General features: G+C 40.0%; 2 protein-coding genes and 1 long non-coding RNA gene across 15 annotated transcripts in view; 1 reads left to right on the forward strand and 2 right to left on the reverse strand.

Annotated features, from left to right (window-relative positions):
• LOC110397220 overlaps positions 1–1,011 on the reverse strand; it is a 7,346-nt gene extending 6,335 nt beyond the window's left edge. The window contains exon 1 of the long non-coding RNA XR_002437631.1: positions 1–1,011. This exon is cut by the window's left edge and continues 809 nt beyond it. This is a non-coding gene — a long non-coding RNA (uncharacterized LOC110397220).
• Positions 1–9,098, forward strand: part of TLR5 (toll like receptor 5) — a 33,574-nt gene extending 24,476 nt beyond the window's left edge. For 5 of the 6 annotated variants that reach the window (XM_021393259.1, XM_021393260.1, XM_021393261.1 and 2 more), the window contains one exon: positions 1,020–4,523. In XM_021393259.1, the coding sequence (XP_021248934.1) occupies positions 1,024–3,609 (2,586 nt within the window). In that variant the 5' untranslated portion in view covers positions 1,020–1,023 and the 3' untranslated portion in view covers positions 3,610–4,523. Of the gene's footprint in view, positions 1–1,019; positions 4,524–7,816 lie in introns of those variants that run through there. The other variant, XM_021393262.1, reaches the window with a different exon arrangement.
• Positions 30,637–117,967, reverse strand: DISP1 (dispatched RND transporter family member 1). 8 transcript variants are annotated; one of them, XM_021390543.1, is made up of 10 exons: positions 117,790–117,923; positions 89,535–89,670; positions 63,116–63,161; positions 62,625–63,019; positions 46,738–46,767; positions 43,577–43,700; positions 42,269–42,396; positions 41,779–41,876; positions 38,536–38,633; positions 30,637–34,292 (listed from the first exon to the last, which is right to left on the reverse strand). In XM_021390543.1, the coding sequence occupies exons 3-10, from the start codon at positions 63,128–63,130 to the stop codon at positions 30,648–30,650; spliced, it is 4,533 nt and encodes a 1,510-aa protein (XP_021246218.1). In that variant the 5' UTR covers positions 63,131–63,161; positions 89,535–89,670; positions 117,790–117,923; the 3' UTR covers positions 30,637–30,647. The 8 variants fall into 8 exon arrangements, with proteins under 8 accessions (XP_021246218.1, XP_021246212.1, XP_021246213.1 ...); XM_021390537.1 differs by lacking the exon at positions 89,535–89,670 and having other exon boundaries at positions 117,790–117,967; XM_021390538.1 differs by having other exon boundaries at positions 62,625–63,161.

Raw genomic sequence — 123,579 nt, forward strand, 5'->3', positions numbered from 1 at the left:
ATCATTTCAATGAATGTTGTTTAAAAAGGAGAGACAGATGGTTGCAATCTTAATTAACTCTGGTGGTGGTGTTTTTTCTACCTACAGTACAGAAACAACTACTTTGGTGCTAATAATTTGCTCTACTCTACATCATCCTCAGTAAAAAAGACTTTTCTTGTTGTGGAGAGGTTTTTCTCTGAGAGAGAGACAGGCAGACAGATGGCATAATGCATGGAAAATCCAGAGTGGGAATAAATTAATAAATGGATTCATCAGTGAGATGCATAAATTATGTTATGTACCTTTTTGTATAGCTTAGCAATTTACAGTTCAGCAAATGTAGTTTTTTACATCTTGCAGCACTGTTTCAGGCTACCACGTTTCTCTTTTCCTTCACTGTTAGCATTGCTTCTGCCTATACTAAAACGGTTTCACTACTCTTTCAAGAACAATTTCACATTGCAGGGCTAATCTCAGAGTTGCAGTCAAGTCTCCCTTTTAAAAATTCATGGCTGTTAGGCACTACTGAGCTGCAGCAACCTAAATTCCAAGTAGCATAATTACCCGCACAAGGAGAGAGCTGAGGAAGAGAGCAGCACTGGCCTGCCCTGTTGTGATGACTGGGTGACTGCACTTATGCTTTGGTAGTCCTTACTGCTTAAACTTGTTTGGATAACCAGTTAAGGAATTAAGCTAATATACCACAGTCGTCACTTCCATGATGCAGATTAAATAGCTAGTCCAAGATTTTCACACTTAGCAAGTAGAGTTTTGGGGCTGATCTTAAGACATATAGAATTAGGGTTACTTTTCATGTCTTGGGAACTCATTTCTCTTTGGGATCCATATCTGGGGCAATCAGACAATCAGATGATACCTCGTAGACTTCAGAGAAAGTGATTTGGGATTTATCCTAATGTCATTTTTAGCATGACATTAGTCTTTTATTCTACAACTGTTAAAAGCTGCTATACAACTTATTGCACAGACAGTCAATAGCAGAATTAATGCTTAATATTTTAATTTCTTTCATGCAGATTCATGATGTTACATCAACAGCTAATAATTGTCTTTGGAATATCGCTAGCTGGAGATATACGTGCATCTAGAAGCTGTTATTCAGAAGCCCAAGTCTCCATGTATAGTTCCTGCAACCTCACAGGTGTTCCACTTGTGCCAAAGGACACTGCAAAGCTTTTTCTAACTTACAACTATATCAGACAAGTGACTGCAACTTCATTTCCACTGCTGGAGGATTTGTTCTTGTTGGAAATTGGAACACAACATGTCTTTCCTCTTTATATAGGAAAAGAAGCTTTCAGGAACCTGCCAAACCTTCGTGTCTTGGATCTGGGATTCAATAACATTCTTCTGCTGGATCTCGATTCTTTTGTGGGTTTGCAACGTTTGACCATCCTCCAGCTGTTTCGTAACAACCTTGGGGATTCCATCCTGGAGGAGCGTTACTTTCAAGATTTGAGCTCATTAGAAGAATTGAATCTTTCAGGAAACCAAATCACAAAACTTCATCCACACCCCTTATTTTATAATCTAACCATCTTGAAAGCTGTGGACCTGAAATTCAACAAGATATCCAACCTGTGTGAAAGCAATCTTACCAGCTTCCAAGGAAAACACTTTTCATTTTTTAACCTCAGTTCTAACACTTTGTATAACACAGATAAAGTGGTCTGGGCCAAATGCCCAAATCCTTTCAGAAATATTACCTTTAATTCACTGGACGTTAGCGAGAATGGCTGGAACACGGAGACAGTCCAGTATTTCTGTACAGCCATTAAGGGTACTCAAATCAATTATTTAACATTTCGCTCTCATACAATGGGCTCAGGATTTGGCTTTAATAACTTAAAAAATCCAGATCAGGATACATTTACAGGACTAGCAAGAAGTGGTCTTCAGTTGCTTGATATTTCCAGAGGTTACATTTTCTCTCTCAATTCTTTAATCTTTAAAGGCCTTGGTAATCTGGAATTTCTGAACCTTTTCAAAAACAAGGTAAATCAAATCCAAAAGCAAGCATTTTTTGGCTTGGAAAATCTAAAAGTTCTCAATCTCTCAAGTAACCTTTTAGGTGAGTTGTACGATTATACTTTTGAGGGCCTACACAATGTAATGCATATTGATTTACAGCAAAATCATATTGGGATGATTGGTGAAAAATCTTTCAGTAATTTACTAAGTCTGAAAATAATTGATCTCCGAGACAATGCCATTAAAAAACTCCCTTCCTTTCCACATCTGACTTCTGCCTTTTTAGGTGACAATAAGCTGATGTCTGTAGCTCACACAACAATAGCTGCAACACATATTGAATTAGAGAGAAATTGGCTAGCAAATCTGGGTGATCTGTATGTTCTTTTCCAAGTTCTGGATGTGCAGTATCTCTTCTTAAAACAGAATCGCTTCTCTTACTGTGTGAAAAGTGTTAATGCTATAGAAAATAACCAGTTAATTTATATGGATCTAGGAGAAAACATGTTACAGCTTGTGTGGGAGAGAGGTTTGTGTTTGGACGTGTTCAGGACCCTGTCCAAACTTCAGGTTCTACACCTGAACAACAACTACCTTAGTGCTCTTCCACAGGAGATTTTTAGTGGTCTAACATCTCTAAAAAGACTTAATCTAGCTTCCAACCTATTGTCTCACCTCTCCCTCGGGGTTTTTCCACAAGGCCTAATAAACCTAAACTTGTCTGGAAACCAGCTTTTTTCCCCTGAGCCTGAAGTCTTTATGACTTTGAGTATTCTGGATATAACACATAACAATTATGTCTGTGACTGTGCTTTAAAAAGCCTGCTAGTCTGGCTAAATGAAACCAATGTAACCCTAGTTGGCTCAGAGTCTGACAGGTACTGTGTATACCCACCTGCATTAGCAGGTGTACCACTATCACTTCTGGCATATGATGATTGCAGTGAAGATGAACTCCAGCAGACACTCCGGTTCTCAGTATTCATTGTCACGTCTGTCACCCTTCTGATGTTTCTGATGTCAGCCATCATTTGTACTCGCTGTCGGGGGATTTGTTTTGTCTGGTATAAGACCATCGCCAAAACTTTGGTAGGAAGCCATCCATCAGCAGTAGATACAAGTGAATACGTGTATGATGCGTATTTGTGCTACAGCAAAAATGACTTTGAATGGGTCCAGAATTCTTTGCTGAAGCACCTGGATTCACAATATTTTGATAAAAACAGATTTACTTTGTGCTTCGAGGAACGAGATTTCTTGCCTGGGGAAGAACATATCAACAATATTCGTGATGCTATTTGGAAGAGCAGGAAAACAATTTGTGTTGTGACCAGGCAGTTTCTCAAAGATGGGTGGTGTGTAGAAGCCTTTAATTTTGCCCAGAGCAGGTACTTCAGTGATTTGAAAGAGGTTCTCATTATGGTAGTAGTTGGGTCACTCTCTCAATATCAACTGATGAAACACAAACCAATTCGAATCTTTTTACAAAGGAGTCGGTATCTGCGTTGGCCTGAAGATTATCAAGATATAGACTGGTTTCTAGATAACCTTTCTTGCCAAATTCTGAAGGAAAAAAAAGTGCAAAGGAATGTCAGTGGTGTAGAGCTGCAGACTATAGCGACAGTCTCACACTGACACGGGATGGGTCACTGGCTTTCTCAGTACTTTCTATTTTAGCTGTGCCATGGCAGGACGAAACAGACTTGCTTCATCCTTCCCTGAAAAAGCAGGTAGAGAGATAACAGTTCCATTTTAAATCCTACTAAACTTGGAAACAACTTGAAAGCAACCAGCAAGTATAAGAAAGTGCAATTATTTTATGGGCAATGGCACTCATTTTCAGAAGAATTAAATGAATCACAAATGCCTCGCATTTTGGCTGCTCAGCTTCAAAAAACTTACATTGATTTTCAGAGTGCTACATACTTACAGGTCTCTGTTTCAGTGATAGGAGGATGCCCTTTTTTATTTTTTTTTATTCTTTTCAAAAAGAGTCCACTGTACTGTATGGGAGTGCCTTACACCTTTATGCTTTAAAATGGTGCTATATAGATTTCATTTATTTGTTTTCTACTCAGCTAGGCTCTGTACATACAACCTTTGAACTTCATTCATTCCTTTCCGTTCTTCAGCTACTCTGCTTGGTGGTGAAGCTACAGTCATTGGGCTAATTCATTTGCTGCTGTTTCAGTGCTGTTAGTTGAGCTGCCTCCCACCCTGCAGAGAGAAATGGGTATCCCCCTCACATCTGAAGCAAGCCTGAAAACCAAACAAGAAACTGCCTCCATGGCCGTGAGTGGCTGCCAGGCAGCCTTCACATTCTGTGGGTGGAATATATGGATAACTTGTGTGTCTTGTGGGTTGTTCTTGGTATGTCCTGTGTCCTGATCAATTAAGATTTTTTTTCTGATGCTATTGAAATAGTTTTCTAGAGTTATAAATGTCTGGTATGCTCTTTCTTCTATCATTGTTTTACAGTTCTTTCTTTTCTTAGGTATGCGTCTTCAGGGGGACGCTCAGGGTCACTGTAATAAAAGTCTGATCCATCATTGTTGTGGTTTAACAACTGCAGCTCAGCACCATGCAGCTGCTTGCTCAGCCTCACCACGTGGGATGGGGGAAAGAACCAGAAGGGTATAAGTGTGAAAAATCATGGGTTGAGATAGAGACAGGTTGCTGGGTAGAACAAAAGCTGCATGTACAAGCAAAGCAAAACAAGGAATTCATTCACTACTTCCCATCAGCTGGCAGATGTTCAGCCACTTCCAGGAAAGAAGGGCTCGTCACATGTAATGACTTTATTGGGAAGACAAATACACTCTGAACATCCTCTCCTTCCCCTGTGTTTTACCTCAGCTTTTCTTGCAGAGCATGATGCCATCTGGTATGGGACATCCCTGAGGCCAGTCTGGGTCAGTTGTCCTGGTGCTATGCCTTGCTGGCAGGACAACACTAGGCAATAAAACATCCTTGGCTCCATGCAAGCACTGCTCAGCAACAGCAAAACATCAGTGTATTATCTTTATCAAATATCCAAAACACAGCAACATATGAGCCTCTACAAAGAAAATTAACTCTATCATGCACTGTTGTAAAACCTGCACCCTTTATTTTGAATGCGATGCATTCCTTGAGTGTATTGTTCATCTGGTTTTATACATGTATTCAACAAAAGCTTACCAAAATAATTCCAGTATGGGCTGGGTGAGTTCTTCTCTGTAGTGAAGATGCAGGAACGGATGGGTTTATAAACTGGCTGTCTCGACTTGAGCTGCAAACAAAAAACCACCGTCTTAACCATTTTCATAGAAATAAGAAGGTACTATCCACTTCATGGGAATGCAGCTGTTTGAGTATGGAAGCACCTGTGACTGATCTAATTTGCTTTCAATATTCTATTAATATAACTACTTCAGTAAAATATTACTTCCATCTCAATAAGTGTAGTCATTCATGAACAGAAAAGGGCTGAACTTTGTAAAGTTTGTATGGGGCAGAGGGATTGAAAAAGGTAGTGGGCTGTGCTCAGGAAGCCCTGGGTGTCGCTGTTGGCTCAAGTAACGGCGAGGGCTTCCCTACACTCCTGCCTCTGTCCGCTGCAGCCACTGACACTACAGACAAAAGGCTGCTGCAGAAGGTCAGAGAAAGAAGCAGCAGCCCCAGCTTCCCAGAGACCCTGCAGGCTGTTAGGAAAGCCATCACTGTGCCTTTCTTTCATGTCTCTAAAGATGTCAAACTATTTTTTTTTCCCCAGCCAGTGCAAATACTTAAAGGCATTCTTTTAAGCCAGAGGTTATGTCAGAGAGTACTTAACATCATTAAGCATCACTGACAGGCAGCCAAAGCAGGAATGAATCTGTACAATCAAGATCATATGCAGGTCTAGGCTGTTAGCTGAGGCATGTGCACACGGTGTAAGACATGGCAGTTCTAAAAGTATACTTAAATTACATCTGAATGACTGTGGCAAAACATTTTTTGTTGTACTAATAGAAAGCCCTCTCCAGTTTGGGCCTTACTCTGTACTTAGAAGACAATCTTATCATTTCAGATACTTAAAACTTAATTCAGCTAATGTATGCAGGAACTATTGACTGCAAGTAGATACAGAATTTGTCAAGATGGCTTTAACCAAGGCTTTGCCACTCTGTTTGAAATCCTTCTTTTTACTGCTTTTGCTATGGGTGGGAGGCAGCTAGATCAAACTTGTATGTACTTCAGACTTTGAACAGGTCTGACTTTTTACATAAAAGTAGTGAAGACTTTGGATGAAATTTCATTGTGTGCCTCCATCCTTATATACCATTTTGGAAGTGTAAAGGGATCACAGCTGTTAGGAGCAGCTGAGAAAACATCCTTATACCACAGAGGTGTCATAAAAACAGAGGCAGCCTAGCCCCTGTCTGCTCTGCAAATTCTACTCCAAGGGGCTGGCAATTGCAGCACAGGGATTTTTGGAGAAAATGCCACTGAGCCATTCCTGATTGAGGAGTGGTTTGTAGGCATATGAATAACTCCAGTGTGAAACTTTAAGGAAATCTGAAATAACTTTCTTTTTTATTCACTGTGAAGCCACTCCAAGTCTGAGACTCTGAGAACAAATGCAGTCTTTCCAGTTGGCACAGTCTGTCCTATAGACTGAAAAATTGACTTCAAATAGATCATAGGACTCTGATCACTGCCACCATGGAGTCACCTCTTCTTAAATGACAAAGCCAGGGGAACTGTTGAGAAAGGGCTTATGCAGACTTTATAGTGCTCTGCTCAGCAGAAATCGCAAAAGCATCCTGTACAAAAGTGGAGAGCAACTGTGTTTGATGAATTAGGGCCATAAATTGAGCCCCAACCTCATAACTATTGATCAGATTCCCTTTAGGCTCACTGGGAACATTACTGCTCTATTAGAATTTTATGGCTCTTCAGTTAAGGATACTCTCATCAGTTTTACTCACCTTCCTCAGTAGAAGACATTAACTTATTGGAGAGTGTCCAGAATAGGGTGTGAAGTGTGACACTGGCTCTAAAACAAGCTATTCAGATGAAAGCTGGTGAATGTATTTGCAGTAGCACCACAGTGAATATTCAGAGGACAGTGACTTGGTGCCACATGGTATTAGCTGAGACACTTGACAGTAAGACCTTGCTTCCACCATTGCAATGTGTATTATAAACATTAACCGGTCAAGCAGCCAGTGCGGTTCAGCAGCTACAGCTAGCAAAACTGTCTGAGTCCAAAGCCTACATGGACTCCTACTAGAAGGCGGGGCACTCAGGGCCAGGACCCAGGTTCCACAAACATATTTCTATGTAGGGTAACAAAACCCACCTATAACAAGACCACATATGATTTCACATTTTACAAGATAATTATTTCTCATATGTTGAGACCAGGCTTCTGCTCCCCTTCCCATCCACACACAGTGGGCTCATCAACGTATTGTCCAATTACATTTGCTAATCCCAGTTGCTAATCCCTCCACTGGGAGATGGTTTTTCATGCTGATAGAGGTATCACCTTCAGAATTTGCACTTACTATCTGTCACTGCTCCCACTCCAGCAGCTATACTATCTCTGTGGTAGCACAGATAAGACCGCAGAGTTCTCACTCTCAAGTGAGACACTCCTGCATGTGTTACTCAGAATCATGTTGCCTTTCTTTTTCTTGTGCTACATCATTATCTCAGCTCATTTGCTGACTTCTCAGTCTTTCTCAGCATGACAGCTCTCCTACTTCTCACTGCCAGAGACCATCTGGGTTTCAGATTATTGTATCCCACCTTCTCAATTTCATACGGTACCGATTATTTCACAATGGCTTTTAATGTGTTCTCTTCTTGCTAGAACTGTGAATTTCAGCAGTCCAGTTAAATCACAAAGCAAGACCCATACCTGGCAAAGTACTTACAGATGAAGAGCAATACACAGCTGAGTGGCAGGAGTGAGTGGTGAAAACACTGCAAATGGAGCAGGAGCACCATATATGGATCTCTGGGAGATCACCAAACTTAGGAAGGGCAAATAAAGCAGCCTAAGCAACCTGTCTTCAAAAGGGGACTTCATTCCATTCCATTCCATTCCATTCCATTCCATTCCATTCCAAAGTGGAAACTGGAAGAAAGCAAAGACCAGAGAAGGAACAAGATTTAACGTCTGAATCTGCCAACAAGATCAAACAGAATTCTCTCACACATCAAGTAGATTAAGGAGGACTAGCACTAGCAAATATTTGCGAAGTTTCATTGCAGTATATAATACTGCCAACTGCAATATTGCAGTTGTGTGAAATAAGGCATTCAAAATCAGAAGACTGGTATATTAAAAAACAAAACACGCACACAAAAAAACCTCAACAGATTACAAAACAATGATAAGTGTTTGTTATTTGACTCTGTAAGACCACATCTTTACACTTTGTCTGCTATTGTTAGGTGGAAATTCATGCAGTCATGGATACAAGAGCCAGTGCTTTAAGAAATAATCCAAATATTTCAACACTTCCACTTAAATAGGAAGTATGAGTAAATAAGTCAGGCCTTGCGTAAGGAAGGAACAACTTCAGGAAGATGGTGAAGACAACACATGCTGCCTTTCCAGCCCTCTCTGAGTGGTGGCCTTACACGACATATGTAATTCAACTGTGCAACATTATTTAGTTGTTGTTGATAAATAGGCTCAGCAAAAATATGGCCCTGACTGAAACGAAATTACCTGAAGGAGAAATGACAATATGAAGACTTCCCACACAGACAAATTAACATCAGTAGTCCTTACAAAGCCTCTGCTAGTGACATTTCCATTAGGCTGCCTGTCAGTCTCCAGGAAGGTACAAACACCTCTGTGATGACAAAGATCTTGTTCTGCTTTGGGATACAAGCACTTTTGCATACACAGCTTTTAGTTACCTGTTTTCTATTTCACGATGGTCACTCCAGCACTCCTGTGGACCCAGTCTGAGCAGAGTACTTATTAAGGAATTATTAAAAGAGCATGGGGACAGATAACAAAGAAATATTTACTTTTGCAAGTAGGTTTTTGTCATGGTTTTATGATTTTCGGTTATTGGTACTCCACATCATAACATCATGTAGTGAATGTACCTGTTCCTCAGAAGAGAAGGACTACTACAGTCCACATGGTACTTTGCTCCTTTGTTACCATTTTCCAGCCGGAGGGAAAAGACAGAAGCTCGCAGTATAAAAACTTGCAGATCACGAGACCTCGTCCCTTTTTCCGCCGTCTCTCATCTTGGCAGCACCTCGCTCTCCAGCTGTCTTATCGTCGGTAGTAGAGTAAGGCCTACCTTGATTTTGGGACATTCTCTCTCTCTGTGTTGGATTTATCAGCTTAAATTGTAATTATATTGTATTATAGTGTGTTGTTTTGCATTCCGATATTTTATTTAGTAAATTAGTTTGTTTCTCCTCAGATTGTTGCCGCTGTTCTTTGCTCTCAGGGCCATCTCCCTACCCTTTTCCCCTTTCCCCTTTTCCCGGGACGTGGGCCCTTGGGTCCCCCGTCCCCTTTGTCACGGAATCGGGCCTAACGCCCGTAAACCGTTGACACATCCCTTGTAAAGATGAGCTGAGCATCTTGGTCTTCAGTTTCACTGTGCTGCTCCTGGCAGCCATCAAGATTCCATACAGTGGAACAGAACTGCAGATGCTGCTGCACCAGTATTTCCTTCAACAAAACTTACAAGAGCAATGTTTGGGAGCTGAAGTTTACCCAGAAGGCCACTGTGAGCACAGACACCAACCACAGAGAATGCTCCATGCCAAGCACATAGCAGAAATGTTAAATTCAGACTTTTTATTCAATCTGGTTTCATACGTAGGCACTACAAATGGGCCAACCTGGGTGATTCTCTCTTGCACAAGGATTGAAGAAAGGTTCTCTTCCCTTTCTAACCTTACCTTTTGCTGTGTGCATACAGTGCAGCTGCTGCCAAAAATAAGTCTACATTTCCTTTCCCAATATGCAAAATTCAGAATATAGATGTGACATGAATTATTTCATAGAGCAAAGACTATCTATTCATAGCAGACTATGTTTGCTTCAGACGTGTGGTTTTCCTTCCTTTCAGATAGCCTATTGTTTGTCTTTTCCATTTGTATTAAAAATAAAATCTTTGAAAACTGCAAGTAAGAGAGAAAAATATATTCCTTCTGAAACTAACAATTCTCCAAACAGGAAGGTTAGCTTTTTCCTGTTTAGACATGATGTTCAAAGAAAGGAAGTCGGGATTTTCAATGATAATAATTACATAGTATGTGTATATCAGTAATTATCAAAAAAGTCTTCATTCTATTTAGTGTGCCTCTAATGCTACACTGCTGTTTAGAGTATCTTAATCTTTACCAGTTCACCAGCCTCTTGCAAAAAGAGATTTATGAGCAGTCACTGCACTTGGTTGATCACCTGTACACCTGCTTTTTGCAAGCTTCCAGAGTATAACAGAGTTATCAGACTGTTTCAAGCCTGCATGGAGAGCAGTGGAGCAAACAGAGAATCCTCATACAAAACAACAGACTGCACAGTGAACACATTCCAATTGCTCATGTTGGAAGCAACTCTCAGGGTTAACTTCTTTAATTCAAAACTTTGAGGGCTTTGTGACTCCTTTTTGTCATCTCCCTAGTTCTGTGTTGTCAAGAATTCCTGAATAGTTTTTTGTTGCAAACGAATTTGCACCCACCCAGGAAAGGACCATCCTGTGCTGCAAGTCATGCATACTACATGGCAGGAATGGGTGTGTTATGAATAAGAGCTAGGAAAGATCTACAAACCATTTACCCAGATACATCCACCACACTGATTACCCAGAGATCTGAGAAAGCTCACAGAGTCATCAAAGCTCTTCCTCTGAAGTCTGGACTATGCCTCTCCTGCCAGAGGCCTGACTTGGTTAGAAGATGCCAGCCCAACCTTTAGCTGTAGCAGCCAGTGCTGCCTCTAGCACAACCCATGCCACAAGGAGAAGTAGAAGCTCCTCTGGAGCAAAGAGAAATCCAGAACACATGGTACCTTTACCAAGATCCCTTGGTACTCTTCAAGGACACTCCAGCAATAACAAATCAATAAAAAGCAAGCTGAGTTTCACTCATTTCTGGCTTTACCAGTTCTGTATCAGGAGCAGTGAGGAATCTGATTTCATAGAATCATTAAGGTTGGAAGAGACCACTAAGATCATCTAGTCCAACCACCAACCCATCAGCACCATATACATACCCACTAATTTGATGGAAAGCGGATTCTAGCTGGGAAAGATAGAATTTAAAAAGCAAAGGATTATTTTTTTTCTTTTCCTTCTGAAACCCGAGGCAGGTTTTAGAAAAGCCTGGTTAGCTTTCTGTCCTGTTTCCCATTTTTACGCAGTTCTCTTTCCCTGGGTCCTGGCTGAAGGTAGAAACAAATCACCTCATGAAAGAAAAGACAGGTTGCAGGAGATCTGTAGTCTGATCTGAAAGCTGAAGAACCCAGCTAAGCAAAAGCAAAAGAACTACCAACAACTACAAGAAAACTGGATCTGAAGTTAGTGGTATTTTCCAAGGTAAAGAAAGCAGTGAGCTGCATTATTACAGAGGGCACATTTCCTACCAACTCCCCATCTGTTTGCACTGCAGATACAAGGATTAAATGAAAAGTAGAGAATAGTATGAGAAGCTGATAAGCTGAAATGAAGGTGATCAATTCAACTTTGAATGAATCTCGGGCAAATCACTGTCTTTATTGCCACATTTACTCATCTTTTTCATGGGGAGTCTAGCACATCCCTCTATCTTCAGAGAGCTGCAATGGTAAAAACATCCAAAATGGTGAGGCTTTTCAATCCCATAATGACAGATGGGAGCGTAACTTTTTAAAAATTTACTTCCTATTAAGAGAGCTCTGCCTGTCCTACTGCCATGGAAGTACATTTCTCTAGCACTTACCATCATGCCCTGAATACCTTTCACTGAGGACAGACATTATTTCAGGGTTTTTTTGTTTTTTGGTTTTTTTTGCTAAAACTGGAAAATCTTTCCTATTTAGCATGACTTCTGAAAAGAAAATAATGTAGTTCACTAGAAAGTGGGAACCCGCTCCCCCTGGGTGTTCTTCCTTCTGAGTATTTGCTCGTACTTCTGTGGTCGTTTTTGCTAACAGTGTCCTTTTCATCAGTGTTCTTCTCTGAAGAGACTCATTCATAATATTCTCATTTGGGTATATACACATTCACCCCCTTGACACTCCAGCAATCCGCAGTTCCATTCATACCCCAACATACACATCAGAAGGCTGTTTAAAAAACCCCAGGAAGTTTGCTCAGACATGTGCTATTTTAAGAGACTTGGACTGGGTCTTGGAATTTTACAACATTTAGAGGATTTGGCAGTGTGACTGTTTCCACACCAGGACATGTGTGCAGTCAGAACATGTACCATACACTTTGAAGGAGAGGAATAAGCTACCTGCAAGCTAAGAGATGAAGAAGGCGGCCTATAAAATGCTTGATAGCAGCTGTAGCAAATCATTTTGGGAAGACTGATCCAGTCATCCACCAGCTCATCCCTGCAGAGAGAGGAGCCAGGCTGCAGTCAGCCAACCACAAGGTGCACACTACCCTGTTGGCACATCAGGGGACTGTCCCATTCACATGGCAGCTCTATACAGTATGTAGATACAAAGCCTATTGACACTACCTCTGCATGACTCCACTATGCCAGCATCTGTGATACAGTTCTAATATTAGAAGATACCTGCTACAGCTGGTTGTTCTCAATTTCCAGAGGAAGGAAGCATTCCTTGTGTCTGTTCTCCCTGCTGGGAGCAGGCCATTTATCAAGAAACTGGCCGATACTTCACATGCATGAGATAAAACAATGGGAGTGAAATCCACCAAAATGCCCTACATTTTGCAGAAGCACCACAGTGACTCTCCTTGCGAAGCCTTCCCCTTCCTTCTGCCATGCTACAGGTTCTGTTCCTTCTCAGATGACCTCAGAACACTGAGTCTCCTAATTTAATAACATGCTGCTCTCTAACCTTTGCTTTACCCCTTTGCCTGAGATTGAAGAAAGAAGTTGAGGAAGAGCTTCTCTGAAGGAATCTGTACTTTGTGTACATATGTAACTTCCAGTGACCCTTTGGTAGCCCTAACACTCAGGTTGCAGTCCCCTCCATATCCTGTTGACTGTATTTCGTTGGCATGACAAAGCAGCACATCCTATCTGAACCTCTGAACCTTTGGCCAGACCCTCACCTTTGCGGCTCCAATATACAAGCATTAATAACACTTGATGAGTTAACACAATACGCCTAAAAGGGCAAATCCCTCCTATCTGGCTCCCACTCGTCTCTTTGCACTGCTCTGTATGTTTCGACCTACTCACTGGATAGTGGTCACATGGGATATCGGTTGCAGCTCACCTCCATGATATCCACTGACTTTGAGGAGGATGGGAAGAACATCTTCAAACAACTTTTCCTCAGTACAAATACACTACTAGAAATAAAGCTGATCAGTAAGATGGTGATTGATTAATGGGTGCTTTGGTTTTGATGAGTCATCTGAGCTGAGAGCCAGAGAAATATCTTGATGGTTGTAACCTGGATGAACTGGGGAGGAGAAGTTGTGGTAAAATGAAAACCAGAGACCATAAGGAAGAAAAAACAAATCTTGAAAACTGGAGAAAAAGTGAAAAACAAAAAATGCAGAGAGAAATAAATGTGTGGATTTTTGTTGGCAGTGGATTATTTGTTGTTGGGTTTGTGGGTTTTTTTTACATTTTTACCAGTCTAAGATCTGACACACTTTCATCAACAGAAATCTACCCCAGGAGTTCCATTAATCTTTTAGTTTCAGAAAGAGCCATTTTTACTACATCTTGAGTAGATTAATCCCACAGCAAGATATAAAGTAGTATAAACTTTGTTTTCTTAAATCTTTGCCCTTCTTGAGAAATTTTAAAATAACATTAGATCTTCATGAGGACAACTAGATGATCTCAGCCTCAGTCCTGCTTCTTACTTACAATACCCAAAATTATCAGGATGACTCTCCTGCAGATGTGGCCTTAAGCATTTTTTAAACATGCAGCTGTCAAAAGATTCCACATCTAAAAGGAGAATTTACCAGAAAGACTCCACCACGGTGACTCACTGCTCTCAAAATTCCCTCGCAAAATAGATATCTCTGTCCCTTCCCAAAATAAGAATCATAGTTTTTCTGATGGGGGCCAGAAGTCTGCCCTTCAATTCTGAGAAAACAGTGTTTTTGGCATTGCACTATCTAATGATTCAGGAATTGTAAGGCCTCTTTGAGAAATACAAAGAGCTGCTACACCCAGGTTACAAGCAAGCAGCATGACTCCTGGAGAGAGGACATCCTTGTGGATAGATGTGGGGAAAATGGAGATCCAAGGACTGCTCTTGATAAGCCACAGCCTGTGTGTTTTCCCTTTAACAACCACGCACTTTCACAGTTCTAACAGGAATTCATACAATAACAGAAGATTATCCATATGTATTTTAAATATTTCCCAGGTTTTTTATGCCTCTGGGAATTTCTTCAAAAGGTAACTTAGCAAATAGTTCTGTCAGTAAATCAGAGTATCAAGCACACAGGAAAATCAACCGCCCAGGAAACACTCTCAGCAGGAGCCACAAGCAACATCTGCCCTGATACATTACCTTCTCCATTTGCCTTCTGAAATTAGATTTGACTTCGCAAAAGGGAGTGTGCAGGTACCGTTGTCAGCTTCAGAGGTATAAAACAGGAATGGCACTTTAATGACCCACTTAAAAGTAATGAAACAGCCATTTATTCTGATTGGAGTAACACTAATTATATCACAAAGTGTCACATTTGTGGATGGCAAAGTGCAAATGCTATCTAATCAAACTTAATGAATAGGTAAAGTATCCTGACAGACCATCTGCGCATCACTCCTGCATTCCTGCAAACAGAAAAATTAGCCTGTAGGGAGCTGATCTGAAAACAGGGGTTTTAAAACTGAAGGTTAATTATGGTGGTTGAATACATGTGCTTTATCTAAAAACAAGTTTGTGTCATGAGCCTCAAGGGGATTTTTTCTTTTGAAGAAAGTAAAGGTAGCTGTAAGGTGGCTGGAACACGGGGAACACCTGGTGCAGAAGGAGCTGGGTGGTAACTGGGGATTCTCACGCTTCATTTGTATGACAGAATCATAGAATCATTAAGACCTCCAAGATTATCTAATTTAACCATCAACCCATCCCCACTAATCCATGCCCCTCAGTGCCACATCCACACGGTTCTTGAACGCCTCCATGGACAGTGACTCCACCACCAGGAAATTTTTCCCAATATCCAACCTGAACCTCCCTTGGCACAACTTGAGGCCACTACCCCTTGTCCTAAAGGAAAAGGTTCAAGAAGCTTCCACTTCTGCTAAGTCACAGGAGTAAATATGATGCTGAAATGTCCCTTCCAGCTTTCCAGCTAGCTCTGGTTCCGCTTCTGGGAAGGGGCATGAAGCAAGGATCTGTAAACAGGTCCAGGAGTGCACACTGGAGCCCAGCATTCCTGGAGGAGGTGATTATTCTTGCAGCAGGAGTTCAGGGCCTCAGCAATCACATGGATAAGTTCATGCATTTTTATGAAAGTGAGCTGGGCTTCCTATGAGCTGTTCACTGACAGCCTCTCAACACCTGTGAAAAGATTTTAAAAATTTCCACCTATTTAAATCACTCTAATTAGTAATACCAGTGAATTGACAAAATTGAAACTTCTGCCAGTGAAAAAAATAAAACATCAAACCTTGCTCTTTTGAGTAAGGTACAATATTAAAATTGGAAAACACTTACTCTCAAGCCTCATTAGTCAGAGCCTTAAAATATTAGCAGAATTGGCTGCATGGAAGCCATGCGAACAGCGCTAGTTTTATATACTGAAGATGCCAAGTAAACACACAAGTCCTGACCAAACAAGTACTGCACAGACAGCTGGGCTTAAAAAAAAAGCCGTGAGAGATTTAATAAAACTCTATGCAAAATGTGTTCCCAGCCAAAAAAACAAAACAAACCCCAACAACTCAGGATAAAAAGACATTCACAGCCTCTGAATGCTTACTGAGATTAGACATAAAAGCCTCTTCAACTTATCTTGAGTTGTATTTTCCTTTTAATGTCAAAGGGTACCCTGCTGCATAGGGAGATGTTTATACCCACTCATGGGAAGCCAGAGGCTTCAGATAAGTGAATGTATTTGGAAGAACAGAACTTTAAAGGCTTGGGAAGACAGCCTTTATTATCAGCCAGCCCTCTATTAGGTTGGTGAGATTCCTGTTTGATTTGGCTGCAGTCTCTAGCCTCAAGTTCCTGCCCTAGCTTTTAAAATAGAACAAGATCTCCCTGCAGCTGAAAAAGGGCAAAGGGTGGAACGTGTAAATAGCAATTAAAACAAAAAAAAAACTTGTTTTAAAAAACCCTCCACTAAAAGATACTCTGTGCTCTTTCCTAGTGGCCAAGGTTGGCAGGCTGACAAAACCAAACATGCCACACAAAACCGTTTAAGTTATATGCAACTTGACTTGCTATTTCAGACTGTGGAAGAGAACACACTCTTGACATCACCCTTCCTTGCACTTGTGGTTAGAGGCCACGCAGCCCAAAGGACAGACCTCTGGATTGAGCCTTGTGAGTGCTGCAGGCTATCCTGGCTACCCTGCCAACCTGCTGGGTTGTCTACGTTTGGGCATCCTTTTCGATTTACCTTTCTGAAGCATTTTTGAGACCTATAAATAAGAAATTCTGAGTTAGATATTATTATATATTCTTACTATAAGTAGTTTTTGCTCCACATAGGTTGGTAAGACTAGACAGAAAAATAAAACAGCCAAGTGAAGTAAACTTATTTCAGGGAACAAGAACTCCTCGTGTCCTTCCTTCCCACATCCCACATGATCACAGAGCAGCTCCGTCAGGCCTGTGCCATTTACTGTTCATGTTTTGTAACCTCACCTCATCTGTTTCTCAGTTTTCCACTGTACTGTTATAAATCATGACATTCTTGCCTCTCAGAGTTTCAATCAATATATGAAATGTCAGAGCAGATAACTGGTACTCTCTCAATGCACACTAATGTAATTTCATAATGTGATTTCATTTTTCAGAGAAAGGATCAGATAAGCTATTATTGGAACAGGAAGAACCAGGTAATCCATCAAGAACACTTTAAAGGCAGAATTCTTTTAGTTTTGAGTACTGTATTTGGCTTTGGATTATACATGAATGACTTCTGTGACTTTCACTCCATTTGCACATACTACAAAACTAAATTATTTCCAACAGCCAAACACAAATGCAATTGACCTAGAACAAAATGGATTCAGGGTGGTTAAGCGCAAGTATCTGGAGAGAACAGTTAAGTCACGGAAGTGTATCAGCATCTGTAATTTCTTCTTATATAGTATTAGTATCATGTGGAAGAAGTCAGACTCTAACCCAGTGGTTTCTGTCTCATTTCCAAGCAATATCTGAAATACCAGATGGACCTAAGCTAATCTGTATCTCCAAGTATGACAACACTGGTTGGAGATCTTGAACACTGTAAGTGGCTGCAAGGTACAGCATACGAAATGTAAATAACTACAGAATTTGGGGGAATAATTAGAGAATTCATACAGGAAAACAAGCAACAAACAACAGAACAAAACCCAAACCACTTAAATCAACCAAATGATATTGGTTTGAATCTATTCTCAAACAGAAGACAAATTCAAAGATGCAACCAAGACCAAGCTCAGTCCTGATGGCTCTGGAACCAGAACTTTGCTATGGCAAGATGAGGTTCTGCTCACATCTCCATGTTTCCTCTCCATTTGTTTGTGGCCCATCTGTGAGATAAAATGATAAGATTTTTGGTAGGTTGCATTCAGTAACTAGTCCCTTTCAGGAGCAGATTGGGAGCATCTGGATGGACTATTGATAACCTGTGCTACATAACGGCCTGTACTTTCTGAGAACATTTTAAGCTTTCCTCAGTACTCTGAATTGTCAGCATGGTCTCTCCCACTGCTCAGTCTTCAGAGGTGAGGCACAGAGCAATGAAACAGTTCAAGTCACTGTAGAAGCAAAGGCCAGAATCACAGTCCTTCTGTTTCTTGCTTTAGCCACCTCTTGGGCCACCTGAACAAAAAGATTTTTGAAAGAATAATCTAATAGCTTACTTTTTGCTTAACCTAGTCATTGAATTTGGTTTTTGCCAAGGATTGGGTGGACACATCAAACACACCAGTGGGAAATCCAATTTTCTCTGATAGCATTTTCACTGTATGGACTTTGTGACCTGCCTCTTTGTAAGTTCTAAACACTTTTGCTTCACAGGAAAGGAGGTTGCTTAGAAAAAAAAGAAGTCATTCACTGCACAGTTTTTGCTAAGCATAATATCATAAACTGTTTCTGTGTGAAAAATAAAAATCAGCAAAGAAGTAGAACCAAGTATTACCGGGACAGTCTAACCTGAGATTAGAAAACAAGGTAATTGCAAATAGGAATTCAAGAGTGCATCTGAATCTTGACGAGAATCAAAAATGCCCAAATAACTTCACTGAAATTGTGGGCAGATACTAATTTCAGTCAAGTAAGCTGAAAAAGTCAGTGTAGAAGGTGACTCTACCTAGAAGCGATAGAGATAAACCAGATACCTTAGGCTCTGTCACACAGAGACTACTGTCAGTGTGTGCCTTAAAGCAGTAAAGGTTATGCGGGCAATTTGACACAGGCATACCTGACATTCTTCCCAAATTGGAGTGAAAAGACCAGGCTGTGATTTATACAAAAGGAGACAAAGCTGCACAAAGGCCAGGGGCAGGAATGAGATCAAAGTTCTTAGACAGAACAAGCTAACCTTATCAGATCGAGGCTTTTTTCATTTCAGGAAACACGTAAAACATTAATTTCCCGCAAAAATCTGATGGTCAGAATCATCTTCCTACAAAACAAAACATGCTTCAGCTTTCTCATCTTTTTTTGTTTTTTTTTGTCTAGTTGGTATTTCTTAATCATTTTTTCTTCTTTCAGTTTTTCAGCGGTAAAATAGAAAAGGTTCAAGAAGAGTCAAATAGAGAAAATGTCAAACAGCCACAAAGAAACCCTGACAGCATCTGTAAAAACGTTGGTGAAATATTTTGAGTTAATTAATAAAGTGCTTATGCTGTTTGCAAAGGTCTTCAAAATAATTTTTTTCTCATATCATTACTTCCCTGCTTCATAAGCACTAACATAACACTCTGAGTGTTACAAAACATTTCAAGATTTTCCAAGCTGTATTTGAATAAAATTACGGTCATAACAGTTTCAACAACAATCCAGAAGGTTTGAGTTTCTGAAGTTGGCTATCATTCAGCCATCAGTTTGAAGACCAAGCGGGTAAGAAGACTGTTCGTTTCTTGTTTGCTCTCCAGCTTCTCTCTTTAAAGACAACATCTACAGGAGCATGCGACTTGTTGTGCTTCTTACTCCTGCCCAATATCTCACACTGAATGGCAATCAGAACAAAACTATCACTTGCAACTGTCAATCTATGGCCAGTTACACCTAAAGATGGTAATTTCTAGGGCTGATTAACAGTGTTTCTTTCTTTAAATGGCTAAATTTATTGTATTTGTGGTTTCTTTAAAAGTTTGCTAGTTCAGCCACTGTTCTTAGGTTTTCACTTAAGGCTCAGGCCTCCCAAATATCAAGATTCCTGACAACTCCATGTGCATTCCAGAACTCTGACTCCGCTAATTCTCTCCAGGCTAGTGGAAAGACAAGGTAGAAGAGCAGTCAGTCAGAAAGACACATTTATTTTCATCTCTCATGCAGCTGATATCTGAGAAGAACATCTCAGTAAGGCCCTAAGGGCAACAAGGATTTTGATTTACTCCAGAAACTGTTTTCATAGACATATTGCTTTCTTGGCAAAATTTAGAAGAAATTCTTGAACTATAAAGGCTCAGGGAAGGTTTTGACTTCCTGCCTCACTTGAACAAATACTATTTGCACTGTATTTAATATAACCCCCTACAGCAACAGCACTTATAATGTCCCAATAAAATGTTGGTATGTAGCATGTTTAAAACCTTCAAAGTTCATAATATCAATAATTATTACACAAACACAAAACTGAATAATTTTTTCAAATCTTCATTAACTGCAGGACCAACAGGAAGAGGAAATGAGGGCAGGAAAAAGCTGCGATCACTGTTACGCACTGCCTGTAACATCAGTCACACTGCATCAGTACATCGTTTTCCTTGTTCTTCGTTTCTCTCCAGCTCGGATATCCTCCAGCTGAACCAGCTCAGAGAACAAAAGATGGATTAGACATCTGTATGAATAATATCTAATATTACACTAGCTAATGGAAAATGATCAAAGATACCAGCTGTCATAATTCAAGAGGATAAACTGATTGTCAGGTGAGATCAAGAAAAAATAGCTTCCCTACCCTCCTCCCTCAACACTTCAACGCAATTACAATGGAAACACAATGAGGATTTAAACCTTTTTTGAGGCAGCCACATCTGGGTGTGCTGGAAAGACAACTGGAAAGGCAAATCAGACAACTCATTTGCCTTGAAAGTTCCTATTGCAGTAAAAAGAGTAAAGAGAGTAGCAATCCAGATCAAGGTTAAAAACAGAATTTGGCTGTCCTCTTTAAATGCTGGCAGATGAGCCACATATGGCTGTTTTCTACAATTCATGCCAATGCATTAATAACTGCCTGCTAAGGTACTAGCTACTTCCCAGCATATTGTCTGCATATCCACCAAGGACCCATAATACAGTTCCAATCATTTTCTGCACACACAGTTTAATTCTAATTGTTCTAACTGCATGCCCTGTAAGGTCAAACTGCCTTTGTTAAGACTGGTTTCCTAACTCAACTCTAAAGCATTAAAGTCCAGTACTCAACTAGACAGTAATATACTCTCTCAGAGGCACATACATGACTCAGGCTCAGCTCATCTGCCTCTACATACATCCCTTTTATTCCTGTTCAATCAATATTAAATAAACTTCTGAGTAGCAGGTTCTGTCTTTGCTTTATTTACTAGTCAGAAGAAAGATTTATTCACCTGCCACTAATGGAGATTTAACACATCATCTGAGAATTAGGCTTATTTTTCTATTTCATACATAATTTTTAATAAGAATAGTCATGAAAACACAATGGAGATGTAATTTATGAGACTGTGCCTTCTCCTGGAGCTGTGTAAATTCTGAATCAGGAGTAATTAATTACCTGTCTCTCCTTACTGCTTGTATCTGTGCCTCTCTGGTAATAGCCTTGCCTTGCAGAGTTGATCTTATATTTATGTGTAAAATCTGGAACACCCACAAATTGCTGCAGAAGCAATGCAGAACTAAAAATGTTAGAGAACAAAACTACCTGCCTTATTTTGCACTTTTTTTTTTTTTTTTTTTTTTTTTTTTTTACTGTTGCCCTATCCATAAGATCGCAGAAATCAAGCAGATATCATGTAGTGCCTGGCAGTCTTCCCTTCCAGGGATCAACATTCTTCTGTGCTTGGGGCAAACATGTTAGCAGAGGAAGGACAGGTGGGAGATTTAGAGATATGAGAATGAAGTTCACAGTTTAAGTACCCAAGCCTGAAACAGCTTTCTAGGGAAGCTCTGAAATGTATCCTCGGGGTGTTCTGATTCTGGATACATCTGATAACTTCTGAGAGGTTTTCCTCATCAGTCATCAAGTGAATGGGTATGCCCAGGCTACATGCTTGGAACTGTCCTACAAGAGTGCAGCAGCTACAGCCAAACACAGATTAATATTCAACTTCTACTGCTGCTGAAGCTTGATGCATTTATTGATTTTAAAATTAGATCAGTACCTTGAATTGGTTTTGAAGCTCAATGGGAAGAGGCAGAGAGCAGGCATAGGTTCCCACAATGGCCTAAAGCCTCAAGAAGAGGGGCAGGCAGCCATGTGCTGCCTCTACTGATATCTGTGCCTCTGCCTGAAATTCAGCTCTAGATATAACAAACAAGGGTAGCCCCTCTGGAGGTAATGAATGAATTGGCATACTGCGGGCAGATCTGTATATGGAAAGAAAGGCCAAACTTTCATAGAAAGCTGGAAGAGAAAGATGTCATTTTAAAAACTAATGTAAACCTGAGCTTCCTTAAGGAAGGTATGCTGATATGTTTCAGAGCTTGAACTGCATAAACACTGGAAGTAAATACTGTAAGAACAGGATTTTTTTTTTTTTTTTTTTTTTTTTTTTGGAACAGCCTCATCTTTATGACCATATCTAACCTTTAAAAAAGCCAAATTTCTGCTTGCTTTTTTATTTTTTATTTTTATACACACATTTAATTCCATATATACGAAGCCAGAACTTTTCAAGAAGAACTGTTTCCCATTGGAAATTACTTGCTTTTCTTCGTTCTCTTTTACAAGAAAGGACGACTGTAACAAAGGAAGGTTTGTTCAAAACCTAAATTCAGTGATGGTTCCTGTGTGTAAGTACAGGGGTTTGCAAGAAAGCTACCTAGCTTCTGCATTTATGTACTGGAAGACTCTGGATTGGAAATACAGCATTTTAGCATGAAAAGAAAAAAAGCACACAAGATTTAAAACTTTTTGATTAATATGAATATTGCACACAAAGAAGCATTACCAGGTGCCTTGGGTAAGTGCTGTCTGCTGCCATAGACTAAACTCCACACCTTTTCCCGTTAGAACCTATGCAAACAAAGAAATGGGAACAATAGATGAGTCAAATGAATTAAACTTTCCCAAGCCACTCACTGCTGCAACATGTACTGAGTCTGAAGCATCAGTGCAGGGAAGATGAGACAAGAGCTGGGCTAAAAGCATAGTGCCCAGGAAGTACTGTAAGCAATGATTCTACCCTATCATGAAATAGGTTACCAGTTATCGAGAAGATCCTCTGTCCCTAACAGGCAATTACTACATAATATTGTATAAGATGGCTTCAAACACAATACAACATTGACTTTTGATGCCTTGTGGTGGCAAGGAGGAACAGGGTGAGTATTACAGGATGTCAATCTCTCCCTTTGCCTGGTCAAGTAAAAACATCTATGAAACTAAGCAGCTCGTTTACCAAGCTTGCTACCTCAACGAGAGAAGAAAACACTTCTTCCTCTGCTTTTCCACTTTTTCCATGTTATTCCACATCCGGGTTCAATCCATTGATATATCCCCAGATCCCCACAGCCCAGAATGCACACCACTTTCTCAGTGGCAGCAATGAGCTCTAGGTGCTGGCATACTTATTGTCTGCTGCACCCCTACTCAAGCAGTCAGGAGCTTGCTGATTTCACTTACTGAACTATTTCAGTATATGGCAAAGCTTTCAAGCTGTGAGCCAAATCTCAGTTCAGATAATCAATTACAGATCAGCTGGTATCCTGTGGAGAAGGGATGTCAGAGGTTGAGAACAGTAGTCTTTGGGCATAGCTCCAGTTTGTCTTTCCCATTTCCCCTCCGCTGCAGGAGAGGTTACAAATGATCTGTGTCTAGCTGGATATACTGGAGATAAGGCTTCAAATCCTCTAAAGAAGAAAACAAACCAGTCTGAGAGCTGTGATAGCTCTGAGGAAATCCACATGCATTCAGGCACATCTAAATGTAAAAATATTAGGAGGCTGTGGCTTCCTTGCTGTCTGGGCTTCCTAAGGAAGGGTGGACCCATTTCCAGATAGCATGGGCTTGGGTGGAGGGAAGGGGGAAGACACCAGCAGCAACAACAACATCTGACCCGAATCTTTGCTCTCCTTATCTTAAAATACAATGTGAAACCAGAGCAAGTGTGAAAGCTGAAGACTCCAGCAGGGCTTCACATCAATCAGGCTTTTCATGCTAAAGTGTATCAAAAACCAGGAACAAGACAACAAATGTTAGACGTCAGGACAATTTCTGAGTTCTGGCACAGCCAGAAGACAAAACAGATTGAAATCCATAGCTTTGAGATTTACAGTCCCCTCAGAAGCTCACGCTGCCCCTGCCACATTCCCAGTCCCCAGGTGGCAGAGGAGGTTACAATGCAAACAATGGCTATCTCTGGGGCAAGGCCACTTAAATAAATGAATCCTTCAAGCTCTCGGCTGCTGACGAGGGGCTCCAGCAAGGCCGTACATGAGCAAGGGGGGGCTCCTCCTGCAGCAAGGCCTTTAGGCACACAAGGATTTCAGGACACAAGCACCAGGAGGGAGCCGCTCTCTGATGCCCAGAGGAGGGGGAGTAACTCGCAGAGCAGCACAATGACAAGAGACAAAAGGCAAATGTAGACCTTATATCAGAAAGATAAATGGTTGAGAGTTCTCAGGACTGGGGACTAATCCTTGGGGATTGCACAGCCCAGGGTCCCCTGCTGCGTAGGCCATCACACCTGCTCTGCTGCTGGAGATCAATCACTCTCACAGTCAGAGAATGAAGAGAGAAATAATAGCGGGTCTCATTTGAGGTCTGTGTCTGGTAACATATATTTAAAAAGCAGGCACACAATAGCATAATTGCAGCCTCTCCAAACTGGTTGGCCTGTTGCAGTATGATAACCAGCTCTCATCCTTCAGGACATTCAGACACTGCAAGGAACCAGAGCTGAGCTGGGAAGGAGAACTGAAAGAAAATAAAGCTGGAAGTACACCCGAGAGGAGGGCTGGAAAGGAGCAAGCTGGACACAAGGCTGTGCACAGAGACCCACTAGAAATGAAGTATATTATGCTTTTGTTTTACTGTTACAGATCAAGTTGTTATTTTTCTGCCAGTTGTTTCAAGCAGTTTTAAAGCTAACTGTAGATACCTTGAATCATCTGTGCATGCAGAGCTAGCACTTACACTTTTTTATTTTAAAGGCATAATGAAATACAATCATGAAGTACTAAAAATGGCAAATGAAAACAGAGTTTATATGTCTCTGCAGTGCTGGATTATTTATAAAAAATGCTAAAGCAATGGCAACAACTTTAAACATCAGTTTATAATAATAGGAGTTTAAGACTAGGGAATATTATTCTAGATTTTATGTATCTAAAATAAACATGAATTTAAACGTAAGAGCATAGTATTTCTTTGAGAGTGCCAAAACAGAAACAGAGCAGGTCACTTTTTACACATAACGTGGGTGAAATGAAAAGTTGGACAATCTGTTTGGAAGTCAGTAACAGCTATGAAAATCCAAGCATGTATTTGGCACACCAAAAATCGAAGCACCTTCACAAAGCTTCAGTTACCTCTACACAGTCTCAGAAGGACTTTATAAGATGACTTTATCTGCCTTCTGGCTTTTGAAACATCTGTGCTACTCAGCTTCTTTCTTCAGGGGAAAAACACAAGTAGAGATTTCAACCTCCCTCCTCTGTTGCCCATAAAAAGTTAGCATCTGGCAGAAGACAGACAGGCAGACTCACGTTTTGCTCTTACGGTTGGTCCCAGTTTTGAGCTGATCATCCAGGAGGCAGTTCAGGCTCCATCCAAAGTCCTGACTAGTGACGGCTGAATCCGCTGCACTGATGTGCCTGTAGACCTGTAGAGTAGATGCCAAGTGGAGTACATCAAAGTTATAGTGCTAGAAACTATTTGGAGGAACTGAGTTACAGGTCTTCTTGAATAAACGCCAACATTTATTGCAGGTTCATGAAATTTGCTCTTTTAAAACACCACTAATGTTAAATGCATTGAAGTTTACAGTTCCCTAATTAAACATCAACCACCTTTTACCATGCTATTGTTTGCTCCTGAGTTTCATGCTTATTACTCTGAGATCATAAATTTTTAGTTTCAAATGCTGTGGTTTCCACACATTTTCAAGATATTTAGTCCCTCTGTATTGCATGCAAGAGTAATCTAACACAAATAAAGATTTGCAGTATCAATCTCTCCCCACCTCACCTTAACTGGACTACTTGAAGGCTATAGATCTAAGTTATTCAGTGCACCTACTGAGCTGTCTCAAATTCTTATGTATCTCTCATTTAAAATCTATTAGTTCAAGTTCCATGTTGCTTTTCAGCTGCAAATGATGACAATGCCAGATAGAGCAACATCTGAATGATAGTCTCCATTAAGACATTTTCTTTTGGTAAGGTATCTTTCCCCAGTGCTGTTAAAATTATTACACATCGTCAAACTTCTCTGGCACATGATAGCATCAAGAGATGTCGGAGGAGAGTTTCTTGAATTCTCATTCTACAGCAGCATGCTGCTCATATGGGACGTATTAACTGAGGTCCTTACAGAACGGAGAAAGCAGCAGAGCTCACCTCTTGGCAAGACACTCCAATCTGAGCATTTTTCAATTTTATGATGGTTTGCTTAATACTTCCTGAATTACTTTTTTACAGGTCTTTTTGTGCGTGTGTGTGATGATAATGCTACACAAAGAAGATGAGAATAACCCACTACCTGTCATTTATGTTACGAAGTTCATACTTTAGAAAAGGGTCTCACTGCCATCTTTTTGAAGATTATACTCTTTCAGTGCTGTGCCAAATAACGCAGCTACATACTGATATAAGTTTTCAAAGTAGTGTCAATGTAACCCTGCACTCTTTATTTCAGCCCTGTTTAGTGGCAGAATACTGCTGTGAACTGCTAAAAAGCTGACGTACTGTGTTCTCCAAATGTAATTATGCATCTCTATTGAAAAAGGATCAGAGATTATGCTACACAAGTTGTATTTCAAGAACTCTAGAAAAATGTGAGTAAGAGAAGAGAAAGACCTGCTTCTAAATGCAGTTTTATAGCTACAAGAAATACATGGAAAATTAGTTACCTTCAGTGTATTTTAATGTCAAAAAGAGCTACATGTGACACATAACAGATACAGTACTAAGTCAGGAAAGAAATTAAGCTATAACGGCATCCAAGAAAAGGCAAAAAAAAAAAGTTTACTGTCTTATGGATTTTGAACTCCACCATTTCATGGTCACTGCAGCCACAGCTGCCCTTGACCTTCGCATTCCCCACCAGTCTCCCCTTGTTGGTGAGAATGAGGTCCAGCACAGCACCTCTCCTCAAGGGCTCCTCTGTCACCTGGATGAGAAAGTTATCATCAACAGAGGGAATTTATCATCAAGTGGCATATTACTGGCAGAAGTGAAATTTAATACAGTTTGCCAGCATGTGGAAAAAATTTAAGGTCCAATTCAATGAAGTCAGTGTGAGTTTGGTCTGAATCAGCCATCTGCTACCTATATTAAGTAGCATAATATTGTCTATATAAAGAAATTCTATTTTGATCACGTCTGACGTTTCTTACAGTGCTAAAATTTTGTCATTTGTCAACTTGCATTTTTAGACCTCTCTACGAATGACTGCTAGGACTCCATACGACAAAATTAAAGGTGTTCCTAATCTAAAGCGTTTTTAAAGGAATACTTCTACATCAATTAATAAAGAACAAATAAAAGCAATTGCAGATTATTGTAAAATTATGGACATTAATTTTCTTAAAAAACATAATGAACTTAAGAATTCCTTTACATTAGTATAGAAGCTACCAACCCATCTACACTTTGTAGGAGGTTGCTGCATTCAGAGTGATTATACATTAAGCACGGTGTAATATTTTGAAGGGCTTACTTTAAATTGTCATACCATTTTAGTTAAACTAATCACTCTATTACCCACACTATAAATGTGTTTGTAATTTGAAATACAGAGCCTATGGGCAACACAGACAATTGAGGTGTCTAATATGTTAAGTAGCTTTTTTTTTTCCTGAGTTATTGGGCTCAAGATGCTAGTCCTTCCCAGGAAGATTCTCGTTCACGGAATTTATTCTTAAAGAAAAGATACAACTAAGTTCAGAGACATGAACAGATTATCGTCTTCCCACATAAAGTCTTCTTTTTCCTCTCTTCAAATCAAAGAGCTGTTATTTGGAAGACTCACTGCATGAACAAGTTACAGTAAAGCCTTCCCATTGTCAGTCTTTTCTGTAGTCTTCATGTCCCAAGCTATGTGTCACCACCACCAGAACAATTACCGAGTACCCTGCCCAGTTCCGTAGAGTATTCAGTGTTCATCAGCTTCCCTTGGGACATGGTAACTCTTACAAAGGTATGTCTTAGCAGAATATAGTAGTCCTTGCTTAGATTTCACGGAGTGGACCAGAATCCCAACCTCTGCTTGTTTGCACCTAGAAGCCTATAATACCTTTTTTTTTTTTTTTCTCTCTCATGGGTTTTCTGGAGACAGAGTAAAGCCTATAGCCTCATTAGCCTTCAGCTTTCACTGGAACCAGCTCCTATTCTCTTCCACTCTCCAGGAGTCTTGTGTTGAATGGAATTCTGGAATCTGTGCATTAATTGACAGAGACAATGCCCACAAACACATAAATAAATATTATAACTTACTCTCTTCCAATGATTGCTCCTTCTCCAGCTATATTATTCAGAAAGAATGAAGAGGTTAGCAGGGAGGCAATGGCAAAGTCACATACAACAGTGATACTGTTCTCTAGTCCATTTTAATCTTTTCTAAGAGTACATTACACTACAACTCCTCATCTGCCTGTATTTTTTTTTACTGCATCAGCCCTTAAGAACTTAAAAAATATAATGAAAATATAAAACAAGCCTTCATCGCTTACCTCACCATTATTTAATAGCATTTATTAATACAAGGAGTAAGGAGTTTCCTTACGCAGAACGCAGTTATGGAAAGCTGGCTCAGAATAAATCTCAATTTTGAGCTAACCAGCTCAAAATATCCTATGTTCTGCAGATGTGTTCACTAGGACCTCCCTAAGGCCCATGTCTTAAAGGCACAGACATGAGTGACAGCTGATGTGACAGGCACTATGCAAGTATTACACGCTGCTTTGGCAAGGCATGACCGGAGGTCAACTAAACTATCAAAACATCGTTTTTATTTCAGGCTTAATGTTGTCTAGCAGATTTATTCCTTTGCATGTTACGTACATCCCTCACAGAAATTGCATTCAGTCAGGTGCAATGGTTAGGAAGAAAGCTGGATAATAACACATAGCAACGGTTCAATTTATTTCTTAACCCTTTTATTTTCTTTAGATTGCTAGCACCGCATGTCTTAACTCTTTATGATTAATGGCCTCTACTGTGCACAGAAAATCCTTGAGTTGCTCTCATTACAAATATTTAGAAAGAACCTGGCTCTAAATTGAGTTATGGATTTTAAAGGACCTAAGAATGAGTTTCATTTTATACCTAGACTGCTACTCTACTTAAAAGTAACCATGTAAAATCATACTAGTTTCTTTCTATAGAGTTCAGACTTACTTTCTTCTAGTCACTGGGATATATAAGCACTATCATCGTTACTCCCAGAGAAACCAAAGTGGTTTGCCACACGACACTCAACCTCTACATCCCTTCAATGTGAACATTAGAACAGAATATGCCAGGCTGCTCCTCTAGTGATTCCTCAGTCTATGAAATCGATCTGCTGTTATCTACGCCAGATAAATCAACACAATCAGCATAATAAAGATGCTACCTACAGAGAGATTTGGCATTATGGTGCATACCAATTATGACATACTACATAGTTCCAGCTCTCAAATCCACTTTCTCTGATTGATGAGACCAGTAAGCATCTCTATGACCAAATCATATCTGTCATTTGACTAAATGCTGCAGTTACACAAATACAGTGTCTGAAGTCCAGTTCCTCAGTCACAGGCTTTAGGACAATATTTGTACTTACAACTTCTCTGGGTAAGCAAAACACAGAGATTTGTATTTCCATTTATGCATTTGAACCTTCTAAATTGACTTCATCTGATCCTACAAACAGTAAGCCTAGAACTCATACATTCCCAATACCTTCCTCTACAGCAGTGTCACTTCTCATTTCCATACTTTGTTGTTCAAGTGCAGTATTGCATGGCACTTCATGCCCAATTTTATAACTCAGGATCTTATATATGTCAAATTCACAAATTAAACCTTTCTTGTCATCACTGAGAAGCAAATAACTTCCACTTACTATTGTTTCCCCCTGTACTCTCCAGTATTTAATGGTAAGTCTATACAGTAACTGCTAGAAAGAGCAGTTAAAAATGTTTTACTGCACTATACGTAGATTCATAACAATGATAGCGTAAGTGCTACTGACCTCCACAAGAGCATTTCCTTTTTGTTAGGATTTGGTTGGGATTAATAGCTGAAAATATTCTCCAAGCACACTACACTCTCCAGTCTTCCAGACAATCCTTAATTAACACAGTTACAGTCTTCCCACTGTTTCGAGGCACGCCCTGTGTTCAGAACAGAACCCTGCTGAGTGGATAAAGGGAAGTGATGCACTCAGACAACGTGGTGGCAATCACACTCACTCCAGACACCATCAATGCCACAAGCCCTGGCTTCAGAAAAGGGAGCGTTTCTTTGCAATGCTTTATTTCTGAAGATGATTTATATGGAGAATTCAAACTCTAATGCCCTGGGGCAAAAGTTAAATTAAGCATAATCCAGTTTATGAGTTACAGCAAAAAAAACCAAAAACATTCTGGACAACATCTGGTTTTACTATGTGTAATAGCTTTATGAAACATATAAATATTACTCTTCTATAAAATACACTTCTCATTCCAAAATGCAATTATAATTCATATTTATTCAGGACTTTCTTGTTTAGTTTCTTAAATTTACTTCTAAAAGAAAGACACAGGATGGCCAAATTAAAGATTTATTATAGGGTTTTTATTAACAAACTTTCATTGGAAAGTTCTGGGCGCATTAACATAGGAGGCACATTGGCTTCGATGTTTGGCATTTGACAGTCAACAGAATTGCACTTCACTGCTACAGCCGTGCTACAACAGTGCAAGTTTTCATGGCAACCCTCACAACGAGCCTCTCCTGCTGACCTATTCAGCAGGTGTTTTTTAGCAGCTTGGTCAGCCCTCAAGACCTGGTCATTCTGCAAAGAACGCTGATCTATCTTGCTCTCAGCTTTCTTTTTCTGCTTTGACATAGAGGCTTTCTTGCTTTCAACCCCATTGGCTTCTGTGCCGCCCTTTTCATCACACTTGTCTGCCTTCTGACAGAGTCCCTTCTGGTTGTTAGATACGCTGTTCTCACATTCAGAGCAATGCACAATTAAAGGCCCTACATTTCGGCACAGAAATTGTGAGGAGCTCATCACCTTCGGAACCGTTCTTACATTTTCCTCCGGGTTTTGGTGAGCATGTGAGTCTGTCCTGTTTACTCTTTGATGTGCCTGAAAATGTTGTACTGACTGGAGGAAAAAATTTTTCGGCAGCGAGTTCTGTGTCATTGTTCTTTTGACCCTTCCTTGAAGGCAGCTGCAGTGGAGGACATGCTGGACAGGATGCACATAACCTTCAGTAGTTTGCTGTAAAGCATTTAGGGGAGTCACAGAGCTTTGGATCTGCAAGGCCCCAGGCGAAGGAGAACATTGGTAACAGAAGGGATCGCTTAGCTGCTGACATGAGTGTGGGCTCCAGTTTACTGTTACCTGCTTATACGGGTCTGGGCAGCTGCACTGCCTGGTCTGAGAGAAGAGTGGGCACAGAGTACGCTGGTCAATAGATGATTGTAGCACAGCTGAACTAGCAATGTTTTTAATGCTTTTGCTCACTTCACTGTTATATACTGAATGCACAGGCATACATGTGTTCTGGGGCCGGCTGCTGAAGAGTTCCGAGCAGATGTGAGTTTCTTCATAAGTCACTTTCTCTGCAGGGTTACAGATACCAGCTTGTGATGCCAGCGGCTCCAGCTCATAGTGCTCATGCTCCATTTCTGGCTTTTGACTTCTGGAGTCCAGCTGGTACTTGCTAATGGGATGTGACTTATTTTGACCTCTGCTCCCCTGGGCTCCTGAAAAGGTCTGAGAGAAGGCATTACACCGCAATTTTTTTGGTAGTGGGATCTGGCCACAAGTGCCCTGGGGTCCAAGGCATCGACACATGCACTGGAAGAAGAATGTTGCAAAAGCCCAACTAATGCACATTATTAGCATCATGAAAGTGCCAAGCTGTGTGTATGCCAACACTGTAGAGGGCATCATCATTGCTCCAGCTACAAATGTTGTCAATGCAGCCATCGCAATAGCAGAACCCATTCGGCTTAGAGAAAAAATCACTTTTCCCTCTCGGTCAGGGTCAGGGGCTAAGCGATAAGCTACTCCATAATGAACAGCAAAGTCTACAGACAAGCCAACAGCCACAGAAATAGTGACTGATTCTAGCACATTTAACTCCCATCCAAGAAGAACCAGAGAACCTACAGTGACAAAAATAGTTCCAGCTATTGAAACTATTGCATAAAGGCTTATAATAATGTTCCAAGTTGTAAGAAGCATTACACTAAATGCAACAGCAACTGAAAGACCCATGGCAATCAGAGTACCATCAGAAAGACTGTCCTGCAGATCATAAAATTCTAAATTACTCACAAACCAACCATTGCTAAGACCTTCAGGAGCTGACCTAAGCTCACTTGAAATCCATGAGTCCACCTCTTTGTAGAACTGATGCATTTTCTCATAAGCCAGTGTGAAGAGGTAGGTGCTTTGGAACTCCAGCACCACTGCCCTGATAGTGTCATTCAGGTCAAAGCGAGGCCCTGGAGTTTTGCTATCTAAATGGTACCCTGTGCTTCTTTCTAGCTCCATTATAGCTCTCTTGATACATAACTCAAAGACTTCTTGTTTGTAGGGAAAGCTCCAGTGGCTGCAGCAGGGGTAAAGAGATGGCTCATCACAGTCCTGATTTTCCATCCACTGCTTAAAGGTTTCAATAAAGCAGCTTGTGAAGTCTTGTTCTTCGGTCTGATAAAAGAACGTTTGATTTCTTAATTTCTGACAGAAGCGTAAAATCCAAACCTGTGAAGCTGGGCTAGCAATATTGAAACTGCTATCTAGTTGCAGCTTTCCTTTACTTTTAGGATTTAAAGGGTCACCATTATCTTCAGGCGTGACACCCCAGATTACCGTAATTGGCATGTGGAGCTCCTCTCCATGGTGGACACGCTCAAACATAAAAAGCTTTTTGTATTCTGCATCATATCGTTCAAAGGGGTGAGAAGACCTAAATACCTGAAACTCAGAGAGCTCCAATGATGGCAATTTCATCTTTGGATTTACACACACAATATATGCTCCACCAATTGTTAAGGCAAGGAACCAGAAAAGCCAAATATAACGAAATTTGATAACAATGCATGGCAAAACTTTTTCAAAAAATATCCTGGATGCTTCTGAGACTGCAAAAATAACCTTGTGGAACATTTGGCACAACACTGTCCAGCAGTTTTTGTTGTTGTATACTCTCTGCTGAGGTTTTTTAAAGCAACTGAAGATATTGAGAAGATAACGTTCATGTAACACAACCACAGCAGGTAGCCAAGTAACCATCAAAACATAATTCACCAAGATGGCAGTGCCAGCATAAACACCAAAACATCTGATCGCTGTGATATTGCTGACATAATTAGCATAGAAGGCAGCAGCGGTGGTAAAACTGGTGACAAACATGGAAAGAGCAGCATGCTGCAACGTGATGCTCACTGTCTCAGAAGTTCCAGCATGAGGTTTGTCAAATTTTGTGTAGTTCCAAACATCACATAAGACAAAAGCATCATCCGCTCCAATCCCAACAAGAATAATTAATGCAGTGAGATTCATGAATGGAAAGAACTCAAAATTAAATACTACTCGATACAGAAAATAAGAAACTATCAAGGAACTAATTATTGCAAACATAGTCATCAGCGTGATAAACATGGACTTCGTGTATACACACATAACTAATAGAACAATCACAATGGCTATGGCAGGATACACAGTATCCATCAACAGGTAATCTTGAAACAAACTATGTTTTATTCCAAACTCAATCCCTGTGACGGTTGTTACACCATCAGAAGAGTTCCAGTTCTCAAAGTTATCAAGGTAAATACTCATCATGCTTTCTCCCTTCTCAGTTGGAGAGAAGAGCATGCTATATTTTAAAGCTGGTAAGACATAGTCAGCTGTCTTTGGGCTTAGAAAATCCTTGTCCACTAGATAGTGAAGGATCTGGTAAACAGCATTGTACTTGGTACATTTGCGAGGCACGTTTGTACACTTGAGTTGGTCCTTCCTTTTGGCATTCATATCCCAGCAGTCTGGCCCCAGGGTTCCATTGTAATAGTATTTGGCACATGTGCGAAGCAGCTTTAGGGTGTGAGAGACGTCTCGTTCTACAATTTTTTGACATGATGACCTGTTGTTTAGGATGGCAATATAGTTGCCTAGTGTCCAGCTGGGACAGCAAGAAGCAGCAGTGGCTCTCTGGCAGAGATCACCAAACTGGGAATGGGATCTGATCTGTATAAAGACAGGCAGGGCAAAAATCCATTTAAAAATAATAACTTGATTTATTAGAAACATTCACACACACATATATCCTGAAGTGATAAAAATTCAGCTTATGGTTCTTTTCTGTTACCATTTATAAATTCCTCTTTTTGTGCGTGTTGTTTTTGATGAGCATCCTCTCACATGCACCGGATTAACCCAGCAGAAACTTAGCATCCTGACTTGTCAAAGAAGGATAACACTGGCAGAAGTGTTAAGACTACTGTAGTTCTATTGTTACTGTTGTTCTACTATTTGCAAATGCATTGAATTTTTTTTATTTTTATTTTTTAAACAGACTGAGGACTGTTAATTCTCTTCTATTATCTCATGCTACAGTCCTGAAAACAACCAATCAGCTATACATCAGTGAAGTTCCATTCTGCTTGGAATCACATACTGAAGGTCCCGGGAGAGACAGGGACTTACCATCCAGAAAGAAATAACGTGACAGTTTTTATGACTTCCACCATCTGACCTCTCTCCTACAGTCTTCACTTTACAAGTTTTTTCTTGCTCTCATGCAGCTGACACATTTCCCCTCAAACACATCAGTCTGCTGTGCGTCCCAAGCCATAAGTGGATTTCCAAGGCACAAGATAACGCAGCTGTGGCATAAAGCCCCATAAAACTAGCCATGTTGCACAGAGGTGGCAGTTGTGTCTCTGAATGCTGCATCCGCTGAGGGAAGCAGCCCCAAGGCTCAGCACAGGACTGAAGGAGCAGAGGAAGATGCAGCAGCAGTAAAGCTAGAGGAAGTACAGGGACAAGCAGGCACAATGTGCAGACACAGCAGAGAGAGATCCTGGAGTGGAGAACCTCTCTGGTCAGCTTAAGTGAATGCCCTAAGCCTAGGAACTACTATCAGAGCTTCATGAAAATGATAGCAATTTTGGTTGCTATCATTTAACATTAACATTTTGGTTAAGAAATCTCCTTTCATAAATGACTGATAATCCCTTACATGGAAACTCTTATTTAACTTTTAAGAATATTCCAGATTTAGTTGAAACCACTAAGTATAGAATTTAGCTAAATAGGCATAAGGCACTTTTAGGTGAAATGAAGGCACCTTTAAAATAGAATTGAAACTGCTAAATAACAAGATGATGTCATGGAAATTTTCTCATCTTGGTAAAACTCCATCTTGACATAGCACAGAGATTTTAAGACTTAAAAATTTCATGTCTGCTTCTATACAAAACTACTGGCTTGTATGTGATGAATGAGAATGAATTCTTCAAATATTTAGATACATGTATAATTTCAGTCTTAATCAAGTTGCATATAATGAAAGCATATTAATAAAAGTCACTAAATCTATGTGGTTAAGAGTTTATCGGATTGGGACCGGAAATCATTATCCATGTATATTACAGATCACCTAAATTTAAAACATACTACTTTGCTTTTCTAGTAAAATTGCATGGGTTTATTATTAGCAGTCATTCATAATGTGGACAAAACCGTGCACTTGGGAATTCTCAGGGCAGTTATAAAAGCTTTATCATGGACTTAATTTTGTCAACCTGTTTCTGAACAATAACAAACTGGCATTCCAGAAAAACAGGATAATTCACATTTGATTGTTTCCAGATAAAAACACTTACACATGCAAACTCAGGAAAAACCGAACAACCTTCCAAACAAAAGGAAGCACTGGAATAGCATATCTGTATTTTTCATGGCACGCCTCCAAGTTTATCTTATGAGGACATAATAGGCAAACCCTTGGGTCAAGCAGGCAAATCAGGAGGAAAGGATTGTATTGTCTTCTCTGCATATTCGCATCAAAATGGGACAATGAAGTTTATATGCTGTCCTTCAATACTTGCTGCAGGCCATAAACATTCACCAGTAAAGTAACCGTTGCCAAAAATACAGTAATACGAGCTAGCAGCTGGAAATTAGAAATTAAAATTCAAAATTTAGCTTGGGATAGCTTATTAAAATACTATGTAAAATGTTAATATGTTGTAGCATTGGGCTTTGTTAGCGATCCAAAGGTATCACAAAGCCCATTTTGCCGTTGCCAAACTCAATCTGCTGCTGGCAAGATTTCCATTTACTTTGGAACAGCTGAAGAAACCAAGCAGTGCACATGCTCTACCCGCAGGCAGACCTGCCCAAATGGGCATATGTAGTGACAGAAATCACAGCCGTAAGTTTTTGGGGAAGCAGTCTGAGGTGTCTCTGAAATTAATTAAATAAATGTTTATAGCTTATAGGAAAAACACCCTGCAATCGCCAGGTGAAGGAAAGGGCTCGTCTCATCCAAGTAGTTAAAAATTAGAACACCTCCTTACAGCTATTTTGTATACAGTGCTTCCAGGAAGATTATAAGACTAGCACATGCAGAGCAGCTGTAAGATGGAGCCTGTGAGTGTCAGTAAAATATACAGTTAAAGTAGTTACAAGCAGATGGGAACATGATTAACACAGAGGATATACTGTTAGCTCATATTTAACACAAATTATAGGCATGCAGAAATCCTGCTTATCGTTAGAAAACTGCATAAACTATAAGGTTTGCTCTTCCAGAAAATAGAGTCCAATCCTTGAATACAGAACGTTTTGCCACTTATTTGAATAGAAACAAATCCTCAACAAGCAATTCAACAACAAAACTGACTACAGACAGAGGAGAAGTCTGTAAGACTGGGAGGTCACACAAGTGATCAGTTTCTTCTGACATACAGTGCAAGTCTGCATTCTCTCCAGAAACGGGTAAATAGCAGAACTTTGCAAACAAAAGTGGGGTTTATCTCAGCACTTCATGAGCTCTAAAAGGTGTTACAAATGCTCAGAAATTGTTACAATTGTTTTTTAAAAAGTTATTTTAAGCATGAAGCATTAAAAAAGATAATGAAAAAAGCTTAATATCTTCCCTAACTCAGTTTCCACTCTTGCAAAAGGTTATTCCCAACCGTATTTCCTGACTGAGCCAGTCACCGGATTACTCCCTAGCTCAAATAATCCAAAATGGAGCTGAACTAGTTTAAATATGAGACTTTTTTCTCCTGGCTCATTCTGATTGAAAGAGATAAAGGCAAATAACATGAGCATGTCAGCACAATAATCTCTGATGAAGACATAAGGAATTTTTCATGAGCATGTGAGGACAAAAATCACTTATACCAACAGAGGCCAATCAGAGCAAAATGCACGCCAGCAGGCTTCTGAGGAGATTCATTACACAATGTTTCACTACAGCTCAACATTTTAAGCAACAAAATGCCAGCTGTTAGTGAAAATACTTTGGAAATCTGGCTAAATAGAGTTGTCTGAGAGGCAATGATAAACAAAATTAAGAATTAAAGTATTCCTCATGAAAGAAAAGTGGTATATTAATTTTTTGTTGTTGTTCTTGTTGCTCTGGACAAGAAAGAAATCAGTATCTTATCAAAAAATCAGTTAATCATTATTAATAGAAGGAAAACTTATTGCTTAATTTCCATACAAAGTCTGCAGTACACATAAGTTTACAGTTACAAAGCAGTTCAAAGAAAAAGGTACTCATTTTTAGAAAGTGACAAGTTTATAGCTTAGAAGTGTGCCATCTGAATGCTTACTTTATTTCAGCCTGCGTCAGTTAACTTCTATCAGTTGAAACCTGACATTGTTTCCAATCAACGTGCCAGATTATCTTCTAACACATGCAACAGAAGCTATGATAGCCAAAATATCTGCTTTCACTTTCTCAAATTTACAGAGAATATTACTCTTACAGTATCATTATCCAGATGTAATTAATTGGGCTATATATTAGCTAGTATATCTGTGTTCTTTCATGTCCAGCTGCAAACATGTTCTCTCTAGACCCCATAAATCTGACAGAGAAAACTGCTTTTACTATGAGGATACCTGAATGTGAAAAAGCAAGGAAATATTTTATGGAAACCAAGAACTAAAATCTATGGAATAACATTCTGAGAAGAAACAGCAATTGATAAGATAGTCCCTTCTGCACAGAAACTTTCAAAATCAACCCTCCTCCACCCTATTCTGGATGGCATTAGTAGCAAAAAACTAATTTCCCTGTATGATCTACAGACTGCAATTTCTTAGCTTCCTTCATAAGCAGACTGACCATTCTACAACGGTGCAAACAATACAACGTTCACTCATACTGCTGGACAATGGGCAGTAAAATAAACTCACAAAAATTCTTCTTATCTGCACATAAGACAAATTAAACAGCATCTTTACTTACCCTCAGGTTATCTACATTGCACATTGACTTAATTGCATTCAAATTCCATAAATTCTCTCCTTCTGTTGATGTAAACACCACTCGTGAATAGCGATCACCTGAAATTACACGAGAAGGGTTTATGGACTATTTGTGTATGTCTGATATCAAAAACTGAGGCAGAATCCCATCATACAAATGATGCCAGTGAGATCTTTTTCAGACCAGGGGAATCCATCTCATTTTCAAAATGATCTATTTATCTGCAAGACTCAGTCCACATGAAAGTTTCATTTCACTTAAAGTGCTTATGGTAAATATGGCATCTTAAATATTATATACCACTGAGAAGCTCTACAGATTTCTATTCAAGTAGTCTATCTTCTGAACTATGACAAACAGAGAAAAATCAAAAGATCTAATCAGCAAACTATGAAATTCTTGGCACTGCATAATGGTAGTGCATAGATAATAGTAATCAAAGGCTAATTTAGTAAGGCATTTTGGAATACAAATAATAATTATAAAGATGCATCTACATGACTCTTTTTGCTTTAGAAGCAAATGACTGCAGTAGAAGTTGTTGTGATATCCTTAAGGCCATTTTAAATAATTCTACAGTTTAGACACATACAGCTTAAACTACAATTAAATTACATTTATTAGAAGACATCATTTAGGAAAAAAAATTTTACTTAGTGGTAGAAAAATCTTTGTGCATAGCTAGCAAAAGAACCATACATACATCCACAAATACATGGCACCTAGTAACACAACATGGTACTCTGTGTTAAGAAACTTTATCACATTAATTACAGTATCCCCAAAACCGAAAGGTTGAATTTTTCCCCACTGTTGTGAATATGCAGAGTTGCTGCCTTTCACAGAAATGCAATAAAAGGCTTGGGGATACTGCTTTATGATCTCTGACTGTGCTTTCAGGATCAAGGAAATGGAAATCTGCTGATCCTGGAGCAAAGAAAGATACCAATGACCAATATCGGTCAAAAGGAAATCAACTGTTTTCTTTACATAGCTAACTGGCAAACTCCCACAGAAGCACAATTCCTTCACAACTGCCACAACTGAGATGATGCAGAACAGTAATGTAAAGAATGAGACTATACAGAAACAGCAGGCAGGGTCAAAGTAGTTACTTCTGCCTCAAGTTGCTATTGCTTGGTAGTCTTTACAACAAATTTCCACTTCCTTATCTAGTATCTGCTCAGTTTAATCTGGTTCTGCTCACAGCAACAGAAGTGACAACACTGTTCACAGTCTCTCACTTAGATGAAAAGCTTCAATGTAACTGAAAAAAATCATAAATCTGTTACTGACCCATTTTTACTCGTCATTGCTCTCTCAGATCAATAAAATAAGTAATTTAACAGAACATGAAAACATAATTGTGATTAGTCCTCAAACATAAAAATAGCCACAAAAGATACCACATCCCAAGGCACTCTCTGAATCAAGGCAAGTTCTACATCTGCTAATGCATGCTTTCTACCAGAACAGGACTTACCAAAGTTTTGCAGTATGACTTGCAAACAGTTTAATAAAGATTTCTTTTGTCTACTAGTTTAACTTAGACATCTTCATAAGCCTTCATTACTTTGGGGGGACTTTTTTGGTTGATTTGGTTTTGGTTTCTGTTTTGTTCTGTTTTAAAAAACACACTAAATTCTGGGCTGGATATGACCTGTAGTCTTTGCGGAAAGAGCCTCATATAAACACATAGAGGAAAACTATTTTTAGTTTTCCTTTAGAATTGATGGCACAGACAAAACATATCTTCCCTACTGCGAATTAAGTACTGTGTCTTCCTACCGGACTTGTGCAAGGTCTTTGACATAGCCCGCCACCACATCCTTATCTCTAAATTGGAGAAATACGAATTTGAAGGGTGGACTATTTGGTGGATAAAGAGTTGGTTGGAAGGTCGCAGCCAGAGGGCTGTAGTCAATGGCTCTACGTGCAGGTGGAGGCTGGTAATGACCAGTGTCCCCCAGGGGTTTGTCTTGGCACTAGTGCTCTTTAACATCTTTATCAAGGACATAGACGATGGGATTGAGTGCAACCTCAGCAAGTTTGCTCATGACACCAAACCAAGTGGTACGGTTGATGCAGCAGAAGGAAGGGATGCCATCCAAAGGGACCTTGATAAACTGGACATGTGGGCCTTTGTGAACCTAATGAGGCTCAACAAAGCGAAATGCAAGGCTCTGCACTTGGGTCAAGCTAATCCCAGATATGTATACAGACTGGGAGAAGAAATCCTTGAGAGTAGCCCTGCTGAGAAGGATTTTGGGGTCCTGGTTGATGAGCCAGAAGTGTGCAATTGCAGCCTGGAATGCCAATGGTATCCTGGGTTCCATCAGAAGAGAGGTGGCCAGCAGGATGAAGGAGGTAAATGTCCCCCTCTGCTCTGCCCTCATGAGGCCCCAGCTGGAGTACAGCATCCAGTCTGGGGCCCCCAACAGAGGAAGGATGTGGAGCTTTTGGAGAGGTTCCAGAGGAGGGCTCCAAAGATCAAAGGGCTGGAACACCTCTCCTACGAAGTCAGGCTCAAGGAACTGGGCTTGTTCAGCCTGGAAAAAAAAAAAAAAAAGGCCACAGGAAGACCTCATTGCAGCCTTCCAATATTTAAAGTGTGTTTATAAGCATGAGGGAAATCAGCTTTTTACAAGGGTAAACAGTGACACAACAAGGGATGGTTTTAAACAAAAGGAAGGGAGATTTAGATTAGACACCTGGGGAAAGTTTTTTCTGAGAGAGTGGTGAGGTGCTGGACCAGGTTGCCCAGAGAGGTTGTGGATGTCCCATCCCTGGAGATGTTTAAGGCCAAGTTGGAAGAGGCTCTGAGTAATGGGATCCAGTACATGATCTAGCGGTTGGCAACCCTACCTGTAGCAGGGGGGTTGGAACTCGATGATCCTTGAGGTGCCTTTCAACCTAGGCCATTCTATGATATGGTTCTATGACATGATATCTATAGGCATATATAAAACATTGCTCTTACGATGGTCAGCGTTATCAATAACAGGATATCTTTATGGGAAACGGAACCACTAAGGAAATAACTGCTTCCTAGGAAGAATCAACAGAATACAACATTTTAGAACAATTTCATCAAAGGCTTCTGCGTGCACAAAGAAGGTGTTTGTAAGTAAGCAAAAAAAATTGGGCATACAAGAGACAGAAGAGCTCAAAAATTATTCAACTGGGAGAAGCTTATTTGACTTAAACCATTTCTCCACTTACTTGGAATATCACAGAAAAAGGTATCCTTGTGAAAGTTCCATTCTGCTTGCCTCTTCTCTCTTTCGTAGTGATCATCTGACCATCTGTCATCTTGATGACTAAAACAGAACAAATGGCTTTAACTTACCTTAGCAAAGAAATTGTTAAAAAGCAGTATCTAAACAAATCACACATCTTAGCAGCTCTTATGTTACAATGTGACTTTCACAGTCAAGAACCAAAACATTCTCTGTAAGTTTTGTTATCAGAGACTTCAAAGGACATGTCATTGAGTCCAGTACTAAAAGTACCTGTATTTCAAAAAGGAAACTAAAATGACAAACCATTTTAAAGAGCTTATGATGGGAAGTGTCTAAACCCTTGAGAAATGTAAGTGATCAGATCCAATATTTATTGAAACACTGGCATTATATACAGTAACTTCAGAGAGTACTATAGCAAGAGCTATGTACACACACAAAACCAATAAATTTTTAATACAAATTCTTACCTTTTAGCTTGCTCATCGGCATATTTAAAAGGATAATTCGCTAGTGTTGCTTTGTACCCTGTGTTTTTCACCATGTTGTTCCATGTAACCAATCTCTGTCCTATTGCCGTCCCTCTTGGTTCAAAACCCTAACAATTACAAGATCTCATTAATACTTTTCATTTTTTAGCTCAAATAAGAAAGTTTAAACATGACCAAAGTGATGGATAATTTTTGTTACAAATCATCGTTACTTCAGGCATCTGCTCTAAAAGGACAATGCTTTACATAACAGGCCAGTCTGACAAAATAATGACCGATTACATAAACTGAGAAGGAATTATGAATTCTCACACATACTACTAATCTCCCTGAGAAATTGTGATAATTTAATCAGATGTTCAGTTTACTTTTCAGAACAAGGGTGTTCATTAATGTCCTCTTCTGTATCTTAATTATTACTCTTGATGAAATATGATTTAAAAATATTCAAATCTATCTTCTCTATTTCTCCAAGAATAAGGCAAGTCTTTAATTTCAAAAGAGACTTTGAAATATCAATTGAATAACTCAACTGTTTTCAATAAACAGCCACTATGTATGGAGATGTACAGATGTATACCACAATAATATAACAATAATTCATCCATATTTGAGGATAATAATTAACACAATTTTTCCATAAGGAAAGTATGGGTAAGATAGCCCAGGAAAAATAAGAACTGAGCACGCTATTTAACAGAATTTGATAAAGACTACTTTCAGTCTTTCAATGTGGCTATCATTTCATCCCCAGAAGGCACTTAGAATACCCTTTCCTTTAATAGATCCTGGCCCTTACTCTTTGAAACTTGATTTAGAATGTATGGCTTCTGTTGTATTGTGCTGTACATCTAAAACTGGGATGAATTTATATTATTCAATGTACAGCAGTTCTGTTGTAAATCACATGAGATTTGAATAGCAAAACGAAGAAGTAATTGAAACTCATGGACAGCACACTCTGACAGCAACTGCATCTTTGTATTATCAATGCCAAAACCTATTACTTTCAATTATTTTTTCTTGGGGAATTATCAGGCTCTTGAACATGTCATTTCTTCCATAAATCCATTATGCAAAAATTGCTTCTGTAACCTTATTACTGACCAGAATCTCTCTGAAAGTCGACTCCCAAATAGATTCAAAGTACAGGGAATCTCTTCTGGCACATTGAGTCAGAGGTATGTAGCAGCTGCTGTACTTGTATCTGTTGTTTACTGCTAATATGAAAAAAAGAGTAAACCAAAAATACTTACTTGACAGTACAAGTGACTAATATTTACTTACCAGCAATGGATCAGAGAAATCTGGGAGATCTGGAACTAGTATTCCAACCAGTGCACACACCACTATTAACACAGTACACATGCCCAGGACCACTACGGGCCAGTCAGCTATCAGAGCAGCATAGCTACAGGGAGAGGAGCACAGAAAAAAAGATGTCACAGAAATGAAAATCATGCAGAAAAAAAAACCACTTGTTTTCATATCTCCTCCCTACTGAAGCTTCCTACTCACACATAAAAAAGCTTTCCATTTCAGGCACGGGAAAAATGAGGGCTTTAATTTAGATTTTCTTTATGCTGCTACAGAGGTCATAAATCATGGACTACTGAAAGATAGACTTCTGTTGTTCAGTACATGTTAGTAACTAAAACTGCCACAGCAATCGTTCATGTAACATTTTTACATTAAAAATGCAAAGCAAGCATGTGTGAAAAGAAAACTGTTTAAGTCTGAATACAAATTTTTGAGATGAATATTTCTTCCTTCATCTTATACTTAAATTCTGGCACGGATATTATCTAGAAAACAGATGTTTCATTAAAAATTTCAGGATAGAAAACATTATAATTTCTTATTTGAAAGTTTCAGCTTTTTAAAGAAAAATAGCAGAGGAAAAAGATTTTGAAGTAGAACCCAAAAAACCCATTTCCTTTAAATTCAAAACTGTCACTTAAAAGCAATACTCAAAACCTAAATTCATAAAATCCATAATACCTATTGTAAATTCAAAGGTGAAAGGGAGTTGCAACATGATACATAAGCCCATCAGCATTAATTTTTTAGTCTTCTAGAATAACGTATACCCTTAGATTTGTGCTCAACTTCTTGAATGCATAAAGTTTTACATACAAATCTTATCTCCATCATTTCTGGAAGATATTTTGATTTTTGTTAAGTTGACAAAAGAGCATCAGGAAAGAAAATGAAACCTAGAAACCTTAATTTCTTAAATTTTTTTCTTAAATAGTTAACTCATCCAGCTTATGCTCCAAGGGTAACACTGCCTAATCTGGAGATCAATGAGCACAGAAAGTCCCACAGAGCTTAAAAGGCATTGAAAAATAATTGTAGGCTATGAATCATTCTGCACTTATTGTCTCTGTACACACTAAATATTGATCAATGCAATGTAACATGAAAGTAAGTTTATAGCAATGCTCTCTCTGTATTTACTTCTACTATTTTAACAGATGATGTTTCTTTTTCAGTTTCAGACCAACCCATTACCTAATCACAATTTAATTATCTGCTGTATAGAAACTTTCCATCCCGTTCCTAAGATGGGATGTAATGCCCAGCTCCTTCCTCACTCCAGGAACAGCTCCTCCCTTTTCTAACTGTAACACCAATAGCAGTGAGCAAGTTGACTTTCTAGCATGTGGAAGTAGGTAGGCATGGTCAAGGGGTCTGAACACAGCATTAAGGAGAAAGGAAGTTCAAAGTACAGGGCGTGTCCCATGAACCCATTAGGGAGATGTGGAATAATTCGTACATTCTCACACTAGAGGTTAATTAGCAAAAGCTTGAAAAGCAGTCTGAAGCATTAGTTTTTATTAAGGTGAATCACAAAGGGGCAGCTTGCCAAATGAGCAATTGCACAAAGTAGAAGTAAAGGGAAGTAAATGACCTAATAGAGTTTTCCTATTTATAGGATTTAATGTTTTCATAAACACCTAGTGCTTCATTGACTAGCTATTACAGACATTTGCTCTGAAGTCATAAAATTCTACCTAAATTATTTATTTTCCTATTTATCACCAGTGCGAGGTTTACCCCTTCGGCATCTTGTCTCTTTGCTTCCACTCTCACCAGAGCACCTCTTAAGGTGCTTATATCTTTCAGTCATGAGCTGCATCCTAGATGAATTGTTCAGAAAATTAACAAGCCACTGACAGAAGACAGCAAGTGTTTGTTCTCATTTGCACAACTGGCCTGTTTCTCCCAGCAGGTACCAACATTCAGATAAGCAAAGCTGACCTGAACTAGAACATAAAAGCCCTAATCATGCTACATTTTAATTTTATCTGTCTGAATGTCACTTGGTACTACTGAGGGCTCTGATTCCAACCAAGTTCCCTACAGGCAGCCCTGTTGGCTCACTCAAAGTGGCTAAACAGATGGCATTTATTCTATTTTTGACCCATTAAAAAGCCATAAAATTAGTCTATTTACATTTTCACTGTGAAAAGTAAGCCACTGACCTAACTTAGATTTTATGTCTGATAACTTCTGAGTCCGAGAGAAAAGTCTGTTCTAAAGCCACTTCTCAGTTGAGGCACCACTCACATTCAGAAAGCACATCTCTAGTGCTAAGCATGTACATTAGTATCAGGATAATACCCCATACTTTTTCATGCCTAATTAAAACTACAAGTGTGCAATAAGCTGGGCATATGGCTAAGTTCCCACACCATCTTCTTTTTCCCTCCAACTATTCAAGCACTACATGATGAATTTTCAGTGTTTAAGGCACTAACTGAAATCTCTTATGTCATTTCATCCACTGCTTTCAACACAGTTGTTAGAACAGTAACACTGCCATTGTCGTCTTTTTTTTTCCCCTCATGATTTAAACAGCTAAAAACGTTTAAAAGGAGATACAATAAGGAATTCAATCCATGCCAATTTCACCATTTTGGCACCAATAAAGACTGGTCTCAAGCAGGCAGTTTCTTAAAAAGGAGAAAGAAAGAAGACAGCATCCTGCTTTGCCTTTCATTTTAAGCTAAGGCATAAAACCTGGGTAGTGTCAAACTTTTCAGTTCAGCACCTGTATGTGGACATACTCAGTTTAAACACTGCCCCAGTCTCACACAGAGAACAGAAATGCACCATTTATAGATTCAGCATTGCAAAGAGGTCACGACAAGCAATGGAATTCACAGATGCCTGAGTAGGGATGTTAAGGAGCATGACCCTGACTAATCCTTTCAGTCGTTATTTAGGAATCCACTGAAGATCAATTATCCTTCTAAAAGTGTCCAAAATTCATGACCCATTGTGTAAAGAGATAGTTTTAAAAATCTTTTTAAATTTGATTGCCTACTATACTTCTTGAATGTCCCCTACTCTTACACTGTGTGATGAATAACAGCTTTGCCATCACCTTTTGCCTTTATGATCCTGTAAATGTCTCATGCGACAGTACTACTGTACCTTACCTTTTTGGTAACTTGAATGGTCTGGCTGGCCTGGAAAAGAGGGGGAAAAAAGTAATTAAAAATGTATGAAATATACATGCATGTGCCAATTTTTAATTCTTCCCATACAAGGATGAGCAACTAAATGATAAAAATCAGCCATTTTAGAAGCTGAATTTTTTTGAAAGACACAAAATCACACTCATTTGAGCCTTTGCAAACATATAATTCAGGGAATAATTATAGCTACAAAGACAGCTGGGTTTTTGAAAGTAAAATTTCATGCAGCTGATTTTTGTGATTACTGTTTAAGTGTCTGTTCCAGTTTTCAACAAAAGAATTAATAAACAAGATAAAAATTCAGTACCATTAAAAATCATGACAAAGTTTGCGTGTGATGGTAAAGGACAACCAAAACACCATATTCCAAAACTGCAATTCATGAAACCTCTTAATTGTCCTTTGTAATTCCATTACAAAAAATGATTTTGGATATAGCTTTTCTCTTGTCACAAATATCTATATAGAATAACCTTTCTATGCAAGTTTCTGTTATTTATTAAAAATCTAATAAGAACAGTTTGATGAGGAGATAGCAAACTCAAATGCAAATTATTCATACTTGCAACTATCCAGCAAGCACTTCATTTTGTCATCTACTGATCAGCAAATCCCACATACATTTCACTTTAAATAATTCCAGTGAATAATCTTTAAGTCCTGTCAAGAATTTCCAATCTATGAACATGACATACAATCAGTATGTACAATATCTAACCATATTTTAGCTTTAGTTAAGTTAAGAACTCATTTTACCACCAAGGACGTATTTAATACTTCTTTAAAATGTAGAGAAAACAATGAATTAAGAAACAGCTGCTTGCATAAAATAGGTCACTCAGTACATCTGCACTGAGGTTTCCAAAGAAGTAAGCGTTTGTATACTTTCAGACCACTGGATTAACAGCTCAAGCTTTGGATCCTTTGTGGGTTGTCACGACAGTTTGTAGCCAAATTCAGTGCTTGAGAATGAGATGCGCTGTCATTTGAAAAATTCACCACGCAGGGTTGAAGTTGTAGCCCAAGGGAACAACCATTCTGGCATAACCACCTCAAAGTAGCTGCAGCCACACCTTGTACAAAATGACAGTACTGCTCAGACTACATCTGCTTCTATCTAATTCATATAAAACTGAGCCTCGAAGTCAAAGCCTATTACAGCAAACAAAAAGTATAATCTAAGTAAAACAACTCCTAACACAGCAACAGGCAGTCTAATTCAGATGCATGTTTTAAGTGTTGTCAAATAACATGACAGCAAAAGGAATGATGAAAATATAACTATTGGAGTAATATAAGCAGTAGCATTCTTATTATTCCTTTCCTCAGTGGAAAGGATGGATGAAAAAAGCTCTCTTCTACTCTTCACACTCATTCAGTGTATGTCTCAAGCAATATAGCACAAATGTAATGGTGATGGAACATTTCATCAAGAAATACAAAGTCTCTCTCTCTATATATATTTCTTCAAGAAATAAAGATCTGATTTAATCTAACTCTGATATTTTTATCACATAAGAATTGTATAAAAAGATTTTTCCACTGCAGTGTGGAAATGCTCCAACCCACCAAAGTATTGTAGCAGCTAACGGGGACAAGAACAGAGTTGGCAGAGCAGCACAAATCACTATCAGCCCTGAGGAGGCTGGAGAAGGGGAGGAGGAGAGGAGATCTCCCAGTCTGCAGCTGCAGTAACTCGAAGACTGAGGAAATGTACAGACAAGAGTTTTCTGTTAAATTTAGCCCCAGAAATGAAGGCTAAATCTATGAAACGTCACCAACTTTTAGTTTGTAGTCCAACACACACAAATCTGAGTTACAGAGATTCTGAACACGCTTCTTTTCCAACTAATACCAAAAATTTCCTGGTACTTCTGGTGCCAAGGGAAGAATAGCGTACTTGTCAGCTATTATAGATACCAAAAAACTGATTTCTGAAATGATTTTTGCAGTAGTAAGTTGCCTGAGGCTTCAAAGAAGCTGTGAGGCAGGCTCAAGAGGCTTCCTGTCACCCCAAGTAAAGCCTCAGCCACAAAACCACCTTCACAGTGGCTAGCACAAATGGTAAGAAACTAGGCACTGGGGTCGGAAACCACTGAATTCAAATCTGAAGGGAGTTTTCTAGATGAAGATAAATGCTTCAACAAGGAGGACTTTCATGGACCAATTCAGCACCAAGAGCACTAGCTTAATCCATGCTTCCATGCCTGTATGGAATGGGACAAAGCCTGAGTCAGATAATGGGCTTTTGTAATTGTAGCATATATTCTTGAGTTTCTAGATTAGAGAGAAACATATCCACATGTATTTACTGTTAATACGGTGATTCAAAGATTAATTTCTAGCCTTTATTTTCAAAGATCTGCATTTCCATATGCCAAGTTAATTGTGAAAGTCAGCCCCTAGTTCAGCTGTGCCATAATGGACTTTGCTACAAGCAACACGACCCTACAGCTATTTAGCACAACAAACAGCCATGCAAGGACAACGAGTACGGTCGAGGTGGTTGTAATTCAGGTCTATACTGATGTGTGTTAAGGTTTATTTGACAATTTCCTTTTATACTGACAGATTAATTGCCTTCTGTATGCTCAGACTTTGTCAATTTTAGTGCCCACTTTTCCAACAACGTTGACCTACATGGTAGAAAAACCAAGCAGATGCGTTATTAGAGGCCTAACTCCCCCAGAGAGAACGCTTTCCTCTGCCCAGGCAGCAAGACTGCTCTTCACACAACAAAACACCATGACCAGTGATCTCCCTGACCTTGTGAAGGGTTGGCTGCTTCATCTGGAGAGTCATGCCCACACATCCCCCCAAACAAAACGTTTCCTGGAGCAGCAAGGTACAAAACTGCCACAGAATCACACGAGCTCCTAAAAAAGCTGACGAGACAAAATTGTGTTGGGAAGGACCAATGTGTAATCAATAATGCTCTGGGGATGGATGCAGGCACCTTCCCAATGCATCTTATTGTGTATTGCCTTTTTCCGCAGCTTTCCCAGCCCCTTCTGCATACAAGATCTTAGTAAAAGTGCACATCTTAAATCTCCCTTCATCAAAATATACCCTGTATTTCAATTATGTCATTGTAGCAATGATACGGCAAGACAGATTTTCTCAATCGAATATAAAATTGGTTTAAGATTAAACTTGCAAAAACAACTTTGGCTAATTTAATTTACATAAAAAGAATACAAACACCAATGCGATCGTTTCATACCCTCCCTCTTTCCCATCAAAACCAAACTACATTTCCCTCTGTTTCCTCCACCTGCAAAATGTATTCAGTGCCAAACAAATGATGATGATTAAGTTCTTCAAAGTTAGGGAGGGTTAAAGGTCACACCTGCTATCATACTGTTTTGTTTCGAAAAGCATGCGTTAAAGAAACCTGTGTATACCAGAGTGAATTCCAGCAGTGTAACCAATCCCTTGCAGCTGTTGTGATGACTCTATTATATCAGGCAATAGGAAAAGTTATCCCTGTAAACTATGCACAAAAATTCTTTAGTTATGCTCTAAAATACAGAAATGCATGGTAAAACCAGATCTTTCCCACTTAATTAATGCTGCTGTGTCTAATTTTTGGGGCATTATACTCCCATTTAGTCAGTTTAAATAACACCACTAAGCTCTGACAAAAAAAGTCTAGACAGAAAAAAATAATAGGTTTTCATGAGAAAGAAATGGTGAAGTCCATAATTGCACTGGGACAAAAGCCAAGCTGATATGTGTATTGAATTACCCTTGTACTTAGTTCTCAGAGATTTGATAGTGGAAAGTGACAATCACATTTGTTTATGATAGGATCAGCAAAACAAAGGCATTACATAAATTACAGTCACATTAAAATCCAATGCTTACTGCGTTGAGGGGGAAGAAAAGCACAGGTTATACACTACTACCATTTACTGCAAGCCTTGGCTCTATTCAACGGATGCTTTGCTTCAAGCTGTCCTTCTCTAATGGCCAGCTTAGTCCAAACATCCCACAATTAGGAACTACAAAATGAGAAGATAAATAGATTGGTTATAAACCCTGCATGTTTCTCAACATGAAATTTGTCTGATTGACTAGCACCCTTCTGTGCAAAATGCTGAAAAGGAGGAGTGCTGGTTTTGAAAAGCATTGCTATAAGATCAGACAGCTTATGGCACCAGTTTGGACTGGACTACTACAACACTACTATGCACCTATTCATCCTAAACAAGCACTCACTCAGCACTTCTATCAATATTTTGAACATTATGGAAATAGAAAACATTCACATCTTTCTGTATGTATCAGCTCAAAGTGGGCAGATGACAAATACAAAAAAATGTGACTGTTTTACATCTTGTTCAGCCTGAGAGAGAACACTACAAGTACTCTGGCTTCCTGAAGCTGAACACACTGTGCCACATCCTGCCTTCTGGTTCTCAGAATGGCTAAAGCTTCCTTTCAACTACAGCACTGAATTAGTTTTCTCGTTCAAGTTAGTAGATTGGCATGGGTGTAACAGGAGAGTTTGGTCCTCAAGAACCACCAGTGGTTTCAAGAACCACTGCAAAAAGGTAAGCTTTTGGAAATTTTAAGTATGATTAACTCTAGTTCTACAGCCTTTACGTTAGTTGGACTTTACATGCCACAAAGCAACGTTTCATGAGCATATTCCCCAGCATGAAAACTGTTTCAAATGAATTTAACACTTAATAATAAAATTATGAACGGTTTATTGTTTATGCAGTGCATTTGTTTTGCTTATCTTCTGCATTTCATGGGAATACAAACCAGAATGTATCAGATGACAATAAAAGTACGTACGTATTCCAAGACATTCTTTTGCAATTTTTCTTCACAAATCTTGATTGCAAAAAGGCTATCAACTGAAGTAACCACTTTCACCACACACCACAAAGAATCAGTGCTAGCTGTTTCATGAGCAGATGAAAGAAATGCTGCAGAAAGGTGCTATAGCATAGAAAATGTGTTGAGAATTGTCCTTTGAAGTATACTTAGAAGAGCATTTTCTACCTAACGTAGAGCAACCAGCATTTAAAAATCTGTTGGGGGATATCATAAGTTAAAAGGTTGAAAAGGATACTAACATGATTTTTGAATATAAACGTTCCTGTCCACTTGTTCATGTACGTTGTTTTACTAAGTCAGTCAAAGAGGGTCAATACATTTCAAAACATGCTTTTGTACTAAGTTGGCCAAACAACGTCTTCTTAAAACACCTTAAATCCCTATCACAACTCTAGATATTACCCTGGCTAAATATTTGGATTCGGAGTTATTTCATGACGCTTAGATGCAATTAATTTCTATTACACAGTGCACAGATGTAGAGACTGAAGCACAGATGTACAAGAGCTTTTCCCCTTTGTTCCTTGGAGAAATAAACAAGGTAGGCTTTGAGTTGAAATTCATGCTGTGGGGCTACCACCCCAGACACAAGGCAGCACTAAGGCACTGACTGGGAGTGCTGTGCCCTATTCTAAGGTATAACGCAAGAACTCAAAGCACCACAGATAAATCTCAAAATGCCAGTGCAGGTGTTTCTTCTGCAAGAGAAGAACTTCCAGCCTTGGCCAAAAGGTGCCATTGCACAGAACCACAGACTGGCTGAGGTCCACTAGATCCCTGCTCAAGCAGGGACATTCAGCGCAGGCTGCCCAGGCACCCATACAGCCTCCAAGGAGGAGACTCCACAGTCTCTCCGGGCAATCTGCGCCAGCACTCTGTCACCTGCACAGCACAGAACTGATGCCTGATGTTCAGACAGCTCCAGCTGGAACCAGCACTACCTGAGGATGCTCTGCTCTTCTTTGCACCATAGCCTGCCAAGAAGTTTATTGCACATTCCCAGATAAATGGAGGATAAGCATCTCAAATAGACATACACCAGGCTTTGCAACTTCACTGCAGAAACTGCTCTCAGATGTCAAAGTAATGACCACTGATAAATTCAGTAAATCCAGCTGGAATCCATGCTCAGCTGCATTAGAATAGGAACAGTTACAGTGGACCGTAATTTGAGGGCTCAAACATATGTCCAAGTCTAGAACGGGAAAAAAAAAAAACCACAGCACATTTATAAAATAGCGTGCTCTTCAGAACACAAACTATACCTTCTTTTTGAAGCACCTTGTATAGCACAGGTGCCTAAACAGCGGTTAAAAAAAATCATTAAAAGGTAATAACATAAAAAGTAAATTTGCTGTCCTGCATTTAATTTAATGAGGAGATGAGAATGTTGAATTAACAATAAATAGCTGTACTTACTGGAAAAAATATCAACATAAAGCCTCCTCTGTCCAAGGAATTTGAGGTGTTTAACCTCAAAGCTTTGCCATGCCAGAGGGAAGCTATTCCCTTTGTTGGTAGATCTGGTTGCAAGAAGTGATAAAACATAGCTTTTTGCCATTATTATGCTGAAGGATAAGCTAAATCCCTGCAGGATAGAATGAGATATGCATCTTACTGTATACCTTCCATAAGAACATACAATACGAAATAAATCCTTGCAGAGAAAGAAAATCCTAGTGGTTTTGTTATGTTATTGACCCATGAGAACAATTTTAATTGCCCTAAAATATCAGGCTAGCTTTTGACACAGTCAGATATAACACTTTTCCTGTATTATCATTTTAACACAAGCAACATACAAAGCAATTACGTTGCAAAAACCAAAAATTTTGCAAACCTCCAGATTAAATTTTCTTGTTCTTGCCCACATAAAACATTCAGAACAACTCAAAAAGATTTTACTTTTTCTTCCTCTCTAGAGTGTCACGAAGAGATGATCTGAAACTAACTGCTACTTCAACCCATCAAAAAGTGTGAAGTCTCAACATTGCACCTTCGCTTAACCCTATACTCATGAATTATTTCTGCTAAGACTATTCTTCTGCAAAAATTTAAACAAAATGGAAGACCTTGTAGCAGAGACCAAAAAGAAATAGCCTGCCAATTCACATTTTTATAGCTGAGATACCAAGTTTTGTAAAGGTTCTTGTCTATTCTTCTTGTATTCTTCCCTATCTCCTCAGTTCCAACTGAGGATCTGTTCTGTTTACAGGAAATATGAGCAAACAGTATTGCCTTTCTCAAAGGAAAAATAAAGTAAGGAAGATATTACCACTATGACACTTATACTGAAGAATCTTGAGTTAAATACAGCCTAAAAGTGTATGTTCTGTTGGCCTATAGCATGCACATTGGGTAAAAAAAAAAAGATTTCTCTAAAGTCAGTGACAAACCCTACTTAACTGCGACAGGGTTTTGATATCTCTCTTTCTGCTATGAAATTAATATTAAATATTGAAAATAAATATCGATCTGCTTTTGAAAAAGTGAAAGGTAGTTTTGGCATCTCTCAGTCACAAGATTCCAGCTTATGGCAACATACAACAGACTAACTGAGCAGGAAACTATGCTTTTATCATCAGGTCAACATATATGGGAAAAGGTCTATGCATCTTATACATATGCATTTTATTTCAATAAGATTAAAATCCCAACATGATTCATTATACACTAAAAATAAAATACCTACAAAATTTTAAAATACAGATGACTTGAAACTTGAAATGCTCCTACAAACCCTTCCAAGGTTTTGGGTTCTCAGTATTTTTGTTTCCTTTCCTTTCCTGTTTCATACAGACTGAAGACATCGCAGGCACCTGTGTTTACTGAAAGCCTTCAGTTTAAGTTAAAACTTCATTTTTGCTGACTTCTGATGTCTTCTGTCTTTCACCTTCAAGAACTGACTAAATATTATCAACTGCTAAGGAAGGTGGCTCTGTCCCTTAATAGAGTGTAGCTTGTTCACTTGTCTTGAACAGGAAGTAAACACCTCCGTAGCAAAACCCAACAGTATATGAGGGACATGTCATATGCACCCTACCATTATTTTTCTTAGACTCTTTTTTTCCCCTCAGAAATTCTTCTCCAATGACTGAAGCCACTTTTAAACACAGTTCTCAGAATACAAATAATAAAATGGCCATCAAGAACACTTAAAATGGATAGTCCCAATTCCAAATGGCAAAGTCCAAACATAATTTCAAGTATATTCTTCTGCAAAAGTTTTATTTGAAGCAATATATATAAACATATATTCTTTTAATTTCTGAAGCACTAAAGGCAGGGCCACATATAGCACCGCTTGGCAAGTTGAACAAAAGTTCTGAACTATTCAAGACAGTAAAAAAGGCTTAGGAAAATACCACCATGAATCATTATTTGAAAACAAGCCAGCAGCTAATTTGGAGCAGACTAATATTATTGCAAGATCCCTCACAAGTCTAAAACTGTTAGTCTTTTTTCTTTTCTCTATAATTACAGTGAAATTAATAGATATGTTCTGGGATTTAAATGATGATCAGAGTCGTTTTCAGCAGTTTTACTGGCAAAAAGTTCCTTCCTTAGAAATATTTTATTTCAAAGCTGCTTTTATTACACTTCCCAGTTGAATGGAGGAATGCAAGGTCATGGTCACATCTTGTATTTCTCTGACAGACAGGAAATTAACACGACCTAACAAAACACAACATACAGAGCACAATAAGCTCCATCAGATGATACCAAAGAGAACGAGAGAGACATACAAGAGCACCTATTTTTGCAAAGGTATTTCTCCACGAAGGCTGTAACCCATGTTCTTATAGGCATTAATGACCGACACTAAGCGTATGTAAGCTTGACTCTGGAATAGGGGGACTTCAGGTATAATATATGTGGCTTCAACAGGCACAGGCTTTGCTCCTCCTTCCTGGACAGATGGAAGAATTTGTGGCTGCAAGTCACCAGAGCGTTCGTTTTTGCTCTCAGAAGCTTAGAGGACCTCCTTTGAACACAGAGCTTTTTTCCAGACAGAATACATTCCCCTCCAATTTCTTCCAAAATACTACACTGACTACTGGGACAAATGCTAATTTTTCTCTCTCTACATATTTAACAACTTACAGCAAATGAAAATGCCATTACGTAATTCATTTTGCTTTAAATTCAGCAAAGTATTTCACTTCAAACAAACATTTTAGCGTTACGATGCCGTTCCAATGTTTGTGAACGTAGTCACTTAAAATGTAATAATTTTTAAATGATATAAAGCAAATATATGTTCAACACAAGTAAGATATTAAAAAGGATTTAGTAAGTAACTATGAAAAAAGGCTCTTTAGGATATGGTAACTTCACTGAAAAACTGAGCACACATTATGTGGCATCACCTTCTGCATTTCCTGAGATTAAGTCTGTTTTGCTTAGTCAGTGGAAAGCAAGCAAAAAAGAAACACTTACAGTATGTTTCAATGGTTTCAGTATTTTAGCTAAGATGCCAAAAAAGTACTGTGAGATAAATCAGGACTGTAATACAAATTTAATATAATCAAAACCATTCAGGAATAAGTTAGCAAAAGTTCATCCACTTGACAGAACTGAACTTTTCCTGGCCCAGTACAATTATCTATTTATGATTTTTAGAAAAACTTCACTTCCAAGGGAAGGGGTCAGAGTTTCTGAAATATGATCAGTTCTAATAGCTTAAGGTTTCTACCTGTACTCCACCTACCTGTACTGATCAATCAGTGGTACTATGTAATTTGTATTTTGTATTAATAGTCAAGACTTTAACACACTTGTTCATTCAGTAGATACTCTGACAATATGGGCAGAAACCTCAGAGCAAACTCAGAGTAACAAAATTGAAATGACATTGCTCAGACACATGTGCATTATTCTTTTGCACTTCTTTTATGTGTGTGGTTTTCTTGGGAGGGTTGTGGTTTTTTTGGTTGGGTTTTTTTTTTGGTTTTTTTTTTTTTGGTGTTGTTACTGACTACTTAAAAGCACGTCTATCTATTATTACTTACTAGGAGTTGAAGAACGCACTGAGATATCATCAGAGAGGAAGGTCAAGTGATTTTGGAACAAGCCACAGCCAGTTATAGAAACTTACAAACAGCTTTCCAAGGTCAATTATCCTCCTGCAGCACATTCTCTGCCACTCAGGAAAGCTGAACATTTTCAAGAAACGGGAATATTCACATCTTCCAAATCTCATCTCTTTAATAAAGCTGAAAATCAAGTATCCGGTTACGGTTAGTGTAAACTTTTGCTCTTCATTGACCAGCATTATCTTCTTTTCCATTTGAAATGTATTGCAACCGCCCATTGGGTTAAAGGTGCATAAGAACAACTACACACAGGGAAAGCCTTGAAACAAACTGCTATTATTTTAGCCGAATAAATGGTGAGCTTTAATGTTGTCTTTACACACAGACTAGTCCTTTTCAAGAATGAACACAACTGATGCTGTTTTTCCCCAGTCCATTTAATACAAAATGAGCCCTTTTATTTCTTCATTGCTTTTCCCTCATAATCTGATAATGATATCTTCTGAATATTACAGTCCACAGGCCCAGCAGACTGCTAGACAAGTCTGAGCTACTGTATTGTTCAAGGCAAGGTGAGGGACGCAGCGTACAGGAAATTTGTTTTTCAAGCATGTAGAACCCAGAGTCTGTACGTGGCAGAGATGAGGTCCCAGCATCTCCCAGCTGCTCCTCAGCAGAGCACCAACCTGGTACGTCCTTTTTGTTATCGCATTAATGCTTGATTCAAAGCAGTGCTTGGTCTAGACAAACGCTAATGCTTAATTAGTACAATTAAAAGCCTACAAGAATCCCTTGGACTGCCTAGTGAAATAGTTGTGATGTTTTGTTCTTAAGTGCATGTAATTTTTTGTTTTACTTGTGTTATTTTTAATTTGATTGACCACTGAATTATAAATGACATTTTTAATTGAGATTCTGGTCTCTGTACGCCATTCTTTGCTTTCACCTCTGTGCAAGACTAACAAAGCGCAGCATGATGTTTGCATAGCTGACAAAGAACAATAATTAGCATTGGAACAGTAAATGGATTAATAAAACCAGAACAAACCTCTTAAATTATCAGTGAGCATAATAGATTAAGACTAAGTGAAACTGAAAAAAAATGCATAACATTGAGAAAACACAACTCAGCTTGCTGAGTACCACAAAAACAAAATCCAGAGAAAGAAAAGAAACCATTTGTTCGGTCACAGGGAGAGCTCTTCCTGTACACTTGCACAACAGATTATCTGCATTTGGACTCAGATTCAGAAAAAAAACAACCATGAAATTGCTATACATTCCTTGTCCATTCATCATCTATACTAAAATCCAAGTATGCCAATGTGCTGTTAATACTGTGGCATGAATGGGAGCACCTAATTTGTGGTTCCCATTTGCCTCCAGCCTCTCCGTTCTGGGAAATCATGGGAAAGTAAGAATTCCTATTCTAGCCTGGAGTAAATGACTTAAGCAAGATTAAAGTCAGAATTTGTATTGTTTCCATATAAATAATCAACATGCAGCAACTCATGTTCTATAGCATGAATCAAGATACTTGGAACATGTGACACACTGAATGAAGTAACAGCAGCAACTTCTGCCTTTCAGCTGAAGGTTCGGAAACAATCTTCAAAAATCTAATCTAAAGGATTTTATTTATTTATTTATTTTTTAAGATTCGTACTTTTAATCCTCTTGTGGGAAGGGAATTAAGTTTTTAATTAATCTATAACACAACATTTGCATTATACAAAAGACATTAATGCATACTTTGTATAAAAAGTGAAAAGAAAAGCATCCTCTAATGTGTTTAATATAGCAGAAGCTAACAATTTTCAAAACTGGAAAGTAAATAGGTGGAAAATATTTAGTCTAAAATCTCTGTGTAGTTCTTATGAGCCGTTAATGTTGCTGACGTAAGAAACTACCTTCAGAACTATTGTATATGCATGTATATGTACGATCAGCTCTGCAAGGCAAGCCGAATGTGATAGATAATTATCCTTTTCCTGGAATCAAGCAGGGAGCTGTTTCATAACAAAGTCTTGTTATTAAGATTGGTATTTGGCAAACATTCCCTTGCTTTTTGAAAAAACAAGAGCTTTTTATTTCTTTCTGGTTCTAATATTTGTGCCAAGTCACTAGAAACAAAATATAAAATGAGCAAGAGGCGGTTATAATACTCTATCTTCACAGCCTTTGCATTTCCATAGAATTCCTTTTTAGAGTATCAAAATGTAAGTACTGAAGTAGAGTTGTAATGCTGTTAGAACAGTGTGTGGCACGCAACTCTGTGAGATACAGCAGAATTCTGAATACCAGAACCATAACATAAATCCGTAACATAAAACTGCCCTGGCAGTTTCCTTATCACCGCTTTTGGCAGCCCCCTGACCTCTCCTCCCCTACCTTCTGTCTCCAAATCCATAGAAAGAAGTTTTTCCTATATTGTAGCACAAAAAATAGATTCCAAAAGAAGTGGCATGAAGATTAGTAAGGATACAGGTACTTTTTAACTTGAGTTTTCCCATCACAAAGTTCACATACAAATGCGAGAGAAACAGTTTAACTGGGACCAGATACAGCAGGCATACACATTGTTAACACATGCTTTCCACAAACATAAGACTGAACCTTTTCTGCACATTCTTCCTTTTCTGTCCCTACTGACATGTCAGCATTCACGTATAACTAACAGATCTTGAAAAATACCAGGAATGTTTTTTAAGACTTTTCTGATGTTATATATCTTTATTGCAGTGTTTAGTTCTGGTGGAATATGCAATCCAGCACTGTTTATTTTATTTTGCTTTCATCCCACTAAACATGATGCTAGGCTGCATGTTTTTACTCTTCCCTAGTGACTCCTAACTTGGTCCTTCCAGTTGTCAAGCATCGGTCTTCATCACTTCTTAACAACAGATTAACAGCCTTGCTTGGGTCCTCTTCTTCATTTCTACAGTCTGTCCAGTGAAGGATTCTGATGATTACAGAAGCAGATGGCAGCAAAGGAAGGGCAACAACCACCCACCTTACAGGGGCTCCAACCCCCACACATTTGTTGACATATAAGCGCTTTCAGACATAGACAGTTACTCCAACGTAAGCCTTTCAAAGGGACAGGGTGGAAAATCCTCCAGTAGTACCTATACAGAAGAACTAATCGTACCATTCAGACTGATAAGTTTAGAAACTGTGAGTCCCCTGGACAGTTACATTGTGATGTGAACAGACAGCTGTAATTTCACAGGAACTGTTTGTGCAGTCAAGATACCCTGTCCACTAGAAAAGAGGGATGAACATGTTTGAACCAACTACATCTTAAGTGTATGCACAAAATACCACAAAAACTTTGCTCAATATCCTTCAACCTCAGAAAAAATATCTAAAAATTAGAATCATCATGGCCAACAGTTGACTTGCATTACCAGCTTTCATAATAAAGACTTTTCCGCCACCATCACATTGTATACCACTAACCACTAAAAATGTTCTGTTTATGCAAAAAGCCTTTTTCAACCATCTAAAAAAAATACCAGCTCCCTCGACATTCAACTTACTGTATATAGATGCCATTTCCATGAAACTGTATTTATAAACTTCAAAGCTGAACACTACAAAATTCCAGATCCGGTCAGCTTTAAGAGGACAGGACAAGTGTGCCATTATTTCAATGTCTTCTTTATGCACTCCAATCCACAATGATATACCAGATCCACATTCCTTTAAAGTTAGGTCACTGACAAATGTTAAGCCTTGGGCTTAAAAACCTGACAAAACCTGTCGTGCTGAAACAATTGGTTACCTGCCCAGAGCCGTAAGCATAAGTGATAGCAAAAATTGTTCACCCTCCTCTACTGAATCATTCCCCCCAGCAAAACCCTAACCATATTCAAATGTGTATTTTTAAATACAAAGGACCTAAACCAAAGCTAGTTTGACTACATTCTGAATTTAATTAATGTAACACAGGAGAACCTGCATTTTAAGTAACTCTGTTAAAACATGCACATTTTATAAAACTGGATGATTTCCAATTAGCCTCGTAAGAAAAATACCTGGAAAAGAAGCTGTTCTGCAGATTTTAGGCTCAAAATACAGTAAAATTAGAGTGTGGAACAGTAGTCATTTAAGAATATCTCATGTACAGCATTACTAATCTCTTTAGCACTGAAAAGTAACTATGGATGAACAAGACTGCTTCTTCTTGAGCCTCTGCAAGGCTATATCCAATTGCATTGTGTTTTTAACTCCCACCAAGACGTCCTTATTGACAATGGTTTCACAGTACGCTAAACTGGATTCACAATGCAACAAGAGAATGTAACATTTAGACACACCTTGTAGATTACTCAGAGAAGAAAGCGTTTGCTTCCACGCCAATAACACCAGCTTCTCCAGCATGGCAAGGGACCCAAGTCCTATTTATCATGTTTTGAGCTAAAAATGAGTGACAGCAACTAGAGGCTGGGTGATTTTTAGCAGATGGAAGAAAATATTCTATTTGCATATTGCAAGCATCTTCTCATTGAGAAAATTCAGTTGCATAAACTAGAAGGAATTCCAGAACAGAAACAGTGAACTTTTGATAGGGATATGTAGAGTATGCTAAAAAAGACAGATGGTTTAAAGGTCAGATTCTATCCTTATTTTGACTGCTAACATTAAGATGAACGTTTATCAAATTATTTATAATTTACGTACTAACATACGTCACGGTGAGGAAGTGCAAGAGTAAAAAAAGCATCTTGGCTCAAGATCCTAATCAGAGTAGTTCAAACAACAACAAAAAAGAACACCACACAGTATTTCTGAAATGCTCTGGGAATCATTATTTAACCAAAAGAGGAGCTTTTCAGTGCTCCTACCCAGAGCAACAGAAACCCAGATTATGCATCAAATCTCATTCCCCTCCTCAAGACAAAGGGATACAGATGAAGTTTAACAGTCCTGGCTCCAGAGCAAGAAAAACAGCAAAATTAGTGCACCCATTTTGACAGTGAAAAGTATGCCTGACCAATTCAGTAACTGTTCAACATCCTGCATACCTTTGCATATGGCATTATACAGAACTTTTCATCTTCTCTTAACAATTAAACAGCTATGGGGTAAAAAAAAAAAAAAAGTTGGATTGTTAGCCATTTGAACAATTAAGAGTTCTCCATTTGTAAGAGGAAAAACTGTCAGAGGAAAGCTGATTTGCACTTTATATTATCCTTCTTTTCATCTGCTTCCACCTTAAGGAAAAAAAGCTTTATTCACTTTGACATTTTCCACATTGGATATTTCTCCAAGTCCGATATTCTCAGTAGTTTAAAATTAGTTCATTTCAATGAGAGAAAATACATACAACTTTCTGAGAATAACTTGTAGCTCCAGCTTTCAAAGCAAGGATGCAGATGTTGGACAACAGGGAGACAAGGAGACATTTACTACCCCAGTGAAAAAATATCCAGTCTGGTTCAAGTGCAACTCAGAAAAAAATAACCGTGTGTAAAAGCTTAGAAGTATCCAAAATCCAAGATTTCTCAGTCCTAGCACAATTTTTACATTTAGTCAGTATGCTGAAAACACATGGGGGCAACTCATTGAAACAGATGGTCTGACAAAGAAGAAAGTCAGTACATTTATGTTTGGAGCTGTTGAAAATATTTTCCAATGCATTTTTTGGGAAAATATGGGTTTTGTTACACTACGCAGACATTACCCATTCTTTCAGTGCTCTCTTAGCTATTTTTGCATTAGTTAGTTAGAAACAAAACTAGTTTCCCAACTTGGATTCTTCTGAGAAAAGTTATGCTGGTAATGCAAAGATCAAATTGTAAGAACACCTGGGAAGAAATTTGGTTCATCTTCTTTTTCAGATCTCCTGGGTTGTTTTTTTGTTTTGTTGTTTTTAAGATAAATATTTATGAAATGTTTATGAAACAGTTACCCACACTGAGAACTAACAACAACAAAAATAAGCAAACTGCTCACCTTATCCTGGCTATATGCTGTTGCACAGGCTGATGCTGAAAATGGTCAGGCCACTGATGGTGAAGGCAGAAGGACGGGGAAGGCTGAAGACAGCAGGCAGGCTGATATATGGGGGTGTGTTTTCGGCAAATAGATGCTGAATATTCAGTATGTGGCTGCATGCAGCACGAAGTCATAGGAGATGGTGCTGAGCTGCCAACCACTGAATGACATTCTTGCTTGTTATTATGGCTACTTAAAGAATGATGGTATGGGCAAGGGTGGCAGCACTGTGACAACATCTGCTGAGTTCTTTGGTTGTCTAAAGGCAGAAAGGACGGTTTGATTGTACCATTAAATTGCAGGCAGCCGTTTGGATTTGCTTTTGCTCTTGGTGTTTCCTTGGATGGGAGCTCCTGGAAAGCAACATCTCCATCATTAGCAGCAGCAACACCTGGGCTGGTAGCATTTGACAAGATGCTGCCATTGCTCAGGACCACAGACTCACTGACATCACTCATTGCCATGCTCCAAGTTCTTGATGGATGAGAGATGTTCCTGAAGAAACAAAAATAAAGAAAAGTTTACAGAGCTGCTGTGTTTCCGGATGCTCAGAAATAACTTTTAAAATTAGTAAAGCTCCTCTCATCATCTCACAAGGCAAATGGAAAGGAGTAACATGTACAGTCAGGAAAGTTTTGAAGGACTCACTTGTTCAACAAAAAGTTACATTTTGGTTTAATTGCTTAGCATTTATATAACTCAAATGACAGACTCTGGGTCACAGCCAACAAGTTACGGCTGAGAAGCAGGGGAACAAGATCATTTTGTATAAGTCTAAGTAACAGCCACTATTTATGAAAATAGACTTCAGTATAAACGGCGTGACCATCCACACCTTGCACCGCAGTTTGCTTGTGTTCTTTGAAAGCCAGCAGAAGAGAGAACCACACAGCACAGATTGTTTAATAATCACTGATGTGGTGGTTTGGGTAATTTTCCTTCTCATCCTCCCATTTCTACTGAAAACCATGAGTATTCACATTTTTTGATGATACTCTTTTAAAAACTCCTTATTTAAATGAACCAAACCTTTGTCAAAATTGTTGGGTGGTCTTTAGCAGAAGTTCAAAATGAATTGTTATCAACACTAAAAATTTGTAATATAATCACATGTCTTTCCTAAGCTTAACAAAGATCCTAGGATTCAATTACTACTGACTGAAAAGCTCACCCATCCCATGACGTATTCCAAAGGCAATTAAGAAATGCACTGTACTGAAAATAAAGGGTACTAAAGACTTTGTTCTAAAGGCTGGTTTTTTGTGTTTGTTTGTTTGGGTTTTTTTTTGAAGAAAACTTGAGTAAGTGAAAGTTATTTGTTTTGGAAAGCTAAATAAGGAGCCTAGCTCAAAACCAAAATTTAGAATAGCTGATTTCCCCTTGTTAATTATAACTGTGCTTTAATGAGACTTGAAAATAAGTTAAAGTATTTTGATAAATAACAGGAAAGCTGAAACATCATACTGAACTAGGATAAGAACTTCCTTCCCAAGTAACATAGCTTTTTTGGATAGGGAGGGAGGAGGAGAAAAGAGACTATATGCTATTTAGAAGAATAAACCAACATTTGCTTAAAAACTAGAAACAGTTCATTACAACCACTTCAGCTAGTGATGTTAGCTATCTAATACTGAATTTAATCAACAACAATCCAAGTGGAAATTGCAAGGCTTGCATTACAGACACTGAATTTTGCAGAAAGACACAACACAGAGATTAAGACAGAGAAACTTTCTTGCTTATAACTTGTTTTCTTCCCTGCTACCTTTGGAGAGCGCTCAGCACTAAGCCTGCCCAGCCAGCTGAGCTATTTAATTGCCTGAATGCTAATTCTGAGCAGAAAGTGCTTTGCCCAGAGGAATGTTGCCCCCAGCAGCCCCCCTGCGCGGGATCTCCCCAAGACATAACTAAATCCTTCACTTCTGAAACAAAAATTAATCCCAGGCTATTTGTTCTAGATCATGAGCAGAGCCAGATTCCCTGGGAAGTCACTTGCATTTAGATAAGTGCTCAGAGCAGGAGATTTTTCCAGAGTCTAATTCCACGCATTCCTGCCCTGTACCCCCTCTCCACGTCAAGCCCCTTGAGGACTTTTCACAGAACACAGAGTAAATTCAAGTGGTCAGCTAAAGTTTGTTTCAGGCTGAAGAGATGCACTGGTAATGTGAAACACTGCTGTGTTTGAACAGTCAAGTTTGGTCACAAACTGCAGGCAGCTTCAAAGACCACTGCTGTGGACAGAGCGATAGCAGACAGCAAGGCAGAGAAAGCTCCCACTGAGTTGGCTGGCAGTGTTTTGGGCACTGCTGCCTGATTATTTTCACATTCACTCACGTAACTGTTAGGATGCAAGGCGGTGGGGTTACATTTTTTTTTTTGTAAATTAGTTCAACACATCTGTATCATTGTTTGAGACTGTTAGTTACAGTCAGTTACAAGTTACAGCTCTGCAGATTATTATTACGACCAAAAATCAGGCATGGAGATGCTGCAGCTATCTAGTCCCTCCAGAAGGCAAACCACATCCTTTTTACTTTAAGCCCAGGCCATCTGTGCATGCAGTAGCTGAGACAGCACTCCATAACTTTTAGTGGCTGTTTCCCATCACTCTGTGAAGGAAAGCAGGCATTTCTGCATGAGGTGTGTCCATAGCACTGGCGTAGTCTTTCAGCTCATGCCCTCGCAACTGGCACTCTGCATGTGAGTTTGGGACATTTGTGGTGTCTGTGACCCTGCCAAGCAGCAACATGGGAGTTAGGGCATCTGTTCCAGCCAACCCTGCAGCCAGCATTCAGTATGGTCAACACTTTATTTTCAAGGGATGTAGTATCTACCTGCATGCTTTCACTTTAAACACAATCTTCAGAATGACCCTTTAGAAACCAGTAAATTCAAAGACAAGCCAGAGATTCGTCAGCAGTACCACAACATCTAAACGACATAATTCTGATCCTGTTTTTCCTAGTGAACAGATTAGTCAGCAACTACATCAAGCTATAAAAATTAATAGACCAAACTGTTTCTTTTTTCCTTCATAAGCCTTGAGAAACACTTGAGCTCTACCCACCCATTTTCACTGAATCTGAGCAACATGGAAGCACCTGCTCACCTTCAGGCTCTCTCCACACTGTATTAAAGTCAGCAGAACTACTCTGCATGCTTACGGTAGCCATGTGATGAGCAGCTGTATTCCACTGCAGCTTAGAAGAACTAAGGCTTACACTAACACTCGAAGTAAAATGAGCTGTGCTGTTTATTTTCATTTGTGTTAGTAGCTTTATTTGGTATTCTCTAATAGAGTTTTGGGTTGTGGTTTTGTTTGGTTGGTTTGGGTTTTTTGTTATACTTTTATTATCTCAACTCACAACTGAAGGCTTCGAAGTGACAGGCATTCTAAGCAATGAGGTGATGGATATAACACCAGTTTTTATACACACAGCCCTAGACAACAGAAGATTAAATGCAATTAGAAAAATTGTTAATCTAGATGTTTAATGTGCTACACTTGGTTATCCATCCCTCTTCACCTCTCCAGTTGGACACGCAGTATTTTAAACATAAAGGACTATTCAGAAGTTATGCCAGCTGCACTGCTAGCGGAAGAAAACCAGAATTATCTTCAATTACCCTGTGCTTGATAACGGTAACTGCTAAGAAGGCACTTCAGCCATACAGTTTGGAACAGCATCATATCTGGAAAGTACCACAGTCCGCAGAGGCAATGCTACGCAGTGACAGTTTTATGGAGTAATCTCTCTATTATTTGTAGAGCTAACAATGAACACGGCTTACACAGCAGACATCTGCCATCTACATTGCAAGCCCTTCAGGGAAATAAAGTAATGCGGTACCGTGCTGAAACTATGTAGGATTTGGTGTTCCCTAACTAGTGCGTTCATTTGAGACTTGGATTAAGTTCACCTGCTCCTTTGGCTTCAACTGAAATATTTTTTCTTCACTTTAAAGTTTCTTTAGAAAAAAGACTTAAAGAAACATTGGTTCAACAAATCCCATCTGGACTGATAATGCCTCCAATTGAGAATGACAAAAGCGCAAGTGGCAACGATGTAGTAGAAATTTAGTATAACCTGGTATATTAGCACAGATAATTTATAGATTGTTAGAAGAAGATGGAAAAAAGCTAACTGCTGCATTGCTGAGGTTTTTTAAACATTTAATAAAAAACACATATACTCAAAATCTGCATCTTGCACTAAAATAAAACTAAACTGTTTTATAAGATTTTTTTTTTCATTAAAGGTAGGACAAAACTCAAATGTCACTGAAGAGTTATGGAAAGCCTTACAGCTGCAGTCAGTATCCTACCATTCAGCCAAATGAACGGCTCCAGGTCCTTTCAGACTTGCCTGCTACAAAGCATGATGGTTCGGATGCAAACTTACTGCCTGAAGGGGGGGGGGGAGAATATTTTCATGTCAAAAGTTCATCTAAAGCAGTTTAATTCAAAAAGTAGTGCATTCTTGAAATAAGCAACATTTAACAATCCCATAGCTACCTATTAAGTCTCCTTCCAGATGAAATGCTCTAATGGACTTACAGTCCCTTAAGAGGCTACAGGTTTTTTCATGTGGCAAATGGGTTATGTGGTCTCAGACTGTAAACTTGGATAAATCCTCTCCAGACTTCATTTGCTGTGCCAGTGAGCACACAGCCACTCTATGGAGGGTTTTTTCCTCCTTCACATCACCAAAATTCTTTGCATCCTTGCTTTTTCTTAGCATTTCCAGAAGTAACAGGTGGTGCCTGGTGTTTGATACTGTTTTTTTATGGGAGACGTCTAGTTATCTATCATTGCAGTGTTCTTTAGCAAGACAAACAGCTTTTTAATGTTTTATGGTTGTTGATCTCCATTTTGGCTCTCAGCTAGACATTTTTCAAATTCTCTAGCTCTTATGCATTCATATGTGGTGCTTGGTTTCTCTCAATGCCCTGATTCTTGCTTTTCTATTTCAGATGTTAACCACTAGGTCTTCCCTGAAAAGCTTGCACTATACAAAACACAGACACTCGCTAGAAACAAGGATTCCCCATCCCTTCCACTTTGTTCTCAGGTACTTAAAGTATAATTTAGATATACAGTCTATCTTCAGAAAGATTCTCTAATTCTTCCACGAGCACACGGGTTTATGTGATTAATGCAACTGCCTCACTTTAAGGATCAATATGATGCAGTTCCTACTTTTGAGAGCAGTGATTACAGTCAATTTATTTTCTGAGCAGTCTATAAATACACATTCTCCCTGGTAAGGAGCAGACTTTCAGCAATCTGCACACTGCTACCATGCAGTAGTAGTTAGAAGACAGTTACAAAGCAGAAGAGATTTGCAGAATGGAAACTTCCCCTCTTTCATTTTGTACCTAGTTTTTCAAAAAAGAAGAAAAAAGAATCAAAAAAGAGCCAATTCTTCCATTCCTCCCAACAGCCTGACCTGCTATGAAGCTGTCCCATCCTGAACCTGAGCCACCATGATTTCATTTCCTGCCTCGCAGGCTGGCTGAGGAATGGCAATTCCTGTGACAGGGAGTTTCCAGATGTCCCCATGCCAGCGCGTAGCTCATGGTACAGATGGGCACTGGTGAGTCAGTGTTGCCGAGCTGGCACATGGAGCCACTCGGCACCACCAGCTGTGGGAGCTAGGAAAGGCTGCAGAGGGTGGGAAAGATCGCTCAATAAATGCAAACATCTACTTTGCTTTTAAGCTAAAGTTACTTTTCTTGGCACAAACAACAGCAGACCATTTACAGAAATCATTTGCCAGGCTTTGCCTAAAGAAATCAATTGCAGTGCTTTAAAAAAAAAAACAACTTTCTAGCTAAAGTCAGAGCTCATAGTAATTAAGCTAAAAATAGAAGTAACAAGGAGCCCTGAAAATTCTTTTCTAGAAGTTTTGTGCAATGATTAAAATTTTAAAATAAATTAGACATATATGCATAGGGGAAGTGGGAAAAAAAAGTATATATTAAGAAGAGTAGAAAAGAGCTTCACATAACAAGAGTTTTGGAAAGGGAAAGAGAGACAGATACAGATGGACCTGACAAGAACAAACCATCCTTCAAGAAAAGCATGCCTAGCTCTGGAAGGCAGGTACACCTCAGTACACTGCAAGAGCACAGAGAATGCACTACAAGTTCCAATGTACTGGTTACAGCTGGGAGGGTCTCTTCACAACAAATCTTATTTACATAACTCATTGACTTTCCATAACTATATGAAAGATATTTAACTTTTGTAATTGCAAAAATTCTTATCCAAGATAGCTCTAATCCTGCTTACACGGGGGAAATGACACACACACAACAGTATTTTTCTTTATCTAAAAGAAGTTATTTGTATTGAAAGTCCCGCAGGTTTCTGGCTCATCTGTCTTGTTGTGGGTTACCATTTACATTACTACAGGTGTAAAGGGAGACAAAAAGAAGTGCTCCTAAGGATACAGTCCCAGCTACCCTGCCACCACTGACCACATCACCACCTCACAATGCATGTTACGGAACCTCTTGACCATCTGTTTCAAAATAGGTTTTCAGTTCATATTGGAAAACTACACTGGAGAATCTTTTAAGCATCTGCTGCTACCAACAGCAACCCCCCAAATTCTGACAGCAGCACTAAGAGCCTGCACTTCTTACAAGCGCCACGGCACCTCAGACAGGTACAAACCACGGAGCTGGCAGCAGAGAAAGCCAGCAGAGCTTCACACCGCCAGCCCAGCAGTGACTTTCTCCGAACGCGACGCGCTCCCGCAGGACCTTTCCGCTTCCTCTCCCTGTCGGAGCTCCCCTGTGCCCAGTTGCGCTAGGAAGGCACGACGGCCCAACCGCTGTTGGTATGACAGCGGATCTGCTCGGACAGCCGGAGCTTGACGCGGGGCTGCTTTCCTCTGCTCTCTCGCCTCCCGCTGCAGCCTCCCACAAGCAGAGGGCTCCGCTTACGCTACAGAGCAGCGTTTCAGCGAAAATAAACCGAACACAGGCAGCACTCTTAGCAAGATCTACACCTTAACGCTTTCTTTTCCACCCGGCGCGAGCTCCCTCGGCACTTACCAGACGCGGGCCGAGCAGAACGCAGCTCCGACCCGAGCGCGGTGCCGGCCGCCCGCTCGAACAATGGCACGGTGCCGATCCGCGCGCAGCGAGCAGCCGGCGGCGGCGGGGGCCGGGCCGGGGCGGGCGCCGGGCCGGGGCGGGCGCGGCGGGGCCGGGCCGAGCCCCCCTGGGAAGAGGCCGCCTCCCCTCGCTTCAGCGCGGGCCAGGGAGCGGCCGCACGGCTCCTGCGCTGCGGCTGGGGGCCTCGGCTCCGCGCTGCCGCCCGTCGCGGCTGGCTTTGATCCTCCTGATGAAAGCCAGGGTGGAGATTAAAGCCATACTCTGCAGCGGCGGGCACCCACTGGGACCGGAGGGTTTCAACCGCCCCGCGCCTCTCTCCTCACACACACGCCTGCCCAGAAAGGGAGAGAGGAATCAACTCGCCTGTAAACGGCAAGCGAGGAAAATAATCGGGGAAAGCGGGACACAGAATGGCCCCCGGTGTCACTTAGAGTGCTTTTTTGAACTTGCCTCAGTCTTCATTAGCTCCTGACAACTCCTGCTCCCCACCTCCAGCCCCTACTCCCACTGCAAATCCAAGAGCCTGTCCACTTACAGGTCATAATGTAAAACAAACAAAAACCAGCCAGAGATCCTAGAATCATTAAGGTTGGAAAAGACCTCTAAGATCACCTAGTCCAGCAACCCACCTACCACCAATACTGCCCACTAACCACATCCCTCAGTGCACATCTTCACAGTTCTGCAGCACCTCCAGGTACAGTGACTCCACCACCTCCCTGGGCAGCCTGTGCCAGTGCCCCACCACTCTCCCTGAGTTGTTTTTCCCTCATTCCCAACCCTAACCTCCCCTGGTGCAACTTGAGGCCATTCCCCCTCATTCTATCACTGCTACCCAGGAGCAGCAGCTGACCCTCACCTCGCCACAACCTCCTTTCAGGCAGTCGTACAGAGCCACAGGTCTCCCCAAAGCCTCCTCCAGACTGAACCATCCCAGTTCCCTCAGCTGCTCCCCATAAGATCAGTGCTGATCAAGATCTCCAAGTCCTGAGGAGGCCCAAACCCTCAGTTCAAGGGCCACGAGTGCAAAGCAGCACACAGTATTGGAAAGAGCTCAGAGTTTGTTATAGCAGCAAACACAGTGCTCGCTACATCTGCAGCTGTGTTATGAGGAACTTTAAAAAATACTGCTATGGGAAATGCCACAACTTGGTTTCAGCTTGCTCTTACTAGCTCCCAAACCTTACTACAAGCCTCACGTTCTGGGAGACAACTCCTGTTTCTTCCTCAGCTCTGGGCATCCTTAATGCAAATCTTAGAACTGGCATCCTGCTGGGGCAGATCTAATCATCCACTCAGCAGGTCCCAACTCACCTGAGACTGCTTTTGGGGAAGTGCCCTCTTCTCCCCCTCTTAAATATAGGAAGCTCTGACTTCAGGGCCAAGTTGAGCTGGAAGGGTGAAGAATGCAGTTCTACTAAAACGAATTTCTCATTCACAAACATCTTTACTCTTACCACAAGAACCACTGGGGCTCAGTTGCCTCAGTGTTCCCCCAGAAATATGCGTCCTAGCTCTGGGCTGGTTCAGATGCACAACAGCTCCCCCTGCTCGTCACAATCTGGCCTTTAACAGGTGCTGAAAGACTGCTACACTTTGAAGAGGGATTTTTTTTTTTTTTTTTTTTTTTAAAACCAAAGCTTCTTGCCTTTCTCACTTCCAAAAAGAATTTTACTGGCTTCAACTGCCCTTTTTCCACCTCCCACACAACATCAGCATCACACCTAGAAGACAATTTTTCTGACATTAATGGATTCTTCAACAGAAAAGATATTTTCCACCAACACAGAGCCATTCAATGCTGTTGATCCAGGACTGCTTTTACAGGGAACTCATTTACTAAACAAAACACTAATATTGCAAAGCAGATAGCTTTACACCACAAGACAAAATAGAAGGAGGACCATAGTATGGTATTTACTTTCTGAATATACAAAATACAGAATAAATGCTTAGAAGTGTCACAACAATAACCTCAAAGCTATTTTTTCAAAACCACAGAACTCAACATATCTTTTGCAAAACTATTTACTAATGAAGTTCTTAATTACGCAAATATTGCTGCATATCAGTTCACTGCTGATACTGTACCACATCTACTTGCTAACCATCTCAAGGCCTGTTAATGTTTTCTCACCGCTTTGATATCTGGGAGGAAGAGCACTATGAAGACCAAAAGGATTACAAACTACTAAAGCTCTCAGTATTATATGCACTGCACAAAACAGAGTTACTATATCTTGACTTATCAACAGCAGGTACTTTGCTCCCCAAGGATGATAGTAAAGGGAAGACATAATCTATGTTCATAGGTTATGCTAATAAAACATTTCCTGTGCAAATTAGATTTAAATACTGTATCATATTTTTGAGTTACAGACCTATTCAATTATTGGCTTTACAGTGTCTGAAAGACAAGCTCAGCACTGTGAGCGACTGCAAGAAGAAACTTTTTCCCACATACTGTCCCCACAAAGCCTTGACTGTCTGATGTCCACTGCAGCATCCACTTCTATAGTACATTCAGCTTTTTACATTGCTACATATCCCACTGCTCATCTCCCGTGACATCAAACACTGACTTCATCATTTCTAAATGAACAGTTAGGAGATAAAACAGAGCTCTGCACAATGTGGAGCACAGGAACAGGAAAACTGGGGAAGGTGGAAAAGGATGGAAGCATTTAGAACGATTAAAGACAGATTGAAGATGTCAGATTTGATCTGTGCAAACCTAGACAAGATAAATGAGTAACACTATGCTATCTACCACCTGGAAACGCATACACACATAGAATCTGCAGGATGTCTGCACTACTGACTCAGCCTTGCTTTAAGTCAATACCATATTCCCCAATTCACCAAGGAGTTCCAATCTATGGGTCTATCACAACATTTGACAAGCAACAACTTCTGCCAAATACAGTAAACTCTCAAAGCTTCGCTGTGCACGGAAGAAAAAAACAAAAGAAAATTTGTTTGTTACATTATATTGAGTATTAAGTAATCCATAAAATCTGAAAATGATAATTAGTGATCAGAACGTCAAGCCTTTGATAACAGAAGGGCTATTCTGGCAAACAGAAGTACTTTGCGTGTTCTGATCAAAGAAAGAATCCCTTAAACTTAGAAGAACTGGCAAATCATCATAATAATTCATCATAAGGACCAGTTTGTTTCTTTAGAAACAAACAAAAACACTAGTTGTAAAATAACATTTTTCATCATATGCTTAACATCAATATAAAACATGCAGTGAAAATAGTAAGATAGTTCCTAGAACTAAAAAAAAAAAAAAAAAATACTGTTATGAGGAGCACCATATTCAAGATTCAACTGAATTATAGTTTCATAGAATCATTAAGATTGGAAAAGACCTCTAAGATCATCTAGTCCAATCATCCACCTACTACCAATGTCACCCACTAAACCATGTTGCTTAGTACCACATCTGCACATTTCTGGAACAACTCCAGGGACAGCGACTCCACTGCCTCCCCAGGCAGCCTGTGCCAGTGCCTCACCACTTCCTCTGAGAAGTTTTTCCTAATACCGAACCTGAACCTCCCCTGACTCTACTTGAGGCCATTCCCTGTCATCCTACTGCTAGCAACCCAGGAGAAGAAATTGACACAACATGCAGGCTCTTGTGTATCACTGGAGCAAATGCATTGCTAACATTGCTTACTATGTTGAAAAAATGGTACCTTGTACCTGAGAATTTGCTCTATGAAATAGTGTTATTGTGCTCTTTGTTGCTGTTTTCATGTAAATAAATTTCAGGCATTACTTCCAGAGTGACCCATGTATATAAAAAGATAAGCCTAAAATGAATTGTATGTACAAGTACGGCTGACACACTGTGTTATGGGGTACAAAGTTTGATTACTCCTCTATTCAAACAAGGTACAAAGGGCTTGCAGACTTGATCATCATCCTGTTCTGAAGACAACAGGCAATGCCAGCAAGCACAATCCCCTTCTCTTGGCTGGATGCCTTCGCATGCCTCTGAGCTTAATATGACATTAATCACAGATGCTTACTGTCACAGCAGTATCTTTCAGAGACATATTCAGGAGAGGCTGAAGGACATCAACAATGTTAAACTTTAATAGGAGAGCTGGTGGCTCTTTCTGGGTGCTCTGGGGACAAATTGATGCTAAAGCACTATGCAAGCGCTCAGGGAAAAAAAAATAATAATAATCTCAGAGGTTTTGCAATCCTTGAAGGCCAGACAGAGGACAGCTCAGGCACAGCAGAAATTCTGCTGAATTGCTAATAAATTGGAGAGAATAAGGGATTATGGAATAGAAATACAGAGCTAATTAGAGGTTAAAAAGGTGTCACAAGGACTGTATGTGGCACATATGCTCTGCAAGTATTTTATTACATCTACACTGAATTTTTATTACAATTCCTATTCATCTACAAAACTTTCTCTCTTGGACATGATATTGGTTATTGCAACTCAGATGCTACAGTATTCAGAGGTACACACTGGGATTTTCCAGATGCCAGGGAGCGCAGCATTGAGGAGTTAATCAGACTGAATCAACTTGATCCATCAGGTTATCAGACCTAATTCAGCTCTAGTCCTGTCACACCATACAATTTTGCAGAGAGAACTGAGTGTCTACACTGTGCTCTCAAGTGGCCCTGGGCCTAGAAATATGTGGTAAAGACAAATTGATTTATCCGAGGCTGCAGCCATACAGATGTGATTCAATGGCTTTAGACCTAAACTGAAGCTATATTTATCAAGCATTGTTCCTGTGATGGAAACTCAAAATTGGCACTCTAGAGCCTCAGAACAGACAATGGAGCTAATTCACAATCTGCGTTAACCAGCCACAGACAGAAGAGAATATTTTAAAAGAATAAGAAAAGCCCCCAGAGTGAAAAATGTACTTACATGTGTGGATTTCCCTACTGGAGATGCAGGCTGAAGAAAACAAGTGGCTGAAACACAAGGTACTAAATGTAAGAACTTACATCATCTTACACTGGCATTGTTGTATACTTTTTTTTCTTCCCCCAAGGGGGTAAAGGAGACAAATTTTGCCATAAATATAGGTTGCAATATAAGCAAAATGGATTAAGTATCATCATGTCCCTAGATGAAGCCTTAAGTACTGAGAGTCACACCTGACTGCTAGTCCCATGAAAATGAAATATTGCCTGATCAATGGATTACGTGAATGAAGTAAATTGGCTGTCCTTCTCCAGTTTCCACTCATCCAGACTTCATCACAGGATCTTTCATAATTTATGACCCTTAAGAAAAGCCAAGGATGAAGCAAATGTAGACACTGAAAAATCTTGAACTCTGCAAAGCAGTCTTCACCAGCATTAGTAATGCAGAACTGTTAGACACTGTTGCTATTCCTGCTCTCTTTGTTGGTGGATTTGGTTTGGGGTTTCTTTTGGTGGTGTTCTGGGGGATTCCTCTCCTTTCACCAAATAAACAAAGAGCTCCTGACTTGTAATTGGGAAATTTGCACACTACATTTTATGTGACAGATCAACTTTCTTTTAATATGCTGGAAGTTGAACCTGTGTTATTTCAGATGATGTGACCTCACAAAGGTAAAGGCACACCAATTTCTGGGGGCAAAGAGCAACTTTCATTGTCCATAAAGTGTCTAGAACAATATCCTCTCAGTCCCTTGTGTAATTAAAAAGTCAGGCCAATGATACCACAGACAAATAAAGTAGGATTCTAAACTATTTTGAATGATTTTTTTTTTTCAAATGTTCTCAAAGTACGATAGTGACATGTTGCAGTCTTCTTTTCCCAACTGAAAAATGACTCACTGCAGTATTTCTTTAACTGTTTTTCACTGAGATCCTGGGTTTTATCACAAACTATTGCATGTTAAGGTTGAGTTTTATGAAATGCAAGACTATCTTGTTCAACCTATTTACAGAATGGAAACACTAACATGACTTAAACCATTTTTCAGTGAAGACCAAAATCTTTAAAAAAAAAACAAACATTCAATAATCTGCAAAACTGCTCTAATATGGAAAGTTCATGAGCAAGTGTGACCAACATCTGAAAGTTTTCAGACACTAATATGAAGACAGCTTGGTTAAAAGTACAAGCAAATCTGGAAGCAGAATTGAGCATGTATAATTTTTGATTCATCTTTGGCTCACAACGTCTTGGAGAAATTTTTAGTAGCTTGTCTTCAGTTGTAACAGTTTCACCCGGCAAACAGAGAGCTCCAATAATAAGCTACATTAAAATGCAGCTGCATAAACATGTTTGCACAGTTACATTTTCTCATTCACATTCCTTTCTCACAGGTGTACCTTTTCCACTGTGAACTAAGTACACCTCAGTGTACCTTATGTGAGCGCATGCATGTAGAATGTCACTTGTAAAATAGTCCAGACCAAACACAGAGGGAAAAACTAACAGAATGCTTTACCTGAACATAAAATAAACAAGTGACATAAAAAGCAGCAATAATTCCATCACTCAGACAACACCAGTATTTAAATTACAAGCACCATCCTGATGATATGGTGAAAATTCCTACTGCAGTATGTTTTCTCAAATGAGGGGAGAAATACACTTTACCAACACTGTTACAGTAGTTACTATGTTAAGACTAGCTTCCCTACAATCAAAGAAACAATGGAGCTCTACATTTTTCCCATCATTTAGAAGAATCCATACAGCAGTAGTCTATAAAATGTAGCTACAGCTATTTTTATTTTAACTGGAAAAAAAAAAGGGAAAAAGTGACTTTCTCACTTGCTTTTAAACTTGGGGACAATAGTTTCGCGCTTAAATTTCAGGGAAACTGAAAATGTAATATTAATATTTATTGCAACTGCAGAAGTGTTGCTAATCCAAACACTCAGATATTAAAATTATTCATTTTGTTATTTCATCTCAGTTAAAGAAAACAGAAAGGCATTTATTCATTAAGAGCAAATTTAGGTTATTCTGAAATACTCCTACCTATTGAAATTTCAGCCTTCAAACTATATGCTGTTCCTTGGCTTAGTAAAAACAAGAAAAAGCATCTACCACTTTTTAATTATTGATTTTTTCTGAAGGATTTTCAAAAAGTAACAGCCTAAACCTTCAAACAATGCATGAAAAAGCTCCTGCTCTCCTTCTGTGCACAACCTCCATCACACCTTCACCACTCCTCATTAGGAAAGTGAAATAAGCACTGACGTTTTTTCCTCCAGGAAAAAAGAAAGATTTGAGTGTTTTGAGTAAACACTGCTAGAGTCCATAGAGAAGGTTTTATTTGATGTGAGCTTTACTGACACACTAATGAAGGCCTGACAGACAAGGAAAGAGAAAATGTTATTTGAGCACAAACTCAATGTTTGCTCACTAGACCGCTCGCTTTTCGGAGGGTTACCCTAACACAACTCAGGCAATGTGAAGTCAATCTTTTCTCACTGTCTCTCAGCAAACAGATGTGAGCCTGGGAACTTCTCCTACTTTCAGATACTTGAGGAACCAGACTTCACAGCATCAGCCTTCATACCTTTAGAAGGAGATGTCAGATTTCTCTGGGACTCTCTGATTTCACACTGTTTAGGCTGAACTCCAGTGACTGTCTACCACACGTAAGTCCCATCAGTTCCAAAGCTGCTCACTGAAGTGAGTTTGAGACATGTCTGTCTGATTTGCTCTTCTAAGTTGAAAAACTCGAGACAAGTCTAAACTGTGAAACATCCACGTAACATTTCTCAACTTTTTTTCCTAAAGCTATCTATTCCTTTTAGATTATGCCTAAGGATATTGAGATTTATCTTAAAAACTTGATCCTCTGGAGCCACAGTTCTGAGCTATATTCTCGTCAGAAGAAAACTGCAGTTAATCAGTTCTGAAATCTAAAAAACCTTTGGAAAAGCAGAGGGCGTATAACAATTGCATTTTGATTGTATTAGTAAGAAATAAACCAAGAAATATTAGATCTCTGCATGCGGCCCATTTAACATACAATTTTTGCACTGAAGATGTCCAGTATGGAACAGTTTTCTGAGATGTTGTACTTGCAGGCTTTTCAAACCCAGTGATAGCTTGTGAGATTTACATTCAAGTAAGTACTGTTGGATAGCTATTTAAAGATCAAATTCAAGATCAGACTTGGATTACTTCTACTACAGTGTCTACGAGGTATGTCACCAATTCAGTTAGAATATATTGCTTTTTCTAATTACAACATGCTACCCATTTTATATGTATTAAACACTCTGTTTCTAGGAGACTCAACCGAACAAGACTAGGCTCTACTTCTTAGATGAACTGTATCAGATTAACTCTCTTCGCATAAGAATTAAGGAATCTGAAGAGGATTAGCTGCTGAAATGTATTTATGAGTACAGTTTCTTTGCATAGCTGGGATCTGAGGATCATGACATACTGCAGGACACTGAAGCAGCAGGAGTGAGCTTGGTCTTGGGCACAAGAAATGAGGGTATGGGAATTATGAGAAGACCAATAACTTTTGGTCATTACAGAGTAAAACTGTGGAGAGCTTGTTATATATCCTGGCAAACCAGAGTGACTGGGTATATGCCAGCAGTAGTACAGTTGTACAAAGTGCCCTTCCCAACCCCCAACCCACCTCCATACCAGACAGACAGACACAAGCTACTGAAGACTTCTGGCAGCCTCATGGCAGCAGCTGCAAAGCAGTTTCATGGCTATGAGAAGTTTGGTCCTTTTGCAGCTCTCTCCCTTCCAGTTCACTTAACTGGACCATGTACCTGTTTCAGGGCACAGGCACTGCTAATATTAAAGGTAACAGATCTGTTTATTACTCAGCTATTGAATCTTTATAGCCAGTCTTGAAGTGGTAAAACCTGAATTTTCTTTTACAATTTAAGATCTTACTTAACAGAACAGTCTTGTTTAGTCTAGAGCATTTAACAGTCATCACCCAGATACTAATTTCATCTGACCAACATACACGTCAGGTACTGACCTTCTCAGCAAGGACTCAGGGCCCAGTCAGCCACCATGAGCTGATGAGCAGCAACAGGAAGGTCAATCCATTTGCCAGAAGATATTCATCCTTGCACATTATACAAAAGTTGTTTTGAAAAGGGCATAAAAATCTACCAGGGATTTTGACAAACTGAGAAAAGTGAACCAAGTTTTTTTTTGTTTTTTTTTTTTTAATAGTTCACCCAAATGCACTAAGTGTAAATTCCTACTCAAATAGTGAAAAAAAAAAAAACCACCACACTTTCCTAAAGACTTCACATTAGAGAGAGACTAAGATAGAAAGAAAATAAAATCAAGAAAAACATCCCAATCAATTTCAGAGGATTTGTTCTTCATATCTGCATGCCATATCAACTACACTTTTTCTCACTGTGAATTAAAAGCATCATGGGGATCTGCTCATAGCACTCAGACATGTATAAAGTCATTCCTAAGTGTTAGAAAATACCCACCGGTGCTCTTCCCAGCTTTGAAGTGTGGCCAAGCATGAGATGTAGGACAGGACCAGCAGTATTTGTGTATGGAGAATGACAACAGGTGACCTTAAGTTCCTCAGCTACTAAGCAAGGAGTGAGGGCAAACCATACATTCCCAGGGACAGGGAAGGAGGAGGAGAAAGGAGCCTGGAATGCCAGGTTACTGGACAAGGGATTTGAATGCTAGGTGACCATTTTCTAAGCTAACATGCTATGTCACCCTCCCACATTTCCTACTCACAGATTAGTTCTAATCCCAGTAAGTTTCCCAAATACAACTCACTGCATACCTGCACAAGCATATTTGCTGGTGTAAGGATGGTGACCGTATCAGGCAAGAACAAACAGTGGTTATTTCTTTCAGTGGCACCTGCTTCTTTCAGTGGCTTTGATGACTGAAGTCCATTCAGAAGTATATATGTACGTAGCACGTACGTTATAACGTATTCAGTAAAATAAAGTGTTAGATGATAAATTTCGCTAAAACTTAATTTTTGCCCAAGAAAACGCATTTAGTAAACTAAACAGTACAACTGCAAATAGGAGGGCTAAGCATAAGCAAGAGGCACAACTACTGGTTGAAATTTTCTATAAGAAAAGCTACCGCTGAGCTACTTTTGAATTCTCACAAAACAAGCCAAAGGGCTGTGTTTCAGATGCTCACAGACTAAAGTTCCAGCCCCTACACACAGGAATTTCTTTCATTAGGACAAGATAGAGGTGACTAAATTATTAACATTCAAAGTCAATACTAAAAACAGTTACAATTTGTAAGGCCACTGAAGGAGTTATTCCCGTGTTTCTCGCTTTGCAACAATCCAACAACATAATTATTTTAATATCATTTTCCTCACAATTGCTGCATTATTATCTACTAGCATGGCTATCGGAACACCAGTCAGAAGCATCAGTGCTCTTCAGGCTATCAGAGCACGATTAACACAGTCAGGGTTCTTGTTCACAGAGTTCTAAAAGATTGCAGCAGTCATGAGCTCATTTGCAAGAGCAGGTAAACATGAGAAAGCAACAGCAAGCAAAGCTGTGTTCCATTAAAATGGTATGGGTAAAAATATGGCACTAGTGAGACTTCAGATGGAGGTAATTCAAGAAAAATTCTGTGCCGTACAGTATTTAAAAAGCCCCCTACCCTTCAAAAACAAAAGAAAAGCTAGGTCCTGTTAAAGTTACTATGTTCCCCCCGCCTTATATTTAAGATGGAAAGAAATACTTCCCTCAGGGAAAGGGGGCCCAGCTCATAATTTCTGGATTAAACCCGTTACTATTAGCTGCAGAGTGAAATTATTAGTGACAGGTTCACTGAATTACCTCTTTAGAGAGGTCACTAGAGCTTCCTAGAAACCTAAAACTGCCATTGTAAATTTAGCTAATAACAAATACGTTTTTTAAACTATCAAAATTAGAGGTAAACACAAGAACCTGTTTTAACACTCTAATTATGCTACAATACTTTTTCATTTTCCTCTCTTCAAAGTTATAAACTCAGAAATACACAAGTGCTGGCACGCACCGCTATTACCTCAACATTTTACGTCCACATCTGTGGATACAGAACTGGTACTGATTTTCAGTATGCTCATTCCTCTCTTAAAACTAGAACAGATCAAGAATAATTTCTAACAAGTACACAAACTGTAGCTTGATCATGCACTTAAAACAGAAGTGACTTTCACTATGCAAAGTTCTTCACTATGAAATGAAGAAACTGTATAAATATCAAGAATCTGGAGGGAAAAAAGCCAAGAAACGGCATGTACAAAATTTTAGCTTCATTCTTGTCAACGGTTTACGGGCGTTAGGCCCGATTCCGTGACAAAGGGGACGGGGGACCCAAGGGCCCACGTCCCGGGAAAAGGGGAAAGGGGAAAAGGGTAGGGAGATGGCCCTGAGAGCAAAGAACAGTGGCAACAATCTGAGGAGAAACAAACTAATTTACTAAATAAGATATCGGAATGCAAAACAACACACTATAATACAATATAATTACAATTTAAGCTGATAAATCCAATACAGAGAGAGAGAATGTCCCAAAATCAAGGTAGGCCTTACTCTACTACCGACAATAAGACGGCTGGAGAGCGAGGTGCTGCCAAGACGAGAGACGGCGGAAAAAGGGACGAGGTCTCGTGATCTGCAAGTTTTTATACTGCGAGCTTCTATCTTTTCCCTCCGGCTGGAAAATGGTAACAAAGGAGCAAAGTACCGTGGGGACTGTAGTAGTCCTTCTCTTCTGAGAACTAGGTATGTCCACTACATGATGTTATGATGTGGAATACCAATAACCGAAAATCACAAAACCATGACAATTCTGTTTATTAGCATCATTCTAAATCTTTGCACAATTATTTACGAAGCACCTTGGACAGAAATTGTTCGGTCCATCACTTTACAGGCCCTGCTTAGTTCTGCTTATGCTTCCAAGACTGCTCATAAACTCTGCACTGTTTCATGTAAAACACATACACAATCCTTGAAGTACAGCCTGTGTTTCCTCCTTCCCAGGTAAGTGATCTCAACATTGGATTAAAAAGCCCCATTTCTCTTGCTCACACTCTTCCTCACCCTGGACCTGTAAAATCTGCACTCCTAATTGCACAAAGAATGTCCCCGTTCCCAATCCAGGCAAAGCTAAGAAGTTAAGTCTCTACTACTTGGTCAGAAATCCAAGTTTGAAATCCCTCAGAAGGAAACTCCCCAGTCCTCTTCAATCCCCGTGTAATGAGCACCTTTGTCCCTGTTGTCCCCTCAAACTCTGGTGGATCTTGTCAGACTTGACCGAGAACCTGAGAAGCAATGACACTAGCTAAAAGCATTTTGAAGTCCCCATTTTTAAGTAGGATAAAATGACTTCCTTTAATTCCATTGGCACATAAGGAACTGGCTGGTAAAGTCATGTTGTTGAATTACCAGGGGAAAAAAAGTAACACTCTCCAAAAAGGTCATGGTAAACCTCACCTCAAAACGCATGCCATCTTGCTGTCACAACTGTGACAACCTTTGTTAGAACTGACCTACAGAAGTTCTACAGTTCCACATGCCTTACGTAAATTTGAAGTGTGCTGTTACGACCTGTTTTACTTATTTACCTCTAAAAAGCTATCATACAAAGGTATCTGAATCCCACTGACCCTGATCACAAGATCCCTGGAAAGATTACCAAAATTCAACTGTTGTCATATATTCCTGACCATGAAGTAAGCTGCTATCAACTTGTAATTACAAAACCAAACAAACACAGAGTGCAGATTTCATGGTCTAAATTCAGTTTATAGTTGCTTTTCTGATTTCCTCTTTTTTTTGCTCAAGATTTTCAGAGTTTGTTTTAACAACAAATACATCTCGTGCAGTAACAACAAATACCCAGTAAGAGACAGCAATGCAAAAGGCTGAAAAATTGCTTTAATAATCAGCTCTGAGATTCAGTATTGCCTTTTGTGCATGGCTTCTAAAGTGTGGGCAAACGGCCTCCTCTGCTGTGCCAGATTCCATATCGTTGTGGCAAAGAACATCACATTATTCATCTACCTCCTGGCACCACGCTTAGCTCTTCAGACCTCCAAGTTGAACAAATGGTCTTACTGAAATAAGAATTTCTTTGAGATGTTCCACTTTGTAGAATTTACTCTAAATTCAGTAAGATTCAGGCAAGGGAGGACAGGTACTGAAATAGTAAAGTGTATGTCATTCCCACAAATGAAACTAAAAAAAAAAAATCATAAGTAGGTATCTAAGATGCTGAGAAACTCAAAAGAAAACTCTAATTCCTACAGTAGTTTAAATTAGTCTACTACAAATATTTCACTATAATTCACATTCTGTGGATCTAGCTTCCTTTGCAACAAAAGTCACCTAAATCTGAAGGGAAACTTCAGCTAGTCTTCAAGCCATGAGGTGATCTGAAACTCAACAAACTCCATCAGCGGCTGCAATGAATTACCTACCATCTGGAAACTGTAAAAATCAAAATTATATTAAGAGTAACAAAAAAAATATTAAAGCACGATGGTAAAGTCTGACAGTCTTCCAGGAGAAGTAACTGGAACGCTGCTTCTTCTGATGCACCGTACGTACCACTTAGAGCACTCTGAGTGAGAGCTAAGAGGCAGGAGGCATCAGAGAAGGCTACTGAGCAGGCTGTCTCACCTGTGGGCAGTTGTCATCCAAACCCTTTTCCTTTCTATACAGATATCTAGTATTCTTTCACTTTAACTTCTAAATCAGATTGCCTAACAGAAACAAAGACAAAAAAAACAAGTTTCAGAACATTCAAAATCTTTGCAAAAGTACAGCTACCTTTCTCCAGCCAACTCTGTACAGTCTCTTTCTGAAAAATATAACAGTTCAAAATTAAGTCAAAGGATTATTTGGAGTTGTCTCGCAAAATCACGAGCCAAATATCAGCTGAAATTACTGCAAAGGTCTTTATACAGGCTCATAAGTCACACGGCAAATTTTGGCAGAAGCAGACTTCGTCCCTTACAACACGCACATTCAGTTTCTTGAACACTGTGCCAAAAGTCTTCCAAAGATAAGTGAAATATACCAGGAAAATTGTTTTTAATATCTAAAGAATTACTCAACCTGAACTGAATTTATCAAGATAAAGAATACATTTTTCTTTCTACTCTGAGGACAGATGAATCTTTTTGCTCAATATCTAACAGCTGCTGCAAGTAACAGATGCTAGAAATTCTCTAGGATTCAACAAAAATCTTTGAGGGTGCAAAAGGCTTTGTAACTTAAAAAACAAGAGTTTATATAATAAACTCTTAGAATTTCTACAGCATCATCTTGATTTCATTCTGCTTCATTTATTTCACCCAACATCTTCTAAGCTTGATATTCATGAAGATCTCATACCAGCAGTTGTTGTCCATAAAATGACTTGTTCATTTACCATACTGCCCTTAACTCAGCGAAGTATTAGTTTCTGTGATCATCATAGAGTAACTAATCAACAACACACACCACTGATGGAAAAGCAAAAAAAAAAAAAAAAAATCTGACTAAGAACTAAGGCAGCCACCCTTTCAAAATAGATTTCTTGCCTGGGAAATTGTGTGGTCTATTCTACATAGAACAGTTCTGCTTATTCCTTAATCCAAAAATGAAAATCATAACCTTTAACCAATTTACTGAAAAGCTTCTCTTTGTTCCACCCACAATTTAAGCCAAATGCATCTCAGCACTGGATCCCAAGCTTTAATTTCCTTCTACTTCTGCTATTGTTATGCCAGCACTTTAAATATTTACCCTTCCCAGATTCCTAAAATGGAAGGAGACATGTCCCTTTTGTAGTGCAGATGATTTGCACAGACCACAAGTAGCGGAGAAATTCTCACGCTTTCATGAGAGGGAATTGGATTTAGAGGACACTTTGTTCATGACAGGGTAAACTACTCCTTAATAAATTTCAATTGAAGGCTCTTTCTAACACAGAGGGATTATGTACACTTTCCTCATATACAATGATAAACACTGAAGGCATTAATAAACATTCCTTAGAGAAATGAAGATTTACATTTTTTCATGAAGAGTAGATGCAAGTCAGTTGCATCTATATCTGGAAGCACTTAGCACTAAGCTGTTGAAAAGTTGTTTTACTGTATGTGCCATTTCAATTTATCTCCAAAAACATTAAACTGTTACAGTGAAAGATTCAGTAGAAGTAAAAGCTTCACACACACTCCCAAAACAAACAAAAAACTCAACAAGGGTAGAAACGAAAAGCAAGGATTGAACAACATGGAAAAGGAAAACAAAGTTTCAGTTTCATGGCTAACAAGTGCTCTGGAGTCTGCACTAGCAGCTTTGCCACTGCCACCAGCACAGGCAGGCAGCTGTCTGTGCAACACCCCAAGCATTCAGTGCAGCCATCTACAAGATACATGTTCCACATCCCATTTATTGATGAAAGCTTCTGTTCAGTGCTAGATTTGACAAACTACAGTAAAAACTAAACAAGATTTAAACAAAGGGTGCTGTGGAGTAACCGGAGACAAAAATCAGTTTTCCTTTTCTTCTTTTGTAAGCACTGAATTACCTTCTCCTAACTTCACAGCAGTCTGTTGCTAAGGCATTTATTCCTCCTGTTGCAATGTAACATAAAGGAGACTAATGAAAGCCTGCTACAGTCATCGCATGAGTCTTAACTGAAGCTGTGAAGTATCAATATATTATAGCATCCTTTATTCGAGAATTGTCAAGTTGCACTTTAACTAGAAAGAAAACCTTTGCACGTCAAGCCTCTTCCTTCTCATAGTGAACATTTCTTTGTGCATTTGTTCCACGGATAAAGTTTGATTCCCCCCTCCCTTACAGATGCTGAAAGCTTGTGGGATAAGAAAATAAATGAGGTCACCATAGACCCTAGAATTCCCTAAGAATCCATATGCAATAATTGACAGAGGAATATAATCAAACTGAGAAAGAGCAGAAGTCTTCCGCAGAGCAGAGAGGTGCAATTCCTCACCATCCAGCTCCAAGCACTGCTGCTGGCTGCGTGCTTTGTGCTGGGAGGAGCATGCATGGCCAAGGCAGAACAGAGGGAAGCAAGCAGAGTCACCTTAATGGAGCAAAATAAATCTGAAAAAAAGTCAATTTCTGTAAAACATGAAAAAAATACTTAAGATAGAGTTGTTACCACCAAGTCCACTTCACACAGCTCTGCCTCTCTAACAGTAACCATCTCTATTCCCACTTCAGGCATGGCAGCATCTCTTTCATTTATACTTCCCTTTGTTTTTTCTCTCTCACCTTCCCTTTCTGTGTTTATGTCCTTCGCTCCTGGCTTTTCCTAATTACGAAGTCTTCTAAGTAGAAACTCTGAAGATTGATTTCTAAAAGCAGCAAGCAGTCTCTAGATAAGGAAGGAGAACTCTCTGGATCTGTCCTGTAGGCAGTCTTCAAATACCTCTCTGCATAAACACTATCTGTCACTGCAAGAAGTTTAGATGTGCAGGACAGCTTTAACCTGCAACTAAAGCTTCTGCAGGCAGCCGGGTTCTGCGGATTCCATTAACCAGTTTTGCCTTTTCATCATTGCAGCGTACTGCATTGCAATTGCATCTTCCACAGCACTGAAATGTCAGGCATCATAAAGCTCATTTATGAGGCACATCTTTGCTTTTCCAGATTAGGTTAGAATTATTTGAAAGCTATCTATCCTCGTACAAGGAAACAACTAGATGTTGAAATAAAATTTTGTTAGAGATTGGAGAGAAACTAATATTCAAAGAAGTCAGTATACAGATTATTTTTTTTCCTCCCAGATCTACTTTAAAATCATTTTGAAATGATTCTTTTTCAATTGGTTACATTATTCAGCAAGTTACAATACAACTACACTTTACCAATTTTGATCAAACCAGTCAGTTACTTTAAATTGTCAAAAGATCACTGAAAAAAATGCTAGCCATTCATCACCAAAGCTCCTATCATTTTGAAAGGAAATACTGAAAACCAGTAAGCCACGTTGGCTTACTGGTTTTGTATGTCAGTAACCATACCATTTGGGAATACTTCTCACATACATTAACGTGTTTCCTAGCAGTATTTAAGAAACTTTTTTTTTTTTTTTTTAAACCAGGTTGACTTTACACTCTTCTAATTGGAAGAGGTGAGAAGCAGAAAGAATAAAGCAAAATGTCATCAACAGCGATGCCTTAAGTACAAAAGTGATGTTTCCTACAGCCCAGGACTGGGCTATAAGCATGAAATGCACCGGCTGATTTTGCCTTCACTTGAAAACAGAAATAGACATTACTTTCCTTCAGAGACTGAAAGACAAGGACAGACATATGGAGGGAAATTAGAAGAAAATCAAATACAAACTCTCAATTTATCTAGTTCATGAAAACAAGAAAGCAAGCAGGTTTTCTTATTCTAACTATCCAGATTAAAAAAATCTGCTTCTTAATAGAAAAAATAACCACAAAATCAGTAACGCTAAGCAAAAAATGAAATAGTTACCACAGACTAAATAGTACTAGATACAATTTTTTAAAACTTTGTTGAGTCAAATAATGTGCTTCTTCATTTATCTAGAGTAGAAGGGCATACTTTAACCAAATGTGAATTAAAAGCAGACAGATAACGCAGCCAGCAAAACTGGAAAACTGTAATAGAACTGGTTATGTGAATACACAACAAAGAAAGACACTTGTAATACTTGTGTACCTTACCATGCAGTATGTCTTGCCTAAACTTAATAACAGTTCTCAGAGCAGCTAAGAACAGCCAAGGTTAATTTGCATTGTAATGATCACTCTTAAAATGAGACATGTTTAGATATAATATATACAGAACTGCTAACTATAAGAAGGAACATCCAGAAACCAGGCCAAGACAAGCCTTTCAAAGCAGTTAGCATCTGATAGGCTCTAGAATCTTGTTCTCTCCTGACTAGACTGCAAGAGGTCAGCTTCTGAGAGCTGAGTCGAAACAGGACAGGACAAGAAGCACCTGGGAAGAGGGATCCTATTCCCAGGCAGGACGAAGCCCTTCTGAAATGGGTTGCACAAGGAGAACGGCAACTGGAAATTTGATTGCAACAGAAAGCTTCCCAGTACTGAAGAACTGGAATCACCAAGAGCGATGCTCTTTGCATCACTCTTGAAGTTTTTATTTTAATGATACTGAAAATTCTCTGTGTGATATATAGAAAAGAAGAAAGCTTCAACACAGATAAAAGAAGAACGCGTTCTCAAGAAAAGGTGCAGTAGCACTGTTATTCCATATGTTACTATAGCATGTCAGACTGGGTTCTGATTTTCTACGGATGTTTTAATCATCCCTAGCAGCTAGAAAAGAGAGCAGCCTGGTCCTGGATTAGTTACTTTAATCACAAATGAGTTGGCAGTTGGAACAGAAACCTTCCCAGCACTGAAGAACTGGAATCATCAAGTTCCCAGGGGCCGAGCAAGGTCCTTCCCTTCTTCGCACAGGGCAGAGTGTGACTCACGAGCAGCAGCTGCCTGCACACTTAAGTCTCCACCGCAAACCATGCCCATGTGTTTTATCTGATGTACTTCAGGTAAGTGAAAAACTTCATTACAGCATTCCAAATAGGTTTCCAGGACCAGGGGCACACTGAGTTAGGGGCTAAAGAAGCGGAGCTGTCAGTTGTAACTGCATCAGAAAGAAAAACAGGAACACATTTCCTGGGGTTTTTAAAATTACACTTCAAGAGCTATTGTTAGTAATAGTTACTCCAAGCTGTAAAAACTGCAGCCTCAGAGGGCAAAAGTCAAAGAAACCCTACTGATTTTTCCCGGATTACCCACAGAATTAATAAGATCATTTGGAAGCCAGTCTTGAGGTTATTAGAAATCTCTTCACATGCCCACAGTATACTTTTGCAGCATTCCTGTTTACAACTCTTTAATGAAGTGCAGCACTGAAGTGGAAATCCTCCTGCCTGCTACTAGACAGTGCTGGAATGCAATCTGGATATTTACCTTTTTTTATTTTTCCAACAGAAAAATTTGCAAGAAAAAAAAAGCAGATAAATCTTTATTAACTCTTTACTATGTATGTGGTTCTACAACATCTCACAAAAAATTATTCATCACAGAAATATCAAAACATTATCAATAATATTTATATGAAAATGCAAATATTTACCATTATTTATCATATAATACACTGTTCAATTTTAGAGTGTCATGCAAAGTTTTATTTTTAAAAATATTTTTAAAAGCAATTAATCTCAGGCAGATATAAACAATCCAAATAAGAAGTGCATAGATTAATTGAGCACTGTTGTTTTGACACAGACTGAGAAATCCTAAAGATCAAGAGAACCAAACAGCAACATTAAAACATTCCTGTCAAGAACAAACTATAGGGTTTATTACAGGTGTGTCTTCCCTACACTGTGTATAAGCACATAGAGGGTTACAGCCCAGCCAATGCCATCCTTTGAGCCCAAGAACCCAATCCTATACAAACACTTGGTTCCATTAGGTTCCCTACATTCCTACTTACATAGAACAAAAAGTAAATCGACTATCACCTTTCAGCATCAAAACATGGCTTGCCAGCCAGAAACTCAGACATCCTCTGTCAGCTCAGGACGGGAGGTCAACAGGGCACACAACCAGCGCCTGTATGCCAAAAATCATCAGCTACAGGGCAGCCTCTCAGTGAGGTGAGAAGAATAAAACAGAGCTGGGTAGACATTCACATCACGACAAATAAGAAGTAACGCATGCATGACAAAGCAGGACCCCCAAAGAGGAGAGCCAGTGATGTTCTCACCTTGCACTGCTCCACTTTCCTCCTCCAGAAGAGGAAGATCTCCTTCTCCTCCAGGATTTCCAGCTTGTTGGCAGCAGAAGATGCCCCTGGGCCAACTCCAGCACTATTACTGGAACTCCTGGCAGCTTCGTTCAGCCTTTGAGGTGGGAGAGAAGAAACAAAACACACGGCCTCATCAACATGGAAACAGGGTGGGATATTTGGAAAAAATTACTCTCAGAGTGGTGATGCACTGGCACAAGTTGCCCAGAGAGGTAGAGGAGTCACTATCCCTGGAGGCGTTGAAGACTCACGTGGATGTAGCACTGAGGGACACGGTTAGCGGGCACAATGGGGATGGGTGACAACTGGACCAGATGATCCTAGTTGTCTTTTCCAACCTCAATGATTCTATGATTCTCAACATGCCCTTAATGTGAAGTGCTCAGTTAAACACTCAGCACTGCTGAAAGTGTTACATATTAAGACAAAAGGTTCCCAGAAGAGCATGAGAAGACTTAAAGAAACTGAACTGACTTAGGAAGTGGAGTTAGAACAGCAGAGACTGAACATCATTATCAGGTTGGTATACAAGGATCTGCCCAAGACATGGGCCAGGGAGGAACAGTGACAAGGGACCTCTTTCCCTCCTTTAGAAGAGGGAAAGAAAAGAAAGGAAAACACCCAAAGCAGCCAGTCACAGGTAAGAAGGTATCTTTCTCTGTTACTAATTTACCATAGCCGTGGAAGGATTTTTTTGTTCCATCAGTGCAACAAATGTTGCAGAGCATTAAGATAAGGCATTCACTGTTGCAGCTTGGAAAAACATTTTGCAACATTCTATTTAACTTTGCCTCCTCCCTGCATCCCAGGCAATACAAAACTGATTCCAAGCTAGCAGAAAAAGGCTTTTCAACCAGCTACAGCCATCTTACTCAAATTATAAACAGAACAAAGCCAGCACCTCAAGAGATAGAGGTAGCACAGGGATGCAGGCAAATACACACACATTCTGCATACGAAACAAAAAGTTCTCTGAATATGGACTGCCTCAAGCTCCCGTTCACAGAATTTTGCTGTTCCAAGAAGGGTTTACATGGCAAGCATTCACCTTTACAACACTACAAACCCGAAAGAGAGGGATTGCTTTTCTGGTTTTGGTGTGGGGTAGGGTGTTGGTTGTTTTTTTGTACCCTGGAACTAGCCTTAAAGCACAGAGACATCCTCAGTCATAAATCTTACTGCACGACATGCAGTTTTAGAGACCCAAGATATTGCTGTCATTTGTTATCTAGGCACTGCTGATTCACTGTTTGCCTGCATGTGGTGAAAAGACGGCTGTCATACGCAACATTCTGCATCCAAGTTCAGCATCTTGTTTGCGTTAGCATGAACTTTTGCCCAGTCTTGACTGATTGCGCTTTTTGCACAGGAAAAGCTTAAGATGGAGTTTAGAAATTCCTTTGTCGGCAGATTCTCCCTCCCTTTCCCCTTATGTGTACATATACATATAATCCATTGTATTTCAGGGTGGATAAGGAAGGAGGAACAAAGTTTTCAACTAATTCTGAGAACAACAGATAAACATGGCTGCATACACTTTCAGAAAGTCAAACTAGGAGTTACCTACACATTGTATCCCCAGGAACGTAACAACAAAGGGTATCTATTATCCTCCCTGTAGTTCAAATCACTCAGCTGGAAGAGTTGCTCTTTCTGACTTGGAATAGGCTCATCTCTTCAAGCCCACCCTGAAGAACAGCTTTTGGCACTCCGCTCCTACAAAATGAACTTGCCATCTAATGTACTGCCAGCAGCACGTTTGCCTGCTTGCAGAACATCGTTACCTCCTGCTGGCCCAATATACATTTTACAGCCTGTATTTGTTTGGTACAGACATTCATATCTGGATATCGCCCTATGATTTAGAGCAGCAAAGCATTGGCTGGATCTTTTAATGGGACAGATGTACACTGGGTAGTGATACCTATGACTGCAGGGATGAAGCAGACAAGTAGTTGGTTACACACTGCCTAGAATGTGAAAGACGTTCACTTGTCTAGGAGAAGAGTTGCCTAAAGCAGTAAGATTTAAGGATAATTTCCATTGCTTGGGCGTGACACAGTTCCCTTATCTGCCAGACCTGACAAATAGGTAAGAAGTTCTCAGGCTATGAAAGCCAGGCATCTGTCCTGGAGCTACTTGGAAAACAGAACGTAAGAAGTGATGTTTTTATTTCCTGAAACCCTTATGGCTAGTAGCTTCTGGAGAGAACTACTAGCTTTCTTACAGTTTGTACGCTTGCATTGTTAGGGCACTGACTACCTGGGCCCCAAAAAAATGCAAAGCTGTTCTCTGAAAGGAGGAGTCTGGAGCTGTAGTCACCCTTTATGTACTTCAATGAACCAGTCACATCCATGCAGTCTCAAGACAGAAAAGTCTTATATTCTTTTTGATATTTTTGAGCCAACCATAGGGCTACAAGTAACTTCGCCCTGCTGTTATCCAGGGAGTTCAACTACTACCAGCTCAACAACTTTAGGCCCTAAAAATGAAAGAGGACTGCATTTACTCTCTGTATTAAGTTTAGACAATACTGACAAAACAGAGCAGCTATCAGCAAGCAGTTATTTAAATACTAGTAAAAATAAGAAGAATTTTAAATGAGTTTCTAACCTGAAAACAAGCACTGAGAGCTTACAAGATACCAAAATATACTGAATGCTGAATGGTTCAGCAAATAATTATACCATTTAGGAGAGAGAAATGAAGATGTCTACCATACTAGCTCATAGCCAGCTTCAGGCAGCATACATTAGAAAAATTTTCAGACAACTTTGTCACTGCTCAAGCAAACGAAATGGGAGGTTTAATTTCAGAGCTGACTGTCTCAAAAGGTCAAGAGTTTCTGGGCACACAAGCTGCTGCTCCTACTGCTCTTAACCACCAAACTGATTTTTTCTATTAGAAATCTCACTGCTCCACAGTAGAAAGCATTCACTCGGCAGAAGACTCAAGATGCTGGGGAGAGAATAGAAGTGCTCTCAAGACAGCCTGAAGTTGCTTCAGCACGTCCTGAAGGCAACCCCTCCAACAGAAAACCCCCAGGCATATTCCAGCCAAGGCCAATAGCTGCGTTTGGTGCAAGGTGCAGAAGGCGCTACGTGGATTAGCAGCCTGACAAACCTGCATCACACTGGTCTCACCCACAACACGAATACTTACTCTGTACCCAAAATGTAATCAAAACTATAATTCAAATAATCAAAAGGTAAATATTTCTGTGCGAGCTGATGGCAAATTTCTAATCCTCTTAAACTGATTTATGTCAGGAATATGATCTCATGTTTATACGTTCTTTACTTGAGGTGGAAAACTTAGTATGAGCTGTTTGGGAGCATTTGCCAAGACCACATCTCCACAAATGATACTTAGGGCAACAAGAGTGACAGGTTCAGAACAAAGCCTCTCATCATCAGCATCAGAGTTTCATGCCACTTAACTTTTTTTTCTATGAAATCCAATTTTTCTTAAAACTTTGGAATTGAGTTAAAAGAAGTAGTTGTACCTGGACTGACAATAAACAGAGCTTGAACCTATTAGGCTCACGAGGGCAGGAAGGAATCTCAAGTAAATTTCTCAGTGGAACTCTGCTTGGAATTTCAGTGAGGTAATTAAGCATAGACCACTTCAAAGGGGGACGTGTCTACACTGATCACTATAGCGTGCAGTGCTGCAGAAGGGAAAAGCCAGTACTTCAAACAGCATTTGAATAAAATATGGATTTTTTTTTTAAAAAGCTGCATAAGAAACACAACACTAAGAGACTATTTGAGCAGGCCTGCTTCTCATTTTTTCAATTAACCTCATTTATGCCTACATACAAGTATTTCTTTACAGACAACAGAACTTAGCTGTCAGCTCCAAATACCTTAATGTAATTAGAATGGTTTTAATCATTAGTTACGCCATGGCTCATAATCCTTCTGTGCAGACCGCGGGGTACAGTAAATCCAGTCTATCTTCTCTCTAGCTGACCTCAGGTAGTATCACACCTGAACGAGTCCCATTCAGATTCACGTGTCTAATGTCTCCAGCTCACATCGTACATGCTACGTTTATTGATATATCACACACATCAACTTCTTGGCTTCTTACTTCACTTGCTAGTTTTCTACTCTCAAACTTGAAGCTTCGGCAGACAAGGACAAAACATGTTTCTGTGCAGTGCACACTTTACCCTAAACATACATTATTCCTCCTTCATACTCACTGCCTCCATCAATAGATCTGCAAGTGACAGCTTCTCTCCTCAAAAGCCAAGCTGACAAAGGATTCACTTCATCCAGTTTGTCTGGAGCAGAAGTTAGACTTGCACCATTGCTTGCCCTCAATCCGCAAGCACAACTGAAAGAAACATTTAGACCACAGCATCAGCAAACAGAATAAGCTGCCAGGCTTGAAGTTAGTTATTACTTCGCAGAATCACCTAAGCTAAAGTTGCTCTACAACTGACCATTATTTTGGCTAACAAAAGTTCCAGCCATTATGTAGGATCTGGGTTTTTAAAAGGAAAAGTAGAAATCCACTTGCCTTTATCCTAAAATAGAATTCCCATTTTTCAGAGTATTTAAAAAAAAAAACAAATAAACCTGCAATTCTGAATTTATAGCAACTATATATTTTCATGCAAGCGTGGGTGTTGATGTATATTTCGTGGACTAAGGTGTGGAGGCTCAGTGAGCTGAACCGTTGCCATAGATGACGTCAGCCAGTTGCAAAAAAAATGATTCTGGGTACAGTGTTAGAACTGGAAGTACAAGCCAACAGCTCTGGCTCCGTCCCTAGAGATGTCGACATAAGGCAATGCTTCATTTGTAGGACAGAATACACAGAAAAGAAAATAACGTACCTGTCTTCCGCAGCAGATGGATGACCAAGTAGGTCAAGTATCCAAATTACATCAACAAGATACAGGGTGGTGTTCATTTGGCCTTTTTGTTTTTAATATGCTCTGTTTCAGTCATATTTTGTTCAGCGAGCTTCAGATGAAGTATGCCATACTCCTCAGATTTCCAAACTTGCAACATATGCTAGCATTACGCATACCACACTAAAAAAATGAATGCCTCCTGTTAAACAGCATCTTGCTTCCTGCACATGCATACAGACGGAAGTAGCTCCTGTCACTAAATGTCACAGAGCTGAAACACGTTCGAGAAACTCTTCCCTTCTCCAGGCAGGATCTTCTCTCACGGACTTCAGCAGTGATAGGCATAGCAGAAAGTAAATGCAAGAGAGGTGTTTTGCTGTCCCCCTCATCTCTTCCCTTAATGAGCTATGAAAGATACCCACATGGTCTTAAGAAATTAAGCCTTAGAAAACTATCATTTTCTCCCTTAACTGTTAAGCAACACAGCAACATTTTAAGTGTACACTCTGTTTTGTGGCACAGCACTAACAAAAACTTGGCTTCTTGCACTGAACCGATGAACAATGCAATTTGACAGTCAGGTCGCTAGAAGAGTGGCTGAAAAAAGTCCTGTCTACAACACTGGCTAATACTGAAAGAACAAGGAGGTGGAGGGATGAGGTAATGGAAACAGGGAAAGCAGTTTATCACTCCTCTTTCCCCGGGTCCCCTTGCAGAGGGGCTTTCATCTGAGAGCACGGGAACAGCAGAGGACTATGTTCCTACTCATGACCCTCCTTTGAAAAAACACAGTACAAAGTGTCAAGAAGTAACAGAAAAGTTGGGGAGGATACGAAGAAATCTGGCATTCCAGCACTCTCATTCCCAGTTTAAAACTGGGAAGCAGGCCTACTGCTGTTTCACAGTCTGCTGATTTGCTCTACTTTCCACAAACCAAGAATGCTTAAGAAGTTTAAAGCTTAATCTCTGTTTAATGTCTCAGATTAATCATATTAAAATTCTGATTCTGGAATCCAATGTCATCAGTGACACTAGCAGATTTTTTAAAGCTCAATAAGAAAAACTAAGAATTTCCTTGCTTCAGAAAATGATTTGGGCCTCCTTTCTCTTGAGGATTGCAGTGACAGGAATAAAACATGCAAAATTAACCTATGTGTACACATATACAGAAAAATTAAAAATAAATCATTTGCCTACTTGTTTCCAACATTTATCAAATTATGAGACCATTAGCAATGGTGCTGAAGCATACTTATTTGTTGATTAGAAAAAGTACTGCTTGTCTCTGCAGCTCATGAATAATTTCTCTTGTAGAAACTAACTCCAATATCACACGCAGTTGTATACGCAACCATATGCACCTCTGATTTTATGTCTGAAATGCGGGAACGACTGTGCTGAATCAACTCACAAGACAATGGATTTCTCAAAATCTTCAGTGGTGACAAAATCAGATCTTTTAGAGAAAAACATATGACTGCCATAGCATGGACGGTTTCCCTGTAAGGAATGTTTTTCCCGCTCTTTTCAAGTTATTTCAGCCATAAGTTTCCACCAAGAACTGCAATTTCTGCATTATAAAGCAAGTAAATTTGTAGTAGTAGTTTGTGTTAGAGGCTATTTCTCCCATAGTAGTAGTGCTTTGCAATTAAACAATTAAGACTTGTGCCATGCATAAAGCTGTACTAACACAGATGGATGCAGTCATGCTTTGTGCTTCCAAAGCCCTCAGTAAGAAGCACAAACCCTTTGCATCTCTGCAGAATGGAAAATCCGCAAAAACACTCATTTTTATAGGGAAATAAACAGTGAAATGAAGAAAATACATAATTAAAGGGACAACACTTCAATAACACCTCAATTCTTACCTCCTGTATTTCCAAGCAAAACATAACATCTTAGAACTCCCCATGACTGCGCACCTCATGTGTTTGCAGCAGAACTCCCTTCATGGAACTGCAGAATTATGGAATGGTCGAGGGACCACTGAATGAATGTAGGCTGCTCAGAGCACTGCTCGGTCAAGTTTGCACTGCTTCCTAGAGTGAAGATTTCACGACCTCTATGAGCAACCTGTTCCACTGCTCAATCACATGCATAGTAATAAAGTTTTTTCTTTCACTGAAATGGAATTTCCTCTCTTTCAATTTGTGCCTGTTGCTTCTTGTCCTTCCACTGGACTGGGCTGAAAACAGCAGGAGAGCCACAAATGAAAACTGCAAACTGAAAGAGCTGCCAAGCACAGAAAGTTGCCAGGTCAGTAAGAGAAAAGATTTTTCTCATCTCAAGGTATTATTATATTGTTTTGCTTATAAGTGTAAAAGGAAAATATTTCTAGCCTGTTATTTAGGCACTGCCTGTTTAAATATGCTTTGCTTTCATTTCAGTGGGTACAAAGAACATGGAAGCACAAAAGCACACACATGCAAGTTTTATATGAGAGTACTACTGCATGCTCTGTCACCTAAAAAAAGCAATCTTATGTTTTCCATTTCTATAGACAAACTGCGCCAGTATCTTCACCCACACCACTGTATTTTTCCTTTTGCCAAATGCAAAACAGTTTAATTCTAAATTTCAAGTAAGTATTCCTATAGCCAACACCAGACTTTCCCCCATTACTTACCCAAGCAATGAAGAAAACAGAAGGGGAAGAAAAAAATCCACAGATCATGCAAATTAGATTGCTAGCAAAGACATGCTCAGTGGTTAAGTTAGGCACTGGTACAACCTTAGGCATACCTTCTCTCCTACAGAACCTCACCTGCCACAGCTTCCACTGCACCTCCATCCCACCCACCACCAGACAAGGACACTCACCAAGTTCTCACCGCTACAATAGGACACACTTATGTCTGTGTTATTTTAATTGTAAAAGACTTGGTAAAAGTAACTGTCATTACTCAATTGCCTTTTACAACTATCTCATTCAATTCAGCTTCTCCCCTTCCAGTTCAGATACACAAATGTCTCATTTGAACAGCTCTTAGATACAATAATTGAATCAGCAAAAAGCAGCTGCCACCTAAGAGCTCTTTATCTTTGCTCTCATGATTCCTCGGGTCCTTCAGCGTTGCTTCATTATCCAAGCCTCTGCTTTTGCTCTGCTCTACCAGAATCAGTAAGCTAACTTCTTCTGAATCACAAATTTCCATCCAACCTCCATTCCACCTTTCCCTAACAGAGCAGTGCTTTTGCCATTCTGATTATTTTATCTCCCCAGAAGGCATGAGGAAAAAAATCTTTATCGTAAGACACTAAAGCTACAGAAATTGTGAAAAGAAATGGAACATCTCATCTAGTTTTTGTCATGTCTTAAGTGCACAAAGGAGTTATTCAAAAAATGGGGAATTTCATTCCCAATTGTCTTGAAGAATTAAAGCTCACACATTCATGAGATTTGCATTCTATACTCTCACCTTATATCCATTCTCCCTATTAGTTGTCTGCATTTCACATATTTGCATACACTGCCATCATTTTCTTCCCACATCTTGTATCTTACAAGCAGGGTGCAGCTGGATGAAGCCACCAAAGCTGGACTTGGCACACGGACATCACAAAGCAGGACAAAGAGCTCATCTTACTACAGCCAGATTTTGTTTCTCTTACTGGAGTTCCATGCTCAAAAGTCATTAGAAAGAATATTGCTCCCAGTTGCAGCCTAGCAGGGGAGAGAGATGCAAGTTATCTGCTCATAATGAGGGAACATTCAATAAAACCTAAATTTGGCACCTTGCTATCTTTGAAATCCATCAGCCTTTAGTATGCACTGCCATGCAGTGCTAACTATGGGATACAGAAAGATTTACTGCCCTGCACATTTTTACAGTTGACAAGAACATTTTACCTGTTCACAGTGTAAACGCCAACAGTGACTTGGAAGAGAAATATAAATCTGATATTTAAAATATTAAGCTCTGTGAGGCTCTCGCTAAGTCTGTAACAAATAACTTCGCCCTCTCTAAGGCAATAAGATTCATAACGAAAAGACTCCAATCTCATTCCTACCCCCCACACCAGCCCTGATGCCCATCTGCCCCTTTATTGAGCTGCTTCTATTGGCAAAGACTGGGGAATGTTAGCAAAGACCAGTTAAGACCATTCTGTTCACCTCAAACAAACACCCTAGGCTGCGTTTCTTCTGGGCTGGCATGCTTCAGCTGTTTCAAAGGTGGATCTGACACACGCCAGAGCTGGTGTGCATACACATGAACTTTGCTGCGGTGTTCTACTTCACTCCCAGAAAAGGTAGAGTTTAACTGCTTGCTGAAACATTTGTCTTGCCACTGTCTTTGAACAGGACATTTTAAAGGTGCAAGTCTTTCTTCATTGATTATATAGGGAGCCTGGATGACTAGCACTGACTAGGTACTTAATTTTTCCAATAGCCAAACTAACTCAAGAGGAGCTCTCTCCTAAGCTGTTAAGGCAAAAAAAGCTTCAACAGATCCTTCCCAGCACAGCCCCTCCCAGAGTTTCTGGCAGTCACTGACTCCAGACCCTCACTAGCAAGCAGCCAGGTGGAATGAGTCTGATTCAACTCAGCCATTTCTATACTCTTCAAGTGTCTTTTTCTATGGAGGGCGCATATTCTTTTCATAGAACATCCTGAGTTGGAAGAGACCCGTAACGATCATTGAGTCCAACTCCCAGCTTCACACAGCACCACCCAAAATCCAAATCCTATGTCTGAGAGCATTATCCAAACACCCCTTGAACTCTGGCACTGGGGCCATGCCTACTTCCTTGGGCAGCCTGTTCCATGCCCACCGCCTTCTGGGGCAGACCCTTTCTCTAATCCCCAGCCGCCCCTGACACAGCTCCATGCCGTTCCCTCAGGCCCTGTCACTGTCACAGAGAGCAGAGCTCAGCGCTGCCCTCCGCTCCCTGTGAGGAGCTGCAGTCGCCATGAGGCCTCCCCTCAGCTCCTCTGCTCTGGACTGAGCAAACCCAGGGGCCTCAGCTGCTCCTCACACACCTTGCCCTCCCTTCCCCATCTTCGTAGCCCTCCTTTGGACGCTCTCTAATAGATTTACGTCCTTAAGCTGTAGCACCTGGACTGCACCCAGTGCAGGCGGTGAGGCTGCACAGCACAGGGCAGAGTGGGACAAGCCGTAACCTCACCCAGCGGCAGTGCCGGGCCTCGGGTAGCCCAGGGTACAGCTGGCCCTTGTGGCTGCCAGGGCACACTGCTACCTCAGGTTCAACTTGCCACCAGCCAGAACCCCCAGAGCCCTTCCCCACACAGCTGCTCTCCAGCCTCTTGTTCCCTAGTCAGTCCACATACCCAGAGTTGCCCCATACCAGCTGCAGAATCCAACACTTGGTGTTGTTAAACTTCATGCAGTTTGTGATTGCCCAACCCTGTAATTTATCAAGATCTCTCTGCAAGACCTCTCTGCCCTCAAGGGAGTCAGCAGCTCCTGCCAATTTACTGTTATCTGCTAACTTAAATTCTCTCACAACTTCTCTTCAGACACCTAAATACTTTCTTTGTTGTTCTTAAACTTGCTTTTTCTTCAGCTTTCCGACTTAGTACTCTTCCTGTTTATTCTGTTCCTTTATGCATGCAAGAACGCTGTTCTTTCTATACACACCAGGCATTTCAACAGAACTTACTAAAATCAGGTCCTTCTTTTACTTTACTTACTCTGCTAACGTTACTCAAACTTCCAGAGTGTTAAAACAAAGAACTGAATAAATCAGTACAGCAAAGGAATACTGGACACCTCTCCCCTTATTAATAAAGGTTTTCAAACCCTAGGGTAGATTTGATGTTTCTTTTCATGCTAACATCAGCACCGTGTTAATATTTACTTTTACCACCAAGATTATGGTGCTCCCAAAACAGTAATAAGTACTGAGTATTCTCAAGAAACTTAGTTCTAAACTTAATCTACTAAAATAATATATTTTTAAATCCTCTAATGACTATTAGAATGGAGAAAGCTATAAAAATGGAATCTGCCAAAGCAATTTCAAAGCACCATATTATACAAAAGTTTCTAGCATTCCATAATCAGAAAATTGAGTTCTTCCTTGCACAGAGCTACAAAAAGCTACTCAGTCCTCTGGGATTCAAATTCTTCTCATGTGTTGAACAACATGCAACTAGTACTACCAAAAGCCTCCAACTCAGGCAAGCTATCTGCAGTTCAAACAAAAAAACTCAACTAAAAGATTTATATTATTAAAAAGATCAAATATTAACATATTATTTGCAAAATCAGGATGAAAATCCTGACCTTCAGCCACTCACAGTTCACTGCTTGTTTATGATAGGTGGATTTTTATCAGAACATTTTTAGTCAATTACAGCTAAATGATTTCACTAAGGTTATACTAAGAAGATGTATCCATCAAAATCTGCATCTGTTCAAACAGTTCAGTCACTGTACCTGATTAGGTTTATTAGTTTTTTATTGTTGCTTCCAGAAGCTAGTTTGCTCTAGTGATCAATTTCTAATAGCCTACACGAAGTAATCTTGTCTTATCCTAATTGCCACTTAACCCTAAGTAACATACAAGAAAAACCGCACAGGCACCAAAACTCAACATCATTTTGGTAGGCACCACCAGCAGCACCCTGTGCCAAACACAGGGATTGCTTCCAACCTGAGGAAACAGGTGTCCACAGACTGTCTGACTCCTGAAACACTGTGGGTGAACACAATTCCTGACACAACACCTGCAGCATGACACAGAATAAGCAATCCTCACCTTATGACACTTGAAACAACCTCCACCTTCTCCCATGAATGTAAAGCCACCACTTTTTTATTTGTCAAAGACTAAGTCTGCATGCTAATTTTTAAATCAGATTTTACTACCATCCTCTCCCAAGACGAACTCAAATATTATTCTCAAAAGTATTTTTGAAATTAGATCTTGTAAGCAATCTAAGTACTTCCCCTTATAAGTAGGATTTCATTTTGTACATTTGATTTAAAATAAGAAAAACTCATCCAAAAAAAAAAAACCACACAAACTCCTTGGTTAGGTTTTGGCTTTTCTTTTTTTTTTTTTTTAAATTAAAAGTATTGAAGCTTAAAATTGTATGGTTTTTTTTTTTTGAGAGAGAGAACTGAGAGAGCTCTTTAACAAAGCGGCAACCTGTGCTACAGCATGAATGTTGCCACTGTCTCCTTCTAGCAGATAGTTTCATTCCACCAGCACCAGTTTTCCTGTAACTATTTCTCCTCTCTCCAAGCTCTCTTGTTCCATAACACTACGCAAACTCAACCTCACCCCCTGAAACAGCTTGGGAAAAACTGGCATATGGCCAACTTGCAACTGATACCATGGTTTAAATACCTTCCCAGCAAAGTTGCACAAACTTCAAAATACTCTGGGATCAGTCATTAAAATGTTTTTGTTTCAGTTACAACACTAATGAAAACCAAATGTCCACATTTATTTTAGCCAGCTTTACGGTCTAGGGACTTTGCTCAAGAGAGAGGCCTGTATCAATCCTCGTTTACCCAGCTGAATAGACTAGTCACAACATTGTGCAGAGATACGGAGAATACTTTTAAAAGATTTAATTATAAGAGTGTTTCAGCCACAGATTTAATTAAGGAGGCTCAATTAATTGCCTCTGAAGTCTTCAATTACAGTGTATCTGAAACTACGCACTTTCAGCTGCAAGTTTACAACACTCCTTTTGCAAACAGATTGAAGACTCAAAGCTAATGCTGCAACAAGATAAGCTCTTGCAAGCTGGATGGCTTTATCTGTCCAAATAAGGCACATGGTAACAGATCTTGTCTGAAATTTAACTTTCCCCAAAGCATTTGTCTGTAAAACCGTAGGAAGATTTCACTGCATTATGCAAGTGTGTATATACATATACACACACACACACGTATACGCGACACATTCAAACAGGAATATTTTAGGTGGGAAACAGAGACTACAAAACAAAATGCTTTGTAAGAAATCTGCCTTTCACCTAGAAGCCATGACATTCACTCTCCACAGTTAAGTCAGCAAGTTACATTTTTTCATACATGCTTAGCAACCTATAGCGAACTGACGCCCCAGCACCGTTCTCCCCTAAAATTCATTTTAGAATGCTTTGTGCAGAATTTTCTTCATAGCGACCAAAGTTCTGATAAAACAAAATCAACACGTGCTGACAAATAGCTCTCAAAGTTTCTGAAAATGCCAACAAAATTTTTCAATGACAGCGTTATTTACCATCATCTGTACCTCAAGATACTGACAACATGCACCGTATGTTTCCGACTAGCATTCAAACTGCTCAATCTCACAATTAATGACAGCTGCTAAAATGCCTAGAATATCATGGAAAAGGAACAAAAGCTTCACAGCTAAGTAGAACTAAGGCAAGCCAGAGTCCCTTGCTAAATATGAGACAATAAATGCATACAATACTTGGGTATGTTCACATCTCAGTGTTCTCTTCAAGACTACTACAATTCAGAAGCTAACAGTTAATCACCTATTTAAAGAAGTTAAATTTCATCTGTTTTAGAGGTCTGTGAGTCTTTGTCTTTCTCCTCTCCCCCAGAAATTAGAACAAGAAATTCTAGTACTAAATATGTGAAATGGTTTCATGGTAATCTCAAAATGAGGAGAAAGGAGTAACACAGCAAAATGGAAACTCTGGACTACAACAGTTATGTTTCACAAAAAAAAAAATTATAAAAAGGTACGTGAGGCCTTAGGACTCAGTGGTTTGATCATGACGTTGAGGATTATTGACAATGGTTATCACATCAAAAGCAAAGAATTTTCTCAAAATTTCAGCTAAATTGTCTCTGAAAGCAACTGCCAACGTGATTAAGTAGTGCAGCTATTGAAACGTGAATGAAAAAGTATGGGAAGAATAATTCCATAATTCTCATCCTGTAAGTCTACACACTTACTCTTCACCATTTTAAGAAAAGAGCATCAAGGCAACATTTATCCCTTACAAGAGAAATAAATATCATAAGAGAAGAAAGACTGAGCAGTATGAGTTTCGTAAAGGGTGTAGTTGAATTATCCAGAAAAAACACCATTTCTCAGTACATATTTTCTCAAAACCTGGCAGCCTTACAGAACTGTCACACACTATCCAGCAAAGATGTCCCCTTTTGAAATCTCAGATAGATGCAAAAATGCCTTCATTTATTAAACTGAGCATACCTGCAGATGTTAATTTATTTCAGGCACTCAGCACATAAGATTAATAAAAAGCATCTGGATTAAACAAGCAATACCCATAGAGATCAAGAATAACAAATCTCTTCAACACAGCCAGAGAGAAGTTCCCCTAGAAGTGCAAATCACAAGCTTTCAGAAGGCTGCCACATCCTGTCTGCAAGACAGGGAACTCTAGGCAAGTTTAAAACCTAGCCTATTGTTTGGGGCCAACTTCTCAAAAGCAAATACACCAACCAGCATTCCATGGTCACCCCCCTTCTGTTGGGGAAGAATCACATCAAAAGCAGATTACTGAGAAACAACAATACTGAAGAATTCAAATTCAGAATACTGATTTTTGTGGCCCAGAGTAGAAGCTTGTTTCTCACATGGGAAACCATTTGTGAACGTACTGAGGGAAAGAAATGGATAGTTATTAATCCTTCCCCAGTGGAGGAGAATCTGATACTTTACACAGATCTAGCATTCTCACTTTATGGTTTTATTCACTTCTGTATTCGGTTCAAAACACGCATTATATCACACAAGCTGTTTTGCAACACTAATGTGGAGACAAGCACAGCTCAAGAACATTGTTCTCAGCTTCCTTCGTATCAGCGTGCTCACAGGAGCCGTCACCCCTCTGGAATAAGAACAGGGCATTCAGGATTTTCTCCTTCCCATGATTCTTTGTGTCTGAGACTTCTCACTGCATGTTAAGGGAAATCTGAGAACAGTTAAGGGACATTGCTCCATGAATATTCCTGATCTCGAGGGCTGGTAGCATTAGCTTTGGAAGCTAGCTAGCTGCTGGAGCTGGCCAAGGGGACTGATGGAAAATGAGGTAATCCAGCAGATGGATGCTGCTCTTTGGGTTTTCTTCCCCCGTCACTAGCCCAAGTGGCCTTTCTCATTACAGCACCATTTCCAAATATGTAAGATTAGACATAAGGGATGATTAGAAAAAAAACACAAAAAAACTTTATCTAGAAATCTGCTTAGAGAGGAGGCTTGAGATTGAACCGCCAAAGCTTCAATTCATATCCACCTTCTTCTCAAAGAATTTGAACGCTGTCCAAGAAAACTGCAGCTTGCCTTGCTGCGCTGCAAGATAAAGCTTTCCCCACACACAGTGACTGGGTGCTTGGCTCAGAGGAAGGACTCCGTTAATGGCATCTCCAATCACGTACAGGAAGCACAGAATACACGTCGCAGATTCTGAATGGAAAAGGAAGATGTTTAATGGCAGTGACTGCTAAGTGGTATTTATCTTGATGAATCACTCGACATATTTTGCACTACATAGATAAAAGTAAAGCAAGCTCTCAAGGCACAATCCATAACACATCTCTCTGTAACTATCACTTCAGACAGACACTTCTGCAGCTATTGCTATGGATACCAAATGCATATAACAGGTTTTATCAGTTTGGAAATTCAGCTCAGATGTGCCTCACTAAAATTAGCACACTAAGGGTGTTTTATTTACACACTTTAAAATAAACTAGATGCTCCTTTGTGGAAGCATTTCAGGTTTACGATACACACAAGGTACAAGACAACTACACTTTTGTCAAAAAACACCACTAATAAGCTTTACACCTGAAAGAACTTTAAAAGAAGGTCTATAGCTGAATTAATGTGGGAAGGGACTGGTACCCATTACTGTGCTACACTGATGGCAGAAGACTATGCCGAAGTTTCTGCCCCTAAAGACATTTTCCTGTGCATGTGAAGTGGGATGGGACAAAGCCATAGTGACAGTGGAGTTCCAGAGCAGTAAGTTCACTCCTGGCATGCACACAAGGCTAAATTTTACAAAGAAAACTGCTGCTGATTGTCTATTTGCCTCATTAAAATGGTTAACTATCTTCCAAAGGTCTACTTCTTCAACACATGCTCTTCTTCCCCACTCAGCCACATGAGGACATTCACCTTTTCCGCTTTCCATTTTCTTTTCCACTGAGTTGCTTCCTGACTTCTGGCTTCTCTTTCAGCTTCTTCTGACAAGAAAACTAACCACATGTCCTGTAGGAGTTGTTAGTCACGTCCTTAGAAGAGCTAAGAATAAGATACTACCAGTATTTAGTCTACTTGTGTCTTCACTATAACAAAGATAGGGTTTGTTTTCATCAGATTTCAAACATGCCTGACCATGCCTCTACCAAATGTGATCTGGGCAATGAGCAAGTCACCATTTGACTCCTGTTTTCGTCACACACTTTTCTCAGCAGCAGGCTCTGGCATGCTCTGCAGGTAGTTTGCATGGGCTTGGAAGTCAGCACGTTGCGTCTCTGGATCAAGATTTGAGCGGTTGCATGAGCACATTCATCATCATGATCCTTATTTTGGAACGGGAGAAAAGTAAATCAGAAGCAAGGAAGAAACTAAGCAGATAGTTAAGAAAGCAAAGAACAGACTGAAAAGAAGCTTACTTTGGAGGGTTGTATTAAACAAGAAGTCTCTCCCCACCATTTAATCTATTCGCATGTCAGAGTATGCAGGAGATGTATGCTTTAATTTGCTTGCTATGTCAGCTTTTCGCAAGACAAAAATCACCACCTCATTTTTCCAGATCACAGGAAATCTTGGACCTTCCCTTGCTTCATGAAGATGCACAAAATTCAGCAGGTATTTTGTGTTTAACACAGCAGTGCCAATACTGCATTCCTTAGTTCCTGAGCCCTCATGTCTACCTACTTAAATGCTGATTGACATGGCTCCAAAGTACTGCAGGGCACACAACAAGTAGGCTTACTTTACCGCAGAGGAAAAGAAGTAACCTAGCAATGCACCTGGACAACTAAAAAGCTAACACAAAATAAAGATATACACAGACATTTCTGCATGAACTCCTTCCAGAATGAACTTAATCCACTCTCAAAGTAGAAAGCATAATTAATGCCCATTGGACAGGTTAACTCCCAGTGAGAACAGCATCGTTTGGATGCAAAACACTAATTTGGAAACAGCTAGCACGAACCCTCTCTCCTTCATTCCTCTGCAAACAAACATTAAGATCCTGACATATCCATGGCAACTTGTGCTGTGGAAACCAGACTTCAACGTAACCTTTTAAAATATGATGCCAGTCCTTTCACAGAGAATACATTGAAGGAACTATAAACCCTGTAGGGTGACACAGTAATAATAAATCTGAATGCAAACGTCAGTAGAGCCCAAACTTAAAACCCACACCTGCAGAAAAAACCCACAGGGATTTCAGGCTGAAGCCACCAGCTTTTAAAAAGGCATTTCGTTGCCCTAAAGACTCCACACACCCTCTCACTCTTCAACATTGCTGGTTTGTCAAAACAGAATTAAGTCATAGCAGCATGCCCCCAGCTTCTTAAGGAACTTCAGATTTAAAAAAAATGTATTAAATTGCTGTACCAACACTGCAAGTCACATCAGTTAACACTGACACAATCTCCTCACCTAGAAAGGCGAGGCGATACTGTAGAACTGAGATTCCAATAAAATTTAAGTTCTACAAACTACCTGTGTTGCTACAGATCTTGAAGGAAGTCAAGCAACTGTGCCACACATTGGAACTCTTCGAGAGAAGAGATTTTCAGCAGTAGTGGGGAGGAACAGAGCAAAGGAAGAAAAGAGACTGTACTTTTCTAAATACGAAGGTTAAGAGAAATATGAACAGTAAATTCTACTGTGATGGATATTTTTAAGTTACTAAAATGTTAACTGGTTTTTCTTCAATCTAAGATACTGTGAAAGAAGAATCCAAACAACTTGGGAATCCAAGAATGAGAAAACACTTGGGCTTACATACTAGCTTTTAATGCAGAAAAGAGATACGTGTCTGAAGAATTTTCACATCTGCAGCTACAGACAAAAATTAATCCTTAGAGCATTACACACTGTGCATGGAAAACAGGGCCAGGAATTAAACATGCCCTTCAGCAAATCATAATTCAGTGTCATATCTAAGATTAAGATGCCGACAATTCTGTCTCCTAGGTCCAAGTTCCTGCTGCCAGATTACATTGCCTCTCATTTGTGCATGTTAATTACTAGTTTTAGGAAAAAGGGTATGCAAGATAAAGGCTGCTATCTGCTAATGAGCGTATGTTTTATTTCATATCTTAATTCTAACTCAGAGTAATGAGCAAAGCAGTCTGAAATCTCAGAGTTTGCTATCAAACTTACCATAGGGGCTTACGAGTGTAATTTCACCGACGTCTCCAAAATTCTGTATGAAGTTGTCAAAGAAAGATTATTCTGGAAGTTTGTAGCCGCTGGTATATGCTTAGCATATCAATTAGAAGATATTTACAGTCACAAAGTGGAAGTGAGCCAGAAGATTCATAAAAGTATTTTCCCCTTGTTATGCAATATTACTTTTCTTTGAAGGGTTGGGAGTGGAAATGAGAGAGTACAGATGTGCTGTTTTGATAGCAAGACCCATTAGCACGAAATGCGAAAGCAATTAATAACCCAATGCTATTAACATTTTGATATCTCTTTAATTTGTATGGCCCAGCTTTCCAGAAACTATTCTAGGAGTTTCTAGTGCTATAAAGTAATGGTTGGAAAGAAGCTCAATAAATCAGCTAATTCGGCCTCTCAGAATGGGATTAGAAAAGCAAGGTCTAGACATAGTTAATCCATGCCTTAAAAGGCACTCTGAAAATGGAAATACCACAGTCTCCCTAACTGATCTGTTCCAGCAATCCACAGTTTTTTTCTAGCGTCCATTTACACAGCTCTGTTGCGGTTTAAACCCATTACTGATGGTTCTGTCATCAGAACAGCTGTAGCAAACACTTTCTTCTTCTTTTTATATCTCATTTGAACAGTTCTTCCTTCTTCCTGTAGTCTTTGTTACTTAAAATAATCTGTTCTTATAAAAGTATAACATCTTTTAAAAATTAAAATGGTATTTTCAAGACTGTTCCTTTACCTGCATCTATACCCTCTCCAAGTAGCCTAGCTTCTCCTGAAGTGGCTTGCCTAAATCTAGAATGAAGGACTATCACGTCATTTATGGAAAGTTATCCTGTTTGCATATTTCAGTCTAACTTGCTTGCAGCATTTATGTTAACAGAATCACATCCAGTTTAAGTGCAACATTCTCCAGATCCTTTGCACAAAATTCATTCTATTTTTCCACTGTCCACTTGTGCAGAGACCATCAATAAACAGAGGACCTTGAGTCTTGTCCTCACCTGAAAGGGCGTATTAACCCCCAGGCTACTTCTCCAGTTTCTTCAAATAATTCAGAACCCTAACCCCATTTTCCAACACAAGTGCAGTGCCCCCCACCAGTGTTGCCAACACCGCATTGCCTTAACTTTCCACCTAAGTCAAAATTAGTGCCAGAACCCTGCAGAGACCATTCAGCCTAGACAACCTTCTGGTCTGACAGCGCTCCATGAAACCGCTTAAGGTTTTTCACCAACGTTACAGTGCTTAGAGAAACACTTCCTTGCTTTTCCATATAGGCAATATCATTTGAATAAACTCGAACTAAGAACATACTTGATTTTCCCAAAGCCACAAGACTTGATAGCGTATCGTGAGAGAAGATTCAACTGCTTGCCAATTTGGCTTTCAGAAAATTTATATTTACCACCTGTGTACTTTTTTTTTTCCCCACCAGAAAAGCTTACAAAATAGTTAGTATTTATTGCAATGGTTTCACAAGCAGTCTCCAGTTCTCTGGTAGTTCCTTTCCACTTGACCTCCTTGCAGGTCGAACATGGTGAACAGATAGAAATTATCTCAGTCAATAGTTTATAGAGAAAATCAGTACTTTCATTCCAGTTCGCAACCAGACAAGTTCATCTAAACTAAGCTTTTCCATCAAGGTTGCAACCAAATAATTTCTTCAAATATTTTCGCCACTCAGCTCCACTATTACTTATCAGCACCCTAAATTAGTGAACACCCAGCATTACGTTCAAGTTATCATTAATCCAATTTGCTGAACTGGGAAAACCAAGCCTTAATTTACAAATGGAAGTAATCTAACTGATAACTGACTAGTTCACCAACAATAAGTAAGTCTTCCCCCTCCTGTTCCAGTGAAGCTGTACCCATCACCCTGGTGTGCATCTGATCATGTGTAGAGCTCATTCAACCTGCTAACCAGAAAGCTAACCTAAGCAAGTCATTTCTTGCTGGCTTAGCAAATTGTGTGGCCTTAGGCCACGAGCATATCAGCATGAAGAATTTGCAAAGCAGGAGGCAAAACCACATTGCCGGGAAATTGTTGAGAAATACAAATCAGAAACTTCTACAAGTGTTGTCTTTGCAACCTAGAAAGTTACCACAGTAAGATCACAGCTGCTGCACGTGGCAGCCATATCTACAACTAAACTAGCTGACCTTTACATTGCAGATAAGAGTTTCGAGAAGCTGGTCTAGACAAGGTCAAGTTCACTGAGGAAAGGCAGCAGTGAAAAAGAAGAAATGAAGAAGTGGAACAGAACTGCTGCATCCACTTGCTCTCCCCTTTGTAATGAACATGGGTGCTTGCTTTTGCTCATGTTTTGTTACAATAAACAAGTCATTGCCAAAGACTACCCAGAAGCAGCTCACACAAGAGGCAAACACTTCTTATTAAGAACAACCAGAATAAATATTTACTTTGTTCAATCTTTTAGCATACTGTATTTGTTTACTACTCCGCCCTGGTCATTCTGATTAGTTAGAGCTGAGACACAATGAAGAAAGTTTCCAACAAAAATACCAGTACAAGTTTCCAGTAAAAGCAAAGGAGATACCACAGAACATTCTCTTAACAGGGTTCACAAAAGCAGCTGGTATTAAGCCTTGAAAGAAGGCAGCAGGTTCGTTTCGGGATATCATTCAGACCCAATGTTATCAGTCTGCTCAATTTTACCTTGAGACCCCTGACCACTTACCCCTTCTCTGAAAGGGAGAGGGAAGCAGTGAATAGCAGGGCAGACAAGCAGGAGCTCTGATAATTACTGGCAGGCCTCAAAATTATAGACCCATTATCACAGCTTCAGATCTTTTTGTTTCATTTTTTCTTTTCTTTTTGTTTTTACAGATTTAGCAGCCTAAGTTACACATACAGCAAGGAACTTGAAATAGTATATTTGAATCATCATTGAAGGCTAGAGGAAAAGATGACAACTTAAGGAAAAACAAGGATGTTTGGCACAGGCAAACAGAAGTGAATCTGTCCTGCTTAGAAAAAAAGTAGTTCATATTGCCAAAAATTAATCCCTGTACCGCACATGTTATCAGGAAGGCTGTGACAAAAGTTGAAGAGCTTCTGCGAAGTAAGACATTTTGAAAAGTTAAGAAGAGAGAGACAGCCTCCCCCAAAGAGCCACCTTCTACACACACTGACAGTGAAAGTCTATTTCCGAAGAACCTCTTCAAAACTTCTCCATTTCACCGTAAAGCACTTTGGTTTGTAGAGCTCAATATTCAGGGCAATAACAAACAGCCATGTGACCCTCTCGTGGAAAGGCCATGAAAAAAAAAATCTGTCTGGAGTTTACGTTGGCTGGGCAAATCAATCTACTTAGTCATAACTCGACAGCACCACTCACAAAGCCAGTAATTGTTTTCACACTAATGCCATCTCTACCTTTTTTTTTTTTTTTTTTTTTTTTTTTTAAAAAGAGAGAACAAGTTGCCAAAGGACCAATTCGCAGCAGGTCTGACCCGGGCTTTGCCTAACAGCAGGTTAAGCAGGGAAAAACAGTTCCTGACCCAGCAGGTCAGCAGCTGCCCTTGGAAGGGCTAGTTGTAGCGCCTGGCCAACCACAACACTGAAACTGGTGACAAAAGCAACGTATTAACACCATCATACTGCAATACATTTACAAATACTGTATTTTTTTTTAGTTCTCCAAAAGCTTTGATGCAAATTCTACTTTTTTCTGTTTCCAAGCATAAACTTTCAGAGAAAATACACGATGATTAATTCAGGACTACAAAAATTGTTTTTCAGAGCCCCAGACTTCACTTTCACAGAAGTGAGTTCTAAGCTATATTAATGACTTTTTATTTTAATAATGATTTGTATGTCATGCTGAAGCCTTTACAAAAACACAATAGAATTAAAACATTTCATGTGATTTAACTTCAAAGAGTTAAGATTAAGTTACTGAATTCTTGCAATACCTGCTGGAGTTTTTTTATGGTATTAAAGAAGCTATCAACAATAAGTGAGAACACATGTTTCAGACTAGGGTAAAGTTTATTCCAACAGGAAAAAAATTCCCTTCAGCTTCATGCAATCATTTTGAACAGCATACATAATATTAAAGAAAATATTTTAACTTAGATATTTAAACTATGTGGCATGGTACTCGGTAATTTTCTAAGCCCAAAACATCATAGCTGCGGCAATTTTTAATTAATTACTCTTGGTTCTCAAAATCCCCTTCCTTCCTTCCTCCTACCCAAAGATGTCTGCACAAAACCAAGTTCTCATGCGACCTCAGAAAACTGCTGCCCAGCATGCTATTTCAATATTGGAACACCAGCATGGGTATTACAATATTAAATGTTTTTATCTTCAGAAACGTCTCACATCAGCCATGTTGCTGAGCATAGTAACCACATTCAGAGAAAACAAATGGGAAAAAATCGTAAGAAAGCCTTTTAGTCTCACTTCAGGTCTAGAAGTACCTTGAGCCTCAGTCTACAGGCATCAGGAACCCACGAAATCTTACAATTAACAGGAATTAACTCAAAAGAGCATGGATAAGGCACCGCAGAAAAAAGCTTTAACTTCAGCACTTCCCTGCAGCAAAACTGTGAACAGAGCTGCATCAATCCACTCACATTCCAGGTAGAATGGATTTTATGTTTACAAAACGCACTTCCTCTAATCTCTCTCTTGATGCTCCATCCTATACATAAATATTTAATCACAGGCACTTTGTGAAAGGCAGTCTGAACACAGCGAGATCCATTTGCCTCTGGTATGAGCCAAAAATGCTAAAAAAATTGTATGTTGCACATACAGTCAAATATGACACAAGTTCAGAAGCTTTAAAAGGATGTGCGTGGAAATAACTGATCTCTTATATTTGTCATAAAATCTAAAATAGATCTAAAATACTTCTAAAGAATACTCATTGATTAAACAAGTACAAGTCATAAGGCAATTGTAGCGTACTTGGCACTTTCAAACTTGAAACAGTGCTCATCAATACTCTCTTCAAATGCCTAGGAAGCAAAAGGCTGCAAATGTGGTACTTTGGGAAAGCAAGCAACAAGCACAGCGTTAGCTGTAGCAATAAAGCTGCCTGCCTTTGAGATTTACTCTTTACAGCTCCAGCAGACACACCTTATCACACACACGGGCAGCAGCAGGGAGAAATATCAGGAAGCCTACAACAGACGCCTGTTCACAGCCCTTGCCCAACCTTAGTTACATAAAGATAGAAGATGAAGAATTAAAGCTCCAGGGGGCCAGAGATCCTTAGCAACACAGGGGTAACAGCAGCTGAATTTCCATGCACTGTGGCTCCACGCAAGAAAGAACTATTGCTTAGAATGCACACGTGAGCCTGGAACATAAATGTTTTCAGATGACAAGAATACATTTCCTTCTATTAAAGCTAGAGCTGTCTCCTTAGCATCTATCTGCATGTCAAGATCATTAACAAGGAGAGACGGTACAAGAATAAAATACAGCACACATCTGTCAATAGTTACTGCTTAATTTAGTCATTTTTATTAATTTGTGCTACAAAAGCACAAGAACTGTGTTGTGCTAGAGACAGCACAAGAATGGTTTTATCATGCTGTGTTTGCCTGTCTCTACAAAAACAACTCAGTGCTATAGATTAAGACACGCAGCAAGAACTTTCTTCAGATACTTGCAAACAGAAGGCAAACAATTTCCAGACATCTGCTGAAAACACCAGTCAACCACAGCACAAGCTTTTCACCTTTACTACAGAAATATGTAAAGCGAGGAATAAGGAAACGGGGAGCGGCTGAGGCCGCTGGGTTTGCTCAGCCCAGAGCAGAGGAGCTGAGGGGAGGCCTCATGGCGGCTGCAGCTCCTCACAGGGAGCGGAGGGCAGCGCTGAGCTCTGCTCTCTGTGACAGCAACAGGGCCCGAGGGGACGGCATGGAGCTGTGTCAGGGGAGGGGCAGCTGGGGGTCAGGGACACGGACTGCCCCAGAGGGCGGTGGGCACAGAACAGGCTGCCCAGGGCTGGGGGCACGGAACAGATGGTGGAGTTCAAGAGGCGTTTTGACAGTGCTCTCAGACATGGGGTTTGGATTTTGGGTGGTGCTGTGTGGAGCCTGGGGTTGGACTAAATGATCCTTACGGGTCTCTTCCAGCTCGGGATATTCTGTGATTCTATATTTCTTACCCACCTATCCACCAACCAGCTACTCTCTGTCTCCCCTCAGTGCCACCTTCCCTCCCCACAGACTTTTATCCTCGTATGGCCTATGCTATCTCACATCTCCACCAGCAGCCTTAAGGGTGACCCCCGCTTCCCCCACCCCATCCCCAGCAGCTTTCCTTGCTTCTCTTCACCCTGCTCATCCAGCCTCATCACTTCTGAGATCTCCCTCCCACACCACCACCTGATTCCAGTTCTCCTTCCTCACAGTCTACCAGACAGATTTATTTATCTTAATATTGAATGCGAGAGAATCTGCCTCAGAGAAAGTTAAGCTGCGAGTAATATGCACAGACAGTAGAGGATAGATAGCTTCAAGAATTCACCTTTTAACATCATAAAGCTCCTTTACAAACAGCCTTCCTAGCCAAGGCATCTTCCATTATTCCAGTTTTCACCAAGTCAGCTGCACCATGCTCTCGACTTGTTGAACGTGGTGTTACCGAAGTTGTTTGACAGATGACAGACAGCTTTTGACTACTGCAAGTCTTAAAATCAAAGTTCAGACAGGAATTTCATCTTGCTGTTCTATTAATATCAGGACTCATCAGTGTATTATACTTCACTTAGGAGAGATCCCTTTAGAAGGGTAAATTACAGTAACACAGCTTTCATTTTTACAGTAAAGAAGTACTTTGTTTACAAGAAAACATCAATATGTCAAGTTATTTTGACTAAAACCCTCAGTGTCAAGCAAGCAGGAGCTGAAAGCTTTGACTATTTTAGCATTACGGTCTCACTAAACATATCATTTAGAGGTTACAGTCCACTCTTATGCCACAAAGCAACCTGCTTTTCTTTTGGGCAGAAAAGTAACCTGTCTTTATTTCTTTTAATATCAGAAAGAGCATTTTCACACCTTCCAAGAGTGTTTAATTTTCGTTGCACTTCACACCAAAGCACAGCTGACTTGGTAAGAGCTGCTCACAGGAAGTCACACTAAGCTCACAAATACCATATGGTCGCTGAACAAGAAAATAGCCACGGTTACCAAACCAAATTAATTCCATTGATTACTTTGAAGAGAGATAGCGGTATGCTTGCTAATTATCTGAGGTGCTTATTATGTATTTCAAAGTTTGCAAGTAATTCTATACTTCTATCAAAGCTAGTAAATCAATCATCTCTGTTAAAGGCTTAGAGGAAAGCAAAGCTTACTGCTCACATCTATGGTTAACATATGAGAAACATTACTATGAAAGCCATTCAAAAAGACTCCTCATGGGAAAGGGTAACATTATGAGAACTAAGTGTTTTCACATGTTCTTTTTACCTTTGTTCTTTTATGGTCTTATTTTTCACCTCTTCTACAGCGAGACTTTTTTGGAGGCTACTAAGCTCAATTCCATCTCTTTTTTCCCCAAGGTCCTTTGGGACTGCTCTCCCCATATCAACATCTTTTGTTCCTGCTACAGTAATTCTCTGATCAGTGCAAAATAGCTTTGCATGCCTTTCTCCAACAGAGTCACAACACAAACAGATTCAGAAAGAAAAGATGAGGAAAAAGTCAAAGGAAAAAAATCTGCCTTTCTCAGCAATGCTTAAGCGTGTCCGCCAACAATAAATAACTATAGAGCAAGCTTCCTCCTGAAGTCATGCCTTGTCTATTAATAATTAGCAGGAGAAGGCAAACAGATTGAAGCAAAGCCCTGCACAGGAAAGCCCAAACACCAGCACTGCTCTTCTCCAGCTCCTACACAGGTGAACAAGCCTTACTGATCACACTGCAACCCATAAGTAACCTTACATCTGTTACAGGGAATTCAAAAGCAGATTAATAATAAAAATCCAACGGCTGTGTTTTATTCCCCATGTATAGACACTGCACCCAAAAGGGAAAAGTTCTCCTGAGTTACACTACAAAGTCTCAAAACCTAAGGTGCTCTTCTGCATTCTGCATTACTATGTAGTAATGTAGTAAGGCCTTAATTTCATCACCCATCTGCTTTTAACTCATGTAACACATTTAAGCTTCTGGTCCCAAAATAACTGTGCTCTCAAACTAGGCTATTATACTACTACAGGATATTACTCACTCTGCTGTGAAAGAAGAAATAAATCTTTCAGAAGGATTTGATTTTGCTTTTATTTAATGATTCCTAAAATACGTAATGCAATGACCACGACATTTTTTTTCCTACACAGAATAGTGTCAGCAAAGGCTGCTGTGCTCTGTAAGCTTCCAGCCTAAAGATAATTACTAAAACATCAAGGTTTTTTTTTTGTTTGTTTAGGCTTTTTAATTTGTATCTCAGCTCACTTGTATTGTAAGCCCAGCAGCTTCCCAATAGCAGATGTGGTTTATAGAAGCTGCTGAAAAACTAAAGCACAAGTTTTCCTCCAAGCAAGTGTTTATAAACATTATTATTTGTTATGGTCAACAATTTAGTGACCACAAACTTAAGTGCTTGCAGCAAGAGCCTATAAAGGCTGATATTTTAAGTACTTATAGCTTTCTAATAAACATGGGCAGCCTGATCTGGTGGGTGGCAATCCTGCCCACGGCAGGAGTTTGGAACTAGATGATCTTTAAGGTCCTTTGCAACCTAACCCATTCTGTGATTTCATATCCCCACTCTGAAGACTGTTCCACAATACATCCCTTCCATCCCTACAGGCTCTTTGCCTCAGGCTCTGGTCTCTTCGCCCAGTAAAGGAATTCACTCTCGGGATGATCCTGTGTCCTTATCTGCCCCGGTTGCTTTCTCACCCCTTGAATCCTCTGCAACTCTACTGATCAATACTTTCACAGCTGACCATGTTTAATAATGAGCCCACTGACAATGAGGATGTGCTATCTAAAGTGCTTGTTACTGATTTACAGGTATGTAACAGGGGCTTTTTTGTTTGCGTGTCCAAGACAGCAGTTCCATAAACGTTCCCTAGCAAACTGCTTGCACTCTGATCAGACAGCTCAGTTCATTTATAACACACACACCCTGCAGGCACATCTTTTCAGCAACGACTTTGTGCCTCTCCTGGGGAAGAAACAGACCCCATCTCAGGCAGTGAGGCCCTGGCACAGCTGCCCACAGAAGCTGTGGTGCCCCATCCCTGGAGGCGCTCAAGGCCAGGCTGGATGGGGCCCTGGGCAGCCTGAGCTGGGGGGGGGGGGGGAAGCCCTGCCCACGGCAGGGTTTGGGACTGGGTGGGCTCTGAGGTCCCTTCCAACCCAAACCACTCTATGATTCCACTCGCCAACACAGTTTGAACCATTGCTCCTTCTGCAAAGCCTTAGTTTTCATTCTAACCCAGAGGGTGAGAAAACAGAGAGCACCGTACTGTCTTCCACGCAGGAGCGTTCCCAAGTGAACTTTTAATACCCTCCACCAGAAGAAGGGAAGGAGCCAGCGGGCGCTGTTCCTCACACCGGAGGCAGCCCATACACCTCCGTACATCGCTCCGCCTCAGCGGCTCCTCCAGCCCACCTACAGCACTTGCCGGCGCTGAAGAGACACAGACGGAGCGCGCTGCCCCAGCGGAGCCCCGCTAACAGCCCGGCACCGAGGCCAGGCCCGGAGGGAGGGACGCGGCGGGGGCGGGCGGAGTGGGGCCGCGCCCCGCAGGACGCAGTTCCCGAGCGGAGCCTCGCCCGAGCGGCCGCGAACCGGGCGGGGCCCCACGTGCCCTCCGGGGCCGGCTGCGGCCGTTACCGCCCTCCTGCCGCGGGGCCGCGCACGCACCTCGGCAGCGCTGAGGGACCGCCTCCCCCGGTAGCTCCCCTCGGCTTCCCGCCCCGCACGCCGGGCGAGGAGAGGAGGAGAGGAGGCGGGAAGCCGGGAAGCCGGGAAGCCGCCCACTCCACGGCGCCTACCTGTAGGCTGCCTGCGACGGGGTCCCGGACGCGGCCGCCACTGCCCTGCCTGAGCCCGTCGTCGCGGCAGGAAGCGAGCAGCCCCCGCGGCGTCTCCGCCGTGGCGCAGTTACCATGGGACGGACGCCCTCTCCCTCCGGAAGTCGGCGCCGGCGACGGGGCGGGGCAAGGAGATGGGGACGCAGCCATCTTGAGAGCGGCGCCGAGCCTGGTAGCTGCCGGCCGCCATCTTGAGTGTGGCGCGGCGAAGGTGGCGGCCACATGTGTGGTGCCCACCGTCACTTGGGATTGGCGGTCACTGTAGTAAAGCCCTACGCCGCACGTCGCCCATCCGTGTGCCACATCCACACAGTTCTTGAACACCTCCAAGGACGGCAACTCCACCACCTCCCTGGGAAGCCTGTGCCAATGCCTCACCGCTCCTTCTGAGAAGAAATGTTTCCCAGTGTCCAACCTAAAATAAAGATCTGGAAAAGAATTTGATGGCAAAAGGCTGACACAAAAGTTTCCCTGGCGGAGCAACATGCACAAACCCCAAAACAGGATCAGCGTGCCTTGAGGGGTGAGAGAGAGGGCACACAGAGCCCTGTGAATGGGGGTTTTGTAACACTGCCATGGTTTTATGATTTTCGGTTATTGGTACTCCACATCATAACATCATGTAGTGAATGTACCTGTTCCTCAGAAGAGAAGGACTACTACAGTCCCCACGGTACTTTGCTCCTCTGTTACCATTTTCCAGCTGGAGGGAAAAGATAAAAGCTTGCAGTATAAAAACTTGCAGATCACGAGACCTCGTCCCTTTTTCCGCCGTCTCTCGTCTTGGCAGCACCTCGCTCTCCAGCCGTCTTATCGTCGGTAGTACAGTAAGGCCTACCTTGATTCTGGGACATTCTCTCTCTCTGTATTGGATTTATCAGCTTAAATTGTAATTATATTGTATTATAGTGTGTTGTTTTGCATTCCGATATCTTATTTAGTAAATTAGTTTGTTTCTCCTCAGATTGTTGCCGCTGTTCTTTGCTCTCAGGGCTATCTCCCTACCCTTTTCCCCTTTTCCCGGGACGTGGGCCCGTGGGTCCCTCATCCCCTTTGTCACAGAATCAGGCCTAACGCCCATAAACCCTTGACAAACACAAAGGGCGGTTTCTCCCTTGATATAACATATCTTCACAGGTTCCTTCTCTGCCCGCCTCAACAGGGCCACAGCATCACACTGCATGCACACTTCCAGAACAAAAAGCCTAATACTGTTGTATGAAGTCACATATAGCAAAGAACATCTAGATCATTAAGTGCTGAAACACCAGGAAAAGCTTGCCACATCCGTAACTGTGCTGTCTTGCACATATGTGTTAATTTTTAATTGCATGATCGCGTACAATTTTGTCCCAAAGGATCTCTGCCTCATTTAGCGCACAGAATGAGCCAAAATGCAGCTACTCACAGCTGTGGCATTGCCTAACTTTTGAGTTAAACTTTAAGTAAAACTGCATATTCATGTTTTTTAAAGACCAGAGTAAAACATCCCATACTTCACAGTGAATCCCTCATACACCACAGGCTGCTACACTTTCACCCCATTGTGAGGATAGCTGGTTCTTTAAAAGTCTCTCAGAATCATGTGCAACACCCAGAGTCAAACTGCCCATGGCTGGGAAGTCAGGGATTGCAGCCTGAGTCAGAGATGCTGATTCGCTCCCTGTCCCTCTTCACTCAACATGGTTTTTATTAAAGTCTCATTATAATTCTGCATTCTGGCTCAGATTTCATCCCAAACACCAGGAATGTGTCTTTTGTATCAGCCTGATAACTTGTATTTGATCAGACAAGATCAGAGCATGAAACATTGTGGAAGATGGCATTCTTAACTGTTGAGATTTGGGCTGGAGTATCGCTCCAGGAAAGCGACAGTAAACGGGAAAGAACATATGAATTTAAGGAGAGATCTCCTTTCTGCAAAGCAGCAAGAGCAAATGAAAGAGGAAAGCTCAGCCCAGACAGTTTTGCCACCAGGCCTCATCACTTAATATCACATTCTGGCACTAAATCTCTAATTGTGCTGATTTTTTCTCTAGACTCAAGAGACTGCTCAGTCACCTCATACAATTCTGTAATTCCTGTGACACTTTCCCTTTTTTTTCCACGAAATATATCTACAAAATACTGCTTATGCTCCAGTGATCCTCCCCTGAGAGCAGGAATTTGGGAAAGTTCAAGACAGTTTTAGTTCCACTCCACTCAGCAGCTCCTGTCTTCCACTGCCATCTAGTGTTCATCTTTGGAAGTGATGTAACTAATGGAATCCCTCCTCATCAGGCCAATTTGCTATAACTAACCGATTTTGGAAACTGACAGATGGCACAGATAGAAAGCACCATTATAAATTAAGAAACTATACCTATGTATAAGACGTATAGATGCATCTATTCATATTTTTATCACATTAGAGTCCCTTACATGATTTAAAATCAATAACACTTGTAACTCAGATATAGATCATATATATCAGATATTTAGTTCTGGCCATGCTGTTCTTGGTAACTAATAAGATCACTTCAAAAAACACTGGTTAAAAAAAAAAAGTACTGAAATAACTCTATTTTTATGTTTATGTTCCTCTAAAAAGAGTAGCCCTATCAAAACCTTTCTTGCTAAGTAAAATTGCAAAGTTTGGACAGACAGATCACTCAATGGATCTGCAAAAGGTGTTGTTTGAAACACGGAGACAAAAAAAAGAGGGATTATCCAGAGATCATCTGTCTTCATTTTCTTATCTTTCCTCCTTTGTTGTTTTTCTTTGCACTGACTTTTGGTTCTTATCCTCAGCCTCCATCCATGATCAGTGTGTAGTTCATAACCATTGAAAGCACACTTCTCTCTTTTTAAAAGCATAAACTTTAAAAACTGGCCCATATTTCTATGAAGTGTTCATTGGCTAGTACAGATCATCTCCTCTTGAAAATTGGCTAGTACAGATCATTTCCTCTTGACAATCAAACATTCTAAATCGAGTCATAAATTCTGAGTGAAAAATACAATTAAAGGTTTACATACACAGAATTTCCTACAATGCTTTTTTTGCATACTCAAATCCTTACATATGTTTAAGAAACCTACCCTCCTACCTAGTCATGGAAGAATCTGAAAGTCATTATTATCTGAATTAGTCCAGTTAGAAAGGAGACAAAGCAAGGTGCTTAGCTACTTTCATTCCAGTGAAAATTTAATTTAATTAGAGCAATTCCAGTTCACATTCCTGGCAGCTATGTTTATTGCACTTTCTTCAAAGGATAGGAATTAGCGTTGACTGACATCAGCATCAAAGCTCATTTATTCACCCGCCCACATCCTACGAGCCCTTCTGAGCTTGTCTGTTTATTTAGCACTTTAGTAATGCCACAGTAAATAAGATTTCATTTCAGAGTCTGCATGTTTTTTTGTCAAAGCACTTAGCATGGCCTTCTTATAATGTCATTTTAGAATTCATCTTTGTAGGCTTGATGAAGGACCAGTTAGATGTTTTCCTAAATAGATATTTTAAATGGTTAGCAAAAGAACAGGGTTGTAGACTGGAACCCAGAGTTTGTTTTTCTTTCTGTTTGTCAGCAACTAGAAAATCTCACTCTTTCAGCAATGTGGGGGGTAATGCCAGAAATGATCCGTCACTCCTTAAGCTGCTTAAGTCCCAAGCCAGATAGGTCACTGGGGCTTTGGACACGGGGTCCTGGGGAAGCTGTGTAGTATCCGAGACTCAGCTCTCTGTTGCACAGCTGTTGCGTCCTTTCCAGCTCAGCCGGAGGCGTTAGTGCCGCCCCTTCACTCACAGTGCATAACCTGTTATCATCTTTTGTGAGCTACAGGTAGCTTCCTGCTAGTAATTCATCTTTTATTTCATGTTTGTGCATCATCTGTCAAAGCAGGACGTGATCCCCAGTTAAAGCTGCTAGAGTACAGAAACAAGGTGGTGCATTACAGCTCTGCCGCCTATTTGGAGGCACATACAGAACTGCTGCCTACACTGCAACCTCAACTGCTGCATCCCCCAGGATGACAAAGACTAGCAGCTAGACTGGGGGCCCAGGTTTTATTCTCCAGTCATCAGCAGTATGGGTTGCATATATAGTCATGACTGCTCACAGATGGCCAAGAAAATGATGCCACTGGAGAAGATCCTTTTGATTTCTTTCATAAAAGGAAGTAATGCAAACAACTCTGTTTTTCAACAAGTGGAAACCAACTGAGTTTGTGTACCAGTTTCACAGCTGAGCACCCTTCCCCTAAAGATTCCCTCCAGGCCTCGGCCACCCATTTCCTCTTTCTCACCCTTACACACAACTTGCCAACATAGATACCATCAGGTACCAAACAGAAACAGCAACGAGAGGAAACCTGCCAAAAATCAAACAAGGTGGAAACAGAGCCAGTTGTGTATATTACCCAGGCAGAAATGGCTGACTGCAAGTTTCATTATGCTTCCCTTGCTTGTGAAAATCAGGACAAAGCTAGTATAAGCAACGCTCCGATCAAATATATGGTGTGGGCATCTTCTGCCTTACAGTGAAACATCAGAACTGAGGGTGGAAATGTCTGTTCCTTCCCTAAGGTTTACTGTGCTACATGCAGAAATGTAGTCTGCCCTTAACAGTATTATAGGCATTGGCATCAGCTGAAAGAGAAGTATATATCAGAACCCTCCGTTAAAAACATAACTCGGAACTTGAAATAGGAACAGCATAACTATAAGTTTTCTCTCCACTAGGCATACGATTCTAAAAAGAAGTCAAATACATTCTGTTTAGACTGAGACATACAAGTATCAACTCAATTAATGGAATATTGACTCAAATCCTTGACTGAATATTATTATTATTATCTTTCATTTGAGAGGCATGCTTTGCTATATCCTCACTGAAAGCAAAGCCGAATTCCCGTAGAGAGAGCCTCTAACCATCGCCAAACCATTGCTGCACTTCCCAAAGACCTGCAGTGAAGCAGATGCTCCCCTAAGCATTATCCCTGGCACCAGCTCACTGATGCCTCCCTGTGCTCCAGGGCTAGGTGGTGCAGAGAGGAGTTACAGGATATGTAGAGCTCTTTGGTGATGCTGAAAGGAAAACTTAAATTCATAATTCACCTGATTCTTCCTTGGTTCTCCCGAAAATACAGAGTGCATTTTAACCCATTCTATATTCAGTTATCCCCATATTTGTTAAACGTGGTTTCCAAAGATGCTCTGAGCAGTACTGGGGACAAGTCACTTCAGGATGCCTGCCCAGATTTTCTCTGCCAATGCTATATCCCACCCTTACTTCTAAATTTTGTACACTTGATACTAGAGTAATTTCAGCTGCTTTGTCACCGCTGCAGGTCACAGTATGGTGTATGCTGATATGTTTTAAGAAGCCTGGGTATCTTTTATAGGTAACTTTTGCAGTGCAGCTGCTGGACATCTGTGCAGCAAGGACGAGAGCACTCAGAGAAAGGTAAATCTGTGCTGCTAGCAGGAACGCTACCAGCCATTGTGGTCTGCAGTCAGGCATTCCCACAAGTCCAAGGCTAATTCACAGGATACAGGGCTGAAGGGATATCCCTTGCTCTTGCATCGGATGCAACTAAGTCCTGGGAATGGCTGAGCTTCATAAGCACATTTGCCTATATCTGAAGTTTAGTATAAAAGCAAAAACAATCCTTCAAGAGCTGACTCCTCTGGCATTTTCAAGACACTGTATTAGAAACAAAAGTCTCTGCCACAACCCCTGCTGAGAGAAAAAGAGAAAAAAAAAGACA

Source organism: Numida meleagris, chromosome 3 (assembly GCF_002078875.1).
Source record: "Numida meleagris isolate 19003 breed g44 Domestic line chromosome 3, NumMel1.0, whole genome shotgun sequence".
Classification (NCBI taxonomy): Eukaryota; Metazoa; Chordata; class Aves; order Galliformes; family Numididae; genus Numida; species Numida meleagris.

Bases quoted from the DNA above. Each gene is read 5' to 3' on its own strand.
- DISP1 (XM_021390536.1), bottom strand. From the start codon at position 117,905: ATGGTAACTGCGCCACGGCGGAGACGCCGCGGGGGCTGCTCGCTTCCT. The intron at 63,162-117,789 runs GTAGGCGCCGTG...TTGTTTCTTCAG, and splicing joins CCGTCGCAGGCAGCCTACAG to GAACATCTCTCATCCATCAA. The intron at 38,634-41,778 runs GTAAGTGGAGAA...GTGTAATTTCAG, and splicing joins CTTTTTCTGTGATATTCCAA to GTGATCGCTATTCACGAGTG.